Source organism: Prionailurus bengalensis, chromosome C2 (genome assembly GCF_016509475.1).
Source record: "Prionailurus bengalensis isolate Pbe53 chromosome C2, Fcat_Pben_1.1_paternal_pri, whole genome shotgun sequence".
Taxonomy (NCBI): domain Eukaryota; kingdom Metazoa; phylum Chordata; class Mammalia; order Carnivora; family Felidae; genus Prionailurus; species Prionailurus bengalensis.
This window is the reverse complement of record NC_057350.1, coordinates 66,880,663-67,024,841: the sequence shown is the minus strand read 5'-3', so window position 1 is coordinate 67,024,841 and position 144,179 is coordinate 66,880,663. Positions and strand designations below refer to the sequence as shown.

Genomic DNA, 144,179 nt, shown 5'->3' with positions numbered 1-144,179 from the left:
AGCCCTGGTCTAGGGCATCCCTGGAGAATCCAAAAGAGCATTACAGACTATATAAAAAGAAGACAGGAGAAGGAGGCTAATATGAGCAACTGGAGGCAGATAAGGAGTTGAAGTTTGAAACAAAGCTAAAGGTGCCTGAGTGGCTCAGTCGGTTAAGTGTCTGACTCTTGATTTTGGCTCAGGTCCTGATCTCACAGTTTGTGGGATCAAACACTGCGTCTGACTTTGCACTGACAGCATGGAGCCTGCTTGGGATTCTCTCTCTCTCTCTCTCTCTCTCTCTCCCTCCCCTACTCATGCTTTCTCTCGCTCTCTCTCTCAAAATAAATAAACATTTTTAAGAGCTTTAATAAAAATTAAAGATAAAAAAAGAAATAAAAAAAGAAACCATGTTAGCTAGACTCGGGAAAACCTGAAAGTAGAGAGCCAATGCTACTGCAGGGGGCAGGATGACACCTCTTAGTGAGAACAGATTCCTTTCCTTGGCCAGCAAAGCAGGCAAGAGTTAAAAAAAAAAAAAAAACAGGCAGCTCTAAAGACCCTGTCAGGAAAAGTTCCAAAGGCAGTGTTTGGGCCTACAGATAGAGAACTAAGAGAAGTTTACCTGGCTATGAAGAACCAGAGAAAAATTGGTGACGGGCTCTGTTACCAGCCAAAAAAAAAGATGAGAAACAGAAATATGGAGAGTCCAAAAATGGCAAATGGCAGCATTTCATCAAAAGAAGCCAGCTCAACTTACACCAAAAGATTTCCAGTTATGCACAATAAAGAGATCTGTTTGCTTTTCTTTGTTCCTTTTAACAAACAGCAGTTCTGTGGAATATTCCTATGAAGACTAGGTCCCATTTAATAAAAGCAAATTATGAAGAAGTCTTACAGAGGTCAGAAAGGTCCACTATGAATATTTGACTTCTCCTTGCTTATTCAGCTTTATATCCTACTTGGCTTCACTCTATACTTTTTCACTCCATACTCCAAACCTAGCAATACTGAAGTAGGTTTAGATCCAGAATTTTCTATGCACTCTAATATGTAAAAGAGATGCTATGTGGTAGTGGAAAGAAAACATATTACACTTCTAAAGGATATTAAATTATTCTGGAAGCTTTGAAAAGGCTGGATTTTTTTTCCTCCTTATTTACTTACTTATGCTAACAGCTTTATTGATACAATGCACACATCATAAAATTCACCCTTTTAAGGTATACAATCCATTGGGGTTTTTTTGTTTTTAGTACATTCACAGAGTAGTGCCACTGTCACTGCTATCTAATTTTAGAATATTTTCATCAGCCCAAAAAGAAACCCCATCTCCATTAGCAGTCATTGTCCTTGCTTTTCACCCAAGCGCTTGGAAACCGCCAATCTATTTGCTGTCTCTATGACTGACTTTTTTTGGACATTTCATATAATGGAATCATGTTGCATATGGCCTTTTGTGTCTGCTTTTTTCATTTAATATAGTGTTTTCAAGACTTATCTGTGTTGTAGCATGTATCAGTGCTTCACTCCTTTTATGGCCAAATCATATTTCATTGCATGGATACACCATGTATTCTTTATTCATTCATTACCCATTGGATATTTGGATTGCTTCCTCATTTGAGTTATTATGAATAATACTGCTCTGAGCATTCGTATACAAGCTTTTATGTATACTATGTTTTCATTTCTTCTGGGTATATAGTTTGGAGTCGGATTCGTGGGTCATATGAGAACTTTATGTTTGACCTTTTGACTTACCGCCAAACTGTTTTCCAAAATGACTGCACCAGTTTCACAATCCCATCCACAACATATGAGAGTTTCAATTTCTCCATATTTTTTGCCAATACGTATTATTTTCATTATCTGTCTTATTTATGATAGCTATGTTATTGAGTGAGTATGAAGTGGTATCTCATTTTGGTTGTTACTTGCATTTTCCACATGATTGATGATGTTAAGCATCTTTTAATGTGCTTATTGGCCATTATTGTGTATGTATTCTTTGGAGAAATGTCTATTCAAATCCTTTACCCATTTTTAAATTGGATTATTTATCTTCCTACTATTGAATTGTACAAGTTCTTTACATATTCTGGATACAATCCCTTTAACAGAAAAATGATTTCAAATATTTTCTCTCATCCTCTGAGTTGTCTATTCATTTTCTTGATGATGTCCTTTGAAGTACAAAAGTTTTTAATTTCAATGAAGTCCTACTTATTTTTATTGTCATTGAACATGCTTTTGGAGTCATCTCTAAGAAATCATTGCCTAATCCAAGATCACAAAGATTTACTCCCATGTATTCCTCCAAGAGTTTCTTTTTATTTATTTAAACCAAGTTAGTTAATATCTAGTGCAATAATGGTTTCAGGAGTAGAATTTAGTGATTCATCATTTACATATAACACCCAGCGCTCATCCCAACAAGTGCCCTCCTTAATGCCCATCACCCATTTAGCCCATCCCCCCACCCAGCACCCTTCCTATAACCCTCAATTTGTTCTTGGTATTTAAGAGTCTCTTATGGTTTGCCTCCCTCTCTGATTTTATCTTATCTTATTTATCTTATTCCTTTCCCCTATTTTCATCTGTTTTATTTCTTAAATTTCACATATGAGTAAGATCATTTGATATTTATCTTTGTCTGACTGACTTATCTCACTTAGCATAATATATTCCAGTTCCATCCATGTTGTTGCAAACAGCAAGATTTCATTCTTTTTGATTCCTGAGTAATACTCCATTGTGTGAATATCCATTCATCAGCTGATGGACATTTGAGCTCTTTCCATAATTTGGCTATTGTTGATAGTGCTGCTATAAACGTTGATAGTGCCCCCTGCATTTTTGTGTAAAAGTCTGGATTTTCTGCTAAGCACGTAAGAACAGAGTTAGAGGCATCGTTTCAAGATGAATTTTGTACCCTGAGGATAAAAGTAAGGTTTCACCAGATTTCACTAGTAATTATATCTTTTATAATTATTTGTTTGGATAATTACTAAGAGGCCATCTTTTCATCTTTGTGTTTACAGCACTCAGCATTATTCCTACACAAAGAAGGTATACATTTCATATCACTTGGATACATGAATAAATGAAAGAATTGCCTTGGCTCAGAGGCTCGTACAGGATTCCTATAAAGGCAGGAGTCAGTCTCCAATTTGGTCCAAAGCCAGAACGTAAAACAAACAAACAAAGAAATAAACAGAAAATTATTCCTAGAGTAGAGAAGCAATCAGGCTGAGAAGAAGGAAGATTCAGCAATCAGCCCTGACTTTTCCCCGTTAGTCTGAAATTTCCAGCTATTTCGAGAAGTAGCTATTTTAATGACACTAAAACTTAACAGGTCCCCTTCAAAATATTACACCTTCCTAAATTCTCTTTTATCTAATTATATATGTGTCCTTAATCTCCCCTTACTCATAACCTCAAATTTACTTTTTTACTTTTCTTTGTTCCATATACACATCCTGGTACAAAGTTCTATAGCTTGTTTTACTAAATGTCTTTCATTTCTCTTTTCCTATCTGAGCCCATAGTCATCCTTGTACAGGCCCTAATCACTTCACCTTTATATCATCACAATATCCTTCTGGCTGGACTTTTTCCTCTGGCCTTCAATTCTTCCTGGCACAGCATTAAAAAACAACAGCAGCAACAACAACAACAACAACAATGACAGCAACAACAAAACCTTTTCATCTTGTAATTCTCTTGCTTAAAAACCACCAATTTCTTCTAATTGCCTATTGACTCAAATACAGATGGAGAGGTAGATAGTGTGTGTATTAATATTTCCTCAGTTCTTAGTATTCTCTCTTGGTGTAAGTCAGATTGATAGCCTTACCATTTTCCTTCCCACTCTTGATAATTCTTATTTTTGTTCACCCTTTAAGGATTTTTTCCTTTGCCTGAGTGGCTGTCAACATCTCCCCATCAATTCATGGCCATAATCCAATTAAAATCAGATTCAAGATTTACTCGCTACAGTTAAGCCTAAGACACACTAATGATAACCTTGATTTTCATTTTCATGTACTATCATATATACACATATACACACATCCATATATAAATGTATATTCATTGGATTATACGTAATTCTTTTTATATGTTAATATTATTTATTTTATCTTTCAAACTAATTTATATAAAATTAAGGGACTTTGCCACTTTAATGTTTCATCAGTATAGACTGAAATTATACATAAACTATATTATTATTCATATTTTTAGAAGAAATAAATGAATAATTTTGCTTTGAGATATTGATATTGCCACTTATTTTTCTTTGTGGATAACTTGATTCATTTACCTGTGAATTCATTCATTCACTCATCAATCACTTATTGAATACCTTTTGTTCTGAGCCCTGAAGTGAGACCGGGAGGCCTGGAATAAGACACAGTCACTACCATCAAGGAGTTTATACACCTGTGATGAAGACAGACAAAACAAAACAAAAACAAAAACAAAAACAAAAACAAAAACAAAACGTAGATAATTGCAATTATATCAGACACCTGGAATTGTCACCTACTTTTTTTTAGTAATTCTCCCCTTCCCCACCCACACAGTCAAAGAAGACAGTATTACCCACTCTAACTTCTCAAGATAATTGATCCATCAGTAAGCAATTGACTCATGAGTATTTTGCATTTTTACTAAGGCAATGATTCTTCAGATTAATGGAAAAAAGTTATGTTTCTCTCAATTTTATTTGGTGTCCAGCAAAACAACAGCAATTAGAATGAGTAACTCACCAGTGGTGATATTGGTCTAAAAAGAGTGACTAGAAGAGATTTATTCTGATTTATTTTTAAGATTTCTTCTCCATTGATCTCAAAGAACAATACTCTGAATAAAATCACTTAAACTGAATTGTTTTAAACTGGATGAGCAGGAGACTTCTAAATAGCCTAGTAATTGAGATAAGCAAGACTATATAATTTAACTCTAGATACTTAGGAATTATTTTATTTATAATTCAGTAAATTCTGTCTTTTTGTCTTCCCTGGTGGTCTATGGTGAGTGACCCCTATATGGTTTTCAATTACTGAATTTCTCATAATATCATCTTTGTTCCTTCTCATTTATGTTCTTCACCAGAATCTGGTTTTTCTTGGTTCCCTACTGAAACATACATTTTAGTATTGCCACAGTTTATGACATTCTGACACCACAGGTTCAGATACACATCTATTTGGTAAAATGAGGTAAAGAAGAAACATTCATAGTGACTTTGATAAATGAGAAAATAGAACAACAAGATGAAATTCAATAAAGAAAATTTAAGTTGATTTGTAAAGGAGAGGAACAAAAATATAAATGCAAGGTAGGGACCAAATACTGTGCAACTGTATAGAGTTTGCAGCTAATACAATGATTTCTGAATGGAAGAAGAGGGGAATTAATTGCATTCAAACTTTTATATACTTGAAAAAATTTAAAAGACTAGTGGTCACCAGTTGTTTTCCACTGGTGAAAGGAAGAAGAAAGAAAGAAAGAAAGAAAGAAAGAAAGAAAGAAAGAAAGAAAGAAAGAAAGAAGTAGGCAGAGAGGGAGGGAGGGAGGAAGGAAGGAAGGAAGGAAGGAAGAGAAAAAAATGCCTTAGATTAAAGAATATTATTTTGGGGGGCACCTAGGTGGCTCAGTTGGCTAAGCATCTGACTCTTGATTTTGGCTCAGATCACGATCTCTTGGTTCATGAGTTGGAGCCCAGTGGGGCTCCACACTGACACTGCAGAGTCTGCTTGGGATTCTCTCTCTCCCTCTCTCCTTGCCCCTTCCCCACTTGCACTCTCTCTCTCTCTCTCAAAATAAATAAATAAACATTTAAAAATATATATATTATTTTTGGTTGTATACCAGCAAGGCTCTTTACTATCAGTGAGATTATATACTAAGATGGGCTCCTGAGAGAGACTGCAGACTCTCTAGTCATTCAATTACTATTTCTTGCTAACCCTAGGAAATCATCATAAAGAAAACATAAAATTTCCTGAGCTGGAGGATTGAGTTCTTTGCTTCCTTAAATAAAGACTGCTGAACAATTTTTCAGCATTCTCCCTGATCTAGAATACTTCCAAAAACATGATTAAGGGAAACTCAGCATTCTAGAAAATGATTAGAGCTGTATATTGAATTGATTCCAGGCTATTCACTGACTTTATAAATAAGCAAGCAAACAAACAAAACCAAATAAGAGGGACTTATACCTTTCTCCTAATTTTAAGTTTGACTCAAAGGTTTGTTGACCTCTACGACTAGCTGTGATTTGGAGAAATGGTTTCTATTTTATACCAGCATCCCCCTCATTCACTATTCATGACAGCTAACATTTTCTATCATTAAGTTCAGAATGAAGATTAAAGATAGAAATAATTCACTCTAATTAGCATAACAACCGAATCAAAATGTCCTGTCTTATAGTTTCTAAAACATGCCCTTGTGAACCTATGTTCTATCCCAGAATCTAAATTCCTTTTCTTCTCCTGCTCCTACCACGTTGTATCTTAATTATCACCCTAAATTATCCTGAATTCTAGAAATGTGAACCCTGTGATTGCATTCCTTGACCCAGAGGCCATAAGAGGAAAACTTTTGAGGAATGCCAAAGGAAAGACATTCAGAAAAATGAGAGATGACTTAGCTAGCAAAGCAATACTGACATTAACTCTAATAGCAAAACCCCATGTTCTAAATATGAGCTGCCCAGTAGAAATATAATGTGGACTACATGTATTATTTTAAAACTGCTGATGGCTACACTAAAAAAATGAATAAAATGTATTTTAAAAATATATTTTACTGAACCCAAATACCCATAATATTATCATTTCAGCATGCAATCAATACAAAAACATTAATGAGATATTTTACATTCTTTGAAATCTGGCTTGTATCTAATGCTGATAAAATATTTCAGTTTGGACTAACTACATATCAACAGCTCAAAATATACCTAGTGGCTACTCCAATATATTGGACAGAGAAGTTCTAGATCACATATCCAACTTTGATTGCAAGGAAAGGAAAGAGCAAACAAGGAAAGGTTGAAACATCTGTGTGGTATTTGCTAGCACTTCTCTAATTCTTTCATTTCTTACCATATAGGAGAAAATACTTTGAGAGGACATTGGACAGGGCATTGTCAAGTTTTGTCTTAAATGCCTTTTTCTCGGTCCCACCTGATAATTCTATATAAAACTGCATTTTCTCCCCATCCTACATTCCTGATCCCCCTTACACTGTGCTCTTTATTCCATAGCATTACAACCTTCTAATATACTGTGTTATTTATTTATTTTATTTATTGTCTTTCTCCTATATAGAATGTCAGAGAAGAGGAAAGCAGAAATATGTGCCTGCTTAGGTCACTAAGGTAATCTAAGTAACTGGACAAGTACCTCATATAGTAGATCCTTTAAGAATAGCTGATGAAAAAAAAAAAAGAATAGCTGATGAATATTGGAGGAATTGGTAGAACTCTAAAGCTTGCAATGTTACAAATGAGAACATTGGAACCTAGAGATGTAAACTGACTTGTCAAGATCCAACAGGCTGGTCAATGGCAGATCCAGTCCTAAGACCCAAGTTTTTGAACCACTTGTCTAAAGCTTTTTATACTATTCCATGTGTAAAAAGACAGAAAGGCAAAAAAATAATTCAGTTATTAGATATGAAATACAAATTATGGTATTAATAGTGCAACAAATCTTTGTTGGATCATGAGTTCCCAGAGGTCAGAGACTGTCTTATACAGTTTTGAACCTTCCTTCCCACCCCCATATTTGCAAAGAATATTTTACATTCTGTAGGTGCTAAATTAATAAAAGAATGAATGGTCAGTGGTATCCGGCTTGTGACATAATGTGTGATTTTCTTTTACTGGGAAGACAGTGGAAAGAAGTTACTGTGTTCACCACAGATTATTAGCTTTTTGTCATGGCCTAAAGAGTTGAGAATGAGGTTAACATCTTCTGCTGCTATTAGCAACTAGCCTCTGGAACTCAAACAATAAAATCCAAGAAAGGAGAAGAATATTCCAGAGGCAGGTTTTAACAACTAGTTTCTAATTCTCCTCAAAGTTCTGTCAGGGACACAAGTATTGCTAGTTGAAATCAACTTTGATATTTAGGTGTCTGAGAACTTGAATTAACTGTGACATTTAGATTTCTGAGAATCTCGCTTTTCATACTAACGTCAATGTGGTGATGACAAAATGCAGCTGACCAAATGAACAACAAAAACTGCCCTTGAGGGCACCTGGGTGGTTCAGTCAGTTAAGCATCCAACTTTGGCTCAGGTCATGATCTCGTAGCTGATGAGTTTGAGCACAACATTGGGCTCTCTGCTGCCAGCACGAGCCTGCTTCAGATCCTCTGTCTCCCTCTCTCTCTGCCCCTTCCCCACTTGTGCTTTCTCTTTCTCAGAAATAAATAAACATTAAAAAAAAAGCTCCCCATTGTATGTACCTGTAATAAAACACAGCTCCTGCCATAATGTGATTATATTCATGAGATTTTTATGTAATAAAATATAACCCTCTTTAAATAATGTTCACAACATCCTTAATCTTTAGATACCTCTGGTAGAATGCAAAGAGACAAGTGTCACTTTCCTTCATTAGAAAAGGAAATGAAGATGGAGAAAGACATCCGTTGGTTATTCAGCAAGTTTGCAGCCAGATCACAAATCAGGATTTCTGCACTTTAAAGACACCTAAAAAAGACTTTGGATAAGAGTCTATGAAACTTTCATATCTGTTTGAACTAAAAGGTCATGTCTTTATTTAAAAGTAACACTAGCCAGAACTCTGAGAAGTCCTATTTGCATAGGAAATCTACAATCAAAAGTTTACAGAAACATACTATTGGCATCCTAGTAGCTTGCTCAGCTTGAACATATGCTATCTGATCCTTTTTTAGATTCATAAAAAAAAAACAGTGCTGGAACTTTGGGTGCAGCTTAAAGTACAAACCTAGGACAACTGGGAGCAATGCCCCTATGATTGAATTGAAATTTGGAGAATTTCAGTAACTTTGAAAAAGATGGTGAGCATCCCACATTTTTTTTTAATTTTAAGGTTTTCTTTAAGAGACTACAGATGAAAAGCTATCAAAATTAATTTTTCAGAATAATTTGATTAGACATGTCAAAATGTTTTAATTTGCCATAGTTAGGGTCCAATTTAAGGGAGACAGTCTTCAGAGGCTAATGTTTCCTGAACTGGTAGTATTTTATTATCAGGCAGATGCATCACAAATACATTTTGAGTTTCCATCTATGGATTCCAGCCTATATTAATCTAATTCTGAAACCGGCAGTTGGAGTTAAGAAAAGAAAAAATGGTCATGAGGATCAGAAGAATAGGTTTAAATCCACTCAATCACTCGCAGTACAACCTCAAGAAAATCATTCAACTTCTCTGAACCTTGGATTTTTCATCCAAAAAAAAATGGAAGGAAGAAAATTCTAGATGAAGAGAATCTTATGAACAGAGCCCTGGAGGTAAAGATGACAGAAGATCCTGGGCTTGACTAGGGCAGAGGTTACATATTAAATTTTTAAAAAGAGGTGACATGGATAAAATAAGATAAGTAGAGCCAGAATAAAGATGTGGACTTAATTCAATGGGCCATTAGCAGTCAGAGTAACATGAAGAAAGGGTGTGTAAAAGATTGGTTAAGGGTGGTGGCAGAATGTATCAGAGAGCAAAATGCCTGGAATTAGGAAACCTCCCCAGAAATGAGTTGCAATAATTTATATGTGAGGTGAGGAGATCTGAAGTAGCACTGTGGTGGAGAGAATGGGAAAAAAATCAGTAGGACTTGGTGAGTCTTCCTCATATTTATATATGAAAGGAAGAGAAGGATGAGTCAAAGATGACTGCAAGATTTAAACCAGGGTGGTGGCAAAGACAATGATGTAATGCACAGAGAAAGAAGATGAGAGAGGAAAAAAGTTTCCAAGATGTTAAATTAGAAACTGGTGATGGCAAGCCGTCCATGGGGAAATATTAATTGAGCTTTTGGTGTGTGAACCTGGTGGTGTGGACATATCCAGATTAAGTATGATAGTTGAAGCCATTGGAACAGATGAGCTCCCCTGGTGAATGGAGAAAAGAGAAAGCACAACTCAGGATTTAGGCTGGAAACTTGGAGAATTAAATGCAAAAATATATGTAAAGTACTCAGCAAAGTAGAAAGCATATTGTAAGAGATCAATGATGGCAGATTTTACTACACTTAAGAACCCACAGATTTAAAAGATAAGGCAAACAAAGAGCTTTCAAAGGAGAGAGGCATGCATGGTGAACTAAAGTAACCTGGCTCTCTGATTGAAAGTGTGGCCTTCATGGTAAGGGACTCAGACCTCAGTGCAAGTGTACCTCAAGGCTCCCAAGGATCATCTTTCACAAAACTCCTTACCAACTATAAAAAATAATTTAACATTAACAATTTTGTTAGTGGGTTGAATTCCTGAGAAGTATATTAATTGATTATTCAGGCATTAGCTGGAAGTGATATAAAATGTGACCCTCAGATCTATCCTTTTTTTTTTTTAAAGCAAGAGTTTGTAAGAGTCTACCATTATTCTTCTCTTAGTTAAGTGTGGGTCAAACTATTCTTGCCTGGGTTGAATTCATGGGCAGTTAGTATCAACTGGAACAGGACTTCAACTTTGTCGTATCCCTCCAACTTCATGGCCACTTGACTTCAGCTCTATACATCTGGACAGCTCTCTCATTAAGCATCTCTAACTTGAGGCCTCTTAAATAACAGAGTATCCATGGCATATACTCTTTGAAAATCATCCATCTATTCGTTAACTCTGATCCATGCACAATGTCACTCATAGTCAAAAAAAGGAAGTTCTGAAAAAGAGTAAGTCAATGAACAGATAGGGGAGTGGAGGCAAAATGAATAGTGAGGTCTAAAGAGATACAGGCTGTTAATAAAATGCCACAAAGCATTTAACTCTTCATCAGTCTTCATAAACTCTCTCCACTTTATAGCAGAGAAGGCAATTAGATATGTAGGCTACTCAATCCTAATTTCTGAATTCAAGAAGAAATTAATGGTTCTAAAAAAAGAAGAATTTTTCCACTTTTCTTGTATCAATCCAGCATGAGCACAAATGTATCTCTTAAGGCTGGGGGGAGATAAAGGGAGGGAGAATATGATTACTGCCAGAACAAGCTCAACAGACAGGAACAGAAAAGAATTTTACTGGCAGAAATTAGAAATTGTTCTTTCTCACTCCACCAACACATAAGTAATAAACGCAGAACTACCTTCTGCTGCCTTTATAAGCTGTGTTACAAAAATGATGCCTCAAGGGATACAAGTAGAATCTGCCATGCAATAGAACTGTACCACCCCACCTAGCACACCTGAAACTATTCTAAAAATATTTAATTTTTCTCATAATATTTTTATATATATCCAAAAGCCTAAGTTAGTTTGTAAATGAGGCCGAAACTTTTTGGCCATGGGCCTTTGCCAACTCTCCAGAACAGATTGAAAAGTGAATGATGCAATCTTTAGAATAAAAACCATCACACACACACACACACACACACACACACAAATTAAGTGAGTATTCCCTGTATGAAACATGTAATGTTTCAGAGGGTACCAGATATGTGTAATGTGATGTTAAATGAGACTCTGTCTGACTTTGGCTGAAGCCCCTCAGGTAATAAATGCCAACCATTTCTACATTCCAAAGTGAAGTGCTAGATTCCCTAAGCAGGACTTGCTGTCTTATAACCATTGGTTGATCACCCATTTTCTAGCTAGAAAAATAAGTTTGAAGATGCTTATACAGTTTTTGGGAGATTGAGGAAAGGATTTCTTCTAGTGAGTATAGAAGGGTGGTAGTATTTTCTTTCCCCATCATGCCTATCTTGCATCAACATGGAGCCCTATATTGCACCTCAAGCCCAGTAAGGGAGTGTCAAGGAGAACATCAGAGGTCATTTTGTGTCTCCAGATCAACTGTGAGAAATTTAAAGGATTTGAGATTGTTTGAGGTAACCTGAGGCAGTAGAATAGACCACTATAGCTGACAGGTAACTGTATCCCCACTGACAACAGAGCTAAGGTGCTTGTTTGCTATGAGTTGGTTGTGGACAACACAGGAGAGAGGCTGCTGACCTGGAAGTGGTTAGAGTAGTGCCCAGGAGAGTTTTCTGTGAGGGACAAGACAACTTTCAGCCGAAGGAAGCTCAGAAATATCAATGGTATAAAAGTTGTGGGGATGCAGATAGGGATTGTTAGCATGTAGGGAAAAGGGCTACAATTGAGTATCCACCAGAGGGATCTCTGAGGAAGCCACAAAGCACCAGTAGAGAGTGTGCTTGCATCTCTGCCCCGATGAGAGGAAATTAAGACCACTACAGTGGTACTAGTCAGATTTTTGCTGTTCCACACCTCTCCTGCCTCCCCACACTTCAATAGTAAAGGAACAAGCACAAGCCCAGTGAGTGGGGCAGAAGAAAAGGAAACAATCCACACCCACCTGCATAGCAAGTTTCCAGTTGAAGCAGATCCAAGTTAGGGGAAAGAAGATTTAACTGAATGAAATTCAGAATTTTTACTATTACACTGGCCAAGACATATTAATTACTAAACTAAGACTGTTTTAGGAATTCAAATGACCAGAGGAAACAAGATTTTATTATCTAATTGTAAGCATCTAAACTACGAGGTTTGCCCAAGATTCCACTTGGGAACAGAAGAAGATGTAACCAACAGAGTGCAGGCTGTGAAGGAAAAGTACAAAGTTGTCTTCATATTTCACCCTACTTTTTTCTGTATGCCCACACTCCTACTGAAAGGACAGGCCCTAGAGAGACATGTTTTGCCCCATTGTGACTCCATTTAATTCCCAATTCCTGGCCATGGTTAATTAGACGAGGGAAGGGTATCTGATCAAACTCAGTGAAACAATAGCTCAGCCAGAGACCTGTGACATTCCTTTGAGCAAAAAGATAAGTCAAATAGTTTCATTGCATGAGAACACAAGAAAAAGAAGAGAATGAATATACTTAATCATTGGAGTTGAAATTAAAATATCATTCATTCATTCAACACATATTTAGTGAGGGCACTAAATGCTATGTTTTAATAAAGTATAAGAAACATAAAGTCCTTGTTCCGAAGGACCTAACATTCTAGGGGGGAAGCAGACAAAAAGCACTTTAAAAAATTAGATAATGACAGATTATTATTGTTGTGAACAAAGTAAATAGGATATTTGAATAAGGAATAGCAAGGAGGAAGGACCTATTCTAGATAAGATGGTCTGAGAAGGGCTTGCTGGGTGTGATATCTAAACTGAAACCTGAAAAATGATATAGATCCAGATTTGTGAACAGTCAGGGAAAGAGTGTTCCAAACATAGAGAAAAGCAAATGCAAAGACCCTGAGGAAGAAAATTGCTCAGCACATTACCAGAACTGACAAACGGCCAAGGCAACTAGACAAGAGTGAGCAAAAGGGAAAGATGATCTCAGGGAGAAAGGCAGGAAGCAGACTATGCTGAAACTGGGAGGCCATAGTGAGTCAGTGTCACCTAATGAGACAGAGTTGAGACCAGTGTGGACCATGTGAAATATACTTTTAAAAAATGGCAAAGACTGAAGAGTAACTATGAGTTATCTAGTAAAAATGATAGCTAATGATAAGTTCTTTCATGCATGTCAATGTATTAAATTAGAGATCAACAAACTTCCTAAAAATAGCTGGGTAGTAAGTATTAGAAACTTTCTAGTCAATGCAGCTTTGATCACACTATTCAATTCTGCTGTTTTAGTGCAAAGACAGCCATAGAAACTATGTAAGTGAATTAGCATGGCTGTGTATCAATAAAACTTTATTTATGGACACTGAAATTTGAATTTCCTATGGTTTTCATGTGTCAGGAAATATTTCTTTGATTTTAAAATAATTTAACAATGCAAAAATAATTCTTTACTTATGTAATTTAAAAAAGAAAAGTAAGATTGGCCTACAAGCCATAGTTTGCCAACTACTGTTCTACATGCTTTACTTATGATTAACTCATATAATACTCTCAACAACCCTATGAGATAGGTACTATTAATATACTCAGTTCATAGAAAAGGAAACTGAGGCAAAAATTCTCTCAGGACTTAGAAATTAGCAGAAACAAGAGAATCTCGTTTCAGATTACATGGTATTGATTTTGCAATTCTGCCTAATAAACAACAAATTTAACATATTCAAAAGAAGCACTTCTGGAATGGTGGAGCAAAAATCCATCCCGCCATAAAATCAAAGAGAGAAAACTAGCAAAAAAATAAATAAACTTTTTCAGAACTTTGGAAATTAAGTTTAAAAAAATGGTCAAATCTTGGTAAGAACAGTGGGTTTTGTGATGTCTTAACTTGCCTTATTCCTATCCCCCTCTTCCCAGTTCCTCAGTAGCCTTGAAAATTAACAGCCTTGAAAATGCATTAGCTGTTAAAATCAGTAGCCTAATAGCCACTGGAGGGAGACAAAATGGTGTGAAGCAGCTCCATATCAAAATAATCATTATTTGAGTTGTTTGACAGCTGCCTGGGAACCTCAAATCATAGGCTTTTATTTGATCTGTCTCAAAGTTCATTCAGTGTATACAGCCTTTCCCCAGGAATATTTGTCAAAAACAATTGGTAATTGTTTAATGTCACAACTGCCTGAAGAGGAGATAACTGTTGGCAAAAATAAGCTGACCAAAATACTATAAAAAAAAAAACCACTAGAGAATGAAATACCCATGGGGGCTGTGAGAAAGCTCCAACATATTGCTAGAAGTCTAGATGGCTATACACACGTGCACTGTGTGCATACCCAGGAAACACTTAAGAAGTCCCTAATCTCTTGATTCTGGCTGACAGTGAGACTCTACATGAGCAGGAAGTGAAGGATAAGGCAGAACTGCAAACTACAAGAGAGTTGAAGTGTGCCCAAATATGCATAGAATCCGTCAACAAAAGTGAGGAGACATTGCTTTAAAGCATTTAAGAAAATCACTGTGCAATCATTAGCTGACTTCCAAGATACCCAAGCAGAGGCTTCAGTGATGGAACATGACAAAGAATGCATAATTTACAGAATTAGTTCAGAAAAATTACTAACAAAAAAAATAGCAGCAATGGTAATAAGGGCAAAAACATCAAACCCTAGGAAAGGGGGCAATTTGATATCCAGAGTTGTCACATTAGATTATTTAAATGTCTAGTTATCAAGAAACAAGTAAGATACATGCAAAGAAATAATAAAAACAGTCAGTAGAAACTGTCCCTGAAAAAGCCTAGACATTGGACTTTCTAAACAAAGACTCTATATCAGCTATTATATATATGTTCAAAGATCTAAATGAAACTGTCTAAAGAACTAAAGAAAAATATGAGAACAATGTCTTACCAAATAGAGAATATCAAGAGATATAAGTTATGTTTTTTAAAGCAAATATAGATTATAGAATTGAAAAGTACAATAACTAAAATGAAAATTTTACTATGTCTCAACAGCCATAGGTCAACTGATATCATCCAGTTTATAGCATAGGAAAAAAATAGAATGAAATAAATTAACTGTGGGACATCATCAAACATATCAACATAGGCATAATAGGAGTCCCACAAGGAGGAAGATAAAGGGGTAGAAAGAATATTTGAAGAAATAATGGCTGAAAACTTCCCAAATTTGATGAAAAACATTGATCAACACATCCAAAAAACTCAAAAAAAACCCAAGAAGGAGAAGCTCAAGGAGTTCCACACTAAAACACATCACAATCAAACTGGTGGAAGACAAAGACAAAGAATCTTGAAATCAGTAAGACAAGCAACATATCATGTACATGAGTGCCACAATAAGATTAACAGCTGATTTCTTATCAGAAACCATGGAGGGCAGAAACAGTAAGATGATGTATTCATCTAAAAGAAAACCAGTCAGGAGAATTCTACACCCAGCAAAATTTTCTTTTAAAAACACAAATTAGGGCATTCCCAGATAAACAAAACCCAAGAGAATGTATCACTAACATATCTGCCTTATAAGAGATACTAAGGAGAGAACTTTGGGCTAAAATAAAACAATACTGGACAATAATTCAAATTCACAAGAAAAAACAGAAAGAACCAGTAAAGTTAATTACTTAGGTAAGTATGAAAGACAACATAAATATATTTTTAAATTATAACTCTTTTCTTCTCTTATCTGACTTGAAAAACTGCATAAGGCAATAATTATAAAACTGCATTGATAAGCTTATAATGAATAAAGATAGAAGTTGTATGACAATAATAGAAAAAAAAGCAACAGAGTTATATAGGAGCAAGATTTTTATATATTATTTAAATTAAATTAGTATCAATCTGAGCTAGATTGTTATAAATTAAGATTTTAACAGTAATGTCTAGGCAACCATTAAAAAAATTAAAAATACAGTAAAAGAAATGACAAAAGGATTTTATATATATATATATATATATATATATATATATATACACCTCAAAAATATCTAATACAGAAAAGGCAGTAACAGAGGAATATAGAATAAAAAATACATAAGACATAGAAAACAAATAATAAAATGGCAGACATAAATTCTACATTACCAGTAATACATTTCAATCAAAAGACCGAGATTGGCAGATGGGCTTAAAAATAAATACAGTCCAAATATATGCTGTCTGAAAAAGACACACTTTAGATTCAAAAACAAAAATTTATTTAAAATATGAAGTGTAAAACAATACACCATGCAAGCTATAACCAAAGAGAGCTGAAGTGGTTATAACTTTATCAGATGATTTTGACTTTAAGACAAAAATTTGTACTAGAGCCAGAGAAAAATTTTTTTTATTTTTTTATTTTAATTCCAGTGTGGTTAACATTCAGTGTTATATTAGTTTCAGGTGTACAATGTAGCAGTTCAGCAGTTCCGCATATTAGTGCTCATGGAGATCAGTGTAGTCTTAATCCCCTTCACCTATTTCACCCATCCCCTCCACACACCTCCCTATGGTAACTACCTGTTCTCTATAGTTAAGAGTCTGTTTTATGGTTTGTCTCTTCTTTTTTCCTTTGTTCATTTGTTTTTTTTTAATTTTTGTTTGTTTGCTTGTTTATTTTGAGAGAAAGAAAGAGAGAGTGTGTGAACACAGGGGATGAGAGAAAGACAGAGAATCCCAAGCAGGCCCCACACTGTCAGCACAGAGCTGACAGGGCTTAAACTCATGAACCATGAGATCATGACCTGAGCCAAAACCAAGAGTTGGACACTTAACTGACTGAGTCACCCAGATGCCCCTCATTTGTTTTGTTTCAAAGAAAAATATTTTATAATGATAAAATGGTAATCCATTGGGAAGACATAGTAACTATAAAAATAAATGCACCTAACAACAGAGCCCCAAAATACATGAAACAAAAACAGAATTGAAAGGAAAAATAGACAATTCAACAATAATGGTTGGAGACTTCAATATCCTACTTTCAATACTGCATAGAACACCTAGGCCAAAGTTAAATAAGGAAATAAAGACTTCATCACTTCTTGGCCTTTTGGCTAAGATCAAGTGTAGGAAATAAAGACTTGAATAACATTACAAGCCAACTAGACCTAACAGACATTACTATAATACCCCACCCAACAACAGCAGAATACACATTTATTGCAAGTGCACATAAAAAATTCTCTAAGATAGACCATATGTTATACCATAAAAAGCCTCAATACATTTTTTAAAAATTATTAACATATAAACTATGCTCTCTAGTTATAATGAAATGAAATTAGAAATCAATAACAGGAAAATTTGAGACATTCATAAATATTCAGAAATTAAATAACACATTCATAAATAACCAGTGAATCAAAGAAGAAATCACAAAGTATATTAGAAGTACTTTGAGATAAATGAAAATGAAAACAAAATATACCAAAGATTATAGGATGCAGCTATAGTAGTAATTAGGGCAAAATTTATAACTGTAAATGTGTGCGTTAAAAAAAATGAGTGACATCACTCAGATGGCAACATAGGAAGCTCTTGAATCTCCCTCCTGCTATGGATGCACCAAATAAACAGCTACATAAGGACTGATTCCCTGTAAGAACAATTGAGAAACTAAATAAATGGATCCTACACATTAGGTGACTGAGAAAACACACACATCAAAATGGGTAGGAAATGCTGTGACATTCTTGTCATAAATTGGCACAGTGCCTTATAATCATAAGAGAACTTCCAACTCCCAGTGTCTCCCTGAGGAGTGAAGGGTTTGGACCACACATATTGTGCCCTAACTTTTAAGTCTTCCAGCCAAGGGATGGGCCCCAAATCACCTATCTCTGAGAGCAAATGGGGTTCACATTCACAAGTCCATCAGGACAACAGCAAAGAAGCAGTTATTAAACAGGTGCATGAGCTATTCTCCCAGGCTCAGCACAGAGGGAAAAGAAAAAAATGCCCATTTCCTAGTTATCCCCTGGAAATTTGACTACATAATTTACCAGCCGCTACCTGAGAGTCTAGCCTCTAATAAGTCCATATCTAAATGCTGACTGTGATCCTCCCCAGAACCTGAAAGAGCCAGTGGATACTGCCCTCACCTTCTGTTTCTGGTTCATTCCAACAATGAAAACCAGCATCAGCTGGGAAGGAGACAGTCCACACATCTAGCACTCTAACTTTTATGGCTGCCAACTAACGGACAGACCCTCAAATCACATAGCTCTGATAACTGATGGAGTTTGCATTCAAAGTTGCACAAGATGGATAATAACAAATAAAGAAGCAGTTTTTAAACAGACATATGAGCTCTTCTTGTGGCTTATATACTCAGGCTCAGTTCAGAAAGTAGGCAAAAACACCATCTCTGTTTCTCCTTAGAAAAAGTTTATAGCATATTTTATCAGCTGCTGCCAGGGGTCTGGCTTCCAATCATCCTGCATAGGTGATGGCTTGAAAAGAGCTGGTGGGCTAGTAGGTGATTACCCTACATTGTACCTCTGGCTCACTCCAACAATGGAATAAGTCTCCAGCTTCTCCCTAGAAGGACCTTGTCCACATACCTGGCATCCCAACTTTTACATTCACCCCCCCCAAGTGATGGGCCTTGAAATCACCTAGCTCTCTCTGATAGCCAATGGGGTGTGGTATTCACAAGTCCCATAGGATCAAATTGAACCCAAAAAAAGTAGTTTTCAAATGAATATACAAGCACTATCCCCTCACCCACTCCCAGGCTCAGCACAGAGGGAAGAGGCAAAAATGCCTATCTCACAGTTTATCCCTGGAAGGGATAAGAGTAAGTATCAAACAAAACAAAACAAACAAATAAACAAAAACAAAACAAAACAAAAAACCTGTTCCTGGTTTCTCCCTGAAAGGAGATAGATTACATATTGAATGTCCTGATTTTCCCAGCCACTACCTGAAGGTCAGGCTTCCAATTAGCCTGCATCATGCAGATGGTGGGGTTTGGGGGGGAGTAAGCTATAAGTAGTCCTCTGGTGGCCTGAACAGGCATGAGTATGGGCATTTCCCATGCCATAAGGACACTTACAGGTCTTGGTGCAACCTCAACTACTGGGAGCCAAAGAACAAATGGCAGTGAACAAAGGTTTGATAGGCAATCAGGAGTTTGAGCTGGGCTGATTGATGAGGCTCATCTCTTACACAAGGGCAATCTGTGAAGGCTGGGAGAAGTGGCTGTTTTATTTAACGGGCAGAGAATAACACAGAGTGTCATGGAAATGAGGAAATGGAGGAATATGTCCAAACAAAAGAACAAGATAAATCTCCAAAAAACAAATTTAATGAAATGGAGGTAAGTGATTTACATGATCAAGTGTTCAAAATATTGATGATGAAAAAGTTTACTGAGGTCAGAAGAGGAATGCATTAATGAAATGAGAATTTCAATATACAGAAAATATTTTAAAGTACCAAATAGAAATCATAGAACTGAATATACTAATTGAACTAAAAAAATTCAATAGAGGGGTTCAACAACAGACCAGATCAAGTGGAAGAAAGAATTAGTGAACTCTAAGACAGGACAGTGGACATTATTCAATCAGAAGACCATAACAAAAAAGAATGAAAAAGAATGAAGATAGCTTAAGGTACTTATGGGACATCAGGAAGACCAATATATGCATTTTAGGCATGCCAGAGGGCATAATACTATATAGAGAAAATCCTAAAGACTCTACCAAAAAACTACTAGAACTGATCAATGTACTCAGTAAGGTAGCAGAATACAAAATTAATATACAGAAATCAGTTGTGTTTCTATACACTAATAATAAAGTAGCAGAAAGAGAAATTAAAAACAATCCCATTTATAATTGCACGAAAAATAATAAAATGCTTAGGAATAAACTTAACAAAGGAAGTGAAATACCTCTACTCCAAAAGCTATAAATCATTGATAAAACTGAAGATCACACAAACAAATGGAAAGATATTCTCTGTTCAGGAATTGGAAGAATAAATACTGTCATATCCATTCTACACAAAGTAATCTCAATTCAACACAATCCTTATCAAAATACCAACGACATTTTTCACAGAACTACTACAAATAATTCTAAAATTTGTACAGAACCACAAAAGACCCCCAAGTAGCTAAAGCCATCTTGAAAAAGAATAACAAAGCTAGAGATATCACAATACATAATTTCAAGATACACTACAAAGATGTAGTAATCAAAACAATATAATACTGGTACAAAAATAGACACATTGATGAATGGAACAGAATAGAGAGTCCAGAAATAAACCCATGATTATATGGTCAATTAATCTATGATAAAGGAGGCAAGAATCCACAATAGGAAAAATATTCATCTCTTCAACAAATGGTGCTGGGAAAACTGGAATGCTACATGCAAAAGAATGAAACTGAACCACTTTCTTACACCATACACAAAAATAAACTCAAAATGGGTTAAAGACTTAAATGTGAGACCTGAAACTAGAAAATCTCTGGAATAAAACATATATGGTAATTTCTTTGACATCAGCCATAGAAACATTTTTCTAGATATGTCTCATCTGGCAAGGAAAATCAAATTAAACTGTTGGGACTACCCCAAAATAAAAAGCTTTTGCACAGTGAAGAAAGCCATCAAAAAAAAAAAAAAAAAGGCAACGTACTGAATGGGAGAAGACTATTGCAAATGATATATCCAATAAAGGGTTAATATCACAAATATATAAAGAACTCATACAATTCAACACCAAGAAGATGCCCAAATAATCCAATTTTAAAAATGGGCAGAGGACCTGTATGACATTTTTCCAAAAATGACATACAGACGGCCAACAGACCTATGAAAAGATGTTCAACGTCACTAGTTATCAGGTAAATGCAAATCAAGACCACAATGAGATATCACCTTACATTTGTCAGAATGGCTATAGTCAGAAACACAAAAAACAACTGTTGACAAAGACGTGGAGAAAAATGAACCCTTGTTCGCTGGATTGATGGGAATGCAAATTGAAGCAGCCACTGTAGAAAACAGTATGGAGGTTTCTCAAAAATTAAAAAAGAAAGAAGAAAGAAAGAAAGAAAGAAAGAAAGAAAGAAAGAAAGAAAGAAAGAGAAAAAGAAAAAAATGAAACATTAATTCAAAAAAATATGTGTATCCCTATGTTTACTTCAGCATTATTTATAAAAGCCAAGTTATGGAAGTAAATCAAATGTCCATCAATAGATGAATAGATAAAGAAGATGTGGCATATATACACAATGGACTATATTACACAGCAATAAAAAAATTAAATCTTGCCATTTGTAGTAACATGGATCAACCTAGAGGGTATAATGCTAAGTGAAATAAGTCAGTCATAGAAAGAAAAATACCATATGATTTCACTAATATGTGGAATTTAAGAAAAAAGAGAGAAACAAAATACCATGCTCTTAAATACAGATAACAAACTGGTGGTTGCTGGAAAGAAGGTGGGCTGGGAGGGTGGGAAGAGTGAAATAGGTGAAGGGAATTAAGAGTATACTTCTTGTGCAAGGGGCAGAAGATATGAAAAGATACTTTTCCAAAGAAGACATCCAGATGGCTAATAGATACGTGAAAAGATGCTCAACATCACTTATCATCAGAGAAATACAAATCAAAACCACAATGAGATACCACCTCACACCTGTCAGAATGGTTAAAATTAACAACTCAGGAAACAACAGATGTTGGCAAGGATGCAGAGCAATCTTTTGGGAACCCTTTTGCACTGTTGGTGGGAATGCAAACAGATGCAACCACTTCAGAAAAGAGTATAGGTTTCCTCAAAAAATTAAAAGTAGAATTACTCTATGAGCCAGCAATTGCACTACTAGGCATTTATCCAAAGGATAAAAAATGCTGATTCGAAGGGGCACATGCACCCCAATGTTTATAGCAGCACTATCAACAATAGCCAAATTATGGAAAGAGCCCAGATGCCCATCGACTGATGAATGGATAATGAAGATGTGCTATATATATATACAATGGAATACTACTAATTGACCAAAAAGAATGAAATCAGGCCATTTGTAGCAATGTGGATGGAACTAGAACGTATTATGCTATGAGAAATAAATCAGAGAAAGACAAATATCATATGATTTCACTCATATGTGGAATTTAAGAAATAAAACAGACGAACACAGGGGAAGGGAAGTAAAAATAAGATAAAAACAGAGAGAGAGGCAAACCATAAGAGACTCTTAAGTATAGAGAACAAACTGAGGGTTTCTAGGGAGAAAGTAGTTGGAGAATGGGCTAAATGGGTGATGGGCATTACGGAGGGCATTTGTTGGAATGAGCACTGGGTGTTACATGTAAGTGATGTAAGTGACCGGATTCTACTCCTGAAACCAACACTACACTGTATGTTAACTTGAATTTAAATAAATAAATGTTTAAAAAATGAGTGTGCTTATTGTGATGAGCACTGAGCAATGTATACAATTGTTAAATCATGATATTGTACACATGAAACTAATATAACATGGTATGTTTATTATACTTGAATCAAAAAAAAAAAAAGACCATTACAACTTCTGCAGAAAATAAACAAAGTGATGGATGTGTTAATTAACTCGATTGTAGGAATTCTTTCACAATGTATACATATATCAAATCATCATGTTGTTCACTTTAAATATAATACAATTCTATTTCCCCACTATATATCAATAAAGCTGGGGGGAGGATAAAAAAAATCATAAATCAGTAATCTAATCTTCTACCCTAGGAAACTAGAAAAACTCTGACTTAAGCAAGCAGAAGGAAGAAAATAATAAATGTTATAGAAGAAATAAATGAAACAAAATAGAAAAACAATATAGAAAATCAAGAAAATCAAAAGTTAATTCTTTGAAAAATTCATCAATTGATAAATTTGTTTGGCCAAGAAAAGAAAAAGAGAGAATATCTATATTACTAAAATCAAGAATAAAAGAGGGGGCATTATTACTGACCTCACACAAAGATAAAGGGTTACACAGCAATACTATGAACAACTGTTTTCCAAGTAAAATATATAATGTAGATGGAAATGGGCAAATTCCTAGAAGGACACAAACTATCAAAAATGACTCAAGAAGAAATACAAAATCAGAATGCACCTATAACAAGAGTTGAATTATTAATTGACAACCTTCCCCCCCCAAAAAGCTTAACTTTTCAATCTCTCACAATTTCTTCCAAAAAGGAGAAGGGAGGAAACATTTCCTCACTGATTCGATGAGGCCAATAGTATCCTAATACCGAAAGAAAAGAAATAAATCACACACACATACACACACACACACACACACACACACGCCCAAAACCCACAGACTAATACCCCTTGTGAATACAAACACAAAACTCCTCAAAAAAAAAAAAACACCAGAAAATAGAATTATACATCCCAACCAATTGGTATTCATCCCAGGAATGCATGGGGAGTTTAATATATGAAAATCAATCAAATGGGGGCACCTGTGTGGTTCAGTCAGTTGAGCGTCCGACTTCGGCTCAGGTCATGATCTTGCAGTTCATGAGTTCGAGCCCCACGTCAGGCTCTGTGCTGGCAGCTAAGAGCCTGGAACCTGCTTTGGACTCTGTGTCTCCCTCTTTCTCTGTTCCTCGCCTGCTCACACTCTGTTTCTCTCTCTCTCTCTCTCTCTCTCTCTCTCTCAAAAATAAATAAAGCTTAAAAATTTTTCAAAAAAAAGAAAATCAACCAAATGGATACACCATAGTAATAAACTAAAGGACAAGACCACATAAGGTAGTAGAGCACAATGGTAACAGCATGAGTCCTGGAACCAACTCCATAGGTTTCTACACTAGATCCACCACTAGCTGGTGACCCAAGGCAAATGAAAAATCTTTTCATGTCTTTTTCCTTGATTATTTTGAGGATTAAGTTAATAGAATGTAAAGGACTTAGCATAATGTCTGATACAGAGTGTTAGTCAAATATTTTTGTTATAATTATATGGTTATTTAAAAATTATTTTTTTACTATACTTGCTAAGGTTCATAAAAATTTTGACTTATATAACTCCAAATTGTATTTGATGCTATGCCACAAGTATCTCAATTGACATGCTCAATTTGTTATCTTTAAATGCTATAGAAATAGTTCTCAAGGAACTAGAAAAAGAAAAACAAAGCTCAATACTAGTAGAAGGAAGTAACAAAGATTAGAGCATAATCAAATAAAATAGAGACTAAAAAGACAAAGAAAAGTTCAATGAAATGAAGAGCTGGTTCCTTGAAAAACTAAACAAAATTGACAAACCTTTAGATAGACTCACCAGAGAGAGAGAGAGGAGAAAGAATTCAAATAAATAAAATCGGAAATGAAAGAGATGTTGCAACTGATAACAAAGGATCATAAGAAACTATACGAACAATTGTATGCCAATAATTTTGACAACATAAAAGTGGATAAATTCCTAGAAACATATAGCCTACCAAGACTGAATTGTGATTAAATAGAAAATATGAACAGACAAATTACTAGTAAGGAGATTGAATCAGTAATTAAAAAACAAAAAACAAAAAAAAAAAAACAAAAAAAACCCTCCTAACAAACAAGTCTAGGACCAGATGACTTCACTGGTGAATTATAATAAACATTCAAAGAAGAATTAATACCAATCCTTCTCAAACTCTTCCAAAAAATAGAAGAGGAGGGAAAGTTTCCAAACTCATTTTACAACACTAGCATTACTCTGATACCAAAAACAAATCAGGAATTCACAAGATTAAAAACAAAAACAAAAACAAAAAAACTACAGGCCAATATTCCTGAAGAACCTCGATCCAAAATCCTCAACAAAATAGTAGCAAACCAAATTCAACAATATATTAAAAAGATCATGCACCAGGGTGCCTGGGTGGTTCAGTTGGTTAAGTGTCCTACTTCAGCTCAGGTCATTATCTCATGGTTCATGAGTTCAAGCCCAGCATCAGGCTCTCTCTGCTGTCACTGTGGAGCCCATTTGGGGTCCTCTGCCTCCCTCTCTCTGCCCCTCCCCACTTGCCCCCCCCCTCAAAAATAAAGAGTGAAAAAAAAAAGGTCATACATCATGATAAAGTGAGATTTATTCCAGTGATGCAAGGATGTTTCAAGATCCATAAATCAGTCAATGTGATACACCATATTAACAAAATGAAGAATTAAAATCATACAATCATCTTAATAGATGTAGAAAAGCATTTAACAAAACTCAACATCCATTTATGATTTAAAAAAAAAACTCTTAACAGAGTGGGTGTAAAGGGAGTGTACCTCAACACAATAAAGGTCATTATGTGACAAACCCACAGCTAACATCATACTTAATGGTGCAAAGCTTAAAGCTTTTACTCCAAGATCAGGAATAAGACAAGGATATTCATATTTGCCACTTTTATTCAACATAATATTTGAAATCCTAGCCAGGGCAATTAGACGGGAAAAATAAGTAAATAAGGAAAGAAAGAAAGAAAGAAAGAAAGAAAGAAAGAAAGAAAGAAAGACTATCCAAACTGGAAACGGAGAAATAAAACTATTACTATTTGCACACAACATGATATTATATATAGAAACCATAAAGACTATCAGAAAACTGTTAGAACTAATAAAGGAATTGAGTAAATTTTCAGGATACAAAATCTATGCATAAAAATCTGTTGTGTTTGTATATACTAATAATGAACTACCAGAAAGAGAAATTAAGAAAATAATCTCATTTACAATTGCATCAAAAAGAGTAAAATATCTAGAAATAAATTTAGCCAAAGAGGTGAAAGATCTGTATATTGGAAACTACAAGACATAAATGAAAGAAGTTGAAGAAGACACAAGTAAATGGAAAGATATTCTGTGCTCATTGATTAGAAGAATTGATATTGTTAAAATGTCCATACTACCCAAATCAATATACAGAGTCAGTGCAATTCCCATCAAAATTCTGGTGGTATTTCCCACAGAAGTAGAAAAAATGGTCCTATAATTTGTATGGAACTATACAAGACCTCAATTAGCCTAAGTAATCCTGAGAAAGAACAAAGTTGGAGGCATCATGATCTCTGATTTGAGACTATATTTCAAAGCTACAGAAATTAAGCAGTGTGGTATTGTTATAAAAACAGACATATAGATCAGTGGAACAGAATAGAGAGGACAGAAATAAATCCATACATACGTAGCGAATTAATCTTCAACAAAAAAGCCAAGAATATACGATGGGGAAAGGAATCTCTTCACTAAATGGTGCTGAGAAAATTATATAGCTTCATGCAAAAGAATGAAGGTGGACAACTATCTTACACCATATACAAAAATTAACTTAAGATGAATTAAAGACTCGGGGCATCTGAGTGTCTCAGTCTGTTGAGTGTTCAACTTCGGCTCAGGTCATGATTTTGCAGTTCATAAGTTTGAGCCCCATATCAGGCTCTGTGCTAACAGCTCAGAGCCTCTAGCCTGCTTCGGATTCTGTGTCTCACTCTCTCTCTCTCTGCCCCTCCCCCTCTTGTGCTCTGTCTCTCTCACTCTCAAAAATGAACATTAAAACAAATTTTTTAATGGATTTAAGACTTGAACATAAGACCTGAAACCATAAAACACCTAGAATAAAATATAGGCAGTAACCTCCTCGACATGGGTCTTAGCAATGATTTTTTTAATCTGACACCAAAGCAAAAGCAAAAAAAGCAAAAACAAACAAGTGGGACTATTTCAAACTGAAAAGCTTCTACAGAGCAAAGGAAACCATCAACAGGCAATCTACTGAGTGGGAAAATATATTTGCAAATCATATACCTGATGAGAAGCTAATATCCAAAATATATAAAGAACTCATACAACTCAAGAGCAAAAAAACAACAAAATCCAATTAAAAATGGAAAGAATATCTGAATAGACATTTTTCCAAAGAAAACATACAGATGGCCAAGAGGTATATAAAAAGATGCTCTATATCTTTTAATAATCAGAGAAATATAAATCAAAACCACAATGAGATATCATCTCACACATGTTAGAAGTGGCTTAGTTGGTTAAGCATTTGACTGTTGATTTTGGCTATGTCATGATCCCAGGGTGGTGGAATTGAGCCCCACGTTGGGCTCCATGCTGAATGTGGAGCCTGCTTGGGATTCTCTCCCTCTCTCTTTCTCAAATAAAATAAAATTTTTTTTTTAAAGACTAGAAATAATAAGTACTAGTGAGGATGTGGAGAAGAGGGAACGCTTGTGCACTGTTGGTAAGAATGGAGATTGAGGGGGACTGGGTGGCTCAGTTGGTTAAGCGTCTAACTTCAGCTCAGGTCATGATCTCATGGTTCGTGAGTGTGAGCCCCGTGTCAGGCTCTGTGCTGACAGCTCAGAGCCTAGAGCCTGCTTCGGATTCTGTGTCTCTCTGCCCTGGCCTGCCAACGCTCTCTCTCTCTCTCAAAAATAAATAAACATTAAAAATATTTTTTTAAAATTATAATTTAAAAAAGAATGTAGATTGGTACAGACATTATGGAAAACAGAATGGAAGTCTCTCAAAAAGTTAATAAACAGAATTATCATATATTCCAGAAATTCCACTTCTGGGTACTTATTCCAAGAAAACAAAACCACTAATTCAAAAAGATACGTGTATTCCCATGTTTGTTGCAGCATTATTTACAAGAGCAAAAATTTGGAAACAACCTAAGTGTCCATCGAAAAGCCATCAAAAAGAATGAAATCTTGTTATTTATGACAAAATTGAAGGTTCTCAAGGGCATTATGCTAAGTGAATCGGTCAGACAGAGAAAGACAAATACCATATGATCTCTCTTATATGTGGAATCTAAATTTAGGTAGGGGTGTGTGTGTGTGTGGGTGTGTATCTCCAAGCTCATAGACACAGAGCACAGATTGGTGGTTGCCGGATGCAGCGGTTAGCGGTAGGAGAAATGGGTGAATTGTTTTTGTTTTTCTTAATTTAAATCAATTTTTTTAAAGAAATGCTATTGAGTATTAACAAATGCTTTCAGAGATTAAAATAAACTCATCAATATGAGAAAAAAATACTAAAATCAAAATCTTAATATCCCCTACTTAAACCTACTCCTCCTCAAATGTTTTCCTTCTCAGAAAATGACACCATACAGTTTCTCAGGCCAAAAAGAATTTTAAGTTCTCTTTGATTTCTTTTTATTCTCCCTCATACTCAATACTCAATGCACAAGGAAATTCTTCAAAAATCATCCCAATTCATCCACTTCCTACCTCCGCAGGAGTAGCATGCTAGCCCAAGCTGTCCTCATCTTTCTCTGAACTACTGTGCTAGCCTCCTGACTGAATTCTTTGCTTCCACTCCTGCTTCCGTATATGCTAGGCTCCACACGACAACCAGAATCACACTTTTAAATTGTAAATCAGATCATGGCTGTTTTTACCATGCCTTACCTGCATAATCTGGTCCCCGGATACTTCTCTGACTTCTGTTATCTATGAACTTTTCCCTTGCTTCCAGCACTTCAGCCACAGTTGATTTCTGTGTTGATCCTCTAACATGACAGCATATTCTTAAGGTCTTTGCAAGTGCTGTTTCCTCTGCAGGAACAGCGTTCCCTCATGGATCTCTCTCTCAATTCACTCAGGTCTGCATTTAAATTCAACCTCCTCAGAGAGGCTTTCTCTGAACATTCTATCTAAAATAGGACCCTTCTACTCTCTCTTTTTACCTTGGTTTATTTTTCGTCATAGAATTTATTGCTACTTGACACTACACATTTATCATTTGTTTATTCTCTGTTTCTTCCCATTCAAGTTTAAACTCCATGACTTTATCTGTTTTGTTCATTGCTGCATTCTTGGTGCTTAGAGCAGTACAAGCACACAGTAAGTAGTCAACAAATATTTGGCAAATGAAGGAAGAAAAAGTCAATCAGAAGAGCAAAAAGAAAGTAGCAAAGACAATATTATTTAGAGAAGCCATATGTCTCTAAGAGAATTGGAGAAGGCAGCCAGTCTCCAGGACAGCTTTGGCTCCCACCAGATTTCCAGGCTCAGTTATAGTCCAAGTATATCCTTAGAATAGCCACCCCTCCTCCTCATTTTTCTCTGTTCCTTGCAATTGAAAGAAGTTAACCTGCAATTGTTACCAGGATTAGGGTGTCAAATAATAGACATGAAGAAAGTGTGGCTCTGGCCTATTATCAGAGTGAGGAACAGTAGCATCTCCTTAGCTTAGAATGAGAAGATATACGAGTGGAGTTTGAGGAGTTAAGGCTGGAAAGATAAGCCACAGGCTGGGATATCTTGGACCCCTGAAAGACAAATTTTTTCAGGAAATTTTTGGTCACTGCTTTAGAGCATTTCTGAGGAATTAAAATAAAGAATAGTGGTTCATTACTTTTCACTTTCTTGAGTGCAACAGGAAAGGAGCAAACTTATTTCCAGGTTGCCCAGTTAGCTGCAGATAGAGAAAAACAGGAGCAGTGTGTAATCTTTTTGCCTCTGTCCTATGTCTTACAAATCAACATGGCAGGGGTCACCCATACCAAATGCAAAGAAGAGACAAATTATACTGCTCAGTATTGGAGTATCAGGCAGAACAGGAGGGCTTTCAGGGCCTTCCCTTACAGGGAACTCCTACAACAGTCTGAGAATTCAGGCAGTGTGGTGACCAAGGCCAACCTCCTCTCCAGAGAATCAAGAGTGTAAGTCAATACCTACAGGGATCCCCTGGTCCTTATTGTATATCCTACAATCCACACAAATCTGGCCTTAGAATGCAAGTTTGTGAGGAGGGAACAAACAATGCTATAGATTGCAAGCCCAGAGTGCAAGTAGGGCAATGTAGAATATGTATACCCGCAGAGTTCTTCCTAGAGGTACTGCTTTGTTCACATACCCAGATGGTGTCAATTTAACCTGGTTATAATAGCACAACCTTTGCCCTGTTGCTTTAATAATTGTTGCTGAGAGAACCAGGCAGGCTACAGATGCCAGGATCACTTAATGTGTTAGTAAATGTTTCCCAGTTGCCTCTATTTGTCATTTGAATTTATAAGAAGCAATGAAAATTTACAAGGTATAGTACAAACTTCAATAAATTCAAATAGACACCTGTGCTCTCTTCTGCCACATTTAACAATCATGAATATTCAATGAATTAAATCTTAAAATGATCATTGTTTTTTAAAAAAAATAGTCATTTTAAAAACAACAATGAAGCTCATCTCCATCTTTGTTTCAAAATTATTTTCATATTTAAAATTTGAACGTCTGAATGTATTCATTAGGATTAGTTATGGTAACAGTGACTTAAACAAAGTAGGAGTTTATTCCTCTATCTGGTAAAAAATAAAGTGGCCCAGGCTACTATGAGAATCCACAATCCTCAGGTATTAATTTTCCTTCTCGCTCATTGTTTTGACATCCTCCTAATAAAGTCTTCAAAGTCCAAGAGAGTAGAGAGTTCAGTCATCACATGATTTTTTCAGATTGCATGATGGAGAAAGGGATGAAGAAGGGGAGAAGACACTCACCAGATGCCTTTTCAAATGGTTTCCTGGAAGGTGCTGCACAATATTTCTATTTTTTCACATTAGCTCAAACCTAATCACCTAATCATGCCAGCTAGAAGGAGACTGGAAAATGTCTAATACTCTGAGTGGCTATATATCTTGATAAATATTGGGAGTTATATTATTAAAAAGAGAAAAGAATAAATACTGAGGTTAACAATTAGCAATCTAGGCCACACTTCAGGATAGAGCTCTGGAAATTCTGTTTCAAGAGCAGGTTAAGCCATAGTTGTTGCTAAGGATGAGAAGATTAATCCATGTAATTATTAAGATATGCCTGGATAGAGGTAAAAAAAAAAAAAATGGAGGCGAATATTTACCTGAGAAAGCACGGATAGAATGTTTTGAGTTTAAAATATAAAAAGGAAATTATTGATTAAAAAAATACAAATGGGGGTTGGAGAGGAGGGCTATGCTCTTAATGAATGCCTTGACTGCCCTTCATGTTACAGAAATGGGAGAGTAGAAGGGTCAAGGGAGAGTTATGTTAAAATGATGATTGAAAGCAGGGTTTGACAAACTATGGCCCTGGGACCAAATCCACTTTACTGTTTTTGTAAATAAAGTTATCAAAACATAGTCATACTCATCATTTGCATATTGCCTATGGCTACCTTTCTTTTTTTCTTTTCTTTCTTTATTGAAGTATAATTAACATGCAGTGTTATAGTAGTTTCAGGTATACAATATAATAATTCAACAATTCCAAGGGCACCCTTGTGGCTTAGTCAGTTAAGTGTCCAACTTCTGCCCAGGTCATGATCTCACAGTTCCTGAGTTCAAGCCCCACATCAAGCTTTGTGCTGACAGCTCACATTAACAATTCTAAACATTATTCATTATGTCACTTAAATAAGTGATCCTAATCCTCTTTACCTGTTTTACCCATCCCTCCACCAAACTCCCCTCTGGCAACCACCAGTTTGTTCCTTGTATTTAAAAGTCTGGTTTTTTGTTTGTCTCTTTTTTTCTTTGTTCATTTGTTTTGTTCCTTAAATTCCACATGAATGAAATCATACGGTATTTGTCTTTCTCTGACCTATTTCACTTAGCATTATATCCTCCAGATTCATCCATGTTGTTGCAAATAGCAAGATTTTACTTTTCTACATCTGAATGATATTCCACTGTGTGTGTATATATGTATGTTATGTGTGCGTGTGTGTGTATATTAAAATCTTGGTTTGTGAGCATAATTTGTTCCAGAAACATGCTTGTAATCCAAGGCACTTGTATATCAAAGCAAATTTTTCCATAAAAAATGATGGAAACTCAGATGATTTGTTCCACAACCCCAAAATAATAATATAAAAATGATTACAATACTGTAATATAATACAAAATTATAAAGAAAATACAAAGTATAAAGAAAAATAAACAAATTAACTTGCACTTACTTTTGAAAACCATTATGGCTGGTGTGAGGGAAACAAGAGAGAGGAGGGTTATTGTATAGGATGACTTTCACTATCACTAATGGAATCTTTTTCTCTTCATGCAATTTTAACAAGGAACCTATCCAATGACACTTGCTTTTGCTTCCTTTTAAGGATATCACATAAATGTGACATTGCAATGAAGATCACCCACAATCCTGCGGTGAGAGAGAGATAGAACCATTGGCTCAGTTGTGACTGACTATGTCACATTTGGTGTCACATACTACTCATATTGCAAGACATCACTTGTTTATCAAGTTAAAATTTATTAGAAATGTTTGCTCACCTCACAGAACACTCACAGAATAAGTCACTCTCACTCCAAGGTTTTACTGTATATATATTATATCTTCTTTATCCATTCATCTATGCATGGACACTTGGGTTGCTTCTATATGTTGGCTATTGTAAATAATGCTTCAATAAGCATAGGGGTGCATATATCTTTTTGAATTAATGTTTTCATTTTCTTTGGATAAATAACCAGTAGAGAAATTACTGGATAATATGGTAATTCTATTTTTAATTTTCTGAGGAACTTTCATACTGTTTTCCACAGTGACTGTACCAATTTACATTCTTACCATTGGTGCTTGAGGGTTCCTTTTTCTCCACATCCCCGCTAACATGTTATTTCTTGTCTTTTTCATTCTAGCCATTCTCAGAAGTGTAAGGTCCTATCTCGCTGTGGTTTTGACTTGCATTTCTCTGATGATGAGTAATGCTGAGAATCTTTTCATGTGTCTGTTGGGCATCTCTATGTCTTTTTTGAAAAAAATATCCATTCAGGACCTCTGCCTATTTTTTAATTAGATTATTTGTTTTTTGAGTTATAGGAGTTCTTTATATTTTTTGGATATTAACCTCTTAGCAGATATATCATCTGCAAATATCTTCTCCCACTCAGTAGGTTATCATTTTGGGGTTGTTTTTTGGTTTTTTTTTTTTTGCTTTGCTTTTTTTTTTGATGGTTTAGTTGACTGGGCAAAAACTTTTTATTTTGGTGTAGTCCCAATAGTTTATTTTTTTCCCCTTCCTGAGGAGATATATTTAGAAAAATGTTTCTATGGTTGATATCAAGGAAATTATCACCTATGTTTTCTTCTAGGACTATTATGGCTTCAGGTCTACTTTGAAGTCTTTAAACCATTTTGAGTTTCTTTATATATATATATATATATATATATATATCAGTAACAAAATTTAGTGATTCATCATTTACATGTAACACCCAGTGCTCATCCCAACAAGTGCCCTCTTTAATGCCCATCACCTATTTAGCCCATCCCCCCCCACAACACCCCTCCAACAACCTGTGTATGGTATAAGAAAGTTGTTCAGTCTTCCCAGCAACATTTGTTGATGAGACTATCTTTTCCCCATTGTATATTCTTACCTCCTTTGTCATAGATTAATTGACCATATAAGTGTGAGTTTGTTTCTGGGCTCTTGATTCTGTTCCATTGATCAATGTGTCTATTTTTGTGCCTGTACCAAACTCTTTTGATTACTACAGCGTTGTAATATATCCTGAAATCTGGAATTGTGATACTTCTGGCTTTGCTCTTTCTTAAGATTGCTTTGGCTAGTCATGGTCTTTTATGGTTCCATACAAATTTTAGTATTTGTTCTAGTTCTGTGAAAAATGCTATTAGTATTTTGATAGGGATTGCATTAAATCTGTATATCTCTTGAAACCTAGAAACATAATCAATATTAGTTCTTGCAATCTATGAGCATGAAATATCCTTCCATTGGTTTGTGTCATCTTCAATTTCTTTCTTCAATATTTTATAGTTTTCAGAGTACAAGTCTTTCACTTCTTGGTTTATTCCTAGATATTTTATTCTTTTTAGTACAGTTGTAAATGGAATTGTTTTCTTAATTTCTTTCTGCTACTTCATTATTAGTGCATAGAAAGGCAACTGATTTCTGTATATTAACTTTGTATCCTGCAACTTTACTGAATTCATTTATCAATTCTAGTAGTTTTTTAGTAGAGTCTTTGAGGTTTTCTATATAATATCATCTGCAAATAGGAAAGTTTTATTTTTTCCTTATCAATTTAGATGCTTTCTATTTTTCTCTTGTCTTGATTCCTACAGCTAGACTTCTAGCACCATGTTGATTAAAAGTGGTGCGACTGGACATTCTTGTCTTGTTCCTGATCTTGGGAAAACTCTCGGTTTTTCACTAGTTAGGATGATGTTGGCTGTGGGTTTTTCATATATGGCCTTTATTATTATAGTTTTATATATAATTATATATATGTAATTTATATAATTATACTTGAGGTATGTTTCCTCTAAGAGCACTTTGTTGAGAGTTTTTATCATGAATGGATGTTGTACCTTGTCAAATGTTTTTTCTGTGTGTATTAAGATGATCATACGGTTTTTATCTTTTCTCTTGTTAATGTGATATATCACATTGATTTGCAAAAATGGAACCACGCTTTTCTCCCTAGAATAAATCCTACTTGATTGTGGTGAATAATTTTTTAGTGTATTGTTGGATTTGGTTTTGTTAAGGATTTTTGCATCTGTGTTCATCAGAGATATTGGCCTCTAATTTTTTGTTGTTTGGGGTTTTTTGGTATTGTCTTTATTTGGTCTTGGTATCAGGGTAAGGCTGGCATCAAAGAATGAATCTGGAAGCTTTTCTTCTATTTTTTGGAATAATTTGAGAAGAATAGATATTAGCCCCTTTAAATATTTGGTAGAATTCACCTGTGAAGCCATCTCATCCTGAACTTTTGTTTGTTGGGAGTTGTGTGTATGTGTGTGTGTGTGTGTGTGTGTGTGTGTAATTTTTTTTTTTACTGATTGAATTTCATTGCAAGTAATCAGGGTTTTCAAATTTTCTTTCTTCCTCAGTTTTGAAAGATTATATGTTTCTAGGTATTTATCCATTTCTAGGTTGTTCAGTTTGTTGGTATATAATTTTTCATAATATTCTGTTATATTGCTTTGTAATCCTGTCATGTTGGTTGTTATTTGCCTATGCTGTAATGGGGGAATTGGGTAGTTGCAGCAGAGATCATGACATCTGCAGAGTTGAAATGAAAATATTTGCTGTCTAGGCCCTTACAGAAGAAGTTTGCTGACCTCTGGTTAAACTACCTGAGTGAGGCAGCTTAATCGCTTTTTTTTTTAATGAAATTTATTGTCAAATTGGTATCCATAGAGGCAGCTTAATCTCTGATGTTAATACTTGCTGGGTTATTTTGTCTGTTTTCTTTTTTTTTCTGGTTTTTTGAAGTAGGATCCACACCCAGGGTGGAGCCCAACACAGGGCTTGAACTTGAACTTACGACCCTGAGATCAAGACCTGAGCTGAGATCAAGAGTCAGATGCTTAACCAATTAAGCCACCTAGGTGCCCCATTATACTTGCTATGTTTTTAAAGCAATTCCACATTAAAAAATGGCAATGAGTTATAAATAAGCTGTGATCACAAGGAGGCAATAGTTTCCTTTAGACGTTTTGCACGGCTATTGGAGCAATTGAATGTGGACCTTAGCTCTTATAATGATAATATCCCCAAAGAGTCATCACATATATTGTTGCTGCTGTTGTTTTAATACAAAAATGGAGATATTTAATTTTCTTAAGATAATACATTTACCTATTCAAATAAGCAAAAATCAATGCACAGAGAAAAGTTGAAGAAAATCATCTTTCTTCTTTTTTTTTAATTTTGGAGAGAGAGGGTACAAGCAGGGAAGAAGGGCAGGGGAAGAGAGAAAGAAAGCACACCAGAGAGAATCTCAAACAGGCTCCACGCTTAGCATGGAGCCCGATGCGGGGCTCAATCCCATGACACTGGAACTCATGATCGGAGTCAAAATCAAGAGTCAGATGCTCAACTGACTGAGCCATCCAGGTACCCCAAAAATCATCTTTCAAATTCCAGAACAAATATCACCTCCTCCATGAGGATTTCATGATCTGCTGGATGGAATTAATCTCAGCCTCCTCTGTCTTCTCTGGCATGTAGCCTGTACTTCTATTGAATCTGTCACATTATGCTTTGTTTTGAGATTGTCTGTCAATAAATCTATTTCTCCTCTAGATGTGAACTCCTTAGTGGTTTAACTTTCTCATTAGCTTGAATGCCCAGGTGCCTGGTCAATGCCTCACACCCAACAGGTCCTCAATAAATGTTGGTTGAGTTGAAATGTGAAAAAAGCCATTAGCCTCCACTACATCTCTTTTCTTTCTTCTCCATTGTAAAGGCTGTCAGATCTGCCCCCAGTTCACATTGTTTGGGCCATTATATTCTCTCTTTTACCCTTCTCAGTTTATTGGCTCATTTATCATTCTACATAAACTATGTATCTGTGAAAATGTGGTTTTCACACTGAAATTTTCAAAATATGGCTTTTCTTCTCTCTAGAAATTCTCACTCTGTGATACTTTTCTTCTCTGGGCAGTATTTTGCCTCACCCCTTTCTCCATCTCTAAATTACGTTCATCTTTATGCTGAAACAGAAGAGAAGTTTAAGCGCTCTACCTATTACCTTTCACCAAGCAGTGAAACAGAAGAGAGAGAAGGGGCTTCCTATATTCCCCACCTCCCTTCCCCTTGCTTTATTGATCCAACACATTTGGACCTCTCTTGGCAAAAACTGACTCTGGTAAGAAGTGCAGCAGCTTCCTGGCCCTGAATTTTAAGCTTCATAATAGAGGAAGCATTTCTTTTTACTCCCACTTCATCAAAACATGGCTTTTGCTACAAGGACATATAATTCCTATGCTTTAAAAACAAATTTATGAAAAACTAATCATGATGAAAATGGGAATCCACAAGAAGAGCTACTGCCATGATGCCCTCCATAGACCATGATGGAGTGACTCTGTCTTTATTAGAAAGATGCCCATGACAAGGGTAAAAGAATAGGTTCATTTATGGCTTTAGTCTAGTGTCTGTGGGCCCTTTGCCTTTTACTGGTGCTGCTGCCTGGGCTGTCTCTTAGTGTCCCATCTTACTAGGCACCCACCAGATGCAGCTGCCAGGCTGAAAGGAAAGAAGAATTGATTTAAATTTCCAACTTGAGAATGTCCTCACTGCTCTGACCTTGAACATGGATATTTCACTTTCTTGCCAATCCTCAGTAAATAGCCAGAGTTTTGCTCTCAGCACTGTTCTGATGCATTTCCCCAGGATTTTTTTCTTCCCTTCTTCTTTGTGGCCTCTCATCTTGGCTGGCCCTGTTCCCTGACCCTCTCCAAACCCAGCAGGGCCTCCTCGCCAACCAGGATAATAATATGCACCAAGAGAGCTGCAGAACTGGCTCTTGGCAGGCTGCAGGCACCTGGGAGGACCAGTGGCTGGGAGAGAACGAGGGCTATGTGGTCCACCTCTCCTAGTCCGAGAATCTCTTTGACCCTTGTAAACAAAGAGAGACTGGCCCTACTATCAAGGTGGTGTGACCTTTGGCAGGACCTATTTTTGTCTCCTCTTTTCATTTATGTATAAGATGAAAATAACACCAGAAAAGTACAAATATTCACACAGAGACAATCAATGTCAGAGCAGTAGCAAGAGCTCCTTGGGGAAAAAAAGCAGTGATTGCTTTGAGCTACAACTATTAAAGATTTGAGAAAGTAGTGCAAGAGCACTCAAACTTGGTGAGACTTTCCAACAATAAGATCCAAACTAGATTAGGTAACTTTTTAGTCAAGCAATTACGCTTCTCTTTCCAGTGAGTATATTTTCAGAAGTCAGGCTTATCTAGGAAATGCTGATTCTTGCAAAGTACTGTTATTCTAGAAACTTCTATGCATCCCCATAGCCCATTCCTCTCCCCCTCAGGCCACACCCCATCAAAAGGTGGCAGTGTGACTCTCTCTGAAACAAAGTTTAGCCTTACTGCTAGTGAAAAAAATGGAGATTCTTAGTTTCCTCTGCAGGCTGGAAGTCAAGAATAGAAAGACGTGATCTGGCACCAGTTTTACCTCAACTACTTGGGCAAGTTGCTTTACCTCTCTAGGTCTCGATTTCTTCTTCTTACAAAACAAATAGGCTAATTCTTTCTCTAAGTTTCCTCTTAGGTTCTGCTGCAATAATTTATTCTTAGCTGCATCAAGTGCATCACAACTCTGAAGGCAAGAGGAAAATGGCTCTCAGATGCACTGATTTCTCTTTGAAATACAAATGAAAGCTGTACAGAGGACATTGCCAGGTAGCCATAGATATGGGGGAAGAGAGTTGTGATTAAAGAAAGTTATGCTCTGGAGTCACTGGACATCGATTTCTCTTGAGAATCTGTAGCATTGACTCACCCTCCTCTACTGGCATCTACAGAGGCAGCAAGAATCCTCCTTTTTAAGCATCATCCCTGCCCTCCACTGCCCATCCAGTTTACTACACATGGAGTGAGCATTTTTATGTGCCAGGCACTATTAGAAATGTAAAATTTTATTAGGTAAGATCGTTTTTTAAATCACGCTCAAGATATTCGCTAAAAGCAAGAACCCAGCAAGGTAAAAACTCAAGAGTCCTGGTTGAAGAATCATTCTGATCTTCTTTTTCATCTGCTCAGGAAGGGAATTAAGTTAGAAGTACAGAAGGTCTTTGACATCAGACACACCTGGATTCAAATTTGGGCAAATTAATTTCTGTCAATTTCCTCATTCTTCAAAATAAGACAATAATAAAACCTCTCTTAAAGGATTAGTGAGATAATGCATGTAAAAGTTCACTATCTTGCCACAAATAATTTTTGAAAGCTTTTATGTACTTTGGAAGATAACTAAGAATATAATTTCAAGTGAAGAAGTGGCCCCTCCCCTCAAATTTTTCAGTGTGGTGCAAACTAATTGGATACTACACAAATAAATATATATGTTTAAATAGTGATAAGTGCTATGCATCATTTGGGTCCTCCAGGGAGTTAAGATAGAATTAGAAGCATAAGAGATTTATTGGGGTTAGTGCCTGAGAATCATTAAGAGCAGAGGAAGCAGAATTGGGCAGGAAGAGCTTCAGACTACAATGCAGATCTGTCAAAGGCTTGGAGGTTCAAGAGAGACTCAAGAATGCAGATTTCCCCTTAGAGGAATCCTACATGGGGTAGAAATGGCCAGGCACTAGGACCACCAACTATGTCCAGTCATTAGATAGCGGATGCTCCAGAAGAATGTAGCCTTGGCTAGAAAGCTGAGGCAGGGCCTGAAGGCATTAAAAGAAGGTGGTGTGTCACCTGCACTCTTTGCAGCTGAATAGCACATTTTTGAAGGGACATCCACTTCCATACCATAGAGGTGTACCATACCATAGAGGTGTACCTCTATGGGTGTCCATGCTATGAAGGAAAGCTGTAAGAGAGGTTAATGCAGAACCTAATCTAGGCTTCCTTGACACTGTTATTCACAGGGAGATGTTTAGGACTATCAGTATTAGCCAGACCAAGATGGGCAGGCAGGAGCTGTCCAGGGTAAGAAAAGCATCTGTGAACCACTCAAGCCCCGAGAGGGCAGGGCTAGTGTTGAGACCAAAAGAGAACAAGACTTGAAACTCAAGAGGTTAGAGCCAGATGTGGCAGGATCTAAACGGCCATTTAAAAAATCTGGTCTCTAATATAAGAGCAAAGAAAAGCTGGTGAAGGATTTTTAAGAAGGGTAAGGGAGGAGTCAACATGATCAGATTAGCATTTAGAAAAATTACTGTGGCTGCTATATTGAGGAAAGAATTCGTAGAAGAACAAGAAGAAATACAGGGAGACCATTTAGGAGGTTCTTGTACAATACCTTGTACATACATAGTAAGCCCTCAGAAAATAAGGCTGATCATCATTAATAAGTATAAGCCTGAATGGCATCTTACTCTTCCCTGAATTAAATCTAGACACTTTGCATTTGTTTTAAGTGCTCTACCTATTACCTTCAGCCTAGTCTTTGTTAATCCCAAATTATACTGTTCAATAACCTCACATTTTACTGCTTTGTTTTAGACATTTTGCTTCATTATAATAAAGCAACTATTCTCTGAACACAACTTTTACATTTTTGCTCCAAGCCACAGTTCATGCCCAGCTGAATGCCCTTCCCCATTCTCTGCCAAAAATTATTTTCTTCTCTTCCCAAACTCTGATGAAGTATTCCCAATGTGTTCCGCCTAGCTTGATATTCTTTCCTTCTGCCACTAATGGAACTCTCTAGGTAGCTATGGTATGTATTGCAATGTGTTCCTTTCATATTGTTTTCACTTCTTTTGAACTCCTAGAAACCAAAGACTTTAGGAGATTTTAGGCACCTAGAATAAGAAAATGTAGAATATCTTATCTTTCCAAGAAGCTTATCATTTAATTTTTAAGGGAAGACTAGTTGCAAATCGTCAGTATAGATTGTGATAGAGAATAGGAGCAAGTGGGAAATAAAAACTTCCAGAAAAGGAAAATAAATGTGACATGCTAGAAAAAATAGCTAATAATAGAAACTAAAATGTATTTAGTGCCTTCCTTGTACCAGTCACTATTCTAAGAACTTTACATATATTATCTCATTTAATTCTCACAACAAGTATAATTCTTGTCCCTATTTATAATGTCAAATGATGAGGATCACCCAGTACCCTGAACTTTAAAGAAAAGAAATTTTTCTTCAGCTGATAGTTATTGAGCCTTAGCTATGCCACGTGGTGTGGAGGGGAGAGAGTCATTGGAAACGCTGATGGAAGCAAAATGGTTTCAGAGACTAAAGTTGACTCCCAGAGGGAATGATGGGGTAATGGGAAGTGCAAGAAGGAAATGCAGATAGGAAGGAAGTAGGATTTGGGAAGGAGAACAGTTTACAAGATATTTTAAGGAAGTTTTGCCTGTCCCTTCTCCATCTCCTTAAGAAACTTTAGTGAAGATCTACATTGCTCTTTAGAATTTTTTGCCTCAGGTTTTCTTTAGTCTCCACTAATGTGCTGAGCCTGGCATTGTTGAGAGCTAGAGAGCCTGTTCCTTCAAAATTTATCAGGAGGTAAGTTCTCTAAGAACTGTGGAGGGATGTGAAATACAGAAAATAACTAGGTGGAGAGGCACCTCTTTCCCTGTATCTGTAGGATTAGATGAGGAAACAAGGATGGAAAGGGTTTTCTCTATGTCACAGTGAAGGAAGATTTTGAAAGAGCAGTTTCATGGGATAATGTCAGTGCCATATGCTAAAAATGAAAGAGACTTAGAGCAGAAGCCTTAGAACCTCCGGGTTTATCAAAGCAGTCCTGAAGGGTCAGGGAGACCAAGGAATAGAAGCTGCACTGAGGCCACAGTGAAGGTGAAGAGGCTAAATTTCCACAGAATTGGGGCCAGATCTGCACTGTTCTGCTTCCTCTTTTTTTTAACATTCTGCTGATTGACTTTCCTCCCAACCCAGGAAACCGACTTTACCTCTTTATCTTCAAGTAGCTGGTGGCAGGAAGAATGAGCAAAGCTTTGCTCCAAGAAGAGCTATTATAACTAAATAATTATAATTCGTGTGATAGTGCAGGGAGAGAAACCATTTCTTCTGCAGAATTCAGGGTGTTATTTGCATTTGAAAAAAATTCATTACAGCAGTATGTTAGATTGTAAGATATTTTCCAGGAAAATATTTCAAAGCAACCACAGTAATCTCTTGCATGTGCACTCACACATACACACACACACACACACACACACACACACACAGATGCACATTCTCAATTTTCCAATTAAAAGTACACACTGTACATAGTTTTTCAATTAAAAAGCATTCAGAAAGTAAGACACACTGATTACTAGATGCTCCTAAATTTAAAGAGGGAAAGACTTGTGGGGGTTTAAAGGGAAAAGGACTGGGAGTTTGGGGGAAAAGACATTAGGGAAAGCTATATGGCAAGGTTAAGAAAATTATGGAATTAATGCTATTTAAAAATAATTGTGTTAAAAATCTTTCTAAAGGAATTAGTCCATTTCATTGGCTAGGTAATAATAAAAGTAATTCCTTATTTTAGGAATTTTAATTGGGTGGCCACAATTAGATGCAAGTGGGGATCCTCTCCTGGCGCTAGAATTGCAATCAGCTTGTTCAATTTATCAACAGGGTATGGTAAATCCCCTAATCCAAAAGGGTTCCATACAGCTACCATGCACCTCAAATAACTCCCAAAGGGTTTTCTTGTTTTCGTATGCCTCTTCCAAGTGTTTTTACTCATGGCTAAACCTCTTCATATGTTAGGCTACTTAACTTCTTTCATTCTCCTTTATCCTTACCTTGAAACATATTTCATAGTTCTTTGTTCAACAGAGAAAATAAAACTAGGATTGCAAAGAATAGTAATGGTCATCTTGGCCTATTCTCTCATTTTATGGGTAAGAAAACCAGGACAAAACAGGTTAATTTCCCCAGGATTGTGCAGCTGGTTAAAGGCAGGAGTGGTGAAAGCCCTAGCAGCCAGGGCCCCTTCCCACAGGCCTCCTGCTGTGCTACCTGCTCTTCAGTAGCTTTCCTGGGGCAGCTCTCTCATCTTCTAATTTTCCCTCTTGGGGGCCTTTGCCAACTCATTATGTCTCCTGTATGACATGGAACTCACTATCACACACACACACACACACACACACACACACACACACAATATGTTTACAAGGGCAATCTCAAATGCCCTGATTTGTTTCCTAAACACATTTTGTGGCCTTTTGGCCTACTTTGCACATTGGGCATATGTCTCACTTTAAGTAGGCTGGCCCAAATGCTTTCCTTCTACAAGGAGTCTTAAAATAGGAAAAAGGAACTCAATAGAAAATCCTCTATCTTTTAAAAGAAAATTTAAAATAAAACAAATGCACAACACTAGAAAAGTCATGAAACCATTACTTCACCCTTCACTGTAAAGAATCATTATGATGTACTTCCTCCAGGTTGTTCTCCTAGGCATCCCTTTTTAATATCCTTGTTATCTAATCTTTCGACTTAGCTCATTCAAGTGTTGGAATAAACTGTCTATAAACTGTCTTGCTCTTCCTCAGAATCAATGAAAGAATATCCAGAGAACACCAATACATTTAGAACCTCACCCAAAAGATAATCAGGAGTTGAAAATAATTTTTTCTGTCATTTTACGGTGGGGGGGGGGATTGTGACAGAGACAGCAACTTCTTACTTGATATCTGTAATTCCCTTTTACCTTACACCAATTTCATTTAAGGCAAAAAATGCCAAGCTTAAAAATTCTATTTCTGCAGACACTCTTTGAGTCATATTGGTCACATGAAACAGATTTAGTGAAAAGATGTCAGCAGAAATCACAGGGTAGAATAGGGAATGCTCTTTAAAGAGGACTGGCTGACTCACCACTGTGTATGTGTGTGTGTGTGTGTGCGTGCGCGCTCTCCCTTCCTCCTATCTACATTGTAGATGTGATGGCTGGAGCTGCAGAAATCGGCTGTGACCATGAGGCAATCTTGAGGATCGAAACTAAAGGCTAAGGATGTTGGCATCTGAAAGAATAAGGCTGGGACTTCAGTGATACTGTGGTGCTACTACACCTGCTCTGAACTACCAACTTCCCAACTTCATGTTGAGAGAAAGTATATGTCCATCTGGTTTAAGTCACACTTTCAGCAGATTTCTTTCTTTTTCTTTTACCTAAAGCTAAAAATTACTAACTGATACAGGAGCCAAACAACCCTGAAATGTTTTCAGAGAGAGCTTCCCCTTAAATGTCTTTTTTTGGATGCCCTAATGATTCCTCTAAGTCTGGATCTTTTGGTTACTTGGGATTTCCCAGTCCTCTCTTTGCATCCCTACCTCCTGCACTGGTGCCTTGCCAAAGCCTCACACCTTGGACTCTTTGGACCTAACTCTCTGGACTCACATGGCTGAACTTGTTCCTCTTACCTTCACTGTTTCAAGTTGCATTCCCTGAAAAGGCCTGACCTTACCTGAGAAGCTGCTGTTCCTTTTAAACCACTCCCCACCCCCCACCCCCGATTCCTACCCTCTTCTCAGTTTAGTTTGTGCACCTGCTACAGGTCATTCTGACCAACTTTCCACTAAATGCTTAACAGAAGATTTACACCATAGTCTTTCTTTGTAGAACATCCTCTAAGGTCTCCTTAAATTTTATCTAGAATTCCCAGACTTATTTTTTCCCTTCCTAACAGGCTCTATCAAACTGACTAGTTCCCAAATAGTTCAAGCAAGGGGCGATCATGGCTGATTAGACCCAGCTGAAAATCTATCCATACAGGGTTAATGAAGAAGCTTCTGGTTTTATGCAATTTGTTCCCAAAGATTAGCCATAGAAATAGGGAGGCCCTTATTTCGTTTTACTATTTTACCCCTTAATCTTTTTTCATTGAATTATGATTCTGATACCACAGGATTTGCAGTCCTTGGGGTCCAGGTTTACTTAATGGATAATGATAACTTTAAAACTTGTGGCTAGAAATAAGCAATGTAAAGCAAAAAAGTAAACAGTAATATAGGCACCTGGATTTTAGTGGTAAGTAAAATTCTTCCCTGGGCTATCACTCAGCTACATCAGCTTGTGATTATAGATTAGTCTGGTCAAGTATTGTTTCCTTGGATTCTGGTGGCCACCCATACCTCAAGCCCTCAGGGAAATGATCTTTCTGGTCCAGGTGTTCCTACTAATAAAGCATCTGCAGGACAATTAACTAATGTGATTTAAGTTGGCTCATGTGTGCTCCCACTTCTTTAAGAGCTCGACTTGCGATAACGAAACAAGCAAGAGACCTTGTTGACTGCTGCTTGGAGGACTGGGTCAGAGAAGACTGACTTGGAGGAGATGGAAGGCTAGAGAAGTGGCTCTTAGCACAAGTGTCCCAGGCTGGGCTCTTAGAGACTTATCATAACTCTCAATGAATTGAGAACTGGAATAAAAGACATCACAAATGTAGTCCATTCCAACAAGAGCAATTCTAAAACTTAGGGTCCTCCTTCTCTGTCTTTAACAGGGACTGCTCAGAAGATCTAATCCAAAATTTAATTATTTTTCCCCTAGGGAATGTTATTTACTTCCCTCTATCATGCAGAGCAATTCTGCACACACACACACACACACACACACACACACACCCCTCCCCAACTTTTATCCTCACCACCAATCATGACTCAGCAAGCAGAGAGCATTCCAACTACCAGGGCCCTCACTCAATTATAAACAGCAGAACGTTACTTTCTCTTACACATGGATAAAAGACAAGATGAAAATAGTTTCCAAATCAGTTCAGGTGGTAATTATTGGTGGTTTCTTTTTTTCCTTCATCTTTCTACTTCCAGTTTTCCCATATTTTCTTTAATTAAAATATGTATTAATGAGCACTAATATTTCCTGAGCACTGACTCCAGGCCGGGACCTCTGCCAAGCACATTATGTATTTTATTTCATTTACTCCTCTTTATAAATCTATGGGTTTACATGTAAAGAAACTAAAGAAATGAAGTACCTTATCAGTGGGGAGCCTACATCTGAATCTAGGTTTATCTGACGTTGAAGTCAGGTCTCTTAGCTCCTGCACTATTACTTTAATAATGGAAAAAGCACACCTTTTAAAAAAATTTTAAGATGTTGAAACTGGAAACTTTAGTCATGGATTTATATTAAGGTTTTGTAGTATATATAGTATGGTGGTTAAGAGTGTGGGTTCTGGAGTGAGAACTCATGAACTCCCAACTTCCCATCTCGCTAGCTCTATGACCCTGAGCAAGTTACAGAACTTATCCATGCCATATTTTCCCCATCTACTGAATGAAGATAATAATAGCACCTACCACAGAATTATTGTGAAATTTAAATGAATTCTATTTGTAAAATGCTTACATAGTGCCTGGCACATAATAAGTGCTATGGAAAGTATTTGTTACTGTTGTTATTCTTGTTGTTGGTTGTTATTACTGGTATTTTATTCCAAGAGATTTTCAAGCCAGGCTTGTAGTCTCCCAAAAAGAAATCTGGGCTATAATTCTCTTAAGCTCCTGGATCAAGGCTTTTAGGAATGAGACTGCCTGTCTTTCCTTGTGGGATAACTATAAAATAAACAATGATGGGGGCGTGGTAAACAATCTCTTTTGAGGGCTGAATGAAAGCATCTTGCAAGGCTCTTGGCATCATTTTAACTGCACAGTCAAGCCTCAGATCAGATACCTCATGTTAATCTTTTAATGTAATTATTATTAAAAGTATCATGTCATCAAAGGTCTGTTCACCATTTTTTTTTTTTTTTTTTGAGAGAGAGAGCATGTACACATGCGGGGGAGGGGCAAAGGACGAGTCAGAAAGGATCTTAAGCAGGCTCCACACTCAGCGCAGAGCCCAAGGTGGGGCTTGATCTCATGATTGTGAGATCATGACCTGAGCTAAAACCAAGAGTCAGACACTTAACCAGCTGAGCCACCCCAGCACCCATGTTCATCATTTTTAAAAGCGGAGAAGAAAGTTTCTAGGAATTATCAAACTAAACTCAAAGAACTAAAAGCACTATATATGGAATAATAAAAATATTTCTGCAGCAAAAACAGTAATTGCCTAATATATGTTCAAAATGGAAAGTGAGTCTTTCTGTTTTAAGCAAATGTATGGGTACAAGAGCTTGAGTTTCACTATGAGGAGAATGCCTAAGGACTTATGCTTTCCCAGCTGAGGTCCCCGTCCAGAAAGTCACAAGCCTTGAATCCTCAGCTAATGTTAGTGGCTTCCACATTGAAACCTAAGAAAAATATGAAATATCAGGTGAAATCAAAGAAATGAATCCAACTGGGGAAAAACAGAGAAAAATGGTGGCTCCCTTGGTCTAGGGAATATAAATTAAACAAATAATGCTTCCTCACTTCTCACCTCACCTCCAACCAGTGTAAGTAAAGTCATCTCCCTTGTAGCCTTAGCCACAGTACTTCTAGAATCTGAGAGGGGCGCCTGGGTGGCCCAGTGTGTTGGATGTCTGACTTCGGCTCAGGTCATGATCTCACAGTCTGTGAGTTGGGACCCTGCATCAGGCTCTGTGCGAACAGCTTGGAGCCTGGAGCCTGCTTTGGATTCTGTGTTTCCCTCTCTCTCTGCCCTCCCCTGCTCACACTCTGAATCTCTCTGTCTCTGAAAAATGAATAAACCTTAAAAAAAAATTTTTTTTAGAATCTGGGAGCTCCCTCTCTTTGGGATAATGGCTCAACTGTTGAACAGCTCCTATGCTAAACTGATATCTGCCTTCTTAACTTTTACTCCTTGGTCTAGCTGTACATCTTGACAGAGAAGAACAAATTTATTCTGCCTGTCACAGAAAAGCCCTTGATATATTTGCAGACAATGATGTGGTATTTTTTCAGTTAGCTTTTTGTTTTCTCCATGCTAAAAGTGACCATTTCTATCAACTATCTCTGATTTCCTGACTCTCATCATCCTATTTGCCTTGCTCCAGTTAGTCAATATCCCCCAAGAATTGTGGTACCTACCACGGAACCCAGTACTTCAGTGTGGTCTGACCACAGCCCACTGCAATAGGACCAGTGTGCCTGTTATCTCCACTTCACTTCCCTTCATGCAGTCAAAGATTGGGTTGTTGTTGTTGTGTTTTTGGTTTTTTTTTTCCAGCAGACACATCACAGTGCTGGCAAATATTCAATTTGTGGTTAAAGTTCCCAGTTCTTTCATATGAACACTGTCCAGGTAATCTCCATCCCGAATAGCTGGTTTTCTTTTTTTACCCTAAATATAAAATTATGCAATATTTCTGGTACACTTTGTCTTATTGATATCGACAAGACACTCCTATCTAGCCAATTTTGAATTCTGATTTACTTCTGTGACTATACAGTTTTGTTACTTGTAGGTTTAGTAAAAAAACAAACAAACAAACAAACAAAAAAAAACACACCATAAACCTATTGATGTATTAAAGGTAAAGCAAACTTTTCTGACATTATTGAAAGTGTAGGCTTGGGTACACGGTGCAGAATGACTTCTAAATTAGCTTGAGCAATTTATAGACAGCCTTTTTCAATTCTCTCCAACCCACCTGTATGACATATAGTACAAGGCATACAAAGATGAAAAAGAGGCCTCTTTAGTGTGGGTAGTGAGCAAGGAAGAAAACAGAAAGAAGTGGTGACACTACCTCTACCTTCCTCACTATTCTCCTACTTTTGGTCTCAAGATTGGATACTCTTATGGTCTGATCTAGGTATATGAGGCTAATGATGTGTTTACAGCTCCTGCTATACCAGGGCTCAACCTAGCTACCCCATTTCCCTGTACAGGAAGAGCAGAAACAACAGATTGGCATCAAGACATCATTTGAACAGTATGGATGTAAATGCAGCAGCTCCAGTCTGTACAAGATTCAGCCCTCTGATAGTTCTCATCTTCTGGAGAGCAATCATCACTTCCTTCCTCTTCCCTTCACCTCCACAAGATCAGTACTAGACAGAAAAGGATTTTTCCTGTGTTGATTTATTTCCTCTTAATTACGCTTAGAGGAACCAGAGCCTAACTTTTATCAGCTTACTCTTAGGAAAACAAAGTGTACTAATAAAACTAACAAATAGAAGCCATTTTATGGCCAAGATCTGATGACCAGTATAATATTTCCTCTGACACAGCTGAAATGGAAACATACTCTGAACCTGAACATATTCAGTCTGACTTCTACTCCCCTCCCAAAGAGAGATAACCATAACAATCACCTCTAAAAAGCTTCCTTTCCTGAGTTGATATGGGCTCCTTTTTCCTCATATTCCAAAATCAGATCATCTCAAATATCCTACACAGTCATCATGATGGGAGCCATAAAACAAGGGTGTACAGGGGAGAGGACCATATTTGGGAGCTAGCCCCAGAATCAGGCCTGGATTTTAGTACCAGCTTTTCTATTGACCAGTCATGGGATCCTGGGCATATTACCTATTCTCTGTTCCTCAGAGATGCATAAATAAAAATAGAGTTGACAAGACTTATTCAAAAGTTTATAAACCAGTACAGTCCTTGGCATCTATGAAGTGTTTAGTAAATATTAATTATTTTCAAATAGTTTTCATATATATATTCAGTTTCTTTTTTCTAGTATGCAGTTGCTATGCTTTGATCTAAAACAACTAAGAAACATGGTAACGGTTGTCACCAGTCCTAGAATCCTAGCATATTAGAGATCTAGCATGACCCGTCCTTTTGCAGATGAAGAAATTGAGGCCCAGGTAGGAAAAAGGAGTTTTCCAAGGCACAAAGTCAGTGAATGGCAGAGCCAGGACTCTAAACCAGGTATCCTGGCTCCCTGACTCCCAATCCTGTCCCCAATTACAGCCTTTTTTGTTCCAGAAAGGAATCAGAATTAGCTGTGTAACTAAATGCAGATTTAGATACTAGTATATATGGTATATATAATATATATATGATTCTGTATAGAGAAATTTAAAGTGTTATCTATAACAGTTTAGCATATGCATCCAATGAATCTAATGCTCAAAACTCTGACTTCAAAACCCCTTATTTACTAAGCAGTATGGAATCATGGAAAGAACATAGAACTTGGAACTGAGTAGGCTTAGATTCAAATCCCAATTCTACTGCTTACTGCTTGCATGAACTTTAGCAGTTTATTCATCCCTTTGAATTTTAATTTCTTCATCTGGAAAATGGGAATATTAACCCCTATCAGTGGTTTTTGTGATGCATATGGCATATCATGTATGGGGGCACAATGCCTGGTATATTGAGATGCCCATCATACATTGGCACCTCTCCTTAGGTGATACTCTCATTTCCCTGCTTTTGGTGCTCTACTGGAAGCAAGACACTGTCAGGAGCTTGTGAGATGGGAACCATGTTTGAAAGGAAAGACAGTGATCTGTTTTCTTTGCCATGAGTGGAATGGGCTACAGTACTTGGAGTTTCCCTTCAAGTCCACTTGTGGGCATAAGGTTGTTTCCTAGAGGACATCAACTCAGGCAGTATGACAAGACTCGGGGTTACTTACCATGGGGATATTGTCTCTAGATTGTTGAGTGCTGGGCCTTGGCTTTATCAGCTGGCCTTAGAGCCATCTATGAACCAGGATTATATGTATTCTAATCCTCAAGTCTACTATCACCTAAAAGCGACTTTTGCTTTTGGCACTTGAAGTGCTGATTGCCAAAACCTTCTCTTGGTAAACCCCCTTATATTTTTAAATATTTATAAATATTTATGGAAGGATGAAAGAAGGAAGGAAAGAAAGGAAGGAAGGTTGTTTCAAGGATGCAATGATGACTGGCCCTTGAGAACTAGGAAATCATGTTTTGTTCTGAGAGTTAATCTATACAATCAATCCCTAATGGATCAGATCAGAATATGCAAAGTCATCTTAAAGCAACAGTCTAGATTCTTAGACAAATAAAACTTTTATATCTGTTGTTTCCCAACGCGGTTAATGATCAGAGTCACTTGGGATCCCTGTAAGCATTCAGATCCCTAAACCTTTCCACAGACCCAATAAATCAGAATTTCTAGTAGAGCCAAAACAGTCTTTATTTCTTTATGAGTCCTCCAGGTGCTTTGGGGGCAGCAGCCCCACCCTAGCCAGTAGACTGGTTTGGGGAACCATAGTTCCACTTCAAGAGGTTTGAAAAAGGATTAACACATATAAAGAGCAATGTATAGGTAAGAAGAGGATTATTCAGCAAAGGAACTGAGGGGAAAGGGCACACTTGGCATACTCTGGCAAAGGCAAGCAAGCCTCTGGAATTGGGTCCCCTGCCAAAAACATCTAGACCACTCGGAGGGGGGATTCCTGTTGAGGAAATACAGAGCCTGATGAGCAGAGCCTGACATTATTCAAACTATTTGAATTATCTAACTCCCTGTGTCAAAGTTCCTTGCTCATTGAGCAACCTTCTGATGATCTCTCTTCCCTTGCAACTGGCCTATAGGGAGAAGAGGAGCTGTTCAGGTCAAATGTTTCTAACTGTAAATTAATAAACTGGCATTCTGGTTATATATCAGTCTCTTGTGAGTTAGTATGAGTCAGCATCCCTGAGTCTGATCAACTCAGAGGCTCTGCCAAGATCAAGTTTCTGATGCTGCAAAGCTGAGCAGGCCTGACCTGGGACCCCAGAGAATTCATAAAAGTAAAAGTATCCTATTCAGGCCCCAGGAAGCCAGCCAGTTAGCCTCTGCTGGGGAAAGGAGGTGAAAAGGTGCCCATTTCCCAGGGAAACACACTATGGAAAACTTTGTTGATACTGCATGTGCTTTACTGTTACATGAATTTGAAAGAAGGGGTTAGGTTCTTATAACAAGAAAAGTCATTTAGAATGCTTTTTCTGTTGTCAAAGGGCTTTCGTGTATATTGCTCATTTGACACTTACACTAGCCTAGGCAGTAAGTCAGGCATATATTATTATTACTCTTATTTCAGAGGTGAGGTATCTGAACATAGTCACTTATCTCAGACCCAAAGTAAATGGTACTGCTAGGACCAGAATCTGGATCCTTTGACTCATATTTTTCTCACTTCCCCTCTCATTTAATAAAGAGAATAAACAGAACCCTAAAGGGGTACTAGCTTCTAGTACTAGATACTAGTACTAGATACTAGATCTATCTAGTCCCTAGATAGAGTAGGATTGTGTTTACCTGTATGTATGGGGGCTGGGTTAAGGACACAGATATTGGGGAAAGTTGAGCAGAAGAGAAATCAGGTCAGTGATGATAAGAAAGTGTATCAAAATTTTTTCTAGCTGAGAGAACTGAGACATCATTCAATTTCATTGAACACGTTATTCATTGAACCCCTATTGTGTGCAAGGTCTCTTGTGCTAAGTGTTACCAACGGGAGAAGTTAGGAAAGAACATTTTTTAACATGTATTTTGGTTTAGTGAAGGACTCCCAAATCTTGTTCCTTCTTTATGGTAGCATCAAAGAATACAAGCCACAGCCACAGTGTTTAAAAGGAGGTGGGAGGGGCGCCTGGGTGGCGCAGTCGGTTAAGCGTCCGACTTCAGCCAGGTCACGATCTCGCGGTCCGTGAGTTCGAGCCCCGCGTCAGGCTCTGGGCTGATGGCTCAGAGCCTGGAGCCTGTTTCCGATTCTGTGTCTCCCTCTCTGCCCCCTCCCCCGTTCATGCTCTGTCTCTCTCTGTCCCAAAAATAAATAAATGTTGAAAAAAAAATTTAAAAAAATAATAAATAAATAAAAGGAGGTGGGAAAGGGGAGATCGTGGTAGTTGAGAGGCTGACTGTGATTAGGACTCTGGCAGCCAAGACCATTTGGAAACACAGGCTTGATAACATCTCATCGGGATGGATGCTTGTGCAAAATCCTTGGCAGGGTGGGGGAGGCGGGGAGATGCAGCTTCCTCAACACTTTTCCATCATTGCATTTTATCTTAGGTCTTTAAGTCCTTGGTAACTTCACCAGTGACAGTTCCCAAAATAAATCCTGTTTTTCTAAATGCTTCTTATAATGGCATGAAAACAAAATCTAGAATTCAGAGGCACAGGAATTATGAAAGGGGCAAGTCCCTGGGCTCTTCTTTCTCCTTCACTGACATGTGTTTCAGCATGATCCACAACTGGAACAAGGGGCTGCAGCCAGACCTCTTTTAATTAGCCCAGAAACACTGCCCTGTGGCTTGCTTCAGTCTTCATGGGTTACTAACTGGTTGATCCAGCTTTCTCTTTATAAATCTGTATGTTCTGGTGTGAGCACTCTGGGGTGGCAAAGGGAGAGAGAGCTGCCTGTTCCCCACCCGATCGGTTCATGTCTGGCTGGATCAGCCTCCCACCTCTCTGGCTGATTCATCAGGCTCAGTCTATTCAAACAGATGGGACTTCTATTTAGGTATTTTAATAGCACGTATTTAAGATACCCTATTGAGAATCTGATCTGACAGAGGTTTGATGAAGTGTTGATGTGCTAAGAAACCAGGCTCACTGGGCAAATAACTTCTTCTCAAACCAGATAATTTAAATCAATTCAATCAAGTACTTAACTAAGGGCCTACTGTGTCCCAGTGTGTGCCCAACATTGAGTTAATAGAGCCAGAAAAGAAGTAGAATGTTTGACAGACAGGCCCTGGGAAGCTTCTTTTTCTGGGAAGAAATAACGGATGCATGGATGTCTTTGTAATTTTAGATATTTGCCTGCTATGTGCACGAGATTTATGCAAGTAAGCAGCTAAGTGGGGTAGCGGCCACACCTCTTTAATATCAAGCCTGTATCAAATATTTCAAGGGGAAATGGCTCTCTTTTGTGTCATGATGAGAAAAATGAAAAAAAAAAAAAAACCATTTATCGAGCACCTGAATTGAATGTATTGAATGTTCTTCAGTGCATCATGTTCCTTCTTGAGACCATGTTGTTGCTTTTACTGCCCTTTTATTTTTTTACCTTTAAAAGATTTTATTTTTTAAGTAATCTCTACACTCAATGTGGGGCTTGAACTCATAACCCTGAGACCAAGGTTGTACACCCACCAACTGAGCCAGCCAGGCGCCCCTTACTGCCCTAACTTTAAGTGATATCCATTCTCCCACACTGGTATGCTTATCCAAATGTGATTTCTTCTATCTTTCTTTCTTTTTCTTTCTTTTTCTTTCTTTCTTTCCTTCTTTTTTTTTTTTTCAGATGAAATCTTACCTTCTCCAAAAACCTTTTACTCCTCTAGCTTTTAGGCAACAATGGTATCTCTTCTTCATTGCCTTTATTATTAGTAACATGCTTCGAATTCAGTACCTAACAGCTTATCCTGTCTTATATTGGTTTCTAATCTTTCAGGCTGTGAGACTTGTATAAACAACATTGTAAGCTCTTTGAGGGTAAACCTCAATTTATATTTGTTTAATCATAATATTTGTTGAGCAACTACTTTGTACCAAATTGCCATTGTAGGAGAAACAAATATAAATAAAAGATTTCTGCTCTAAAGAAACTCATATATATTTGGCACTCAAAATGGAATCACAATCTCCTGGAAAGCACTTAACATTGTGTCAGATACATAGCAAGTCTTCTAAAAATGGACACCATTATTAGTTATTATTTCGCTGACACTGGATGGAAGAGTAGAAAGTACAGATAAGAACTTAGAAAGGAAGCTACCACTGTTAGGTTTGGAGGTGTGTAACAAAAAACCCAAATCAAATGGTTTAAGCAGTAAAGGGAATTTATTGGCTTTTCTAACTGAAAAAGACAAGAGGGATAATAATGATTGGTTATGATTCGGTCAGGGCTTTGGCTTCATCTCTTTATGACTCTTCTTGGTATTATTTCTTCATGTGTTGGCTTTGTCCTCAGGCTGGTTGCAATATGACTGTAGTAACTCCAGGCTTCACATTTATACATAGCATCCAGAAGAAGGGAGAATTCATCTCTTTTGGTGGTTTTCTTAAAAGTAAGGAAACTTCTTTCCTCAAGATTCCAGCAAATCTCCCTTCTTAACTCATTGTACCAAATGAGTTGCAAGACTTTTTCTTAACCAACTCCTTGACCAAGGAATGTCATGGACTGCTTGGCTTAGGCTAGGTTCCTGGCATAGATACTGGTAAGAGGATGAGATTACTGTCAGCTAGGATGGCCTGCTTATACTGCAGTAATAGCCAACTCCCAAATCTCAGTGCCTTAATACGGCAAACATTTATTTCTTGCTCTTTACATGCCAGTATAGGTCGGCAGGGGGAGCTCTACCATTATGGTCACTCTGGGACCATGGCTGATGGAGTCTTCATCTTGACAAATGATTTAGCAATCACTGCTGCAGTGGGAAAGGTACCTGGTGAATCCTACATCGGCTCTTAAAGTCTTCTGCTTGGAAATGATATAGATCACTTTTATTCACATTTTATTGGCCAAAGCAAGTCACATGGCCACAACTAACTTAAGCTAGGAAATGCAATCCTACCATGTATCTAGGAGAACTAGAATATTTATAAATAGACCCGATTATTACTACAATTACTCTTGGTTCAATCAGAGCCAACTGTATGGATGACTAGAGAGTGAGCTTCTCCTGAAGCACATGTACTTCTTCGGAAAGGGGAGCCTTTAGCAAAAGTCAGGTACTACTAGGAAGGGAGCAATGGATGTTATTCAACCAATAATGTTTATTATAGAAGTTATATGAAGGTAAACTAATCTCAGACCTCAAAGGCATAGAGAAAGCAAGATCATGAACGGTTTGGCAAAGGTCAAGGAGAGAAGTAACAACTGTAGTAATGTAGCCATCTAGAGATCTGCACATCAGGAAGGGCCCAGATGAAAATAAACAGCATAGCTAGTAGCATACCAGTTAGTATCTTTGCTGCTGCACTCCCCAGCCAGGGCATACAAGCATAAAAGCAAAAGCATATCAGGAAGATATGCAGGGATGATGGACGGTTTGAGGGACTTTGTGGGAGATCTTCAGTTGTTAAAGAAATTGGAGAGTTGAAGAAGTCAAGGGGATCTCAAATAGGCAGTGGGACGAAAGTCATAATATAATCTAGAACCAGTCACATTCTTAAACTAGGTTAAGTCTTTGAGAAGTAACCTGTAACAGTAACAAAGACTTTTGGCAGATGGTACAGACAGATGAAATGGAACCCAAATGATGGAAAATGGAGGACAGCCAATCTGAAAGAGATACTGAAATAAAGATGAAACCTCCTGTCCTGTTTGGCCTACAGGTATTAGAGAAAGTCTCCATGGAAGAGGAGTGTTCAGTTAATATTAGAGCCATGTTTCTACCCATGGGTGTCAATACAACATAAGAGAGAACTCTTCTAGATCAGCAGTCAGGAAACTTGGGCTTGAGGCCCAACAATGACTATAAACACAACATTGGCAAATCATTATAAATTCTTTCCACTTGTTTCCTCAGCTGAGGAAAGAAGGTTAATAATCCCTTCTCCACCTTCCTTAGAGCTTCATGTGAAGATCAAATGAGATGGGAAAATGCTATAGCAGACTAAAAAGCCCTGGAAAAATATATGTAAGAGACTGTAACAGTGATAAGGATCACTATGCTTAGAGTTGAGGAGGTTTAGGATTTAGGTGAAATGCCATCTCCAAGTGAATAGGGCCCAAAGGGAAGTACAGAGTGAAGATGAAGTGGAGATAACAGTGAGCTGATAAGCATTGTCTAAGCTAAAACTTTTAATTGCAAGGGACAGAAACCCAACTCAAACTGGCCTAAGAATAAGATGTTTCAGCTCACATACTAGAAATGATTGCAAAGGTAAAATAGTTTCCAGTGAGGCAGGACTCCGTGCTCAAGTGTTATGGTTGCAAATCTGTCTCTTTCCATTTCAATGGCCTGCTTTCCTCTATGCTGGCTTCATTTTCAGACAACATGTCCTCAATTAGTGACAAAGATTGTCCCCAGCAGCTACTGGTTATGCTCTACCAGTTAAGTAACTCTAGTAGAAAAGGAGAGTGACTTTTTCTCATCTTAACAAAATTCCTGAGGTTAACTCTCATTGTCTGGCCCAATCATATGCTCTTCTCTGAATCAATCACTATGACTGGCATCAATCTCAGCTGAATCACATGGATGGAACATGGGAGAATAAATGAAAACCACCCACACCCACCATAGGAAATAGGCTAAAAGGCTTGTTCTAGAAGTGATGATTGTAGAGACATAAGGCAGAGGAAGGAAGAAAATCAAGGGAGAATTTGAGGCAAAGGGAGAGTAGCACTTATTAGAGAAAGACAAATTTAATAAGGGACTCTCCAGGTGCACTTGGGAAATGGGAAGGTGGTATAGAGAGAGCTGCTGAAACAGAGACCATCAGTCAAAAGGACATATTTAAGAATTCCCACAGTGGCCCAATGCACTCTTTGTGAAAAAGTAGTTTAGGAAGCAAAAGTAGCCACTGTTACAGATTCTCAGTTTGTTCTTTGCTTAGTAGGTGTTTTTGTCCCATCAGGGGTAGGAGAGGGAAAAGACTGTGTCCGTCTTGAAGGAGGTAGACTAATGCAGAAGGCATGGACATAGATACCCATAACACTGCCATAATTGTATAGCTCAGAAGGAAAAGCAGCAAAAAAATTATCACTAAATTTACTAGAAGTTACAGCCTATCAGAGAGATGTGAAATGTGACTGACATACACAGCATGGTAGGTCCTCTCCACCCACCCACAAAACATAAAGGCCCACCCTGTTTTGCCTTTTTTTCCACCCTCCTACATACACATTACACCTGCACACAGGCACATAACAGGAGGGAAGGATTCTCTTGGAACACTGTCAGAATCATTCTTTAGACCTCCCTGGTAGGTCACTACCCTGAAATGAAAAGCTGCCTGCCTCCCGTTTTTAAAGCCAGTGGAATGGGGCTGATTAAAGCTGACTTCATACTGAGCAAATACTTGTGAAAGGCAATTTAGTTCTGGATCCATCCTCTGGATCTTAACAATTGCCCTCACCACCACCCCTGACTGGCATACTTCCAAGCATGTTCAACAGAAGGGCCTCACCTCATGCTTAACCGAATGAAGACATTGGCCCACATCTGACCTTGGACTTAAAGGCTTGATTATGTTAAAGAGAATAGGAGCATAGAGATCACAGTTCCAAGTGAGGGCTCTGGGGGGCCAGGATAAGTCCCTGTTTTGACTTAGTCTGAATTCCAGTGATGGATGTAAAGAGGAACTCAGAAGCAATTCCTCCAGGAAAGAAAATCCAGGACTCTTGAATTCTTACCTCATAGCCAGGCCAACTATCACTCTGTCCTCTGTAGCTGTTGCCAGGAAAGGGTTTCTGATATTCTGATATTAGAGTTCTGGTATTCTCTGCTGACTCTCACATCCAAAACAGACATCTGGGTTGTAAGCCCCTCTCTATTCCCCCAATGAATGTCAGTAATTATCACACACAGTTCTGGCAGATGTATTATTTTAAAAACAAATAGCATATAAACATAGAATTATCATATGACCCAGCAGTTTCACCCTAGGTATATACCCTCCAAATTGAAAATAGGTACTCAAATCCTTGTATGCAAATGTTGATGGCAGCATTATTCACAACAGCCAAAATATGGAAACAATCTAAATGCCCATCAACATGGGGTGCCTGGGTGGCGCAGTCGGTTGAGCCTCCGACTTCAGCCAGGTCACAATCTCGCGGTCCGTGAGTTCGAGCCCCGCGTCAGGCTCTGGGCTGATGGCTCAGAGCCTGGAGCCTGTTTCCGATTCTGTGTCTCCCTCTCTCTCTGCCCCTCCCCCGTTCATGCTCTGTCTCTCTCTGTCCCAAAAATAAATAAAAATGTTGAAAAAAAATTTTTTTTTAAATAAATGCCCATCAACAGCTGAAAGGATAAACAAATTGTGGTATATACACATAATGGAATACCATTCAGCCACAGAGGAATGAAGTACTGATACATGCTGCAGGGATAAACCTTGAAAACATTATGCTAGAGAAGTGAAATAAGCCAGACACAAAAGATCACATACTGTACGTACAATTCCATTTATACAAAATATCCACAGTAAGTAAATCCATAGACAGGAGATTGGTTGTTGCCAAGGGCTGGGAGGAGGGGGAGAATGGGTCGCAACTGCTTAACGGGTACCGGGTTTTCTTTTGGTATGATGAAAATGTTTTGGAGCTAGGTAGAGATTGTGGTTGCACAATATGGTGAATGTACTAAATGTCAATGAACTGTACATTTTAAAATGGCTAATTTTATGTTATGTGAATTTTACCACCATAAAGATATCCCATAAAAAAGGGAGGAGGGGATGCTGACTCGGGTGGCATATACATCATCCCCTTACTCTCTCCTTCATTCTTCCTGAAGGTGTAGGTGGATCAGCCATTATGTGGCCATGAAGCAACAAACATTTGCCAAGAATGGCAAAGCAGAAAGATAAAAGAAAGCTGGGTCTTTGATATCATGAAGGAAACTACGGTAACATCAATTTTATTATGAGACAAATAAAATCCCTAGTTGAAGGAATAGCACAAGCTTTGTTCTTACATATTTCTTCTTTAAAAAAAATGACTGTAACACAGACTAAGTGAACAAATCCACACGTAAGCCTCAGGTTAGATTTATCTGGTCATGTACTCTTGGTTAGATGGTTTCACCAGTTGCTGGGAAAATGCCCTTTGCTATGCAGATCAGCACTCACCATCTGTAAGCATTCCAAATGGGAAGATAATACAAAATAGCATCACAAACATTAGGTATACAAGTAACAACAGAAACTGAAAGTTAACTGTCTCTTACATAAAGGCCATAGTTTACTCCTGGCCTGAATAAACATAATTGTGTAGTCATTCAATACGTATTGATGATTACTTACTATGTGCCAGGCACTGAGTCAGAGATATGAACCAGAACACTACAGTGAGCAAGAAAGTCTGCCCTCATGGAGCTTACATTCTGGCAAGGAGATACAGACAACACATAAGCAATTTTGCATACATTATATATATATATATGTGTGTGTATATATATGTATATATATATATATATATATATATATATATATATATATAAAATAGAATGCATAGGGAGAAACATATTGGGCTTCCAACCCTCCTGGTTTAGGACTGGCTCTTAGCTCCTCCATCTCTGGCACGGTTTTGCAGGGTCCTCAGGCCATTCAATCTCCCAGGAGTCAGCAGCACGTTCAACACCACAGCCTTGGTCTCAGTAGTCAAAAACGTCTCAGTTCCTCACCACCACTGCTAACATTATCCCCACATTTCCTCCTACTTCAGAGAAAATCAAACTGAAAAAACCCTACCTCACCCCAACCAATCCTACCCTTAAAAGGGGATAAATTAAACTAGAAGCAAAATCCATTATTGTTCCCAAGAACAAAGAGCTTACAAACAAAACAAAGCCTACCTTTCTGGTAGAGGGCCAGGGAAGAAAGCAGCATGAGCACAGTATTCAGGTCAAAAACTTGTATTTGAGGAAAAATGCAAATAATCACTAAGGACAACACATGTAACTCTAGCACCCAAAGAAAATGCCCTTGACCAGTGCTGTCCAATAGAAATACAATGCAAACTACAAATGTGAGTCTTTTTTGTCATTTTAAATCTTCTGACAGCCCATAAAAAGTAAAACAGGTGTGGGGCGACTGGATGGCTCAGTCACTTAAGCATCCGGCTTCAACTCAGGCATGATCTAGCAATTCATGAGTTCAAGCCCTGCATTGGGCTCTGTGCTGACAGCTCAGAGCCTGGAGTCTGCTTCAGATTCTGTCTCCCCCTCTTTCTGCCTCTCCCCACCCCCTACCCATCTCTGTCTCTCAAAAATAAATAAACATTTTTAAAAAAGTAAAACAGGTGCAATTAGTTTAATAGTACATTTTCTCTAACCCAACATATCTACAGTATTATCTTTCAACACATTACCAACATAAACATTATTAATAAGGTATTTTACATTCTTTATTTCCATACTGAGTCTTCAAAATTTGTATATATTTTATATTTATAGCACATCTCAATTTGGACTACATACATTTCAAGTACTCAGTAGCCACATGTGGCTAGGGACCACCTTATCAGACAGTGCAGCTCTAGAAAAAATACTCATTAAATTACCTTTTCCATGTACATTAAAGCTAATGTTCCCCAGAATTGAAGCTTCTAGACGTCTCAATGGCTGTGACCAAGAAGCTATATTCCAGCACCCTTCACTGTTAGTCCTGGAGACACAGCCCTAGGTACAATGAACCACAAGTGAACATAGTTAACTGATTAATACACACACACACACACACACACACACACACACATATATACACACACAATGCAATGCAAGCAGGAACAAAATGATCAGCCTTGGTGGGGAAAATGCTATGTTCACTTTGTGCCAAGTCATCTGTCCATCCATCCATTCAACACTTACTGGGCCTACAATGTGCCAGAATTCTACATGCTAGTATCCTGCCTTCAGGGAGTTTATAGTCTTTTAGGGGAGAAGTTGAGAGGCATAATTAAATAAAAAATAAACAAGTTCATTTAAAATAGCAGTTTTGCTATGAAGAAAATAAAACAGGAAAATACCATAAGTGGAAGAGAGGACTACTTTAGCTAATAGGGCAGAGGCTTCTCTGAGAAGGTAGCATTGAAGCTGAAAGTAAAGTAACAGGGACAAGAGTGGAGAAGAATGTTTCATATAGAGAAAACAGGGCAAAGAAGGTAGAAAGAAGTTTGGCATGTTTGCAAAACAGAGAGAATGTCAATGTGGTTAGAGAATAGTTAACAAGAAGAGTAGGAGATGTGGTCATAAACATAGCCAGGGGCCAGACGACCTAAGGCCTAAAGAAAAGGGTAAGGAGTTTGGATGTTATTCTAGGAAAAAATCTATAAGGCAATCTAAGGTGGGGAAGGATCATCTGACTTACATTTTAAAAAGTCTGTGCGTGGGGAATGGTCAAATCCCTGCATGTTTTGGGGGGTGGTTTAAGAGTGGAAGTGGGGAGACTAGTTGGCAGGCTGCTGCCCCAGACAAGGCAAGAGTTGACGTGGCATGGAGTAGGCTGGTAGGGGTAGAAGTAGTGAGAAATCAGATTTAGAAGATACTTCCAATTTATCACCAATTCCAGTCAGCTCTACCTTCAAAATTAGATTATATAAATTAGGTTATATTTTGAATCTATAGGACGTGCTGATGAGTTACATGTGAGATGAAAAAAAGAAAGGATGGCTAACAAAGAGGATATAGTTAAGCATACAGTTGAAGTGGTAGTGCCAGTTATGGAGATGGGGAGCCGAAACAGGAGCAAAGCCTGCCCCTCCTGGATTTCCAATCTTGGTAAACAGAACCACCACCCAATCAGAAACCTGAGTTTCATCCAAGTTTCTACTGCCTTATCCAATCACCAAATCTGTCCCCTCCTTTCCATCCCCACTGACTTGGACAGTTTGCTAGACCAAATTACTCACCAAAACTATTAAAATTGCCTTAATAATCTCCAGTTTTAAACTCCAACCTAATGTCAAACCTACAAATTGTTCCCCTGCTTACAATTCTCCCACAATCTTTCTGAAGAGTAATTTGGCATTACCTATCAAAGTTTAAAATGAACATGCCCTTTGGTTGGCTCTCCTTTAGGATTCCATCCTACAGAAATACTTGAAAAATGAAAAGAATGAGGTTACTTTAATAGTGAAAAACTAGATACTACCTAAACACCATTCAGTAAGGAAACTGTTACATAAACCATCATACAACTATATTATAAAATTCTATCTAGTCTTTATTTTTAAAAATGAAGCAGATCTAAATATATTGACATGAAAAGATATCCAAGATACTTCAAAAGCAACTGGCAACATGTGTGTGGTTGCATTTACTTAAAAAGCATTACAGTGAATCAGGGGGTATCGTGTGCATGTTGTTTCTAAAGGCCTAGAAAAGGTCTGGGATACACACATTAAACTATAGATAATGGTTATCTCAGGGTAGTGAGATGGGCATGGGCTTGGGGGGGGGGTTCTTTTTAAAAGACTATATATTTATTATTGGATGAGTTTTTAAATAATTAATATATTTATATAACAACAACAAAACCGTACAACCATCCTGTGTGCCTTAACATGATTCAAGGCACTTTAGGACCTGGCACCAGCCTTCTTTTCAGACTAGTTTCTCAGACTTATTTACATTAGGTGGGCGATAATGTACTTTTGTGTGGTGGGAAATGTGGGTTGATTGTTGAAACTGGGTCGTGTACTAGGCCTATCTGCTTTGCAAATGGAAGAAGAAAGGCATCCTCTAGTACTCAGAAGGATGTGAAGCTCTTTCTTAACAGAAGTTAAGAGACTCGTTTCTTTCCTTCAGGGCACACCATAATTACTTCATTCCTTTAGCTCTTCAAAGGAAGAAATAAAATTTCGTGACTCTTCTCAATCCATTTGGTTTTACATGTCTTAGGAGTACCTGTACTTATCTTGTTCAGTTTGCTGCTTTTATAATATTAAAAGCCAACAGAATAGACAGTAAATTTACCATAATACCAATTCCTTTCTGAAAAATCTTCATTTCCCCAAGAAATTTTTAGGTATTTAAAGAAAAACAAAGTGATAGTAGCCCAGCTAGAGATCTACTAGAGATAACACACGTGAAATAGCTTTGGTGGAAACAAAATGCTAAATAAATAGAAGGTGGAATAGGGCCAATTTCTAAATTCTAAAGATTTTCATATTTTGTTTTTTGATTTCCACTTCTTAATTACTTATTTTAAGCTCAAGAATAAAGAGAACAAAAAGGTACATATTTAAGTCTTTCTCTTGTCCTGGCTGGGAATCTAGCCATAGAACCAACTGGTACAAGACAGAATGAACTGCTCTTCCCAATCTTGTTCCATTCAGTGTCCAATTCTCTCAAAACAATACCAAAAATTGTTATGAAATATTCAATTATTTCCTCCTCAGTCATTCAGATGATTAGAAGTGAAGTACCAAAGAAAAACCTAGTTACTAATGTTTAGGATGAAGTTGGCTACATTTTAAATACTAAACCTGCCAACTACACCAGTCCCTCATTTGATATATCCTTCACCTGGTTTGAATTGCTGTTGTTCATCAGAAGGCTTTTTGGTTTTTGTTATTAGGCCTCATTTAAAAATCTACTACCTACCACTTACCTCCATAAGATATCAGAGCAGAAAGGAATCACTGTGATCCTAGCATAATCCTCTCATTATTGACAGCTGAGAAACTGGCCCAGAAAGACTGCCTCAGGTAACAATGTGACTGTGTGTCTGTTTAATTGGAGCTGGGACTAGAACCCACTCTTCTGAGTTCCAGGCAAGCCAAATTGGATTGATTTATTATTTAAAAAATTTTTTTTAGTTTATTTTTCTATTTTGAGAGAGACAGAGACAGCACAAGTGGGGGAGGGGCAGAGAGAGGGGAGATAGAGAATCCCAAGCAGGCTCCACACTCTCAGCGCAGAGCCCAATAAGGGGCTCAAACTCACCAAATCATGAGATCATGACCTGAGCCAAAATCGAGAGTTGGCTGCTTACCTGACTGAGCCTCCCAGGCACCCCTGGAAAAAATTTTTAGGTAATTTAAACTTAATACTCCTTAAGTATTAGCAATATTCCATAAGTACTATTTGGGGAAAGCAGGCAGGTAAATAAGAAAAAGGCTTCAGTGGCGCCTGGGTGGCTCAGTCAGTTGAGTGTCCAACTTCAGCTCAGGTCATGACCTCGTGGTCCCTGAGTTCAAACCCCACATCGGGCTCTGTGCTGATGCTCAGAGTCTGGAGCCTGCTTCAGATTCTGTGTCTCCCTCTCTCTCTGCCCTTCCCCTGCTCATGCTCTGTCTGAAAGAAAGAAAGAAAGAAAGAAAGAAAGAAAGAAAGAAAGAAAGAAAGAAAGAAAGAAAGAGGAAGGAAGAAAGAAAGAAAGAAAGAGGCTTCAACTTCAAGGGCAGACAGAATTAAAGCAGTTTTCTACCAGATATAAGGTAATGGATCATCTGAAGGACAAGATTGTTATTCATCATTGTTATTCATTTGACTTTTGGCAAAGTATAATTAATAATATTTTTTTAGTGTAGTGGAAAAAGAAAACTGTTCCTTTTAGAGCCAATTAACCTCTTATGCTGACACTTAGCAATGGGAAGATGGCCCATTGGTTAGGGAACCATCTTGGATAGGCCACTTTGGATATAAGCACTTTCAAGGCACTACTTGAAATAGGAATAAAAAAGTAAGTTATTTTCTCTAATACATTTATAACTTTCCAAGACCTTTCGAAAAAAAGGTGTGATGAAGAGAGGGAAACAGGAAGCTGAAATTTCAGCAAGATTTGAAGGCAGGACTTGGGATGAGACAGGTAAGGATGGCAGAAACTCTTTAAGAACAAGGATATATATGATCTACTCTTATATTTGACACTGCAGTGCTGAGATAAAACACCCTCTCATTGCCCATCTCCTTCCCACTACTGTAAAAACTTGAGTGAGTATCTGCTACATGGACTTGTGTTGCTGGCACTGTGGGAGTTGGTATAGGTGGTGTGGAGGAGATGTGGAGAAGCCAGGAAAGCAGGGAGGCAGAGCAGGAGAATATAAACCACACTAGCCCCCTCCACAACTCTCCCCACCAGAAAAAGAGAAACGATATTGTAAGAAGTATCCCATAATATTACAATAAAAGTGTTCTTTATTTAAATCTTAATGGACAGTGAAAGGTTGGGACACCTGGGCAGCTGATACTAGAGTTATAATAACTCACTCAGAGACGATGAGTTCCTGGCCAATCCTTATTACAGGCTGTTGAGTGTAACAATTCCAGCCATCCTTAGGTCAACAGACACTGACTACATCTATCAACCAACTTTGCTGGTGAGCCTGCCCTTACTACAGCTTCAGAGGCTGATAATTGGCAGGACTCCCATGTTTGGTCATGCTGTCACTGACTGGCTTTTCTCACCACATTATTGTGCAATTCAACACACATAAATCTGTCCAATGAAATAATATCAAACTCTATCGAATCCCTGTGTATATTATAGAAATAGGGGGTAATGTCCAAAATGTTACACATTAAATTATATTTTCCTATTAATTTTGGGCATAAAATCAGAGATATTTCTCTAAGGAAATGATAAACCCAGGATTTTAAAAAGTAAGTCACACCTAAAAATCCTAGTCTAACATAAAGTTTGCTTTTGTCACTCTATTTCTTTAATTCTACTGCATATTTTCTACAAGAGCTTCTTTAAATGTCCACTTGATTCTTTTTACAAAATGGGAATATCTTTTCCACTATAACCCATTAAGACCACAGTAACTGTCATCACTTATTATATGTATCTTTGAATACAAATATCTACCTCATAGGTTTGTTATAAAGGATTAAATGAGTTAACAGATGTAAAGCACATAGTATTATATGTTAGATACTTTCTTCTTTACACATACACATGTAGAAAACCAGAATCCTTCTATACTTAACACATAATGAATATCTTTGCCTATCAATACATTCTCTTTAATGGCTACAGAACTTCATGAAAAAATGATTTAATTCCTGATCGATGCATATTTAATATATTTATGTATCTATATTTTATTTCAAACACTGCTGCACTAGATACTTATTCATACTTGTGTCTTCACTTGTGACATTGTGTAACACAAATTACACACATGCATGCACACACACACACACACACACACACACAGAAAGAACTAGGCCTTGAGTTATGCTTAAAGATACAGCATAGATACAGCAGAGGAGGAAATAAAGTCTGAAGACTGAGAAAGAATAGCCAATGAACTAAGGAGATCCAAGACAGCATAATGGCTAGGATGTGAAAATGTTTCAAGGAGAAAAGATGGATTACTGAGAAATAAAGGGCTGTTACACTGGACAAAGCCATTTCAGTGTAGTATAGGACAAAACACAGACTGTAAGAAGGAGAGGAAAGAAATATGCAACTAGTCTATGATTCTTCAAGAGGCTGGTAGATAACAGGAAAGAAAAACTAGAACAGTAGCTCTCAAAAGTAGAACATGCAAGTTAGATTCAAGAAAAAATAGCAAGAAACAATCATTCATTGAAATAAAGAGCTGACAGTTCACTTACAACTATGTTTTAAAACATCTGATTAGGGGCACCTGGCTGGCTCAGTCGGAAGAGTGTGTGACTCTTGATCTTGGGGTCTGCGAGTTCAAGGCCTATGTTGGGTATAGAAATTACTTAAATAAAAACAAGTAAGTAAGTAAATAAATAAATAAATAACCTGATTAATATTTTACTTAAATGAACTTATTCCTAGAACTATGAAAGTTTAAAAACAATGTTTAAAAGGATAAGAATAGGGGCGCCTGGGTGGCGCAGTCGGTTAAGCGTCCGACTTCAGCCAGGTCACGATCTCGCGGTCCGTGAGTTCCAGCCCCGCGTCGGGCTCTGGGCTGATGGCTCAGAGCCTGGAGCCTGTTTCCGATTCTGTGACTCCCTCTCTCTCTGCCCCTCCCCCGTTCATGCTCTGTCTCTCTCTGTCCCAAAAATAAATAAACGTTGAAAAAAAAAAAAAAAAAGGATAAGAATAGGACCATATATACAAGATACATACATAAAAGCCATTCTTAAGGCAGCTTATTGCCAGAAAAAACTTAGACCACATACAACTGTATCTGTTATTTGAAAGAGAACTATTAAGAGAAAAAAGTCTGAAACACTGTTTTAATGGGAAGAGTATTCATTTTAATTATGCTCCAAGATGTTACAGAGCTAGAAATTAACAAATTTTGGTCGGTATAAAATAGATTTATTGTCAATATTCAATCATTAATACAACCCAAGTAAATGAAACATCACTTCATACAAGGCTCAGATACTCTAAAATCTATCTTCACACGTGTACTATAATATGATAAATACTTAAAAATTATAATGCAAGGAAAAATATTACAAAAAAAATACAATTGCTATAGACCCTTGCATGAATATTCTTTATTTTTAAAGTTCCGCCTTAGGGAATAATACCATGCTATACATCAGAACCAAAAGTAAGCTACATTCCTTGAGGTTACAATGTTCAACGATGCACTAGATGTATTCTAAAACACCATGTCGGACAAGAATCAAAAGAGAGACAAAGAAGGCCTTCAATGATGTTAAGAAAGGAAAAAAAAGAGAGGAGTAATAATTTTTATATGCTGATTTCTGCTGGAATGGCCTCATTCAACAATTTATACCACTGTAGAAGATAGGAAAAAGAAGGGAACCAGTCTCAGCTTTCCATAAAGGATGTCCAAATCAGCACAAATTCAGGCAATTCTAAAAGGCACTGTTCCCAATGCTCTCCACTCTTCAACCCTGGGAACTCGTCCTATATCCATGTTTTTTTTCCTAATTTCACAAGGGCTTACCAAGTATACATTCTGTTTTCTATCATCCAACAGCCAAACCAAAAGGCATGAAGCAAAACAACACACTATCAGTCAAGTCAGCTCGAAAGACACAAATTTTCATCGGAGTCTTATATATTGACTCCAATCCTCAACTGTGTGGCAATAAGAAGTTTTAAGATTTTTTTTTTCTGTCACTCATCATTGATTCGCCTCTTGCCAAACTTCTTGGCAGCAATACCAGGAACTGTTGGGAATCCTTGGTGAGAACAAAACGGAGGTGATCAGTGAATTCGTATAACCTATCATAGTGGGCTTCTACAGGCAGACAGGAAGACTGCCTGCATTCATTTCAGAAGGGGAGAAAAAATGGGGCAAAGATTAGGTAAATTTGAAATACAGCAAGGTATTAATATTGTAGTAATAACAGGGAAGGAAATGCTTATAGCCAACCTACCTTTGGGGAAGCTTCTGGCATAAAAATCAAACTTTCTCTCCCATTATTCTTGAGCTCTTTACTTCAAGAAAGGCAGAACACCACTTAAACACTTTTCTTCAAAGGTAGGGAATTTCTTTTTGAAATTAGCATTGGAGAAAGGAAGAAAAGATAGGGAAAGCTCACTCAAAGAGGTCCTCAAACATGCGCTGTCCCATTGCTATGTATGCTTCCTTCTCCTCTGGTGTCATCTGGGCCACTAGCTCTGGCCGCTGGCTCACTTCACTGTAGGAGAATGGTCGGCCAGCCACCATAACAACGGGGTCATCTGCTACTTCCTCAAACTCATCGTCCTCCTCGTCATCCTCGTCCCGATGATGTACTGCCACAGCTGCTGGTCGAGGTGGGGAGTCATCGTCTGACTCACTGGTCTCACTCTCCGAGTCACTGCCATTGGCAGCAGTGACAGGAGCAGCCGCCCCCACTGAGCCTGCTGCGGCAGAGGGGGTCTTCTTCTCATGAATGAGCAGTGCTCGCATGACTTCCTCATTATCATCTGGCCCTGCACGGCCCTCCTCACGCTCCTGAAACGCATCTATATCTATGCCACCTGGAAGGAAAAACCCAGAAAATCAATATCCTTAAATATACAAGGCATTCCTTTATAACTAATAAAATATGTAATATTTTAATATTTAAATACATTATTATAAAGTAACACAGACTTCACTGGTTCCAGTTTTTGAACAACTGTCCATAAGAGATTCAAAGTGTTTCTCACAAACTGGAATTTAAGTAGCATGGTTTAAGTGCATGGGTTCTAAGAGTAACACAGTCTGGATTCGAATCCTCATTCTTTTACATGCAAGCTACACTGCTTTGGGCAAGTTTTTAGTCTCTGAACTTTGGTACCTTTTCCTGTAAAATGGAGTGATAAAAACATCTATCTTACAGGGCTTTGGATAAGAACAAATGTAATTATGTCTGTGAAGGAACAAGCACAGTAGCTGGCAAAATAGGAAATCACAAATGTGGCTTCTCATCTTGCTTAGAAAGTAAAAGCCAAAAGCTTTACAATGGTCTTTAAAGTCCTATGTTATCTGGTACCCCTCCTGCTCACTTACTTACCTTTTCTCTTTCCCTTTGCTCATTCTACTCCTGCCATAGTAGCCCCCAAGCTATTTCCTGCACATACCACACTCACTCCTACCTTAGGCCCTTTGTACTGCCTGTTTCCTCTACCTGGGAAATTTTTCCTCTATGTATCTACATAGCTGAATCTTTCATATCTTTTATGTTTTCATTCAAATGTTGCCTTCTTTTAATTCACCCCATCCTATACTCCCAATGCTTTCTTCTTTTCCCCATAGCACTTATTTTCCAACATAATAATTTATGTCTATTGTCTTTGTCACCTCCTTTCCCAGGATGTAGGTTCTCCACAAGCAGATATTTACTTTTTTTACTCAATGATATATTCCATGCACCCAGAATAGGGCCTATCACTTCTTAGGCACTGAATTAATATTTGATGAATTGGTGAATAAATGCAGCTTTATTTTTCTGAAACAAACTAAGGGTACTTTGAACTCTTTATAAAAAGGAATCTAGTCTTAGGAACAAAGCTTCTCTCACCACATACCTATCACTTTGTGTACACACTATGAAAAATTACACATAAAAAAATTAAAGAAAAACATTTGTATTCTGTATTCTGAATACCAAATATACTACCATTTAAAAAATATAAAAGAATTAGGGACACCTAGGTGGCTCAGTTGGTTGGGTGTCCAACTCTTGATTTTGGCTAAGGTTGTGATCTCATGGTTCATGGGATTGAGCCCCACATTGCAGAGCCCACTTGGGAATTTATCTCTCTCTCTGCCCCTTCCCCTGTTTGTGGGTGCACTCTCTCTCTCAAAACAAATAAATAAACATTAAAAAAATTGGCGCGCCTGGGTGGCTCAATTGGTTAAGCGTCCGATTTCAGCTCTGGTCGTGATCTCACGGTTCACGGGTTCAAGCCCCACATCGGGCTCTGTGCTAACAGCTCAGAGACTAGAGCCTGCTTCAGATTCTGTGTCTCCCTCTCTCTGCCCTTCCCCTGCTCACACTCTGTCTCTCTCTCTCTCAAAAATAAAATAAACATTAAAAAAGTTTTTTTAAATAATAAAACATAAAAGGATTAAAAATATTCTTTGGAACCTAACTCTCTGATTCAAATCTTGACTCTAACAGTTATTAGCTGTATGATTTTGGCCAAGTTACTTCATCTCTCTCTGCTTCAATTTTCTCAAGTATAGAGAGGGAAAAAATAATAGTATATCGTCACTGGATAATTTTTGGGATTAAGTGAATATCTTAATATCTGTGAAGCCATTAGAATAAACTTGGCACTTGGATTAGTGTTATCTATCATCATCATCAACAACAAAAAGCCCAGAAATGGGGCACCTGGGTGGCTCAGTCAGTTAAGTGTCTGACTCGGCCTCAGGTCATGATCTCATATTCACGAGTTTGAGCCCCTCATTGGGCTCCACACTGACAATGTGGAGCCTGCTTGGGATTCTCTGTCTCCCTTTCTGCCCCTCCCCCAACTGTGTATACACGTATGCTCTCTCTCTGTCAAAACAAATAAATAAACTTAAAAAAAAAAAAAGCCCAGAAATGACCAACTCCGGCCATGAATGAAGTGAAAGCATCTTCTCATTAACACACTAGGATGGATTAGTGTAACCCTGGACAATTTAGAAAGTGTAGAACTCCTGAGAGAAGAGAATAGGCAACTATGAGACAGAAAGGGAAACAGGAACTGAGAAGTTAAAAGTTCAAGTTAGAGAAAGTTCAAGAAAAGTTCAAGACGTTCCAAGTTAGAGAAAATAGGCTTCTGGTATCATGGATGTAAAAATGAGAATTAAAGTCAAACTTCACTACTTTAAAACACTGCCGAAGGCTGAGGCTCCCCCCCGCCCGCAGAGTCCTTACTGCCAATGCAGTATTTCGATAGGAAAAAAAAGACAAGGAATTGTCTCTAAAGCAATCATTGCTTTGATAAGAATTTTCTAATAAGCTTAATATTATTACCAACATAGGATTTTGATTAATGTTTAAAGTAAATATAAAATTAGGGGCAAAGCAATTTAGTTTCATAAACTAAATAGTCACATCTAAAAGATTTATGACAAGGGTCTTGAGAGGTTTGGGGGAAAAAAGGAACCATTCTGTTACAGATGAAGACAGAAAGAAAATAAGGATAAATGAGCAAATTTCTGGATGGTAAAGTAGAAACACTAGTTCCAAGCACAGTCTTATTTAATAGAGTTATAAATTACAAAGAAGATGTATATAACAGGAAATTGTCAAGTTCACTGATGATGCTAAGCAATTCTGGATGCTTAAAGGCCAAACTAGTGGCAAAAAAAACACACATAAGAGGAGCTGAAAGTTGTATAAATGGCAGAAAACTGGCAGATTTCTTTCTATACTGGCAAGTGTAAAAAATCTGCCCACAAAAAAATAATCTAAAAGATACTGAAAGACCTGGTCCAAGCTATCTGATACAGGGCAAGGGAGGGTCTTTAAAAATCCCTGCACATGTTTCTGAAGTTGTTGGTCTTAATATGCTTCTAGACACAGAGCAACAAGCATCAGGTAAAAATCAGGATACTGGAAGTAAAACTCAAATCATTAATGATGAATCTATGCATGGACAACATATTTTGTTCTGGCCGCTGGATATTAAGTATATTATGGTTGGAAAAGGCCCAGAAAAAGACAATTAAAATAAAACAAAAAATGTAGATGAAGGTGGAATGGGGGAAGAGGACTATTTATAAGGAAAGCAGCTTTCAGTATACTAATGGGCACCTGACAGAATCTATAAAATTCTGAAAGATATTAAAATGACTTGAAGTCCGAGGAAAATTAAGTGTTGGACAAGGGGCACCTGGGTGGCTCAGTCAGTTAAGTATCCGACTTCAGCTCTGGTCATGAGCTCACAGTTCATGAGTTTAAGTCCCCCATAGGGCTCTGTGTTGACAGCTAAGAGTCTGAAGCCTGCTTCAGATTCTGTGTCTCCCTCTCTCTCTGCCCATCCCCTGCTCACACTTGGTCTGTCTCTCTCTCTAAGATAAAATAAACACTTTAAAAAAGTGTTGGACAAAGAAGACTCACTTCACACTCACTAGACAGAGCCTATTCTGTCATAAAACTTAAAGAAGACAAATTTAGACATCTTAGTATCCTATTTTATATAGGAAAAAATATTGACAAGTCTGAATTGGGTAAACTATGACTTTTTAAAGGCCTTTATGATTCAAATTCTATCATTCTAGGAACTGAACACATCGAATGTTAAGCTTGTGAGACTTATTTTATTCAATTTTGTTTCTAAGTTCAAAGAAAAGGTTTGGTAGCTTTAAGAACAGGCAGGAGGCCAAGTTGGAGAAAACGAGACTCCTCAGTAGTTCACAGCCTCACTCCTATATAATCTAAAACAATTTGAATCAAAATAACTAAACACCAGAGCCAAGCTAATCAGCAGGAAGGAGCTAGAGAGTGCCCTATGGTTCCCAAGGAAAACTTTTTTTCCAACTAGAATTCAAACACCAAAGAGATCACAGTAGAGGTATTACCTGATTTTACCATCACCACCCAACTCCACATTACTTTTTTAATTATTTGCATACACAGTATGCTATAATTAGTAAAGAAATGCAAATCATAAAGGGAAAAGAGGTTAGAGAAATACCAAAACACAAGAGGTTTTCAGTTACTGATAATTCTTTACCATTACAGAACAATACTCAGATGATATGTTAGAAATGATGCATAACCTGGGAATAGAATCACATAGATTCTAATGCTGATGAAACATAACCAGAGGTACAGACTCCTTTTCATCTCTGCTTCCCAGTTTCTGAGTAATCTTTGTCCAGTCTGAGTCTTGTATTTTCTATATACTCCCAAACATCACCACCCAAAGTCTTTGAATCCTTAAAGTTTTAAAAAGTAAAATGCCGTAATTTTCAAACTGCTGGTTATTATGTAATTTTCAACCCTTTACGGATCACTGAGATTTCTAAAATCTAATATGGAGTTCTTTCAATCTTCTTGGATGGTAAGAATCCATAATCCTTTACTCAGGTAGTTTCTTTTTATATATTTCAGGTAGCACAAACTTTTATATATTTCAGGTAGCACAAACTCCTTAGTGTTCATGAGGAGACAACATATAAGAGTCTGGACTAGTGTATAGTTTTGGCTCCCAATTCAGAGAAATAAAAATGCAGAAGTTAGGGCAACAAGAGAATAAAGAAGAGGTGAATTTGTCCACTTTGAACATAATAGCACTTTTCCACAAAATTAAGACAATGAAATGGTAATTTCTTAAATCTGAAAATGGAGATTTAAAAAGGGTCTACTTATCATTTCAACTAAGTTGAAGGGTAATACAAATATATATTTGTTGGTTTTAATGCTTATTGCTGAATTTCTTACTTCCTGCTATAATGTACGTTTTATAAAACAAACATAACGAATTACCAATAAAACTAAGAACTGCCCACTAAGTCAAGTTCATTTTCTACTGAACCCAAGATATTCATTTTACTGACTTCTACTCTTACCTTCCTTCATCTCTTCAGAATTATATGCTCCTTGGACAGTGCTCTCTCTCAACCAAATGGGTCTCTCTTTGGCAGATTTCCCCTCTAGTGAGGCTCGATGATCTTCTTGGTCATCCATGTTAATGACAACATTCTGAGTGTATAGGTCCTCATAGGAGGGACCTTTGGTGGCCCATGCTTCCCGGTGGTGCCCACCTGCCAGGCCAGCAGCTCCAGCAGTGGTTGCTGCACGGTCCTTGCTATAAAAAAGATTAGAAGAGGGCAGAAAGAAGAAAAAGTAAAGTTTTGGTGTTGGAAAACAAGTGCAGTTGAGGGGGGAGGTGGGGTGGTTACTGAAGAATTACAAATAAATGCTATCTAGCAATCATGCACCCATGCTTAAACAATTCTGAGAAAACTCTTATAACTCAGTGTATCATATTTGTATTTAACTTCCTCAAACACTAGATCATCTGATATATATACAAATTAATAAGGTTTCATAATTTAAGATATCTCAGTAAATCTACTTAAGGAGAAGAGACAATAATAAAGGTGACATAATCCACTTAAAGACACTAGTCTGGCAAAAATCCCTGTTATACCTTTCATGAGTACTTTGTTTAAAAAAAAAAAAAAAAAAACCCAAACAAACAAAACATGTTACATTTTTAAAACACTCTCTCACCTGAACCAAGAATGATTCAAAGTGGTTCTGTGTGTTTTTCCTCTTTGTGTGCCAAGAAGCTAGCAAAGTATTCTACAAAACCAGCCTCAACTTAGAATTAATGTTCCCCTCTTGCTATTCACCAAATAAGGCATATCATTATGCACAATTAACTTCTTTTCTACTGAGTTGTATCTTTCCATTTCTGTACCTATGCTGACTCTTGTATCCATCCCCAACCATTATTTCTACCCTGCAGTAACCATGATCTATTTCTCAGTCTATTTTGTTTTGCTTTTTACCTCTGCCACCCATGATCTTCTTAGCCTGTTCCAGGCCTGATCATTCCTTATCTTTCTCTAGTCACTTATGTTATCTCCTATTAGTTTTCAGTCTTTCTGCTATTCCCTGTTTTATCTGCTTGTTTCACTTTCAGTCCATTCCACATTCTTTTGAATGTACTTGATTGTGTGTCTAGGCTTATGCCCGGTCTTTCTCTGCCTGCTACTGATACTTTTTTTGCATCAGCTTCTATGCATAGATCTCCCTCCATCTCTGTTTAGAAAGCTATGTTTTATCCCTATGAACTATCTTCATGTTTCATGAACTACCTGCTTATTCAGTGCCTGCTCTGTATCTTTTCTGACACCTTTTGCTGTATTCCCTCAAGTATCTATTGACTGATTCTTGTAGCCCATTTTTCCTTTACTTCTCTTCCATTTTCCTCTGAATCTCTTCCATGGATCCTAGACTGTGTGGAGCCCTGTCTCATCTCAGCCTAATGAACACTTCTTCATTGGCTTTATGTCCTGTATTTCTCTCTCTCAGAAATCATTCACTATTTTCCCTTCTCTTTGGTCCTACATCATTTCTGCTTACTACATTGCTCTTCTTCCTGGGCCCGCTAACATCTACTTGAGTTTTTTGTTTGTTTTGTTTGGTTTGGTTTTGTTTTTACTACATGCTTATGCGAGATTTCTGTGATGTAGATCTCCATCCATGTATCTGCTTGGCCCATTACATCTCAACCTAGGAACACTGTGTCTAATCACCCTCTGGAGGTAATCATGGGCTTATTCTATCCCTCCTGTTCTCCCTCTGGATATTTACAAGCTCACTGCCACTTTTGCTATCAAAAAAATGTGCTCTTTCCAGTTGTCCAAACCATTCTGATCCGTGCCTCTGGCTGTGCCATTCTGTCTCACAGAATTTGTCCCAGTTATCTGCTCTCCCACTCTGACTCTGGGCCTACTAGGCATCTCTCTGTACCCAATCCGTCTATTTGCACCTTGTAGTTTAAAAGTCTTGTTACGGTTGCAATTAACTGGTTTCTTCCTACCTTTTCTTTCTTACTGCATTCATCTAATGTTACTTTTTGCACTCTTTACTATGTATGTCTCAATTTAATCCATATCTGTTCCTAGTCACTCTCATAGCTATCTCCTTCCTAGTTCCATGTTGTCTTCTAAAAGGCTATGTCACTGCCTTCGCTATAATCTGACTCTGCTTGCTCTGGTATATGAGTTGCTTTTTGAATTTTGGTCTCCCTTGTGCATATACTTTCCTTTCTCATCTCTTCTCTCTTCTCTGAATACAATGATCTTCATTTATATGTTTCTGTGCTCCCTCTATATGCTGACCCTCTCCTTTCTCACTTAGTTTCCTGGACTCCTTTTAATGTCTCTTCTGTCCTTAGCCAAAATCCTTATCTTGCTGTACTGAGCCGGTCTGTCCCAAACGTGGCTCCCTGAGCTAGCCTAATGCCTTTTCTGTCTCCACGCACTCAATTTTTCTCTAGCTCTGGTCTGGCCAACTATATCCCTGCCCTTATCTGTCTCCTTCATCCAGACTCTTAGATGACTTACTCTTTCTGAAGCTATTGTTTCTTGCTATAAAATCTAGAATACATAGTATTCATCTATGCTCTATCTTTAGCATTAAGTCTGAAACCTATCTTCTGAAGGTCAACAAGTATTCAGTACTTGAGTAGAGAAGAACAAGAAGAGTGAAGGAAAAGAAGAGGACATTTAAAACAAATATTAGCAGGAGATTACTTTTAAAAAGTCTTTGTTTTCAGTACTTCATTGTAGAAACTAAATATCGGTTTTACTCCAGTTTGAAGCAGGAAGTATTTGACCACAAGTTAAACCAATTTTTAAATTTGGAAAAAAATTTTTAAAAGGTATTTTTAACCAGAGAGAATTGACTGTACAGATTTTTATCTCTACCTTCACCACAGTTACAGACAAATCTAAATTATCAGCAAATGTGACACTAAAGAAAACCCAGATGAGACAGGTAGGTTCACCTCTTCTGCATATTTAAATTTCGTCTATGGAAAAAATGTACATATTCTACTTAAAGATGACAAAAGTGACAAGTCAGTTTTGAATCTTTTTACATTATCTAAGAAATTTTAGAACTTTCAAGACATATAACTCACTCGGGTGAGGGAGGACTATTATTTCAAACTAAAATTTTAAAGAACTTCAAGGTGACTGTTAGGTAACAGATGACAAAAAAAGAGATTACTGAAAAGAATTCCACTTAAGAAAGACAGAAAGACTTTAAATATCACCAATGGGTTGACTTGCTAAAGGGCTATAACTGTCCATCAGCTCTTAGGTTAAGTCTACCCACAGCCCTTCACAGGGGCCTTCGGTTTTCTAACCTGGGGATAAGCTAGAATTTAGTTGGTTACAGATCAGTAACCAAACTAAATTGTCTTTTTTTTTTTTTTTTTAATCAATGAATTACTATCATCTTTGAGCGCTCATGCCACTCTACTGATGTTTCTTTTCTTATGCCTAAGGCAAAACATCTATTACAGAACCGTTATCCTCCAAAACAGATCCTACAGTACAGAAATGCTAAATCCATACCCCTTTCAAGATGTCATATCCAGGCAGTGGAGTTTGCCAAATGCATGGTGAGGCCATCTCCACCAGGGTAACACCTTTTAACCTAGTTCCAATGGTCCCTCTCCTGACCACATGGAAACAACTGGACTTAGTTCTGGCTGGCAGTTCCAGATATCCCATTCTATCTCTCTTGCCTGCCCCCATTTCTGCCTTTCTTCTCTACTGACCAACCTGTTGGAGAGCCTTTCCTGATCATTTATTTCCTTTATTTCCTGATCCTTCTTCATCCCTGAAGTAACCATCATTCCTAAAGAGAAACCAGGTGACTAGATACAGAGCTGCTGTTGGGCCTCTAGCATCACTGTACCACTAAGATTTGTCTCTGGTATGGAGTGAAGGATATCTAAATAAATGTCCTGGAATGGAGGTGAATTGCAGTAGGAGGGCAATATTAGAGGCATGATGTCAGTGGTGGTGGTGAAAGAATGCTATCGTAGTGGGAAAGCATCTTCATAAACAGGAAAATAACTGTACTCAGAGGAGGAAGCACAAGAATAATCTGCAGATAGAATTACATTGTGTAGAAAACAATTAGAGAATGTTGAGGTATATTTCAACATGAAATAACCCACAGGCTTAGAAAATTATGCTTTTGCAAAATCAATTTGCCTCATAGGCTTCTACATCAGAGTTACAGTATTACAGAAGTCAACAGAAAAAGATATACAAAATAAATACTTGATAAGAGACCAAAGGCCAGTAACAAAAATTTAAGGCTATCTGTGATGTGGATGATACTAGTTGCCTACCAATTGTGGTTTCTCTCTTTGCTTATTGGTCTTATTCAAATACAGATGGCTGTTTGCTCCAAAGGACTCAGGGGCCTTCCCCAGCCCTAGGAGGTAAACCTTAACGAGTCTAAATACCAATCATGTGATCTCACTACCTTTGCCAGATTCTGGTTTAGAAATATACATATAAATAATTCTGGCTAGTGAGATGTTAGGATAGAGTAGGATGAAGGTTGTCCTCTGGGAAAGCCTTCTTCAATCTTAAATTAGGACACCAGGAAGAAACAGTCTCTCTTTCTACATTTGGACATTTTCTTCTACATGTGATACCTATAAAGACACAGCCATCTTAGGCTAGCTCCCCTCATGGTTCCATGAGGACAACCAATAGGCCGAGTACAGCAGAGTATAAACATAGATCCTTGAGGATATAACCGAGCTGTGAAATTAATTGAACTGTACTACCTCAGCACTTCTGGTCACACTAGACAGATTTTTCTTACTGAATGTTCAAGCTACTTTTTGTTTGGTTTTCCATAATCACAGGTAAAGGCATCCTAACTAATCCATGATGCCAGACTAGAAAATTAGTAACAACATATAAATACAAAAGTTTCTATACAATTGGATTGTTTTTTAACTATCCAAAAGAAACTCAATTTGCTCAGGACTCCAGAACTGGCTTTTCTATAACATTAGCACCAGAGCATATAAAACACTGAGAGCACTCCTGAACAGCATACAGTTATAATTGCTACGCAAGGGTATAAACTCTAAGCCCTTAGGTGGACACTAGAAAGAAGAAAGAAATGCGGTAGAGTAGGAAAACACCCCCTAACTCCAATTCACATTTATGATTTTCTTGTAAGAATATAAACCACTTTCTGCAGTATGCCAAAACTAAGGTTGCTTCTGTAATTCAAACATTAAGGTATACTAATAAAAACAGGGAGCCACAGTAAAAAGTATTAACACATTAAAAAGAAGATATTATCTCATATGTCACACCTACTATACTTTACTTTCAAAGAAGTTGCATTGAAAACTAAGGAAGGCAAGAAATGTATGGTTAAAATGCTTCAAAGAAAAAAAAAAGCTGGGGCACCTGGGTGGCTCAGTCGGTTAAGCATCCGACTTCAGCTTAGATCATGATCTCATGGTTCGTGGGTTCGAGCCCCACATTGGGCTCTGTGCTGATAGCTCAGAGCCTGGAGCCTGCTTCAGATTCTGTGTCTCCCTCTCTCTCTGCCCCTCCCCTTCTCGTGCTCTGTGTGTCTCTCTCTCTCTCAAAAATAAATAAATATTTTAAAAAGCTTAAAAAAAAAAAAGAAAAAACAAATGCTGTATTCTTTAAAGAACTTCATCCTTCAGAACTTGGCTAGGAAAATTCAAATATCCCCAAGAGGCACCACCAATTTAGGATTAGCTAACAACTGGCTGAGTTGCAGCAGGTCAAAGCCGAGTGAATAGTTGAAGTCAAACTTGACTATTTAAAGATTTTGCCTAAGGCCCACACTGCTCTGCATTCAGTACAAACAACTTTCATCACGGGCACAATAAGACAAATGTGGTAGAGCTGAGAATCTATGTAACATGCGTCTTTAGTCTCCTGGGTAGATTACTTACTCACTTCTGCTCCCCAAAGTACAGGTGGTTAAAACAAGGGCAAACTTAAAAGTGTTCTTCATAAGAGCACAGGGCCTACATTCACTCACCTTTGTTTTAAGGCTGGTATTTCTGTGGGTTCTGGCTCAAGTATTTCATAGGCTAAGTTCACATCCTCTGTTTCCCGAAGCAAAGCATAAATGGGCTCAATTTGTTCATTAAATCTTGCCAAAAGTGTGCGTGCATCTTTTTTGGGCATTGCTGATTCATCTTCTTCTACCTCTGTATGGCAAAAAGTACAGCGGAAAGTTCCTACAGAGAAAACAAAAGTCTCAGGTCAGGCAAGATAAATTCTCAAGACTAGCCTTTAGCAAACAGTTTATATCTCCATCCCCCTCTAGCATGTTATTATTAAAACCTTCAAATACAGAGAAGTTGAAAGAATTTTATAGTGAACATCCCCGTGCCCACCAACGAGATTCTACAATCAACATTTATCATGTATCTTTCCATCTATCATTTTTAAAATCCATTTTAAAGTAATTTCACCTTTAAATGCAGCACAGCAAAGTTTTTAATCATATTTCTAACATGTTTACACTTATTTTAACTTAAAACCAAAATCTTTACAACTGACCACTGAAACCTGCACCCTTCTCCAACAGCCTTCCTTTTGCACATTACAAACTGGGGCCTGCATTATGAGGAAAGCCAGGTAAATATCTAAAACCAAGTCTCTAGGCATCCTGTACATTGTCAGAGACTATTTCTTCAAACTTATTAACCATTTGTATCTAACAAATTTAACCTATCCCTTTCCAAATTAAAGTTCAAGAAGTCTTTATTTTTCTTATTTCTATATCCCTCACATTGAACTTGTAACTAAATTAGTAGTAATTCCTTAGAATTCCTTAGAACATCTCAGATTTTTCATTTCTGCTGTCATTTCACTAATCTAGGCCCCCACTACTCAGCCTGAAATAGCTGCCTTGATCTGGTCTTTGGCCCCCCCACCTCCACCCCCACGTTCTTGGCTCTCCAACTCCAAGAACTTTTGTCCTATGCCACCACTTTTGTCCTCTCATCCCCCTGCTCTTCTTAAAGTCTATCCAGTGTCTGAATTTCTAAAGTCCACAGCATCCAATCTAAATTTCTCATCCTAATACTCAAACCCTGTATAATTTGACCCCAAAACATCAAACCCCAACCACAGTCCTTGACCTGCCAAGTAAATTCAAACACTTGAGAGATGATATCCTAGACATTAATATTTATTTTATTTGTATAGTGCTTTCTGTATATAAAATGCTTCCGTGTACACTTTTTGATCTTATACTAATTCTCTAAAGTGGTATCAGAACTGAGGCTCTGAGGAGTTTTGTGACTGGTCTAAAGTCACACAGCCAATAAAAGTAGTTACAGCAGCTGTTGTATATACCTTATACTTACTAAATTATTGCCAACACTGTAAGGCTAGTGTAATTATTGCCCATTTAAATCTAAAATTCAGAGATTCTAGGGGCGCCTGGGTGGTGCAGTCGGTTAAGCGTCCGACTTCAGCCAGGTCACGATCTCGCGGTCCGTGAGTTCGAGCCCCGCGTCAGGCTCTGGGCTGATGGCTCAGAGCCTGGAGCCTGTTTCCGATTCTGTGTCTCCCTCTCTCTCTGCCCCTCCCCCGTTCATGCTCTGTCTCTCTCTGTCCCAAAAATAAATAAACGTTGAAAAAAAAAATTTTTTTAATAAAAAATAAAAAATAAAATAAAATTCAGAGATTCTAAGGCGTTAAGTAACTCGCTCAAGATCAGACAACTACTAATTGTGTGTAGGGGGCAGGATTCAAACCCAAACTATTATGCTGAAACTTATACTCTTACACTACATAACAGTCCACACCACTAATCCCACTTGGATCTCCAGTTTGGTTCTTATTCCCAAAGCCAGAGATATGCATCCTTCATTTCTAACCCAATTTACTTGAGGGATTAAGAGAGATCACCTATGTCCTTAGTGCCTGGTGCACAGTAAGTACACAAACATTTAGTTTTAAAAAGCTCTGTATGTGATTGATACATAACCCCCTCCAACCCCTCTTTTCCTAGTAAGGAATAAGTAAACTAGGCATCTCTGCCTCAACATAACACTAGATCCTACTGACATATTTCAAGTAGAATAAGTTTCTACTCCTCACACACAAACAGCCAATATCATGTAAATTCTTTGTTCACATACCCTGTCTAAAATACTCTTCATCCATCTTCGTACTGCCAAAATAGTACCTGATCTTTTACATCTATTCCAAATAAATGAGAAAGAGAAACAAAAGCAGCTCCTCACAGCTGGGACGTGGCCTAGCACTCATAGCTAGGTTGTGATATTTTTCTGTCAAACAGAATCTCACAGATCACCAACATCAGACAAGGTCTTCTGTGTCCATGATGGGAGTGAGGCAAAACCAAGCCTGTCTGAGTCTGAGTCTGTCTGAGTACAGACAAAAGCAAGGTCTCTGTACAACCATAAAAAAATCCCAGCTAACATGAATGAATGCTTCTTTACCAATTACACTTCTAGCTTCACCCTGTCCTCTTCTCCTAGAAAAGATTTAAGACACCCAATCACAGAATTATCCCTACTCTTTAACAGCACCCAAAGCAAAGCAAACCCCCACCATTTCCCTAATCCTCCCCAAATTACCTAACAAAAACCCAAATTCTCTAAGTCTGTCCAGCTTGGTCTTACTGAGACACTCCAAGGTTCCTCATGATGTATGAGTTCCCTTGCTACAGAAAGCATCAATAAACCCAACTTTGTTTACCTATGGGTGTGCACCTGATAGTCTTTGACTAATGGACACCAGAATAAAGACTCTAGCTTAAGTAACTAGACAAGGATACTATTTACCAATTAAAGAAAGAGAGAAAGAACAGGTTTTTTTTTGTTTTGTAGGGAAAAGATTAAAGATTGCTTTTTATATCTGAATATATACCAATGGCCACCAAAATGGATATGTTAGAAGCCAACTTATAATAACTGCTTAGAGCTCAAGAATGGGGGTTGGAAATTCTGACAGGAGAATCAACAACATGGAGGTAACTAAAGCCATTAAGCAGATCTGAGTAGCCAAAAAGGGTAATAGGAGGGAGCAGCATAGAAAGTCAAGGTATAAGCCCAAGGAAAGAAGAAGCCTTGAGACAAATGGTACAACCAGAGGGACAGGACAGTGTTTCAAGGAGGAAATGGTGTGGTGTTAATTTTTCAAGATCAACAAGAATAGAAAACCAGCTTTTACATTTAGTAACAAAGGATAATGAGTAACCTTAGCTAGAGAGGTTTTAGTTGGTATGCTCTCTTATTCTCTGACTATTCCTGGCTGCCTCAGCCTCTTCTCTTCAACGGAAATATAAATATAAACTATGTGAAAGTGAAAAATCATTTAAGTGAGGTCTAAAATCAGCTCTCAAATTCTTGAATTAAAAAAAAAAGAAAGAAAACCACACTCAGGGCACCTGGGTGGCTCAGTTAGTTGGGTGCCCCACTTCAGCTCAGGTCATGATCTTGCAGTCTGTGAGTTCAAGCCCCACATTGGGGTCTGTGCTGACAGCTCAGGGCCTGGAGCCTGCTTTGGATTCTGTTGTCTCCCTCTCTCTCTGCCTCTCCTCCACTCACACTCTGTCTCTCTCAAAAATAAATAAATATTTAAAACAAAAGTTAAAGGGAAAAAACACACTGAAGGAGGACTTCCATCACTGTTGAAAGACTGGCACTTACAGAGACCACCACTGAGAACTAGAGAATACTGCAGAAAAATTATCTAATTCAGTAGCTTTCAAAAATACTTTTAAAGGAAAAAATCCCCTTCCGTAAGTCAAGAAGTACCTAACAGATAAACCTAAAAGCAAGTGCTCTGGTGAGGCACAGAAAGACATTTAAGACAAATGGGAACACTATAAATCCTCTCAATGTATGTCTTCAAAGCATCACTACCCAGCCTCCTCAATGTCTTGCACCAGACACTTTGTTTACTCTGCTGGGAATGTTTTCCCTCCACATAGTCAAATGGCTAGTCTCCTAACTTAACTTCAGGTCTTTACTTAAACGTCACCTCAGTGAGGCCTTCCTTAGCCAACTGTATCTAACATTTCACCATTGCCCTATCCTTTTTTTTTTTTTAATTGTTTTTCTCTTTTTAATGTTTATTTTTGAGAAAGAGTGTGTGGGGGAGGGGCAGAGAGAGAGGGAGACACAGAATCCGAAGCAGGCTCCAGGCTCTGAGAGTTCAGCACAGAGCCCGATGCAGGGCTCAAACTCACAAACCACAAGATCATGACCTGAGCTGAAGTCGGATGCTTAACCGACTGAGCCACCCAGGCGCCCCATGCCCTATCCTTTTTTTCCCCTTAACATTTGTCACCATCCAACACATATTATTTATCTAGTTTATTAGATTTTTTATCATTAAAATTATCATGTTACAACCAAAGTTTTTTAAAAAATCCTCACAAATATCCCATTTCTTTTGAAGACAGCATATATATTCCAAACTTCAGCTTTAAGTAAACAAATCAACACGCTTGTCAGTGTAGCTCCTCCATATAAAATAGCAATGCTTTTATTTGGGGAAAAGAGAAAGAAAAAAAGATTATGGTTATAGAATATAATTTCAGAATAACAGTCTTTTAACCCCCCTAAATGGGGGGAAAGAGAAGATAGTATGTAGCCATAAGGAATTCTAGCCTCATCCAGGTAAGTTTCCAGAGCCAGGCTTAATTGAAACCAAGATTTAACAAGAGTTATTTACAGCAGGGCTATTTTGCAGTTCTGAAAAGAGTGGCTTTTATATTACTGTCGAGAACTGTGGAAGACCTGAGATTTTTACCCTACTTGTAAGCTACCAAGTTACCCTGTGGTTTCATGGATGCTGGAGAAAGACATAAGACTTCTAGGTCAGAAACAAAGAACTTTATTACTCATGGCAATAGCAATAGCCAGTGTCAGCTTTTGTGCCAATTCCCTGAGCCCCAATTCCCACTGGGTGACGCAAAGAGGGCCAGGTGACAACTGTACAGGCAGTGGGTTATGTTACAGGAGACTCCGAAGTTCCTGAACTATTTTATATTGGGCAAAAACATGCCTGTCCTCTGCTCTAGAGGGTGATGCTATATTTATCATCTTGGACACTAACAAAGCATGGTGTGGAGAAAGATTCTATTTTTATTATTCTGAACAATAAGCAAACTTACCCTTGCTAAGGAGAGAAGCAATATATATTCCAAGGCTGCTCACTATATAAACATCCATGGAAAAGATAGTCCCAAAAAAAGGCGGTTGGTACCTCTGCTTGGAAGACATGCATATCGTGACAAAATCATGAAGTACTGTTTCCCAACAATTATCATGTCTGGCAAACATTACAAGAGGAAGAGTTGGCCTGACATCTTGAGTCCTATGTTTACCACAAAAACACAGTTGTAAACAAGAACCAGCCTGTCAAAAGCCAGATCTGGCATCCAAGAAGAAAAATAACAAATTCTGTATTTTATGGGAAAAGACTTAAGACTACCTTAACATACCAGCAGCATTTTTATAAATTTCAGGACACATTAAAAAATGCAAATCAACTTTCCAAAAATCAGAGGTGGCAGTGGAGGAGGTTCGTGGGGGGTTACTTAGTACACTTAGTAGAAGGGTATTTCTGAGTGGGTGGTGGTAAACACACATTGACACAAAATCTCCCTCAAGAAGCTTAAAGTTTAGTAGAGACGAAAGATATCTGGAGATAAACATCTGGGATCAGTGTGAAAATAAAGCACATTAAGTGTCCGGGAGTTCAAAGAACTATGACTTCTAGCTGAGAGCACAATGGAAGGTGGACCGTTTAAGGTAGAATTTACAAGAAAAGCAATTGTTACAGAGATCAAGGGAAGGGGAGGAGAACAGGACATTCTAGATCATAAGAGAATCAGGTAGTTGAAAATAATACTCAACTGTAGTTTCAGTATAGTTAGGAATAGAGGTAATAAGAAGAATGGTAAAAAACAGAATTAACAAGATAAACTAGGGTGGTCATAGTGAATCTTAAACGTCAAGCTTCATTATGACTTTATTCTTGAGTAATAGGAAAGTGATCAAAAGATTTTGAGAAAGAACATGAGATCGTCAAAACTAACATTTATAAATATTGATCTGTCTTAGTGGCTTGAGATGGTCTTCCAACAAGCAGCCAGTTCTTAACTGAGTGTTAACATACAAAGACAACTATTCACAAATATTCCCATGTGTTCATCACAGCCAAGTCTGTGACAATAGTATTATCCAAATAGAACATATGAGGGAATAAAGACTCAGAGTCTCAAGTTTACCAGGTCATAACTTAAAAATAAAAATCACTCAGCTTGGATTCAAATATAAATTTCTGACTCAAAAAACTAAACATACTTCACCATCCTGAATTACGTGTCCCTTTCCCTACCTTCTATTATCCCCGCTGGCTACAATTTAGCAAACTTCCTCCAGGTGCATACATAGGCTCTAATTTCTTAAAATACAAAACAGAAGGAGAGAAGATTTGTAACAAATAATTTATTTAACAAACATTAAGTGCCTATCACATGCTAAGCACTTACTCAGCTAGTCTTTTTTCTTCTTTTTTTTCTTTTTTTTAATGTTTATTTTTGAGAGAGAGACAGAGCGCGAGCAGGGGTGGGCAGAGACAGCCCTAGACACAGAATTAGAGCCCAGAGCCCCATTCGGGGCTTGAACTCACGAGCAGTGAGATCATGACCAGAGCTAAAGTCAGACACCTAACCAGACTGAACCACCCAGGTGCCCCTACTCAGCTGAGTCTTAATGCATCAGCTTCACCAGAGAATCAAAACACATCCAGTTGTAGATAACTAAAAGGAATCGAAAGTAGGGAGGAAAAGGTCTTTTACAAATAGATATTTCAAAACTATATTTTAGGGTTGTCTATTTTGTAGTACATGAATGACTCAATTCTATGACTCAGGGCTCTTCTAATGAAGTTATCACCCCAAAATGAGAAAAGAAATGGAGACCTAACTGTGGGCATGTGAGGGAGGAGGAGGAAGAAGGGAAAGAAGTGGTTTATATCATTTAACTTTCTCCCAAAATAACAAAATGTAAAAACAAATATGAATTGAGGGCAGGGGAAAGGGTTAGGGAGGGGAGAGAAGGGCTGGAAACAAAAGGAAAAAAAAACCAAACAAACAATAAAGTTCAACAAAATTCAAACAACGTTTTTCTTTTGCTCAACACAGGAGAAAATTTATTATGCTGGCCAACGTCTTCCACTTAACTGCTTCCAACACATTACTCATTTTAGCAAACATCATACTTATTTTAATTATGTGAGTATTCAACTAAGGGTACAATAAATACAAATAAAACCAAAGTGAAAAAAATGTTTATCTTCCTTAGTCTGAAAAAAAAGAAAATGTTTTGGAAATGTATCATAATTGAGGAAAAGGGCAGAAGATATGAGTCAACTCCCTAAACAATTAGACATTATTTAGGATCATGTTTTTACCTTCTTTATTCTGGTATACATCAACAGTTTAATGCCCAGAATTCACTGTCAAAGATTTGCCATAGTATTAATTCCAAATGGAATATTATTCAGTCATTTTTCTATTAAAAATTTTTTTTAAAGTCCAATTGCTTTGATATAGCACAGGTGCTGCAGCACTGAAGAAGGAGTCATGCTGCAGCCCTCAAGGGGCTAGTCATGTTGCAAGTCATGTTGCAAATCCTCAAGGCTAGCCAAGGAAACAGAGATCAGGTATATGCTGTGCACAGCCCTCACCCCAGCACAATGGGACCGATGTCCAAAAGATTTCCTACCTTTTGGCCTTCCTAAGTCTAGGAAGCTGCTTTTGTAGAGCTCACATTCTAGTGAGGAATTAGTCAAGACAAAAAAAAATAATAAATAACATGAGGTGTTGATAAGTATAATAAAGAAAAAGCAAGAAAAGAGGATAAAGATAAAGGAGGGCAATGGAAAGGGGTATGCTCTATTACATATGAAACTTGAGGAAGGCCCCTCTGATACAGCAAGTGAGATGAGGTTTGAAACATGTAATGGAGCCAGCCAGTCATGCAGATATTTAGCAAGAGAAAATAGCATGAAAAAGGCAAGTAAGTTGTGTTAAGGACTGTGACTTTTCTGAATGAGGGGAGAAGCCTTTGGAGGGTTGTGAACAGAAGAGTGATAGAGTCTAACATGCTTTTCAAGAAGGGTCGCTGGCTACTATGACAATCAGTCCAAATGGGCAGCAAGAATGAAAGAAGACTAAGAATGGTGTGAAATCTAAGCAAGAGATAATGGCTAAGATAACTTTTCTGGACAATCCTGTGAAAAAACTAAATAAACTCCTTCCTCACTCAAAAAACTTCCAGGAAAAAACAAAATAAAATAAGGAGCAATTAACAGTTCCATGTTAAAACCAAGTAACTAGTGAGATAAAGAGGAAACTACAAAACTTCAAGACATATCACTAACATATGGGATTAATTTTACCACAATGTAAGAATCCAACCACCATATACCCTAGGAAGCATATTTGGGCAGTTTCCCTTCCCACTGAATATTTTATGGATTATGTATACATGGGGAAAGGGAGTGAACTGGAAGCTTGGGAAAATAAAACTGACAAAAAATGTAAATATTATTCTCCATTATGCCATAAAGTGTTTCTGAAGATAGCATAAACAAAGCATATTTTCTACATGAACACTACTATAACCAATAGTTTCAATTCTTACCCAAGGGCTTTCAAATTAACCCAAAGTGACCAACATTATCCTCTAAAAGAAATGATAAAACCCTAGCCTCTATATACTTTAAAATATCAACTATTCGGGGCATCTGGGTGGCTCAGTCGGTGGAACGTCCAACTTAGGTTCAGGTCATGAACTCACGGTTCGTGAGTTCCAGTCCCCTTGTCAGGCTCTGTGCTGACAGCTCGGAGCCTGGAGCCTGCTTCGGATCCTGTGTCTCCCTCTCTCTCTGCCCCTCCCCAACTTGCGTTCTGTCTGTCTCTCTCTCTCTCAAAAATAAATTAACATTAAAAAAAAATTCGTTTTAAATATCAACTATTCTCCAAACCAAAGGGTGCTCTGAAATTAGAGTTGAGAGGTTTCTCAACCATATATGGTATAGAAAAGACTGAACTTACCATTTTCCATATGCTAAAAAACAAAGGCCTAGAATGATTATAGGATTCACCCAAGCGAATAATTACTAACATAACCCAAGACTAGAACTCAAGACTCTGGAATCCAAAAACATTGTCATTTTACTGTTTTATAGCCATTGCTTAAAAAAACTAAACACAACTTATGAAAATGACATGGCAACTGAACACACTAATTTTGCAAAAGGACCCAATGTAATAAGTATCTTAAAAAACCCTGACAATACTATCAGAAGTTGACCAATATTTATTAACCATAAGCTGTTAAAACGACAACATACTTAATCACTTAAAAAAAAAAGAATCACTTTGCTTTCTTACATTTCAAAAGGGGTTGAGGCAGTCAGGTGGGGTTGGGGTGTGAGGGAGAACTGGAAGGGTAACCACAAAACAATAGTTGTTAACACAACAAAAGGTGGTGTGAGTGGGGACTGGGTCGAGTGGAAGCGCACAGAGTGGAAAACCTAGATGTGCCATTTTATTTGACATATTTTTCTACTATTTGGATCCTTAATATGTTTACATTAACATATTAGTTATGTATTTTTAGAAGGAAGGAAACAAATGTTATTTTTAATCCTCCAAAACACTCAACTACTTCTTAACTAATATGCAAAAGTCACACACTCTTGGGTTATTCTTTGAAAGCATCAAGTCCTTTGTTATAACTTTTATAACTCAAAATATTCAGAGGCAAATGCATTAAAATGTTAGTCTCAAAAATCACCTTTTATTCTAATTTCTAAACTTTATTTCATAAAGCAAATTTCTTCAGTTTAATTGGGCAAGGGGAAATGTATGGAAAAAGGAACTGCTATTATAAAATAGCAACAGACATAACAAGAACATAGTTATATATTTCCTATAATTATTTGACCTTTAATAAAAAGGTACTTAAAAAACTATCCTTTAACAATTCACTGCAGAACATGTATTAACGCTGTAAAATACTCACTGCTTTGCATGCAGAAGGAAAAAAAAGCAATTCTAACAAATTTTTTAATTCAGAAGATCTCAAACATATTTGTGATGTATCTAGTAAAACCCCACACTCTATAACTCAACTTATCAATGAAACTGGCTTCTGTCCTTCCATAAATGGGCACTTGTAGATTTGGTATAATCATACAATATTCTCAGATTCTGGAACTCACTATGAAGGGGAAAAAATATACTATGCCTGGGAGGGGAAACAGCAAATTGAAGTATAGTACTTACATAAATACTAAAGTCTGCAATAAATTATCTAAATTAGGCTTAAATCGAATCCATCTCAACATGCAGTGAGCAGGCAAAAAAATCTGTCGTTTTGATACAATTCTTTGAAAGACCATAATCAATAGGATATTATATGCCAGCATCAAACTAAAGTGCAACTTTTCACAAATTAGCTTCCATATAATCAGCATCAAAATACAAAAAGGATACAACTCACCAAAAGTTTCATTTAAGAAAAAAGCCCTCAAATCCTCATGATCAAAGCAACATAATTTTTTTTTTAATCAGATCTAAAGGTTTTGAAGAGGTGAGAAGGGTAAAAGAGAGAAGACACTTGTTTCTTTACTATCTTTTTGTAACTTTCTGTAAATTGCTTTTATTTTTTAACTTAATAATCGCCTCCCCTTACCCAAAACAAATCCACACTTCTGAGTTTTCCAGTATGCTTTTCTAATGAAACTGTCCTGGGCAAGATTCCAAATCAGCAAATGAGTCAAATAATCCTAGAAATATGTGTGTGTGTGTGTGTGTGTGTGTGTGTGGTTGTGTTATTAGCATTTCAGGAATTGAAAATACTGCTTATAAGACATCTCCTGTCCTAAGTAGAAAGAGGTAAGGACAGGAAAAAGTAGCCTGCTGTATGAATATAAACATCATTAACAAGTCTTAAGGAGTCTCACAAATACAGGACCCTAACAGTTGCAAAATATTTGTTAAGGAAATTGAGGAATTTTAATGATATGGGGATCAAGAAACTGATCTGCTTATAAACTAAAAAGCTTTACCTGCAGTCACAAGGCAAGAAAGGACTCATGATTTAACCCCAAATTTATATATGAAGATCCCAAGTAGATATGGAGTTTACTTGATATTCCAAGTGACCAGAGACAGTGGAACATTATAGCTGTTTTTAAGAGTTATTTACCAGACACTTATTTTCTTTTACAGTTAGTTACTAAAGACTCCTTTAACACTAATCCGTCTCTTCTAATACTATTAATACTAATGTATCTCTATTTTCATGTAGCCACACGAAACAAGCTGAATATTCTTTCCTGATACTCAACCTACAACATCCTAGAAATCTATACAGCCCCAGATTTATTACTTGGTAAGATCCTCCAAACCCTAGAGTACAGCACAGGCATGTTTAAGTGTACCCACACACACATCATTAGATGAGTTGAGCCAGAAAAATTAATCTCTAAATTCCTATTTCTAAAAACGTATTATATACATAGTTATAAGATTCTTTTTTTAATTTATTCAAAAGTTTATTTAAAATGTGATTCTCGGGGTGCCTGGGTGGCGCAGTCGGTTAAGCGTCCGACTTCAGCCAGGTCACAATCTCGCGGTCCGTGAGTTCAAGCCCCGTGTCAGGCTCTGGGCTGATGGCTCAGAGCCTGGAGCCTGTTTCCGATTCTGTGTCTCCCTCTCTCTCTGCCCCTCCCCCGTTCATGCTCTGTCTCTCTCTGTCCCAAAAATAAATAAACGCTGAAAAAAAAAATTTTTTTTAATAAATAAATAAAATGTGATTCTCGGGGTGCCTGGGTGGCTCAGTTGCTTGAGCATCCAACTTCGGCTCAGGTCATGATCTCACAGTCCGTGAGTTCGAGCCCCACATCGGGCTCTTGTGCTGACAGCTCAGAGCCTGGAGCATGCTTCGGATTCTGTGTCTCCTTCTCTCTCTGCCCTTCCCCACTTGTGACCTCTCAAAAATAAATAAATATAAAAAAAAAATTTTTTTAATAATAAAAAATAAATAAATAAAATGTGATTCTCAGTCTCTAGGTAAATTCAGTAATAGGGGCTTCCAAACTATTTCTAATTCAAACACTTAATTTATCTCCTTGGGGCGCCTAGGTGGCTCAGTCAATTAAGTATCCAACTTCAGCTCAGGCCATGATCTCTCGGTTCATTAGTTCAAGTCCTGTATCAGGGTGTCTGCCATTGCACAGAGCCCGCTTTGGACCCTCTGCCTCTCTCTCTCTCTCTCTGTCTGCCCTTCCCCTGCTTGTGCGTGCCCTCTCTCTCTCTCTCTCTCTCTCTCTCTCTCTCAAAAATAAATAAACATTAAAAATTTTTGTTTTTAATTTACCTCCTACTGATCCCCGACAAAACTACAGTGCCACATATGCCTTTAAAGAAATACAAAAACTAGGGGCGCCTGGGTGGCTTAGTCAGTTAAGCATTTGCCTCTTGATTTCTGCTCAGGTCATGCATGATCTCACGGTTAGTGGGTTCGAGTCCCACATTGGGCTCTGTGCTGAGAGTCAGAGTCTGGAGCCTGCTTCAGATTTTGTGTCTCCCTCTCTCTCTGCCCCTCCCTGCTCTCTCTCTCAAAAATAAACATTAAAAAAATGTTTTAGAAAGAAGTATAAAAACTATATTCTTTCACTCACTATTCCCACTATTGAGAATTCTTCCAAAGGAAAACTTAAACATTAAAATGCTATATACATAAAAGTGTTCAAAGCATCATATCTATATTAACAAAATATAGATAAAAACAAAGTGCCCAAAAGGGGTGGAAAGGAAAATGAGGGGGGAAAAATCACACCTAGTAAAGCATATTTTGAACACTAGATAGAAACAGGAGAGTTTGGTACATTAAGGAACCAAAAGATTACAAACTATTCTTGGTTACCATTATAATTATAGGTCATATGCAAAAGGATAGTGGTTTGCAGGTAATTTTTTTTCTCTTCAAAATTTTCTCTGGCATTATGGCTGCATTAATTTTTAAATGAAAAATATAAAACTACTTCCATATCATCGAATCTTAAAGGAGAATACAATCTTCCCCTTCCTTTTGGGGAAGCTTGTTGCTGACTTTAACTTAGAAGGGCCATTAACTGAGGTGCCTGGGTGGCACAGTTGGTTACGCGTATGACTCTTGATTTTGGCTCAGGTAGTGATCTCATGGTTTGTGAGATGTAGCCCTACAACAGGCTCTGCACTGACAGGTGCAGAGCCTGCTTGGGATTCTCTCTCTCCCTCACTCTCTGCCCCTCCACTGTGCGTGAGCACGTACCCTCTCTCTCTTAAAATAAATAAACTTTAAAAAAAAAGTGCCATTAGCTAAATCACCCATGGTTGAGACTACTAAAGTAGCAATAGAAATACTAAATCTACCTACATGGCCAGAAAGCTTGCTAAATCTAAAAGATGCTATTTTGCTGATTTGAGGGATTTCATGTCATATGGTCTTTGTTTTGATTACATAAAATTCCCATATTTCACTAAAACAGCTGGTTTTGCCTGATTAAGCTTCTGAAACCAGAGACTAATGGGCAAAGGCTAAGCCATTCCATTTCAATGAAATAAAGTATCTATACATACTTTAACGGAAAAACCTTAGCCTTTTTTCTTTCCATGTAGCAAGAAGCCCAGTTCTTCCCTACTGTGTATTTCTTCCCTGTGTGTCTCCTTTACTAGTCACACACAACACTTCACTTCTGACACTTTTGGTCCCCAAATGTGTGGAGGTTTTACCCCAAGTAATTCCCTGTGACACCAGCTGGATGTCCTAACATTCAACTCAGTTATGGCTACCTGGAGAGAGCATCAGAACCCACAGGCTGAGGGCTTAGTCCTACAAGACTGTCCCCTCACCCCAACTTCAGATGCCAGTCACAAGCCCAAGTTACCATGGGTGCTTCTGACCAACCAGCTATAGATAGAAAGTTCCAACGAACAAGCTCCTCCTTGGATTCAGTTAATTTGCTAGAGCGGCACACAGAATTCAGGGATATACTTACTTATGTTTACCAGTTTATTAAAGGATATGATAAAGGATACAGATGAATATCCAGATGGAAAAGATGTGTAGGGCCAACTATTTAGCAAAGCATACCAGGCTTCCCTGTCCTCTCGGAGTGCATCACTCTCCCTGCACCTCCACATGTTCACTAACCTGAAAGATCCCTGAATCCCATACTACTGAGATTTTTATGGAAGCTTCCTCATGCATGGATGATCACTCATCAACTCCATTTTCAGCCCTTCTCCCTTCTCAAGAGAATAGGGGGTGGGGCTGAAAATTCCAAGCTTGGTCTTAGCTTGGTCTGTGACCAGCCCTCATCCAGGAGCCATCCAGGACCCACCCAGAGTGACCTCATTAGGACAAAAGACACTCTTATTACCCAGGAAATCACATGGGTTTCAGGAGCCCTGTGTCAGAAACAGGGGTCAAAAGCCAAATATTAGAATAAAAGATGCTATTTGTGCTCTTATCACTTAGGAAATTATAAGAGTTTTAGGAGCTCTGCACAAGGAACTGGGAGCAGAGATCTCACACAGACCAAGCATCAAACATTTGGGGAGAGTTCAACCCAAGAATACTAATGGCAAAATCTAAATGGGAAGTATGGAAAGAACCTAGAATCTTTAGGGAAAAGAGAAATGGGGTAAGGAAAGGCTATGAACTGAAGCAAAAAGATCACTGGCTTATGTGAATAAACAATGGTAAAACAATTCTTGCTGAATTCAGAATTTCCTGAGCCTAGAACTTCTGGATGCTCATCTAGGAGTCATTATCCTTTGTCCAGTGGCAGGGAGCTGCCCATACACTTGAGTTAAAAACTTTTTTCATGGAAATAATTAAGTCTAGAAAGCTTCAAATTTAATTCCTGAATGCCCCCTAATTACTGATATAAACCACAGTTCAACCTAATAATTGTTGAGATGGAAATGGAGACAAATGCCTATCAGATTCCCCCATCATTTACTCAGAAATATCATCAATCTCCAATAACAACCTGGAAGAAATAGAATAGCTTTGTACAAGACTGGGCTTGAATGAAAACTATAATTCTATCAATTTAAAGAGAGCATAGGGGCGCCTGGGTGGCGCAGTCAGTTGAGCGTCCGACTTCAGCCAGGTCACGATCTAGCGGTCCGTGAGTTCGAGCCCCGCGTCAGGCTCTGGGCTGATGGCTCAGAGCCTGGAGCCTGTTTCCGATTCTGTGTCTCCCTCTCTCTCTGCCCCTCCCCCGTTCATGCTCTGTCTCTCTCTGTCCCAAAAATAAATAAACGTTGAAAAAAAAAATTTTTTTAATAAAAAATAAAAAATAAAGAGAGCATAAATATTACAATAGAAAAAGTTCCCTCCTTCTCCTCTGATACACATACAAAATGTTTATTTCCCATCTTCTTTAAAATGGGGGTGGGGCATGAATAAAACAGAGGAAGGGAGCAAAGAGAAAAAGAGACCAAGATTTCTCAAGGGAATGTATAACCAAGGGATGATGTCAAGGCATTAATAGTGAAAAAACAAAACACCAGAACTGACACAAAAACTGGGCCTAATATCACCCAATCAGCACATTCTCTCCTTAAAGGCAAAGTCCACATGAAAAAACCAAATTATAATCAAAAAGCAGGTATATTTTCAGAATGAAGTTCCCCAATGACTAAAAATTTTCAATCATGATACCTTAAGACACCTTCACTAGGGAGACATAAATGGCAATTAAGTTGACTGTACTGTCTGATCAGTGACTCAATATCCTTGATTCAGATAATCTTGACTGTATTTTGATATTAGGCCATCTCCCACACAGTCCAACTATTGCTGACAACTAGTTTCATTCAGACACTAACCCTAAGTGAAATACAAAGAGCATTACAGATCAATCTCCTACATACTGATTTATAAGTAGTGGAAATACTTCCCTTTAGAAAGTCTCATGAAATTAAATAAGTATCATATGAATAAATGTAGAAGCACATTACTTTAGATTACCTTCTCTGAGGGACTGGATTACACCTACTACTGTAGTCAAGAGTGACAAAGACAACCACTGTAACACCAATATCTGCCGAGAATCACAAAACCAAAACCCAGAGCTCCTTTAAGAAATCTGCTAGAGCGAATGGAAAAAATGATGAGAATTTTCTAGTCTATTCTGAAAGAGCTCCAGATACATTTTATAACATTCCTCTATAGCACACTCAAGCAATTCTTATATTCAGGGTGGTTGAAATTTTCTTACAACCAAGATCTCTTCCTAGTTAAGCCCTTTCAAGGTAAGCAGGCTCTGTCTGACAAATTAAACATTTAATACAAATGTGACTTCTTTAAATTACTTTTCATCTAAAATGACTGCTTCACAATAAATAAGAGAAGTCACCGGCTATTTCTAGTTCTTTAGGTTAATAATCTTAATTGATATTTGGATTATTTCTCATTAAAAAATAATTGCAAAATTCTCTTAAATAGACAATACATAACATATACAAAAATTAGACAATTAAACATACATAAATCTTTTTTTTTGCAATAGAACATTTCATGTGTGAAAGTTCACATTTTTCAGATAGTTTTTTAAAAGGCAGATCTACGAACTAAAAAGTACCCTATACTCCTGAATTCTACCATAACAAGGGGACAATCTAACTTACCAGCATTGGCTCTCTCTATAGATTTTTGCCTCTAGAAAATAATACAAAGTTAATCCACCGAATAATTACCAAAACTGTACACTCTTTTCCAGTTTACAAATGACAACAAGACAAAATTACTATACAACCCAGCACTTTAAAGTTTCTGATGTTGGGGCACTTGGGTGGCTCAGTCGGTTAAGTGTCTGACTTCGGCTCAGGTCATGATCTCACTGTTCAGAGTTTGAGCTCCACATCAGGCTCTGTGCTGATGGCCCAGAGCCTGGAGCCTGTTTCAGATTCTGTGTCTCCCTCTCTCCCTCTGCCTCTCCCCCAGTCGTGGTGCCTCTCTCTCTCTCAAAAATAAATAAACATTAAAAAAAAATTTAAGTTCCTGATGTTAACACTAGGCATATTGTGTTTTTAGAAAATGCATGTTTTACAATCCTGTGTTGATAAGAAAAATCCTTAAAACCTAAAGCATTTAATTAGATGAAGCAAATTACAGATCATGTTGACAATTCTCTTCCACTAATAAACCTGCAAAAGGTGCCCCTCTTATTTCATCTGGCTGACGCTGATCTTTTAGGTCTCAGACAGTACTTCTTCCAGAGGCCTTCCCCAAATGCAGATTAGAGGCCCTAGTTAAATACTCCTAATAGAACTTTGTACTTCCACTAACAAAGCATTTAGATACATTGTATTATAACTTTCTGGCAGTGACTGCTACAAGTAGACATTCAAATAAATGTTGAAGGAAGAGGTCAAAGAGGTCAGAATGGCTTCAAAGTGGTAGAGAAGCCAACCCTTCAGATTAGGCTACAACTGCAAATAAGGGGTTGAGGGTGGGAGCAGAGGTAGGAGGGCCATGGGTGATACAGGACACGTCCTTGTGAATGAAAAAGGCAAGCTTCTAAAAGTAGTATGACAGTCAAACAAGAAAGTAAGACTAAGAATGACCATACACGGACTTACGAATCCGTTCAATTTTATAATGATATGCATAATTGGTTCCAAAATTAAACCAGGGATGCCTGGTGGCTCAGTCGGTTAAGCATCTGACTCTTGGTTTCAGCTCAGGTCATCTCACAGTTCATGGGATTGAGCTCCACCTAGGGCCCCAGCTCCACATCGGGCTCCACACTCTCAGCACAGACCCTGCTTGGATTTCTCTCTGTTCCTCTCTCTCTGCCCTTCCCCAGTTTGCATGCATTCTCTCTCTCTCTCTCAAAATAAATAAATAAGCTTTTTTAAAAAATTAGATAAACCAATTTAAGAAATAATTTATTTTTTAAAATTACTTAAAAGAAAGATTCATAAATTGGAAAAAAATCTCACCTGTCATAGGATCAAAGAGCTGATTAGCTTCTAAGTCCGTAAAAGTACTACTACAGACAGGACATTTGAAGGAAGCCCGGTTGGTGGAATCTCTCTCATCAGTTTCAATCCTCCTTCTCATGTGGTCCAATTTATATTTCACCACGTTAACAAGAGTACGATAATTAATAAAGTAGTAGTTATGGCGAGTGGTTTTCCCATCTGCAGCAGTCTCTACCCTCATTCTGCATTTGATGAACTTATCTCCCTTTAAATTATTCAAAACTGATCGAAGTTGCTTCCGATCAAACTTGAGCAGCTCCAACATATCCTCCTCTTTCACACAGGGGTTCCGGATCAAGATGTCCAAGGCCAAAGCATGCTCAATGCCATAAAACCCCCGGATCACGTACTTGGCTAGCCTCTTCAATGCTGCAGGAACCTCGGTGAGGACATCTGGGTCTGCCATCTTTAGCAGCAAACTTCAACTTTAAATAAACCAAATTCAGAAAAAAAAAAAAAAAGGGATCAGAAGGACATAGTAATCATTTTAAATCTAGAATTATCAACCCAATAGGGAGCTGGTAGTTACCACCCTTTGAAGTGCCACAAAGGTATCTGAGACATTGTTTTAAGACTTATAGGGGCGCCTGGGTGGCTCAGTCTGTTAAGCATCTGACTTTGGCTCATGTCATGATCTCGAGGTCTGAGTTCGAGCCCTGTGTCGGGCTCTGTGCTGACAGCTCACAGCCTGGAGCCTGTTTCAGATTCTGTGTCACCCTCTCTCTCTGACCCTCCCCCATTCATGCTCTGTCTCTCTTTGTCTCAAAAATAAATAAATGTTAAAAAAAAAAATTAAGAAAGACTTATAAAGCCTAAGCATTTAACAGAAAACAAGATTTTCCTTTACAGTACACAGATTATACTTTAAAAGCTTCACATATTCCTTAAATGGTCATTTTCATGATCTACTGTGCTTGATTCTAAAAAGAAACTTATTACCAATAGCAATGTTGTATTATATCAAGCCCACTTTATTTCAGAAAAAGAAACAAAAAAGATAAATGAAGCCTCACTATTCTTAATGCTATAATCTTTGGGAATGCTGGGAAACCCCTGAAAAATCTATCAGCATATCCTTAAAGTGTCTTTATTTCTTTTCTTGAGAAAAATTTTCCTACCAAAATCTATTCTAGGAGGTTTTACATAGTCATGCTTTCACAATAAAATCACAATAAACCAATAAACACATAAGTAATCACCAGATGGGTGTTTGGCAAAATTACTGTTATAAATCTGAAAGAAATTAACACTTGGATCCAGATAGCTTTACCAACCTTGCAAAGTTAAATCTGATGATCAGTTGAGTAAACAGTCAAAAACAAAAAACAAAAACAAAAACAAAAACAACTCAAGATATCTTTAAATACTGGATCCCTTCTTGCAGGACGAAGTACCCAGTTCTCACGTCATGACCCATAAGGCTATCTTCTACAAGCCCACACTGGCATGGGCTAGATTTTCACATGGCTGTTAAAAAGCCTGTGCATTGGAATTCAGTTAGCCTGAGATTTAGTAGCTGTGTGATCCTGAGCAAATTCCTTAAAACAACTTCAAGCCACATTTTACTCTCTGAGAAATAAGGATATTAATTATCTCAGTGAGGTTATTGTGGTGAATAAATAAGAATGTGAAGCAATATGTGTATTAGGAAACACTTGTTGATAAGGGTAGCTCCCATGTTGGTTTAATCATTAAATCAATACGTGACAGCCAGGCTATCCACACAGACTATGTCAACATTTCCCTACACTATAGGGAAATTTTTAAGAGGCTATTGAACTCTTTCAATAGAGAATCACATTCTTTTATTAATATTAGTTTCGATTGAACCTTTTGTTTATAATCAGTGGTTATCAACAGAATCAGATTTAATACCTTTTTTAGAAGAAATGTCTTTATATCCACAGTACTATACTATCAAGGTATTCCTAAACAACCAATCTATACACATATTTTGGGGGGGAAATATAATGCCCTATGTGTAATAAAGGAAAGATAAAAGGAAAGTCAGTTACAGTATTTCAGATTGTAAATAATCAGGCAGGAATGACTATATATAAGAGACAAAGCAGGACCTAGATCCAAACCTATTGTAGTCCTAAAACATTCCTGTCATCCCAAGGCTGAAGGATGCTGAACAAGTACCTGAGTTGAACACAAAAGTACTATCATAGCATACTACCAGATGCATTTTGTTCTCCTTTCCAATTTGACCCCAGTTTTTTTGTTTGCTTTGTTTTACACGCTCAACAGTTGGCAAAACATAACATACAGCCTCTAAAATATCTAACAAACGAAAAATGGCAAATGTCAAAATAAATTACTTTTCCAGTATTATTTCCTACTGTTATATTGCCCTCCCTGACCTCCCACTCCATAAGCTCCATATTCTAGACCAATGGTTCTCAACCCTGGCTGTAAAGCAGAATCATCTGGGGAGCATTTAAAAACACCCATCCTGGGCCCCATTCCCAGATATTTTGTTTCAGCTGGTCTGAGAGAGCCAGGTTAGGCATAGTGTTATTTTATTTATTCTGTTATAACCTGTTATTTATTCTGTGTTCCAACACACAAAGTCTCTGACCACTGTTCCTGACAAATTTGGTGAGTGGCTACTACATGTTCCCCCAATACACATTATCATTTTGCCTGTCTCCTTTGCCTGAAACACCTTAGTGGGCCCTACAGATTTAAGCAGGGAGTGACATGAGGGACTCTGCAGTACAATAGTTTTGGTTTAGAATCCCAGCTCCACCATTTCCTACCGGTGACGTTAGAAAATTCTGTTTCCTCATCTATAAGTGATTGATAGCACCCTCCTAGTAGATTTGAAGTACAGATTACCTGAGATAATTCATGTAGGGACTCTGCAGTACAATAGTTTTGGTTTAGAATCCCAGCTCCACCATTTCCTACCGGTGACGTTAGAAAATTCTGTTTCCTCATCTATAAGTGATTGATAGCACCCTCCTCGTAGATTTGAAGTACAGATTACCTGAGATAATTCATGTAAAGTGTTCTGCTTTCAGGGCTAAAAACAGAAAAGTGCTATTAAATACAGGCATTGATAATAATACCCTCTATTTAGAAAAGTGACTCTTGTAACAATATGAGAAATGGCCATAAGTATTGAAGATGGAGCCACTGCAAAGCTATTAAGAGCCATGGTAACCAAGCCTAAACTAAGGAAGAAAGGACAGGATGAATGAAACTTACTACAAAAACAAAATTAAAAGAATCTGATAATTTATTGGAAATGAGTTACAGAGTGGGAAAATTTTAAATAGCTATTTGGGTTTGTTTGTTTGACAACACTTTTTATTGTGGTAAAATACACAAAACACAAAATTTAGCAATTAACCATTTTGAAGTATACAGTTCAGTGGTATTAAATATATTCATGCTGTGGCACAACTATCCCCACCCCCCATCTCCATAACCCTTTGCATCTTGTAAAACTGAAACACTGCACCCATTAAACAACATGCTTAATATTATTAAATAATGACATATAGTTATGTGCTTTGAGCCAGTGTAGCTAGGAAGAGAATACTACTAAGAAAAATGAGTTAACACCTGAAAGAGGAACAGGTTTGGAAGAAATGAGGCATTCGCTTTTAGATGCTTGTCTTTGAGGATATACCACAGAATATTCTGTGAAGATGTCCAGCAGGTAGCTGAACAAATGAAACTGGGGCTCAGGAAAGAAGTCATGCTGTTCCAGCTTATGCAAAACCTCTACATTCTAAAATCATCCTTCCTGACGTTTTGTTCTCTCCTCTATCATTTCTACTTCCCCACTTAAGCTGAATCTCCTACTCGGTCTTTGGATTTATCATGTTACTTAAGTCAGAGGTCTCAAACTGGCAGCCTCTGTCACATTGTTTGACCCAAAGAACGTTTTGAAGATTTTCTGAATTAGTCATCAACACTGAAAAATCGTGAAATTTCACATAAATTTCAACTTTAAGCTTGAAAGTTGGAAGTATCTGAGGAAAAAAGTGAGATCATGTTCCCACAGGGTAACAATAACCTGAAGCTGAAGAACAGTTGATGGTTTTAAACAGGGAAGGAGCTTGGCTGGCCTCTGGAGACTTTTGAATGTGTGACCTTTCAGCACCAACCTGTTTCTTCTTTTTTAGCCTCACAGTCCATCAGTCACCTCCCAGCCTCACCTACCTCCCTAACACAGTCCAGACCCCCAAGGGCAAGTTGGTTTGGTCTTTGAACAATGTATTCTCATCATACATTTAGCCAGGCACAGAGTTGGAGAAACAAAGTTGAAATGCATCCCTTCTCTGCACTGTTGACCCTTGTCAGCCTCATCCCCAGCCACACTGGCATTCTCTCAATTCCAATTCCATAAGCCACACATGCTTTCTCCACTTCCAGGCCTTTGCACATACTGTTCATTCTGCCCACAAAGCTAAGCTCAACTCCCTTCTCCTAATCATCTTTCACATATAAAATGACGTTTCTCAGGGAGACCTTCCCAGACTCCCCCTAGTAGCTTAAATGTTCCCCTTTCACACACAGCGCTTCCCCTTTACTTCTCGCAGTAAATAGATTTGTACTGTCTTCATGTCCGTCTCTGAGACCAGGGCCTTTATCTTGTTCACCACTTTCTAGCACCCAGCACAGCTAGTCTAGCACTTTCATAAAACTTCCAGGAAGTCTCCTAAGCACGTGTTCAAAATGCCCACCCTGCCAGCTTCCCCCAATTCACTTCCTCCACTGCTGCTTCCAGAATAGAAAACGACTACTGAAAACCCTCTCCTTTAACCTCAAATGGTTTTAAGCAGGCGGTGTCAGGATTGAAATTCGCTGTTTTAAAAGGTTATGCTACAGGATGTAAAACAAAGGAGAAAGGAGCGGATGTGGGAATCCAATTAGATTATCTCAGCGTACCACTATTCCGGTTCTAGAAAACCATGGATCCTATACGTCTGTGTTTTTTCAGTTACCATGTTCCATGGCACTTTCCATACCTTCGTACATAAAGCGGCATAATCACCGCAAAAACTGCAACCGGCTGCCCTCCACGAGCTCGGTTCTGAGCTCGGTTCTGTAATGTTCACTCCTCCCCGCTGAGAGCCCCCGAGCCCCTAAATTCCCTCGGACTGTGCCAGGTGAGTCCTGGGGCCACACTCGGCGCAGCCAAGCCCGTCCTACCGGAGGTCGCACACGGGCCGCTCCGGGGTCAATGGTTCTTTGGAGGACCACGTCAAGAGAATAGCTAAGGGGATGCGGGTAGCTAAGGAGAAAGGAGAGAAAGGGGGGAGAAACCATGAAATGCGACGCCGGACGAGGGAATCGAGAACAAGGAACAGGGAGCAAGGTTTACCAAAACGAATCTTCGAACACTCCCACTACAGCTTCCCTCAGCGCCTCAACTACCGGCTTAAACGAGCCACGCCACTAGTGCGACAAAGACAATTCCTTATTCCTGCGACCAGCTTTGGAACCCACCCACCACTTTTAACCGTACCGGCCAATCAGCACAGTGAGGCCTCCGTTCAAGACAGTCACACCCCCGATTAGCCAATGAAATTGAAGACTCTCTCTTCCATACCCAGCTCTGGTTGGCCTACCATCCCGGAACAGGCGTTAACTCCGGGCTGTGGCAAGATGGCGTCCCTGGATCGGGTGAAGGTACTGGTATTGGGAGACTCAGGTGAGCGGCTTAATCCACCTCTAGAGTTCCTGACACTGTTGAGTTATCTGATAACCCTCTTCCTTCGCTACTCCCCCGCTTCTCCAACGAACTGGCTCTGACCGTGGCTGAAAGCCCTCTCAAGGTCTAAAAACTACACTTCCCAGAGGACTTTGCTCTGACGAAGGTGGCGTTGCAGGTGGGGGGCGCGGAGCCCCGACCTTTCTCCGCCTTCGCAGCTTTCCCAGCCGGTCTCCCGGGCGACCGCATCCTAGCTTGTATTGCCGATTCCTTTGTTTTAAGAGATATGCAGACATTGAGTATTGTATTGGCGCTGTAAGAAAGATACAGAAGCTGGGATCGTGCCTTCAACAGATTTTGTTCATTACGGAATTCAAACATGCACTAAGAAAAATGACTGTTCCAACTGCTTTACAGATACTAACTCTAATTTAATCTGAGACCAGCCCTATTAACCCCATTTTACAGATGAGAAAAGTGAAGAGGAGAGATATAAATGACAGAAGCTGTTTGAACCCAGAGTCTACGCACTTAAACACTAAGTCATGTTATGAAATGAAATATTGGGTTGTAGTCCTGTTTTAGTCCTGTTTTACTCTCAGCTGGGCTTCTTGATTTCTTTGTTCTCTTTAATCCTAATTGAAAACCTATTATGTACTAGGTTGTAAGAAAAAGAGCAATTAAGATAAGGCTATATTATGAAACAGCTAGGATTTAATGCTGAGCTCAATTTAATCCTAGTGTTAAAATTCTTCTTTTGACACCTTGGACTTTTGAGAACTAGAAGTGAGGTCTGCATTTCCCCTTCTCACCTCACTACCATTCTCTTTCTTACCATAACTTCCAGCCCTGTGCTCATTAAGAACTTGGAATAAATGCTAACCTTGCATTTCGTGGATGTCCTTTTCTGGAGTTGACCTCTGAATGTGTGCTGTAAGCAAAGACATTATGCAAAATGCATGGAAGATATATTATGGAGAGGATACACCCTAAACAACTTGAAAACTAGCCTTACAGTAGACTGTAAACAGTTGTGGTGGAGAGGAGGAAGTTAAGAATGTTTCCACATTGCCTGAAGATTATTTGCATTCCAAAATGTTTTATAGATAGCATTATTTAATATCCCCTTAAGAAAGTTGCATTATGAAATTCTTTTCATATAATCCAAGTTATCAACTCCAGTTCTTTAGCTTGAAGTGATGCTGAAGTTAATGAAGTCACTCAGCCAGTAATAATGGTCTAATGGGACTTGGCAAGAGTATAACCAAGTAGAATTTGAGACAAATTCAGAGCTAACGTGATTCATGATGTATAAAGTGGGCTTTCTCCCTCATTTTTAATTCACTTTTCTATCACATCTAACCAACGCTTGATGTTCCATATTGTTGGAATTAGTCAGTTTTTTTCTTTTTCACAAAAATACTTAAGTACCTGCTACATAGCAGGCACTATAGTAAGTGCTGAGGCTGTAACTGTGAAATCAATGCATTACATAACAGGGTTGAATTGGCTGCTGCATTAAATGTGGAAAAATGATCAGGCAATTAGTAAGCTTTTCTTTTTCCTGATAGCCTGGTTGTAAAACAGAAGACACAGTCACGCCCACTTGATTGATCTTGTCACACATTCACGGACATTAGGCTATGTATGGAAAGTCGGTTATTGCCTTTTTGTCATTTCCCTTTTAACACTGATTTAATAACAGGTAAGGATATGCTTTTTACACTTCATCTGCCTTTGTATTCAGACTTCAAAGTTTATTTTTGAATAAAGTCTTATTTCCCCTGTGAAATGTTGAGGATTTCACAAACATATAAAAGAATGACTTGAAATGTAGAGATTTGTTTTATATCCCCTAGAGATAGTTGATAATTTAGTTAGGAATCCTGAAAGTCTCACTAATACACACATACGTTTTTCCTCTTTGTTCTTTCAGAGATAAGAGATAAGCTTAACACATTACCAGGAACTATATTTGGAACTGGCATTTATTTAATTATATTGGACTTTTTCCCCTAAGCAAATCAAGGGCATTCTTTTGATCTAATTTGATTCTAATGGTAAAAGCATAGAATTAGTACCTCCCAAAATTCTTAAAGAAATGAATAGTCAGCCAATTTTCTTGGCACTTCAGTAATTCTTACTGCTGACAATCTATCCAGGGTTAGTCAACTCTTCCCACCCAAAGCAGTTAATTCATGGAGAGCTATACAATATTAACTGCATAGAGATGTTTGCTGACACAGTTAAGCTTAACTAGAAGCTCAAACCTTGCATCAGGCTGGAAACCAAGCATGTAGATATATGTCTCCAACATAGACAACCTACATGGAAACACCAATCAACAATATGCCCTAAAGGTCACAGATGTCAAATGCAGTGCAGTAAATACAAAGACAGAGCCAAATTTGGGTACTCAAAAATCTAAAAGTCTGTGTTGAAAAAAATAAAAAGAATTAAAAGGAAACCTGAGAAAATGTTTGATTCAACTGCATGAGACAGCTAATATATAAAGAGGTTATGTAAATTGATAACCCTAAACCCATTAGATAAACGGGCAGAGAACATCAACAGATAATTTCGTGAGAGGAAAGACAACTGATTAACAAAGATTGTAATGGATATCTTTACCAGAAGGTAAAGAAATACAGACTAAAGCAAGATGTCACTTTTTTTTTTTAATCAAATTAACATAGATGAAAAAGCAACAACATACATACTCTTGAGGTGCAACAGGATCTGCAGGCTTATATATATGGCTGGTGGCAGAGTAACCAGATGAAAGTTGTCAACATATATCAAGAACTTTAAATGTTCATTTCACTTCTGGAAGGGTATACTATGGAAATCATTCTAATTTGAAACAATTTAAACAAGTCTTAGCATAGTGAAAAGTTCAAAACATATCTAATAATGAGGGAATGGTTAAGTAAATTGTTATGTCTACTCTCTGAACTACTATGGAGACATTAAAAATGTTTCTGAAGGGATACCTGGTTGGCTCAATCAGTTGACCATCCGACTTCAGCTCAAGTCATGATCTCAAGGTTCTTGAGTTTAAGCCCCACATCTGGCTGGCTAGCAGTCTGTCAACGCAGAGCCCGCTTCGGATCCTCTGTTCCCCTCTCCCTGCCCTTGCGCTCTCTCAAAAATAAATAATATTTTTTAATGTTTATGAAGATTCTGTAATAACATGGAAAAATTTAACCCCTAAATAAATATTAATTAAGGCACTGTTCTGGAGACTGGAGATGAAAACAATGTGTAAAACCTAGTCCCAACCCTCAAAGAACTTAAACTGAGTGAATAAAAACTATAAACAAAGAAGTGTAATAATGTGTTTTTTAAGTGCTTTGTAGAAAAATGTACAGGGCACAGAGGAGACCCAGAGGATGGTGGATAGTGTGCTTAGTTCTACCTCTGTGTAGTTCAAGAAAACTTTAGAACTAGAAAGATGCTGAGTCTTGAAAGATTAATTCACCAGGCCAATTTGGGAGAGAAAATGAATGGGCAGGATGGGGAGAATATTTCAGACCAAACCAGCTATGTAAACAAAGGCAGGTATTGTCTTTAAGTTCACCATGTATATATTCACAATAACAACCTACTTTTAGAAACCCCCTGCTAATAGTATTAAATAAAGCTACATGTTGCTTATAGGGCTCTTCAGGCCATTTTTCCTTTTTTAAAATTCATTCCAGATTGTCTGTAAATACAACTCTTTATAATAAAAAATAAACATAATTAATAGGTTCATACACAGTAATGCGCACAAACAGATGGTCTAAATTTTTGATACAACTAGTGTTACATAAAGATTCACCAGCTATGCTTGTTACAGTGGCATCCCAAAATGCTGTGAATTGAATGAGTGACTCTACATACAGGTATACAGAAGAACTCATTCTCTTTCTTCTTCATCTAGATCTCCATATGCTAGTTCTAGCATTAATAACTACATTATCTTGAACCCAGTGGGTCTACAAGAAAATAAAGTTCGGGTCTACAAGAAAATAAAGTTCTGCCTTAAGGTAAAGGACCATGATGTAGAAGAGGGAATAGAGTAGTTCTATTTTCCCAAAGGGTCAAGTCTGAGCCAGGTTGTTGACTGCCTTTTAAAAATCACTATATAGGAGAACTAGAGGGTCTAAATATGAAATTGTGAAATGGTGAATCCCTGTCACAATATTCAAGCACAATTTGAGAGAACCACTGTCTTTAACCATCTTCTCTGTATCAATAAAGCTTATTAAGTGGTGGTATGGTATGACCACCCTTCAGCCAACCATACTTTACCTATCATTATTACTGCATATGCTCAGTCTTACTTTTGTCATAATGGATATTTCAGCATGTCTCTTACATGACTAGAGTTCTTAAATCTTTTACAGGTGTTGGGAAATCTTCACTGGTTCATCTTCTGTGCCAAAATCAAGTACTGGGAAATCCATCATGGACTGTGGGCTGCTCAGTAGATGTCAGAGTATGTGTTTCCGATATTTTAGTTTTTCTTTAGTCATATTAAAGATCAGTCCTTCAAACTACATGATCAAATTATAGTACTGTAGTCAAAACTGATACTAATAGCTAGGCTTTATTAACTACCTACTCTGCGTTAGATACTATGCCAAATGCCTTGTATGTCTTTTCTTACTTAATCTTTTTTAAACTGAGACATAACTGGAGAAACTAAGACATGGAGAAGTAAACTACCTTGATCAAATTCACTCAGTGCAAAAAAAGCAGAGTTAAGATTGGATCCTAGACTTAACCCAGTCTATGGCCATACCACCCTGAATGCACCTGATCTCTATCTATCTAAATAGTCTTAATCCAGAGACTTCTGTGTTAATTACTGTGTTATATACCCAGAGTTCACTTAACATGCTCCATAAATAATTCTATCTAATCCTTTGGCACTAAGACTGACAACTTGGGGCTAGAAATATAAAGTCAAAAGCTTCTGGAGCCTTATGTCTGGGTCTTCTTCTCTTTTGCAAACTTGGGTACAGTTTCCTAACTCTCTATCTTCCCAGATACTGTTGGTCTTTGCTAATCCCAACTAGTCCTGTCCAAGTGTCTCTTCTGCTAGCATACATCTCTCCATTGACTTAAGAAATGAAAAGGGAAGGAATTGTTCAATTGAATTAGTTCAGTTGACAGTTATTTTCCTTCAGTTCTTTTAAGCTGTTGTCCCACAGACTGTGACTTATATTTCTAGTGATTGGAAATCTTTTGTCAGCCTAATTATTATTCCTTTTTAAGGTAATTTCTTCTCTCTAGTTGCTTTTAAAAGATTTTTTTTTTTATGTTCTGTAGTTTTGCTAACTTATGTCTAGGTATGTGTTCATTTTTAGTCATCCTGTCATAAGGTTGTGCCTCTCCTGTCTGTCTTTATTTTTCAAATTTTTTAGCCACTATCTGTTGTCTTCCCTCATTCACTCTGTCTTCTCCTTTTGAACTTGTATTAGATTTTTTTTTAATGTTTTATTTATTTTTGAGACAGAAAGAGACAGAGCATGAGCAGGGGAGGGGCAGAGAGAGAGAGGGAGACACAGACTCCGAAGCAGCTCCAGGCTCTGAGCCGTCAGCACAGAGCCCGACGCGGGGCTGGAACTCACGAACCGCAAGATCGTGACCTGAGCTGAAGTCGGCCGCCCAACCAACTGAGCCACCCAGGTGCCCCAGAACTTGTATTAGATTTTTATTCTCTGTGTATTTTAATTGTACTTACATGTTTTCTATTTTTTGTTTCTCCTTTGTGTGTTCTGGATCATGTATTCATATCATTAAGAATTTTTGGGGGCGCCTCGGTTAAGCGTCTGACTTCGGCTCAGGTCATGATCTCAGATTCGTGAATTTGAGCCCCGCATAGGGCTCTGTGCTGACAGCTCAGAGCCTGGAGCCTGCTTCAGATTCTGTGTCTCCCTCTGTCTCCACCCCTCCCCCACTCACACTCTGTCTCCATCTCTCTCTCAAAAAATAAATAAACGTGAAAAAAAATGTTTAAAAAAGAATCCCTTCAATTATGTCTAATCTGCTTTTTAATATATCCACCAAGTTTTTCATCTCAGTAACTATAATTTTTTATTTCTAGATATTCCTTTTGGTTCCTTTTCAAATGTCAAAATCTTTCAAAATATCCTGACCTTTTATTATGGTTTTACTTTTTATTTTATTAACATAGTATTTTATGGTTTCTTTTGGATTGTTTTATTTTTTCTGCGTGGGTGATATTCAACTTGCTGTGTATGCTGACTATACCTCATGAAAATGTATGTCTTTGTATGGTTTATAATTCTTTGAAGATGATCACATCTTCAGCAGGATATTTTTTTCTTCTTCCCTGTGGAAATTTTGTGTGCTTGTTGTGTGAAAGTACAGTACCTTTTCATTTCTGTTGCTGCCAGAGCCCTAGGGATTTCAAGGGTACTTACAATTTTACATCTAGGAGTCTCCATGCCACCTAGATAATGTATATTCTTTAAGTTTCCGATTCTAGTACAGGCCTGTGGTTTTCATTTTTTGTGGACCCTCTATCTGTTCTGTACCACCCCTACCTGAAGTCCCTGACAGAAAGTTTTTCCTACTTTCCTGAACCAGTGGACAGTTCTTCCTACTCTCTTTGACTGGGCAGCTCACCAAGGGTCCAGATTTCATGAAGGGAACTGTAGTCTGGTCTTTGTCACCCACTCATATATATTCTGCCTTAGAAGCCAGAAAACAGGGGCACCTGGGTAGCTCAGTCAGTTAAGCATCCAACTTCATCTCGGGTCATGATCATGAGATTGAGACCCATGTCGGGCTCTGCATTGACAGCACAGAGCCTGCTTCAGATTGTCTGTCTCCCTCTCTCTCTACCTCTCTCTCTCAGCCTCTCTCTCTCTTTCTTTCTCTCTCAAAAATAAATAAACATTAAAAAAAAAAAAAGCCAGAAAACAGATCTCTATTCCTGGATGGACACTAAAACTCCAGGGACCAGCCCCTGAAGCTGTCTCCTCTGAATCTGGGTCAGTTCCCACTTCTCACTCTAATTTTAAGTTCTTCATTTCTGGCATCTCAGGATTTCCCTTTATTTTCTTGAACTTGTCCTCTTTATTTTATAAAAATATTTCTATGGCATTTCTGTGAATTTGAAGTCAGAGGGGACCTGTATGTGTCATTTCAGCCTGCTATGTTCCCAAATTCTTGGATATAGGAGAAAAACAAATACTAGATAATGAGTTCATTTGGCAAATTGCCAATAGCAAGTTCTGGACCGAATTTCCTTTTGGACTTTTCACAATCCCTTTCTGTGGGAAAGCATAATATTGAAAAGAAACTTAGATTTAAACTCCCACTTCCTGGGTCAGTTCCCATATTGCCTTTTGCTTCCTCAAGAGTGACTTTAGAGTAATCAGTTTACTTCTCTGAGCCTTAGTTTATCCTCTACAGAATATAGGTAAATAATGCCTGCTTTAGCTAGCCTTCAGGTTTGTAGGTTATGTTATACTGTGACTGATTTTACTGGAATGAGTCTGGTACTAACTGACTCCTATAAAGCCAGGCTGGCCTGAACTGCATTATTGTTGAAGAATGGGGCATATGGAGGTGAAAGTTATAACTCTTCACTATGTCTTGAGCTAGTTGGTCTCTGTCTTTCATCTTTGAGAAGAATGCATTTCTTGAATGACAACATAAGTGAAAGTCATTTGTAAACGATAATCTTAAGGAAAGTTGTCATAGACATGTAAATTGTTTTGACTACTGTTGTAATAAAGTAAACAGTTCTTCCCTCTAGCAAGAATGATTAAATCTGATAAAAACCATTACCTAAATAGCTTGGAATACTTTCTTCTGTAGCAGCTTTTGTATTGCAGTTATAGCTTCTATGTTATTGAAACCAGAGAGAGGGTATCTCCAGAATCCAGGTAGATGTGTTAATACACTCTTTTCAAAACTCTTAGAAATAATTTAGCTCATTTTACATCTAAGAGCTTACTAAAAATAGAGATAATAAAGGTGATAATGTAATTGTTTAATTCAAATATTGGGTGAAACTAATGAGCTTAATGTATGTACTCAGTAATTACTAACATTTTGGATTTAGTATGCATTGGAGAGGTATTCATAACTGAATTGAAGGGAAAAGGGAAAAGTTTTATTTTACAGTGTTCTTCATTCATGACTGTCTTCTAATTTTGTTGCCGCAAGTCTAATGGGACTAATATAAATGCATGGCTACTCTTAATCATGAAAACAAAACTTACAGAATTTTAATCTTTTCGCAAATTATAAATAAGGAAATTGACTTGTAATTTATTGTTCATTTTAATGGGATTTTAACTCTCTAATTTACACATTGCATACAATCAATATTTATTGACTTCCTCTTTGGGCAGCATAATAATGTGCAAGCACTGAGGAGAAATTTAAAAAGAAAAGACAATCTCTATCCTCACTAAGAATGTGAAATAGGATCTAGTAGGTGGCACAAAGTTCATATTTATGAATAATTTTAAAAATAACATACTGGGGTGCCTGGGTGGCTCCGTCGGTTAAGTGTCTGACTTCAGCTCAGGTCATGATCTCATGGTTCGTGCGTTCGAGCCCCGCATCGGGCTCTGTGCTGACAGCTTGCTCAGAGCCTGGAGCCTGCTTCGGATTCTGTGCCTTCTTCTGTCTCTGTCCTTCTGCCTCTTTTGCACTCTGTCTCTTTCTGCCTCTCAAAAATAAATAAATGTTAAAAAAAATTTTTTTAAAGAAATAAATAACAATAGTACTGAATGATGGCTTACTTTGCCTAAGCACCGATTTTACAAACTAATTCAAGTGATTCCCACAACAACCCTTCCAGATAGGTGCTCTTAGTTCCCCCAATTTGATACATGAAGCAGTAGAGGCAGAGAGGTGTTAAATGTCTTGTCCAAGGTCACATTGCTAGTTAGTGATGGGTTGGAATTCAACCCCAGGTGGTCTGGTTCAAGAGCCTGTGCTCTTGAGCACTATTCTATACTGCCTCATGTTCCAGAATGGTATTAAGAAAAAAGTATTCTGCTGTTAAATACAGTAACCACTAGACTAATTGTGGCAATTTAAATTTAAATTAAATTAAATTAAAATTTTAGTTCCTCAGTTAAACAAACTAGCAACATTTGAAGTGCCCAATAGTAACATGTTGCCAGTGGTTACTGTATTGGACATTTCCATCATTGCAGAACATTCTGAGACAGCTCTGATAGACAACATTTATAGAGAAGGTTAAGTGTTAATAGCAGTTCAAGAGAAAAAGTTGAGGTGCTTGTAAAGAATGGAAAATTATATTGAGTGTCAATGATTGAACAGGTGGCCTGGACAATGGACAAATGGACTGACTATTCCTCAAGAAGGGGGATATATATTATAGGTGAAAGAGAAGTAAATGATAATAAATTCACTACTGGACATGATGAAGGGAAGTATCTATGAGCTCTCCAACTGAAACTGTCCAGAAGGCATTCAGAGATGAGGTAGGGAAGCTTAAGAGAGAATTCTAAATTGGACTCATCTATATAGATATAATCCCAGACCGTGAGAGATGGTGAGTTTTTCCAAAAAGCAAATTTAGAAAGAGAAGACCTGAGAGAAAACCTTGGGGTATATTTGGAGAGTTGAAGATGAGAAGAGAGGTCAGAGAAAGATTGATCAAAGAGGTAAGAAGATAGCCAAGATGATGAAATACCACAAGAGTAAATGGAGAGAGAATTTCATGAAGGAGAGAATGAGTTTTGATATGAAATGCTATAGAGGTGTAAGAACTGAGAGAGAGGGAAAAAATGGTGATGATGAAGTCAATCCTGACCTTTGACCTTTGACCTTGCAATGGAAAGTTAGTAGTAGAAACCAAATGATGTGAGTAGGCAAAGAGGAAATAGAGACAAGTTTAAATCCATCTTTCACAAAGTTTAGAGGTTAAATAAAGGAGTGAATGGGTACAGAATAGAAGGGAAAGCAACAGTCTTTTTTTTAAATAGGGGAAATGAGCTTGGCTAAAGGCAAAATAAGATTACTAGAAAGGAAGAGGCAATTAGCAGTAACCTTTATATTTTTCATTCATCCATTTGTTCCTTTAGTACATATATTACATGCCTCCCGAGTTTCAGACACTGCAAGGAATTGGAAGTATAGCAGCAAATTAGACAAGTTTGGCAGTATACTTTTTTGATGGTACATGACAAGGTAGGGGTCCCCAAACTCCTCCCCTTCTTTGGGGGGTCTGGAATGGAAACTGTATAGAGGTCAGAAGATTCTCAGTGTGTTGGGGAATGGGTTGGGCCAAGGACTTCCCAGCAGCTGAGGGCCTCTCTCTTCTTGCTTTCATTGGTGCTGGTGGTCCAGGGAGCTCTTACTCCTTAGGGCCCATGTGGACCATAAGATCTACCACCCATTGCCATAGCCAAATTCATTGTCATACCAGGAAATGAGCTTGACAAAGTGGTGATTGAAGGCAATGCCAGCCCAGCATTGGAAGAGTGGGTGTCACTGTTAAAGTTGCAGGAGACAACCTGGTCCTCAGTGTAGCCCCAGATGCCCTTGAGGGGTCCTCTGATCCCTGCTTTACCACCTTCTTGATGTCATTGTGTTTGGCAGGTTTCTCTAGGTGGCAGGTCAAATCCATGACTAGCACGCTGAGGGTAGGGACATGGAAGGCCATGCCAGTGAGTTTCCCATTCAGCTCAGGGATGACCTTACCCATAGCCTTGGTGGTGCCAATAGAAGCAGTTATGGTATTCTGTGCAGCCCCGTGTCCATCATGCCACAGCTTCTCAGAGGGACCACCCATGGTCTTCTGGGTGGCAGTGATGGCATGCACTGTGGTCATGTGTCCCTCCATGATCCCACAGTTGTCACAGATGACCTTGGCCAGAGGTGCAAAGTAGTTGGTGCAGGAGGCATTGCTAACAATCTTGAGGGAGTTGTCGTATTTCTCATGGTTCATGCCCATCACAAACTTGGGCACATCAGCAGAAGGGGCAGAGATGATGACCCTCTTGGCCCTATCCTTCAAGTGAGCCCCAGCTTTCTCCATGGTGATGAAGACCCAGTGGACTCCACAACATACTCAGCATCAGCATCACTCCATTTGATGTTAGCGAGATCTTGCTCCTAGAAGACAGAATTAGGCTTTTCATTGATGGCAAGTTTCCCATTCTCAGCCTTGACTGTGGTGTTGAGTTTGCCATGGGTAGAATCATACTGGAACATGTCCATGTTGTTAAGGTCAACGAAGGGGTCATTGATGACAACAGTATCCACTTTGCCAGAGTTAATAGGAACCGTGGTGACCAGGCGCCCAATATGGCCAAATCCATTTACTCCAGGCTTCACCATTGTGTCTCAGGGATGTGGCTGGCACTGTATCAGAAGATGTGGCTGTCTGTCAAAGGGGGAAGAGCAGGGGCACCTGGATGGCTCAGTTGGTTAAGTGCCTGATTCCTGGTTTCGGCTCAGGTCATGATCTTACAGTTTGTGCAGAGCCTGCTTGGGGTTCTCTCTCTCTCCCTCTCTCTGCCCCTCCCCTGCTCATGCTCTCTCTCTCTCTTTGTCTCTCTCTCTCTCTCTCTCTCTCTCTCTTTCTCTCAAAATAAATAAATAAATAATAAATAAATAAATAAACTTAAAAAAAATTTTTTTAAATAAAAGGGTGGAGGAAGAGCAGAGAGCCTCTTCATGCTTTATAAAAGTTACAAATAATAGGGGCACCTGGGTGGCTCAGTTGGTTGGGCATCTGACTTCAGCTCAGGTCATGATCTCACAGCTAATGGGTTTGAGCCCCGCATCTGGCTCTGTGCTGACAGCTCAGAGCCTGGAGCCTGTTTTGGATTCTGTGTCTCCCTCTCTCTCTCTCTGCCCCTCCCCAACTCATGCTCTGTCTCTCTCTCCATCAAAAAATAAATAAACTTTAAAAAAATTTAAATAAAAGTTACAAGTAATAGGTAAACTCCTCAAATGAGGTAAAGCCTTTCGTACTTAGTCTTGATATAGTTTTTAATAAAAAATCAAAAGGTGAGTAAATGAGAAGTACCAAAGTGACAGCAGCATTGAGGAGTCTGGTTCCTTTCCCCACTTAATTAGCAGCATATACTGTTGCTACATTTTGAGAAAACCCATGCTTGCATAGCTGTCAAGTCTTTAATGACTTAAAGTATCAGATACTTGATGACCTGATTTAAATATAAAACATATTTCTTATAATTTGCCATTACTCTCAGTCATGCTGGGCTCTTAGCATTGCACCAACTGACCACTTACTGTATCCAGAGCAATACTTGTTGTAATGTCAAGTTTTCCCTTGGAGACCACTCACCCATATGAAAGATATGTCATAGCTACAAACTATAAGCCACTGGTTTAAAATTCTTAGGACTCATTCCATTTGAAGTAAGTTAAGCTAAATATTAGTTGAGCAAGTTGGAAAGGAAGAAGGGTACCTTCTCTTGTAATTCTGGAAGGAGACAATGAAAGAATTGATTAGGGAAGGTATTCTTTGGTAGGAAAGAGTATAGATGAGGACATCCATGTGGCTTGGGAGTGAGTATATGTAGCCAGAGCAAGCTGGCTAACAGACCTAGTACATTGCAAGACTAAGAGGGCACGCTACATATGTATTACATGATTGCTATTCTTGGAAGTCACTGTACAGTCTTTTAGGGGAGGCAACATTAGACATTTGAAATAATTTTAGAGAAAAAAAGTGATGTCCTGCATTGATTGCCAAACTTAATTATATGTCAGAATCACCTAGGGATCTGTCTGTAAAAGTACAGATTTTTGAGCCCCATCCCAGAAGCTTCAGGGACAGTCTAAGAATCTAATTTTTGTTTAAGAAATCAAAAATGCAACTTGAATCTAATTTTTAACAAGGTTTCTATTCGTTCTGATTTAGTTCATTTTCAGAATTGTACTTGAGAAGCACTGGAATTCAGTCAAATAAGAAATCCAATGTAATAAACCCTTGGAAGATGAAATATTCTGAATTTATTCATTGATTTAAACAAACATATCCAAGCATCTAATATGTGCCAGGTATTATGCTATTTTCTTGGTCTACCAATATGAATAATGCATGACTTCTTCCCTTAGGCTTACAGTCTAATAGAATATACATCAACAGATAAATTATACAATATGGTTAGTGAAATGATAGATGGATAATAACTTCTTACCAGGGTGTTATGGGAGCGAATATAGTATCTAACTGGCTCTGGTTGGTTTTAGATGGGGAAAGGAGGCAGAATCAAGAAAGGTTCACTAAAGTGGCTGAGCTTTTCAATAACAGATAATTGACCCTTTCCAGTGTCTTAGCTTGGAAATATTTATAAAATATACATTTCCCCGTGTTTTCAAACAAATCTCACATAGTTAAACTTTCTTTTAATGTTTATTTCTTTGTTTTGAGAGGGGAAGAGTGGAGAGAGAGGAGCAGAGAGAGAGAGAGAGAGAGAGAGAGAGAGAGAGGGAGAAAATCCCAAGAGAATCCCACTGTTAGTGCAGAGCCCAATGCGGGGCTCAGTCTCATGAACCATGAGATCATGACCTGAGCCAAAATAAAGAGTTGGATGCTTCACTGGTAATCCACCGATGCCCCTAGTTTAACTTTTTTATTGATGACTTAGCATGATCACATATTATCAGTTCTTTCACCATACAGCAAAATAGTGATACCTTTTATCACAATATACAGGAGTAATTTTCATCATCCACAGGGCTGTACAACTGCTATGATTTTGTTATTCTCATTTTTCTGTCCTATCCTCTTTGTTGTCAATCTGATAATGGTCTTCTCTTGTCAATGTGACGGTATGTAGAGTATCTTACTTAAATTTTTCATTAAAAGTATTTGGACAAAAATATGTGAATAAGTAAAAAGTATGATGCATTCTGTTAAATATATGAGTTTTAGTACATTTTATGACATCTATTTTTAACCACTTAGCTATCTTGCTTTTTATTATTTCACAGCCACTAAGTGTATATAATACAACTTCATTTTATAGGCAAAGAAACTGAGGATCAAAAATATCAGGGATAATCAGTGGCAATCAATAGTATAATCTAGGCCTCCTGATAACCAAAATAGTTCCATTTTATAAAATCAGCAGTTCTTAACTAGGGGTTATGGCAAAATCATTTGGAGAATGGTTCAAATTATGCATGAGCTAAATCCCAAAGGTCCTGATTCAGTAAGTCTGGCTTATTCTTTTTTTTTTTTTTTCTTTAAGGACTTTTTTCTCTCTCTTTTTTTTTTCATTGTTACCGAGGTATAATTAACACATAAAATTGTAAGATATTTAAAGTGTATATCGTTGGTGATTTGATAGACATCATGAAAAGATTCTTCTCATCTACGTAGTTAACACATCTGTTACGTAGTTGCTCGCTTATTTATTTATGTATTTATTTGGAACATTTAAGTTCTACTCTCTTAGCTTATTTCAGTTATATAATACAAAGTTATCAATTATAGTTACCATGTTTTAAATTAGATCCTAAGATCTATTCATCTTATAAACTCTGTACCTTTTTCCCAATCTTTACCCAGTCCCAAATCCTGGCAACTACATTTCTACTGTCTGTTTCTAGAAGTTTGACTTTTTATTTAGATTCCACATGTAAGTAGTGCCATGCACGATTTGTCTTTATCTAACTCTTTTCACTTAGCGTAATTCCCTTGAGGCCCATCCATGTATTTGCAAACAGCAGGATTTCCTTTCCACCTGGCTGAATAATATTCCAGTGTCTGTGTATGTACACACCATAGCTTCTTTATCAATCATCCATTGATTGACATGCACTTAGATTGTCTTCATACCTTGGCTATTGTGCAGTGAACATGAGAGTCCAGATATCTCTTCAATATCCTGTTTTCATTTCTTTTGAATAAATCCCCAGAAGTGGGATTACTGGATTATGTGGTAGTTTAGTTTTATTTTTAATTTTTTAAGGAACTTCCATACTGTTTTTCATAGTCATCGTACTAATATACATTCCTACCAGCAGTGCACAAGAGCTTTTTCTCATCCACATCCTTGCCCACACTTGTTATCTCTTATCTTTTTTTGTTTTTAATTTTTTTTTAATTTATTTTGAGAGAAAGATCAAGAGAGGAGCAGAGAGAGAGAGAGAGAGAGAGAGAGAGAGAGAGAGAGAATCCCAGGCAGGCTCCACACTGTCAGTGCAGAGCCGGACATGGGGCTCAAACCCACGAACCTTGAGATCATGACCTGAGCCAAAGTCAATAGTCAGATGCTTAACTAATTGAGCCACCCAGGCACCTGATCTCTTGTCTTTTTTATGACAGCCATTCTAACGGGTGTGAGGTGATACCTCATTGTAATTTTTGATTTGTATTTCCCTGATTAGTGATGTCGAGCACTTATTCATGTACTTGTTGGCCATTGTATGTCTTTTTTTGGAAAAATGTCTCTTCAGTTCCTTTGATCTATTTAAATCAGATTGCTTGTTTTTTTGCTATTTAGTTGTGTGCGTTCTTATATATTTTGGACATTAACCCCTATCAGATATATGATTGGCATGTATTTTCTCCCATTCCATAGATTGCCTTTTCACTTTTTTGATGGTTTCCTTTGCTGTGTAGAAGCTCTTTCATTTGATGTAGTTCCACTTGCTTATATTTCCTTTTGTTGGAACATATATTTTTTTTTAAATTCTTGGAAGATTCTGATGCACACCTCCCAATCACCACACTATAATCTGGCTCTTAGCTATATTCTAATACATATAGTTCCCATATATCAGAATCTATTTCTGAATAGTTATATAGTATAGTCAATAAATGGCTATAGAGTCTAGATCATGAGAAAGGGAGAGACTTTATTTTTTTTATTAATGTTTATTTTTGAGAGAAAAGGAGAGAGAGAGAGACACAGAGTGTGAGTGGAGGAGGCACAGAGAGAGGAAGACACAGAATCTGAAGCAGGCTCCAGGTTCTGAGCATCAGCACAGAGCCCGACATGGGGCTCAAACTCACAAACTGTGAGGTCATGACCTATGCTGAAGTCTGATGCTTAACCAACTAAGCCACCTAGGTGCTCCTGAGGAAGGAGAGACTTTAGAGTTTACTCTAAGAATGTCTCCTAGAGGGTTTTTAGCAGAAGGGGATGTGATCTAACTTGCATTTAAAAGGATCATGCTAATTACTATATGAAAAACAAATGGGAAGAGGGGTGCAAAGGGGGGAGAAATGAGTAGGCAAGGTTGTAGTGGGGAGATCATTTAGGAGATGATTGCATTAATTCAGGCAAAGAGATGGATCAAGGCTTTGACCTGGATGCTAATAGTGGAGATGGTGAGAAATTAACTGATTTTTGATATATTTTTAAGACAAAAGCAATAGGATTTTCTGACAAATCAGATATGCAGTATGAAATGAGTTAAAGATCACTCTTAAGTTTTTGGTCCTTTGAGTAACGGGAAGGATGGAATTGCCTTTTACTGGGAGAAGAATAGTCTTAAGAGGAAGATCAGGAAATTATTTTCAGATATGTTAAATTCGAGGTGCCTGTTAGATATCCAAATTGTAGTCTAGTGGATATGGTAGCCTGAAGTTCAAGGGACTAGTCCAGGATGGATATAAATTTGGAATTCATCAACATAATAATGACATTTAAAATCATAAGATTAAATGAAGTTGTCAAGAGAGCCAGTATTGATAAAGAAAAGAGATCCAAGAACTAAACCTTGGGATGCTCCAACAATTAGGGAGGTAAAGATCACCCCAATGGAGACTGAAAAGGATTAGCCAGTGAAATGGGAAGAAAACCAGGAGAGCGCAATAACCTGGAAGCTATGTACTGCAAAGCCGAAGAGTAATTATTTGTATCGGTTGGGAAGGTAAGATGAAAACTGCTCATTCGTTGATCATTGGATTTAGCAATGTGGAAGCCATTGGTGACCTTGATAAGGAATGTTTTAGTGGAGTGATTGGGGCACAAGTGTGACAGGAATGAGTTCAAAAGAGAATGAATGTAAGGAAAAGAATTAGAGACTTGAGAATAGACACCTCTCTGGAGAACTTTTGCCGTAAAAAGGAATAGAGAAGTGGTATGGTAGCTGGAAGAGGACTTGAGCTCAAGAGAAGCTTATTTTAAGATGGGAAAAATTATGGCATGTTTGTATGCTGATAGGACTTATTCAACAGAGAGGGAATATTTGATGATAAAAAGGAGAATTGATAGAGCTACACCTTTGACAAGAAAAGGGACATAGGATCTCAGGCATAAAGAAGAAGGGGATTTGGCCTTGGGGACACAGAGTTTCTCTGTAATGGCTGGAGGAAAAGCAGATTATATGGGCACAGATGCGGGGAGGTGGATAGGTATGTGAAGAACAGGCTGTCGAAATTCTCTTCTGATTGCTTCTGTCTCAAGAAGCAAGGTTCTTACCTGTTCTTAAGGATAGGGAAAAGATTTTGGAAATTTGAAAAAGAAGAGAAATTGTGAAATAGTTATCTAGGAAAGGAAAAGAGGAAATGGACTATGAAACTTATTAAAGGGCAGCCCCAAAGGTAGACTGGAATTTAAAATGAATCCAGTCAGCTTGAATGTGTATTTTTCTGAGTTTCACATTCAGCTAAGCTGGGTTACAGGCATGGAATTGGAGAAAAGGTGGATATAGTCAAGGTTGGAATTTGGTCAGATGAACACAGTGCAAGAGAGAGGCAAAGGAGTGACTGAAGTGATGAATTATGGCATTTATCCACAGGAAGTGAAGATTTGGAAATGGAGGGAGAGCTGTAAATGTTAGGATTGTTGTATGAGAGAGTATTAGAGGGAGGACTCTTGAAAGACAGGTGGTGATCAGAGAGAGGTGGTATGAGAATGATACGAAAGAGCCATGCTGAAACAGAATGTCCAGTGCTTTAAACTGGAATGAGGGTGCTCCTAGTGTCTTTAGTGGTTATAATAATTATTTTGATGGATTGATTTGTTAGGTTCATGACTACAAAGAAGGAACCCCAGAAGAGAAGACCTACTATATAGAATTATGGGATGTTGGAGGCTCTGTGGGCAGTGCCAGCAGTGTGAAAAGCACAAGAGCAGTGTTCTACAACTCTGTAAATGGTAAAGCATTTTTTATTTCTACTATATATTAATGGTCTAGGAGTACAGATAATCAGATAATAGACTATGCTGTGGGATGCTAGACACATCTTATTTTAAGGAAGATCTAATGTACTGACAACTCTTTAAGTCTGCATATCACATTTTATTTTTTTCTTAATGTTTATTTATTTTTGAGAGAGAGAGATACCTGGAGCAGACTTCCAGGTGGAGGTGTATAATCGAGGACATAACTGGAATGCACAAAGCACCTACTGTGTCAAGGGACTAAACCACTGAGAGCTATAATTTACCTATAGAGTTTTTTTTTCTTCTGCCCCTTTCTTAGTTCATTTCTTTAAAGCACTTTTTTTTTTCTTTTACTGTGAAATATAATCCCACCTTGTCTTTGATGTACAAGATTTGGTGTCTCACAGGGCACCTGGGTGGCTCAGTCAGTTAAGTGTCCGGCTTCGGCTCAGGTCATGGTCTCACAGTTTGTGAGTTTGAGCCCCATGTTGGGCTCTGTGCTGACAGCTCAGAGCCTGGAGCCTGCTTCTGATTCTCTGTCCCTATCTCTGTGCTCTTCCCCTGTTCATGTTCTGTCTCTCCCTCTCTCTCTCTCAAAAATAAATAAACATTAAAAAAAAATTAAAAAAAAAAGATTTGCCATCTCACCCTTTTCCTTCTGGTAGATGCTTAGCTCTTAATTGTACCTCATTTATACTATGCTTAGATCACATTCAATATTAGGTAAACATTGCAATTATTCAGTACCTTCTTCGTTCTTATAGCCCCCTTTCAATATCTTATCTTCCCATATCATAAGGTGTTGTGGATACTACAACAAGAAGTAGAAATAGCCATTGAATACATACTATAAAATACAGGATGAGTTGTGTTCGTTCAGACCTGAAGTGTCACAATCTATTTGAAGAAACAAGACATTCATAAATGGAACAAAACAGTTATAAGATGGTGACACTAATATATGATATTGTCATGCAAGAAAATACATGATAATGGCATATATTAATAGAATGTATATAAATGAGAAAAACAGTAAGGTAAGACTGGTGTAGTGTTCAGTGACTTCTTAGAGAACAGAAGAGAAGGAAATGAAGCCTGGTTTAGATCTAGAATCAAGTGATAAACTTGGATTATATCAATCAAATGACTTGACAAAGTTGCTACCACTCTGATCTGGCAAAGCAGGTTTGGATATACGACACTTTTGCCGTTTAGATCTTTTGAGAAAGGGTTAAGATCAAAATTATAAATACATAATAAAGACCATTTAAATCCTAGAAACTTGGGGCACCTGGGTGGCGCAGTCGGTTAAGCGTCCGACTTCAGCCAGGTCACGATCTCGCTGTCCGTGAGTTCGAGCCCCGCGTCAGGCTCTGGGCTGATGGCTCAGAGTCTGGAGCCTGTTTCCAATTCTGTGTCTCCCTCTCTCTCTGCCCCTCCCCCGTTCATGCTCTGTCTCTCTCTGTCCCAAAAAATAAATAAATGTTGAAAAAAAAAATTTTTTTAATAAATAAATAAATAAATAAATCCTAGAAACTTTATGGAGTTCTGAGTTGTAAACTTATTAAGTGCTGAAGAAGCCCATCTAAATCCATATTTATTTATCTTTTTTATACCTACTATTCATTAGTGATTTGTCTCTTCCTTGAATATTATTGAAATAGTTGCATATATATTATGTTAATAATATATATTATGTTAATTTGTATATATGACAAAACTGAGATATATTCCTCTTTCTTAAAGTTTAAAAAGAAATCCCTGTTAAGAAAGGCCAATTTTTATGTTCTTTCACCTTAGCTCTGGAACATTTCTCTTGGTAGAAGCACTGAAGGTTCTTTACTCCATCTACCATCCTTGGTTTCTCAAGAAACAGAGCAGAAGGATCACTCCATTCAAATGCACAGTCTTTACTCTTAACAGTTACTTTCTTCCCTCAAACCCTACCTTTCTCCTACTGTGATGAACTAGGCTGGCAGTCCCTGAAGGAAACCTGTAAAGTGTCTGTAAAGTGCCCCTTTTGAAGGTTAGAACATATTCTGATTAACTGTCACACTGACTTCTTTCCTTTGGGCCCCACTGTGGCCCTTATTGCCCATAATCTACCAAGAAAGAACTTTCAGCTCATTGAAAAATAAAGAAAAAGGGTGCTCAAATGTCCTTAAAAGCTCAAAAGCCTTAAAGAGAGAGCCTCCAAAAATAAACTCCTCCCTATTCAGCTAATAGCTCATCTAGGCCTTTGTAATCCTTGCATCTCCCAACCAAAAGCCTCACTCATAATTTTTTGAGATTTATATCTGGGAAGTTAGGGAGAGGAGAAAAAGCCACTCCTTTGACTTAATTCTGCTTTCCCCCAGATTAGATTACCTGAGTTCAAATTCTGCTGTTAGATTGCTGTTAGATTACCTGTTAGATTACCTGAGTTCAAATTCTGCCTAACTGTTAGATTACCTGAGTTCAAATTCTGCCTAACTCACTTACCATGTGATTTAGAGCAAGTTGCTCAGCCTCTCTGAGCTTTAGTTTCCACACCTGTACAATGAAGATGATAATTCTTACCTAACATGAGGGATGTTCTGAAATCAAATTAGAGAACACATATAAGGCACAATGTGTAGCATATAAGTGCTGAATAGATATTAGCTATATTCTTTAATGGTAGCTCTTTTTAAATCTATCCCGTATTGGGGCGCCTGGGTGGCGCAGTCGGTTAAGCGTCTGACTTCAGCCAGGTCACGATCTCGTGGTCTGTGAGTTCGAGCCCCGCGTCAGGCTCTGGGCTGATGGCTTGAGCCTGGAGCCTGTTTCCGATTCTGTGTCTCCCTCTCTCTCTGCCCCTCCCCCGCTCTGTCTCTCTCTGTCCCAAAAATAAATAAACGTTGAAAAAAAAATTAAAATAAATAAAATAAAAAAATAAATCTATCCTGTATCATGTGTCCTTAATGCCTAATAGAACCCATTATTGAGGAAAGTAGAGTGAGTACAATTGAATACAGGGCAAGTGTCAGATCTGTATTTCTCTATTTGTTCCAGATGCCAGGAGGATACAGATTTATCTGAGCAAGCTGTAACTTGCACAAGCACCTTATTTGCACAAATGTCTGTAAAAATCGGAGAAGCCAAATAGTTCTAACTTTTCTGCCCTTCTTTTTCAAATTGACATATCTCACATCTTGAAGACAGAGGAATCATCAATTTCACATCATCTCTTCATAGTAGAATCTAGGTAACATAGAAAATGATTGAGGGTTTGAAAATCTGTAGTCTTCTAACCACATGATGATACTGTAAACTCTACTATGCATTTTCCTCTTTTGTCTACCTGCTCTGCATTTTTGTCTGCTATACCTGATTCTATTTAATTGTATTTCTGAACCTCATTACATTTTGTTATTTTTCTCAATCTCTCAGAAGTCCACCTATTTTCTATTATTCATACTTTTTGACTGGCTTTTCCTACCTTCTTCTAGTGACATAGTTCTTTTGCTCTATTAACTAAGTATCTCATAGATATCAAGCTTTCATAGCTAGTCATTAATCCAAAGAACTAAAAGATTAGACTTTTGAGTTAATTAGGCTCAGGTGATTTACATTTTGTCAGCTGCAAAATAGCAATTATATCAAATTAAATAAATATATTTTTAATAAATTTTTATTATTTAATATTTTATTAAGTAGTGGTGTATGTGTGATATCTATGACGGTACTATGCACAGTGCCGAAACAATTAGCTTTTGTAGGAATATAATTTCTTAAATACTTGAAATAGTTTTGATTCCTTTCATTGATGAGGTAGTTCTATAGTTAGGACCAGGCAGAAGAAGCACTCATCAAGTGTTTAATAAAGAAAAGCAGAAAAGACATTCTAAAAGTTTACTGACATTTTGCCAGCCCCTATAGAATTAAAAAGGGTTATATAACTGACAAAGAAAATTTTGTAATTAATGATTTGTAGAAATTTGTAGAGCAAATTTTAAATTAATTGTGCCTGTGTTTGTTAATCATCCTAGAATGCTAGGTTTATTCAGCAACCTTGTATTTACTTAGCCTCACTTTGCCAGTTGTAAAGTGAAGAGAAATTGTTGGAGTATTGACATGAGTTTCTTTGATTATTTCAGGTATTATTTTAGTACATGACTTAACAAATAAGAAGTCATCCCAAAACTTGTATCGTTGGTCATTGGAAGCTCTCAACAGGGATTTGGTGCCAACTGGAGTGTTGGTAACAAATGGGTAAGCCCTGATTACTTCACTTTTAGTGTGAAATGTTACAGCAATCACAGGAATATACCTAACACAATAACACTTTGTAAGATGTCTGATTCGAAATTTTTTTTCTCTCCGTCTATAGATTGTCTTTTTATTCTCTTACCAGTTATCTTTCAAGCATTAGTTTTTCGTCTTGATGCAGTCTGATTTCTCAATTTTTTCTTTTACATATTGTGCTTTGGGTATCAAGTCTAACAACTCTTTGCCTAATCTCAGATTATACAGGTTTTCTCCTGTTTCTTTTAGAAACTTTGTTGTTGAAAGTTTATCTTTAGATCTGTGACCTGGTTTGAATAAGTTATGACGTGTGGGGTTTTGATTGAGGTTGACTTTTGTATATGAATGTCCGGTTTTTCCAACACCATTGGTTCAAAAGATTATCCTTTCTCCGTTGAATGGCTTTTACTCCTTTGCCAAAAATCAGTTGACCATATTTATATGGTTCTATTTCAAGACTCTCTGATTCTGTACAATTGGTCTGTGTGTCTGTCCCTTCACCAATATGACACTGTCTTCGTTATTATAACATTATAGTAAGTCTTAAAAGGATATAATGTGGTTCCTTTTTCAGAATTGGTTAGCTCTTCTAGTTCATTTGCTTTTCCATATAAATTTGAAACCAACTTTCTATATTGACAAAAATTCGGCTTGGATTTTGATTGAATTGCATTTAATCTATAAATCAAATTGGAAAGAAATTTTGTTGCATGTTCCAATCCATGAACACAGTAGGTCTCTCCATTTATTTTTCAAAGCAAATTCTAGACATTGTATCATATCGTCTATATATACTTCTGTGTATAACTTTAAATGATAAGGACTTTTTTAATATAACCAAAATATAATTGTTCCACATAAAATTTAATAATGATTCCTTACTATTAAATATTATTTTAATTCCCCATATGTCTCATAAATGTTGATTTGCTCAAAATAGTATCTAGATAAGATCTATTCATTGTATTTTGTTTGTTAAGTACCTTTTAATCTTACATTCCCCTTCACCACCACCCCTTTTTTTTTCTTTTGCACCCTGGCAGTTTGTCTGTGAAAGATAGTTTGCTTGTCCTGTAGAGTTTCTTGTATTCTGGATTTTGCTGACTATATCTGTGTAATGTCTGTTTACCTTGTTTCTCTGAATCCTAAATCTTCTCTAAAGTGATAGTTAAATATAAAAAGATGGTCTAAAAGATGCAGGGGTTTTTGGTTTTTGTTTTTGCCTAAGTGGTATTATACATATAATTACAGTACCTGGTTGTCTGTCTCTTTGTGATGTTGACTTGTTACCAGCCGTATCCATCCATGATAAAATTCCCCATCTGTTTTTTATCTAATGGTTTTTTTTTTTTTTTTTTAAAAAAAAGAGGTTTCAAGATCAAACTTCAAATTGGATATAAGATTCAATGAAAAAAGCGAATAAAAAGAAAAGCTAAAAAGAGAAACAAGAGAATAAGTTAAATGTATATGGCACCATACATATGTTATATATAGAATACATGTATATGTTGATGCACAACATATATATTATGTGCGATGTATGTATGTTATATGTACAAGTATTTGTTAATGTACAAAGATTATACAAGACTGCAAGTGACAGAGATAGATGTCTATCAAAAATGATGACTGATAAAATACATACAAAAGTTTGTATGTGAGCCAGAAATACTCCTAAAGTATCAGAAATACTCCTAAAGGAGGACACTCTGAAAATTTTATTCTGTAATAAACCAGATTTCAATTTTGGGCTATGTCTCCTAAATCAATGTCAGTGTTGGTAAGAAGAATCAAAGGCCTTTAACTCAAGCTATTATTGGCTTGATGCAGTAAATACAACGATAATATTTTTAAGGAATGGCAGGCTACAGAGTTGAAAACACTTGTGTTCCAAGGCTGGGTGGTAACTGAAGCACTATAAGATTATTGTGAAGGGCGAAAAGATGTGGTAATTTTGCGCACACACACACTATACACCCCCAGTTTAGATTATTTAAAGAGAAAGACAAATAATGTCAAAGGAAGAAGAAAAGCCAGGCTCAACTGGGTTGTATTGATTGTATTGTGCAATATTGATTTGCTGTCATAAAGTGTCTGCAACCAGATTTTGCTGACTATTGTAAATTGAGCTTATAACATGTCAGGAATCCAAGTCTGTTTTATTTCTCATATGTGAATAGAATTTAAATTAATTGAACAACATTGGCTCTATATTCCTTTCAGTAATAGAAGGAACACCACTCTGTCCTTTGGGTAAAAAATTGAAAAAAAAAAAAGAAAAAAAGGATTGTAATAGCCAGTCACCCAAGACCACTAACCATGAGTGATCCATATTGTCTGTCCTCTCTTTCCCATGACTCTTGTGTCAGCACAAACAACTATTTGGCTTTTAATTCTTTCCTTTTACTTTTCGTTTTGCATTTCAGCTGTTTCTTTTCCTTTTCCATTTGTTGAATCCATCTTGTCCCAGGCATAGCATCATCTGTGGTCAATTTTTCTGGCCTTCAGCACCCTTGTTTCTTATTTTCCTGAAATGATCTATTTTTCTTTACTATTCATAGACAAAAATATGTATGGTAGGTATAGAGCTTATGCATGCCCAGAAGCTTGTCATTTTCCCCTCTGGCAAAAGGTTTGAGTGCCATGCTAGGTTCTTGCATTTTCATTCCATTGAGGTTTGAATTCACTCTGTGCATCTACCTAGAAAAATTCCTGAGCTGTTAGCCTGAGAATACAGAACTTTGGGAGAGGTCAAGTTAACCTACTTTCATATACCTGGTGGACATTCAGTTATTCAAGTAGTCTATAAAGATTCATGGAAACAAAATTTGAGTAGTTAGATGAATAGTTGGAAGTCTGTAGATGGTGAGGATGGATTGATAAATGAATAAGTATTTGGAAGAAATTGGGAGAAAAGTAGGTTTATAGGTGATGGGTAAGCGAGAGTCAGTGAAATCTCAGTAAAATAGTGTAAGCTACTTACATTTAAACATTACACATCTACATCAGAAGGGTAAATTCTATTCACCTCTTCATTATTATTTGTTACAGGGATTATGACCGGGAACAGTTTGCTGACAACCAAATCCCACTGTTGGTAATAGGGACTAAACTGGATCAGATTCATGAAGCCAAGCGCCATGAAGTTTTAACTAGGACTGCTTTCCTAGCTGAGGATTTCAATGCAGAAGAAATTAATCTGGTATGTGTTTTCACTCATGCATTTTTGTGTTATCGTTAGGCAAAGCCAAAATTGAAGACTTAGGTCCTATATTCTCATGAAAGAAACTTTATACTTACTATCAGCCATTTGGGTTCTGATCCAATATGTAGTGAAAATTGGAATCAACATAGACTGTCAGATAGGGAACAGTCAACTCAACCTTCTTATATGCTGATCTGTGGGAATGTTCAAACTTTGTTCTATGAATAATGTAAACCCTGGGCTTTTTCTTGAAAAGATTTTTTAAGATCATACCAAAATCAAAATAATTAAATTAAGGTAACAAAGGTCACTGACATCTTGATTATTCTTGCTTTAGAAAAGCCTCTCAGCTTCTTAAACTACAGACTTTAACTTCAAGAGCAAAGAAATAGATAAATGAGAAAACTACAAACTGTGGAAACTGGGAGTGCTTCATGAGCAGTAATTAATACAAACTTGTATGTATACAGAGCACTGAGTTTCTTCCTGAGAAAATTTAGCTCAATTTGAACTGGATGCTAAAAAGGCTAAGAGAAGTTTTCACATAAGCCAGATAATGTTGCCCAGAGAAGGATCCTGGCCAGCAGTTTCAGTCATGGTTTATATGTCATTGTTCACAAGTAGGATTTCTGCAACATATTCAGTGCACTGGAAATTCCAGACATATGGTGCTAGTTGTGGTTTAATAATACTAATGACTAGGGGCTCCTGAGTAGCTCAGTTGGTTAAGTGTCTGACTTTGGCTCAGGTCATAATCTCATAGTTCAGGAGTTCAAGCCCTGCGTTGGGCTCTGTGCTGACAGCTCAGAGCCTGGAGCCTGCTTTGGATTCTGTCTCCCTCTTTCTCTGACCCACCCCTGCTCACGTTGTTTCTGTCTCTCTCTCAATAAATAAATAAATAAATAAACATTAAAAAAAATTTTTTTAAATAATAATGACTGTAATTTACTGAGCATTTATTACATGCCACGTACCATTCTAGTGTTTTATGTACATTATCTCATGTTTGTCTTCACATCAACACTGTAAGGTAGGTACTGTAATTAACTCCATTTTAAAGATGAATATTAGAACCAGAGAGAGGTAACTAGGCCGTGGTTATACAGACAGGTCAAACCAGGCACTCTGACTCCAGAGCGAGTGCTCTGAAATTGAGCCTGTCTTCCACTTAATTATTCTCCAACTAACGTTTAGAATCTTGGAACTGAAAAAGCTCTTAGAAATCATCTAAATCACTAATTACCCAAACCTGACTATATATTTATACTATCAATGTAGCTGTGAAAAAATTTGAATAAGTGTTCCACCACTGGAGCTTTTTATTCATAATATCTGACAGGAGGACCAGGGCTCTATAGTTTTAGCTAATGACTCAGGTCATTCTGATGCCCTTACTCCAAATCAACAGTTGTGAACACTGGTTGGTTCAAACCAACCTCTACCCCATAACTGAATCCACTTCTGCCTTCCATTCTGTTATTTTTAAATTCTGCTTTGTGATGGGGTGCCTTATTTTTCTCACCTGCCACCATGGAATATTCACTGTCAATGCCCCAGCTAGTTGAACTGGACCATGATATTTCAGAGGATTTCTGCTACAGAGGATATATAATGTCCTTGTTGAAGAAGTGTTGAAGTTACTTTGTTTCAACATTATTTCCAGTGGGAAATTTGCCATTGAATATACTTAATTTGTTCCAGTAATTACTTTCCATATATTTTGGAATCTATCTGTTTGTAGTGCCTGTGGGTTTTTGTGACCAATCACCCAGGTATGTATTTTTCCTACTTTACTTGCAAAGGCAGCACCATCTTTTAATTGTTAACAAGTTATAAAGGTACTCAAGTGGTGGTACTTTGGCACACATGATCTCCACAGAGTTCACATACAGCATACTTTTGCCCTGTTATCAATGTACAGCTTCAAGAATACAACAGAAACAAGAGGGTTTTGAGGATTCAGGGCAGAAAAATGAGGAGGAAAATTTGATAGGAGTTTCAAAAAGAGATAGCAGTCAGAAAGACTCAGCAAGTAGATATTAAGCCTCAAGTAAAAATGTAATGTAACAATATTAGTTACAATATTGAATTCACTTAAAACTGTTTTAAAAAGTAAGAATCAACATAAATGTATATATCAAAGGTGGAATCAAAGTTACTATCTTGTGCCTGAAAAAAAGTAAATTGGTTTAAATTATAAAAAGGGAAATGATTACTTATTTTTTAAAATCCTGTTAGGCTTATTGTGTCTAGGACAGATTTTCTCTGTTGTGTGTTTACTTCAAAGTGATTATATTGAAGCATCTTCCCTAGTTTCCTTCCCTTCCTTTCTCAAGTTTTGACAAGCTATTTTAAAGCTATTAATCTTTGGTATTTGCCCCCAGCCGTGGTCAATGGCAGATGGCTCTTTCAACTCTAAAATTGGCATCCTAAAATCATAGGGTGTCTCTAGCCTGGTCAATGTAAAACCGTGAGCCTTAGAATTAAGCTTTGTTTGCTGTTTGATTTAGTTTTTGTATTTAGCACTATAGCTGTATCTTGAATCATCTCTGAAGTCTTTTGACATTGTGATGACTATGTAATCAATATCCATTTTGGAAAACATGTCTAACATAAGTCTACCTAAGGTTTGTGTCTCATATGCCCCAACTGCTGTATAAATGTGTTTATACATGGGGCGCCTGGGTGGTGCAGTCGGTTAAGCGTCCGACTTCAGCCAGGTCACGATCTCGCGGTCCATGGGTTCGAGCCCCACGTCAGGCTCTGGGCTGATGGCTCAGAGCCTGGAGCCTGTTTCCAATTCTGTGCCTCCCTCTCTCTCTGCCCCTCCCCCGTTCATGCTCTGTCTCTCTCTGTCCCACAAATAATTAAATGTTGAAAAAAAAATTAAAAAAAATAAAATAAAATAAATAAATGTGTTTATACATTTTTTCAAGTACAACAGTTTCCACGATGGTGTTTCAGTCTCTTTACCCCATACATGGAATTAACGTTCATTATGTTAGGTGCTTTTGTGCCTGAAAATTCAATCTGATAGCATTTTCTTAGAATGAAGAGAGAACTAATATTTCAGTATCTGCTATGTATGTGCCAGACATGCATTATCTTATATAACTTTCACGAAAATCCTGTGGGGTAAGTATTGTTATGTTATCTTCATTTCACAAATTAGTAAGCTCAAGTTGAAAGGCTTAGTAACCTAACCAATGCTACACAGTCTAGAAATGTTGGGACAGATATTCAGATTCAGAACTTTCTGGCTAATTTACTGGTTTTTCTAGTACTCTATGATTTTTGAAAAGCTTGTTATAGTCTCTTTTTTGGTGTGGTTTTGGAAAATGCATTATAGTTTCCAGCCAAAATGAAAAATGTGAGTCTTGAAGTATTATATATGAGTGAAAGAGGTGATTATTACACAGTTTACTACAAAGGAATCATGTGGGTTTAGAGATTACATACAAAACAATAAATGCAACAGTAATTGCAGTAATTGCCCAAGGGACATAGACCATCTACAACTGAAAGACAAATGCCATCTTTGTAAAGGAGCCTGTCTGATACCCTTATAGTTTGGCCTTAGGTGGCATTTGAGGTAAAAATCAAAGTGCTCTATCTCTTGAGGTGGCAAGTTAATGATGACAAGCAAAGGCAGCTTGACAGTGGAATTCCAGGAAAAGAATAATAACCCTTTTGAGATCTTTACTGATTATTGTAATTTACTAGTTATTTCATTGTAATGTTCCAAATTGTTTTGTCTCTTCTGGGCCCCATTTTTTTTCCTATTTTTCAAAATCCTGTTAAATAGTAATAGATTGTTACTTAATAATAAACCTACTGTTTTTTTTATTATCAAAAAATATATTTATTGTTTATTATTATCTTTATGGCTTACCAAGAGATGTAGTACTTTGCATTCAATGAGTGAGAAATCCCTGGCAACTGTTTTGTTTGTTCTTTGCTCCTCTAACTCCTGTTTTCATGATTCTCGCTTTGTGTACGAACTATATACTACTTGATTAGATGATGCTGTTGAGTAACTCATACTAAAAAATGAAGTGTTAAGTTTTTATTGGCTCTATTTCTGCTTTTAAGGTAAATGTAGGTAGGTCACATGATTAGTGTCTTGGTTTTCTTATTAGTAAGATTAGCAGTCCTCTTTTCCTTTATGAATTATTTGATGGTGAATACATTGGTTCAGTGTGCTCTATCATAGCATAAATGACAAAAAGCGCCCTTATCTTCCTTTAGCGCTTTCCTCTTAGCTTTGTGCATTGTAATTTGAAAATTGCTTGAATATTTCATGAGAGTGTTATGCCTAACATTTTACTATAGAAAAGTGCAACAGGAACAGTAGTGACTAACAAGGAGCTGATGTTTCCTGACATATGTGGATCTTATGTTTTATCTTCTAGGATTGCACAAATCCACGGTACCTAGCTGCAGGTTCTTCCAATGCTGTCAAGCTCAGTAGGTTTTTTGATAAGGTAATAGCTTCAATTAAGTTATTTTTAAACTTAATTTATATATTATGAGAGTTTAAAGTTTTTGGAGAATGCTTTGCCCTTTTATTCCTTCATCCTGAACTTCATAGCCTGAACATTTGTGTTGATCTCTCTTATCTGTTGGTATAATTGCTCAAGGCCTGCTGACGTATTTATTTTATCACTAGTGTTCTCTAAGCAAAGGATGAAAGCTACTGGATTTAAATGAGTTATTTTAAAAGAAACCTAATTTCCCTCCTTAAAACAAATTACGTTTTCCTGTTTTCCAGCTCTTCTTGTATTTATTCACATCCCCTCAGCCCGCACAAAAGGCACTGAACCCAGGAGATTCTGCCTAAAGCCCTGCGTTCTTTTTGCTCTCCCAGCTGTTGTTATTCTCCACATAAATGTTATTATTACTTTTAAGGTTATGTCATCTTCTTGATTCCGTAATTTTCCCTATCAGAAACCTTTGCATTCAAGTATTGACTCTTGCTAGCATCATCTTATTGTCCTGAACTGGAATGAAAATGTAGAATGACTCAGCATACTGGTAATTTAGAGCACTGTTTGTCCTTCCTTCGCAAGGCCATGGGGCTCCATTGCACATAGTATTGACCAAGTTTAAGTTGTTTGCCTCATGTTGACATTGCGTAGTAAAGTAAAAGAATGTATTTCTGTATGTATTATTGAAAAAGATTGATTCGTGTATTACATTTCCTTTTAAGAGGACAAGAAAAACATTTCCCTCCTCATAGCTCTTCTTTGTGAATCATTTTTCTTTTATCTATTTAGGGATCTAATATTTGGCCCTTTTGTCCATTATGTCATAACAAGATAAGCCCCACACCCCTACCCGTTTAATACGAGAACTGTTTGCTTCATTGCAGAACTTCCCAGCTGGAGTGTGGCAAATATGGTACAAGTGTGCCGAGATAGTGATGCCCTCAGTTGAAGCAGCCAGAGCCCCCCAGGCTAACTGATCGGCAGCCTCTTTCATTTAACTCAGTGTGCTGTACAAATATTAGCATTTTCTAAATGTGCCATAACATGAAGAATGTTGGGAAGCAGTGCAAGGAACTGGATTTTCCCTCCACATGATTTTCAAGCTTCAAACATAAGAACTTCCATTTAGTTTAGATCCATGGCCTCCATCAGATACACTATTCTGCCCCGAGAGAAACAACTTACAGATCTTTGTCTGACACAGAAAGATCCCACGATATATTGCTTAATTTGTTAATAATTTATTAATTTGAAAATTGATGAAGGGGATAGAAAGGTACAAACTTTCAGCTGAAAATTGAGTAAGTCACAGGATGAAGAGTGCAAGATAGAAAATACAGTCAATAATTGTAATATGGTGTAATATGGTGACAAATGGTAACTACACTTATTGTAGTGAGCATTTTGTAATGTAATAATTGTTGAATCACTATGTTATATACCTGAAATGGCTATAGTATGTCAACCATACATCAATAAAAAATAAAAAATGTTTTAAACTCTAGAGAAACAATGGGTTATAGACTAGTGTGACCTGAGTTGTCAGGCAAGACTTTATTTTAAGAAAATCAGAGGGAACTTGGTTCATTTTAAGAAGAGAACAATATTTGGTAAGAGAAAGACACTGCAAGTTGAGAGTAGGGAATTAGGAGCAAAAGCAAAAAGTAGCATCATTCTTCATTACCACAGTGAAAGGTATATGGATCATGAAGTTGGCCAGACCTCCAGACTAACATGGTTGCCTCAAAACACGGGACCTGGCAACTAAATTTTGCCCAGTTTTCTACCATATCTTCCAGAATTTAGTATAAAGATTTATCTTCCAAGAGGGAATCTAGCCCTTCTCCTGACTCCCTTTAGTAGTAATTCTTCCCCACTCTAGAATGATAGGGTTTTCCTGACCTGCTGTGGAGGAGTCTGCCTCTTCTTGGTTTTTGTGGGATCCAGTATTTTGATATATGTGCTAATCATAAGCCAGGTTTTCTACCTCTGTGGCCAGTGAATGCAACCTTACACTGGGTCTCTTGTGGCTAAAAGTAACCCATACTCTCAAAGGTAGAAAGAATCCAGATGATTTGGTTGTCAAGCCAGTGAGATCAAGGTGGCACAGCCCTGGAAGGAGACGCCATGCTCTTATTCAGGGGAATTCTTAGCTTCATAATTCTGGATTCCAGTGTTTTAGAGAGTTAATCTGCATCTAATCTGTATTCTTATCCAATTGGCTTTTCTTAATCACAACAGCTCTGTGTAAAGAAAATCATACCGCCTTCACAAACAGTGCAGTTTCTCAAGTGTTAGAACAGAATTCATTATTTTTTAAAATTATTTTCTATCATCTGAAAACATGGTACTCTTAAATTATATTAGGGCATGTATTTTTGAGAGTTTTTTTTTTTCAATAGTAGTGATGGATTTATACAGATACATCCACTGCATTACCGCATTTCTCCTGCTGACCAAATACAGTTCTGAAACTACTGAATTAAGGATGCAGATTAAGTCCATAGAAAGAAGCTAATTGAATGCCTTTGATGTTGTGTCATCTGTCTCCATTGAAGACCTACCAAATTTATCACTGCGTTTACTCAAGGGATGTGGCAGTTCACTACATTACACAGACTTGGCTATAAGGAATACCTGTACTATTGTAGTAGTAAAAGTGTTCTGCTTTTATCTTATGGGTTCTGTTTTGTATCTTTGAGCTAACTGCTAGGAAACTTTGAGCCAGATTTGCTTCCCTACACTGGGAACTGCATGGGTTATTATCCCATTCTCTTAATGATTTAGCCATTTTTGTGTATTCATTTAATTTTTAATCTATTATTAATGCCTTTGGGAATAAGGCAAGCTTTTATGGAAATATGCCCACAATCCTGATCTTACTAGCATGAGATTTAACTTATTGTACTAGATGTCCATAACTATTGAAAAAACTCTTCATTTGGGTATATGCCTTTTCATCCCATTAGTGGTAACCACAGTGAACCACTTTTGCTAAGCCCTTAAAATCTTTATTTGTTTCTCACAGGTCATAGAGAAGAGATACTTTCTAAGGGAAGGTAATCAGGTCTGTATCTATTCTTGACAAAGTGGGCTCTTAAATTTGAAGAGAGGTGATTTCCAAATTTATTTTCAGAAGTGGCTTAAAAAAGGGTGAGGCGGGGGGCGGGGATCTTTTGTAGGCAAAAGCATTTTCTTCTGTCCTGCTAAATACAAAAGCAAAAATATCAGATTAAGGGAAAATAAGGTTCTAAGAAACAAAAAGAATGCAGGGATAAGGTTATATTATAAAATCATAGGAGAAAATCATTTGCTTAAGACTCCAGAGGGTACATATCCCAGACCTATCACAATGTAGACAATTCATGTAAAAGTCCAGTAGGCGGATGTTATGAGATTCACCTTCATCTTCCCTGATTTAGATGACACTATCACCAATTTGTTGGCAAATGTTTTCCATTTTGGGAACATTTATTTTATTATTTGAGTAAAACCTCAGAGAGATGATTCTGTAAGGGACAACAGGGTGACATAAAGAAACAGAAAATAAAGGGAAAAATTTATAAGGCTATTAGCACTTGAACTCTGCTTGCTTGAGACTTAACGTGATTATCTTTCTTGCCAACAGATTCCAGGCTTTCCTGATCGAAAAAGGTTTGGGGGAGGAACGTTAAAGAGCCTTCATTATGACTGAATTACACCCATCCTGGAAGAGTGAGCAAGCGGTGGCAGTTCTGCACAGCTTTCTTCTTGCTGTGTTGATTATTAATATTTCAGCCTTTTAACAGAATCATCCTAAAATGCCACCCTTCAGCCTCACCCTTTAATGGAAAGCTGAAAGGAAGTGACAGCGTGGGAGGTCCAAACTTTGTCCCCATTCTGTTCCTCACCTTTCTGTCCCTGTTTATAGATTATGTAAAAGCCTTGTGGAAATATGAGATGTTGTCAAAATGATGCAGTAAATGAGCAGTGACAGAGTGCTACAGAAAAAATTTACTCTTCCCAGAATTGGAAGGTTTTTTATAGGTCTGTAACTTTCCCACACTCCTTGCTGAAGGCTTAATTAAGTACTTCAAAAATGTATCTCTGTTGTTTTACCTTCTTGAGGGGAAAGGTTATGTTAACCAGCCCTGGGTTGTCCACCCCAAACAATCTCTGTCATTTTCAAAGAAGCAAAATGGTGTTATTTAATTGTCTCCACTCTCATCACACACAAGGATGCCTAATAATAGCAGCCTTTGTCTCCCTCTCCTCTCCTTTGCAAATGGTTCAGTGGCTAGAAGAGGCAGACTAATAGCTGGAATTAAATATAAATAGATTAATAATACATAGAGAACACCAGTACCAGCAAAGGAGAATTCTCCGAGAAATTGACAGCTCACTAAATCCTTCACTCTGGGTTACAGATGTCTGCACTGTCTTATTGTTTTCTATTTGGAAATAGGCAGGGTGAAATCTAAGACCTGTTCAAGGGCAGTAAGAGAGATTTACAGCCTCTACTGTTTTTATTTTTTTAAAGGAAAAGTCAACTCCTGAAATGTCTCTTAACTGTAGTCAGTAAACTAAGACTGTTATTTTCTGTGTCAACAATGTATTTATGGAGAGAAGTAAAAATAAGTTCTACAGCAACACATTTACATGAATTATGGACTAGGATTCTTAGATTTCATAATCCAACATTTTGTGAGGGTGGTAGTGTATGTGCGCGTATGCATAATTGTTCATCGTTCCTTTTTTTACCCATCTTTTTTGCTTGTTTAATTCTCTCTGGCCCGGTTCTTCTTTAATATATAGACCTGGTTTCCAAAAACTGCAATTTGCTGCCTTATTCAGCACCACCTTTTTACCCATAACCACTCTCTGGCTCCGAGGCAGGTCTTTGCAGTCCTGATTTTGCTCCATATTAGAAAAAAATAGTAAGTATACACTTTCAGCTCCTCATTTTAAAACTAGGCAAAAAACACTAAGTTCACTTTCTATTCCATTTTAATTAAATTTCAGAAGTACTTTGGAAATCAAGGTATGCTACCAGAAGATCTTAAAATAAGAAGGTTAGCCAGTGCTTTTAGAAAGGCAGTTGTAGAAATTTGGGGAAGGATTTTTAAAGCACTTTTGATCAGCTAGCATATTCTCCAGTCTGTCTTCATATCCTGAGCCATAAAGCCGAGGCCTGATTTCTTTTTTGACACAAAGTAGAGCTATGCAAATCAGGATCTGTACGTGGAGTATGGCACAAGCGAGTTGTGAAGAGGCTGCACAAATGCATGCACAAAGACCCAACTAAAGCTCTTTGTAAACAATAAATTAAAAAAAAATTATACATACATTCTGAAAAAATAAAAGAATAATACAACAACACAGAAGCGAAAATACATATAACCCTTCCCTTCTCTCCCCTTTCTTCCTCTTTCTTTCCCTTAATTAAAAAACCTCTCTCAATTTCTTTATTTTCTCCCTTGCTAAAAAATAAAAATAACCCATCACTGATGCCTTTCAGGGTCAGCCTTGAAAACTTAGCAGTACCCCTCAACTCCATTTCTTCTTGCTTGTGAGGCTTGACTGAATTATAGTTTTCTGAGAAAAAATAATTTTTAATAATCTAAGGTAAATTTGTTGCAAAGTATTAGTAGCAGCAAAACAAGGCTGTTTGCCAAGATGAATGTTATTAGCCAAAGTTCTTGAAAATGAATGTTTTGAAGAATAATTTTTGCTGGGATTTCCTGAGATCTGCTCATCAAAATTGCTTTTGGATAATCAACAGATGTAAATACCAAAATACTTCTAAAGAGTATTAATTAAATCTTTAATTTTCCTGATGGAACAGGTAATTAGCAATAGAGGTTCTTTTGGGGTTTTTTTTCCTGTTGTGATTTAGATGTCTGACCAATGTTGTTATTTATCATGGAGGCAACCAGACGTGAAGGCATACAGTCATTCATCTGTCGCTCAGGTGGCAGGGCCCTTCGTTGAAATCCAGCCCAAGATTTGGGTTGACCTCTCCACTTCTGTGTTCTGAAAAGAATTGCTGCTCCCAAAGGGGTTGATCCGTATCACTTTATCTTAGGTTCTCAGAAGTCCCTAAACTTGAGGCATCCATAACATAATCCGTGACAGTGCCTTGACACTGCTATTTTTCTGTCCATTCTGAAAATGGACTGTGTGGAACTGATGTGCTGGGCCATCAGACGGAGATGAAGAGCTCCTCACTGCTGCTATGACCAGAGCTTTTGAGTGTCCATTTCAATAGTATATGCCATAGCACCCAACCTAGGGAGGACCTTGTGTGGGTTTTTAATAAATGTTGTTCAATTGAAATTTTTAAAGCACAGGTAGCATCTATTTTAAGAAGTTTGAAGGTCTAACAGGATGTCTGCATTGATTTAATATCTGTTAAAATTCAGAGGAGGATACTGTTTGCGGGGAAGGAGGAGAAGGAAATAAAAAATCCATTCCTCTGTAGTCCCCAGACTGAGTGAAATCACTATGGTAGGAGAGGAAAGGTTCCAGGCAATCTAGCCCTAGGAGAACCGTGAGCCTCAAATATTCCACAGTATGTTTGCCTGATGCAAAATTGGAGCTGAAGCCTACCAGGGCTGCTCCATAGAGTAGGAAGGGGGTCCGACTTCCAGTTACTATTAGTACCTCCATTTAAGGACTTAAAGCAGTGGCTTTCGGACTCAAATGTGCATAAAAATCCTCTGAAGTACTTAAAAATGCAGATTCTGGGATTTTATCAGCCCCCCTCTCCTTGCCCAATTCTATGTATATAGGATAGAGCCAGGATTTTGTATTTTTAACAGACAAACCAGGTGATTCTGCAGTGAGTGGCCTGGGATCCACACTCTGAGAAAGATAATAAACTCCTATCATAGAGAATATGCGGAATGTACTTAATGGCACCATTATATAGTTCATCAAAGTTCATCTTGGGCTTCCTTAAATGATTTCGCCTTCATGAGCTGAGCCACTCTTCCCTCTCAAGGTGATACATACCATAGCAATCATGACATGATTGTCCCATTCTCTATTGGCAAAACAGGAGATGTTTGTTTTTAATGTACTACTGTCATTTTTACTACCACCGTGTTCTGCATTCCAGGTGTATTTATTTCTAATAAGATGCCTTGCCATCTCATACACGGTCCCTCACTTGTACCACATTTGTTTTCTCAGCTGGCTAATCACTAAGCCTTACCAAGGTCATCAGTAAGTATTGGTGAAGGATGAAACCCCTGCATTCCCACAAAGACATAAAATCTTGCTCAGTACCAGCAAGTACATTTATCAATTCCATCTTTTTTTTTTGGAGACCCTCTAACTGTAACTTCTCTAACTCCATCATGGGGTGATTGCTCTCCAGACCTGTCACACTCCTTCACATTACCCTGTAACACTACCCCAGCTCCCAGGATGAAATGTTTGCCACTTTCTCGGTGTGGATCTGTGGTCTTCCAACTGGGATGGGTACACATGTCCCCTCCAAGAGGTGCATGGACACAGATAGTTTTAGAGGAATCATTTTCCAGGTCATCCATCTCCATTATGTATGTTAAAATTGTTCTTCTTGTGAATGCAGCTCAGTGCTAGTTCTTACTTCCCACCTGTGCTTTCTTTCTCAATTGTCCTTTTCCCACAGTGGAAAAGGAATATCTTGCTTATGTAGGAATGTGGTATATTGGCCCAGGGTGTAAATGTCTTAGGATGCCAATAAAAGGACAATTCTAAATATTAGTTTTATTTAAGGACTTTGTTCCACTCACACAATTATTTAAAAAAAAAAAATGCAGACCTCTCAAGGAAGCGGTTCCTGAGTTCCTGAGAACACAGCAAAGAGAGTTTTGGTAAGAAATAACCAAGGCTATGGCACATTTCTTCATGGCAAGTCTTGCTTGGTCTATCAAAATATCAAAATAACATTTTTGTGAAAAATAATTATACAGGCAAAGGAATATAAAATTAACATTTATTTTCTCAACCCTTTCTAAGTAAAATGAGTTAGAAAAGGCACATCTAAGTGAAAAGGTAACATTTAATTAAAGTCATTGATTCCAATAGCTGGGTAACCAAGCCTTTTCCAATCAGATTCCCAATTATTTGCTTGCAAAAAAATTAAAGGAGAACCTGAGTTGTTGATAGGTGACTAAAAATGATGTTTATGATAGATTGCTATGTGATTTTTGATATTTGATTCAGAAGGAGAAGTGAGGTAATAAAATTCCTTCCATTCATATCTACTTATCTATGTGAATGAATTTTCTTAACATGTCTTAAAACCAAAAAGTAAGATTAAATGATGTTGAATCATGTCTTATTCTGGAAATAAGAACTATAAATGAGAATTACTAATTCGTGGATATACGAACTAATGGGGGAGGCATCCACTTATTAAAAGAAGCATTTCTGGAAAGACTTTACCTTTTATATTTAATATTTATCAAAATATCCAGTATGTATGGATTACTGTCCTAGAGAAGAATCTTTCCAGTTTCCTATCTGGAGGGTGAAACATTTCCTGATAGCATTCTCAGGAAGTGCAGTGGAAGAAGGAGGCTGGAGGTTTCATCACTTACCTACACGTGGTTTTGGTCCTACTCCACAATCTGGTGGTGTGAATCTGGAACTCCTCTGACTTTTCTTCTGAAGCTTCTGCAGAGGGTAAACCTAATTTCTACTAGAATCTGGGAGAAGCAGATACCTGCTGTCTCCACTTCCTCGTCCTTTTCAAATTCTCCCCCTCACGCATTCCCAATATTGTTTCACCGAATCTATCCTCCTCTGCTGGTTTTTAGCATCTTTGTTCTTGTTGCTCACAACTTTGACAGCGTGACTCTGTTCTGATCCAGTGTGTGTTTGCCTTGTCCCTACACAAACTTCTCCCTCCATTGGGTGTCTTTTTGACACCTGCCCAGATGGCATCCCTCAATCCCTGCTTCAGATGTCTGCCAAACTTCCCCTTCCCGGTCTTCCCTCACTAGACCCCTCCACTCTGCCCTAAACACAGCTCTTTGAATGCACCGCCCTTCCACTTTTCTGTGTTTGCACACACTCTTTCCTCTGCTCAATGCCCTATCCAGCTCATCCTGTGAAGCTTGGCTCAGTTATCGCCTTCTTTGAGAAGCCTTCCCTGCCCTCCTGCTCAGGACTAGGTGCCCTTCAATCCCTCCTGTAGCACCCTGGGCTCATCTCTGTCACAGCAGATACGGTTCTCTGTTGTAATAGCCTTCTGCAGTATGCTGCACTAGTAGAGAACAGGACTGAGTTAGTCATCTTTGTATCCCCTACATCTCACACAGTCTGGCACACAGCAGGTCCTCAATAATTGTAAGATAAAGAAATGAGTGTGTGATTACATTAATTAAAGTGGAAAACCATCAGACCTCAAATCAGAGCTGTTGCTGAGTTTTATTTATTCTCCTATCCCTTGTGTGTATAAAGCACAGTGCCTGGCACATAGTTATACAAAGCAAATACTTGTTTTATGGAATCATGTTTATAAAAACAAAAAAGAAATACAGTTAAGTCAGGAGAAATCCATAAAGTTTGGTGATAGGTTATTCAATTTCAAATATTTTCAAGCTCCTGAAAGTAATTTTCATCCAGTCAAGGATCTGTGACCACTTTCTTACTCTTTCAGAAATCTCCTACACCCTAGGAAAGAGTTTAAATGCTTCTTGAATTTGCCTTCAAAGCTGATTCAATGGAAAGAACATAGGAAGTCTATGGAAAAATAAAGCAGTAAAGCTTTTCCCTTGTCTTTTATTGACTCCCATTCATTTTTCCCTCTAACCACCAAAGACTCACTTCCAAGATAGATAGATTGAAGACTCAAAGTACTCATAAACACAGATGTAAGAAATATTTTTTCTGGAATTCATTTTTGATTTTGAGTCTGCATACTGCAGGAGTAACAAAAACTTAGCCTCAGTAAAACCAGGGCCTCCCCCAACACATACCACTTCCTCCAGGGTTTGTATATAAATTCCAGG

At 37.6% G+C, this 144,179-nt stretch overlaps 2 protein-coding genes and 1 pseudogene across 4 annotated transcripts; 1 reads left to right on the top strand and 2 right to left on the bottom strand.

The window, feature by feature from the left end:
- Positions 1–67,624: 67,624 nt before the first annotated feature.
- GTF2E1 (general transcription factor IIE subunit 1) lies at positions 67,625–103,931 on the bottom strand. Of its 3 annotated transcripts, none has more exons than XM_043594271.1 (5): positions 103,440–103,931; positions 98,410–98,876; positions 80,371–80,572; positions 74,358–74,596; positions 67,625–69,340 (listed from the first exon to the last, which is right to left on the bottom strand). In XM_043594271.1, the coding sequence occupies exons 2-5, from the start codon at positions 98,855–98,857 to the stop codon at positions 68,913–68,915; spliced, it is 1,317 nt and encodes a 438-aa protein (XP_043450206.1). In that variant the 5' UTR covers positions 98,858–98,876; positions 103,440–103,931; the 3' UTR covers positions 67,625–68,912. The 3 variants fall into 3 exon arrangements, with proteins under 3 accessions (XP_043450206.1, XP_043450207.1, XP_043450205.1); XM_043594272.1 differs by having other exon boundaries at positions 103,624–103,931; XM_043594270.1 differs by having other exon boundaries at positions 103,796–103,931.
- Positions 103,932–104,027: 96 nt separating this feature from the next.
- Positions 104,028–142,427, top strand: RABL3 (RAB, member of RAS oncogene family like 3). Its single transcript, XM_043594273.1, has 8 exons — positions 104,028–104,125; positions 108,517–108,608; positions 122,097–122,226; positions 126,354–126,468; positions 129,553–129,703; positions 134,119–134,190; positions 137,222–137,260; positions 137,822–142,427. Exons 1-8 carry the CDS (start codon positions 104,080–104,082, stop codon positions 137,885–137,887), a joined length of 711 nt encoding a protein of 236 aa, XP_043450208.1. The 5' UTR covers positions 104,028–104,079; the 3' UTR covers positions 137,888–142,427.
- Positions 114,489–115,598, bottom strand: LOC122491487 (annotated as a pseudogene).
- Positions 142,428–144,179: the final 1,752 nt, after the last annotated feature.

Excerpts from the sequence above, each read along its gene's own strand:
- RABL3 (XM_043594273.1), top strand. The coding sequence starts at position 104,080 with ATGGCGTCCCTGGATCGGGTGAAGGTACTGGTATTGGGAGACTCAG. Across the intron at positions 129,704-134,118 it reads ATGCAGAAGAAATTAATCTG|GATTGCACAAATCCACGGTA; the intron begins GTATGTGTTTTC and ends TTTATCTTCTAG. Across the intron at positions 134,191-137,221 it reads TCAGTAGGTTTTTTGATAAG|GTCATAGAGAAGAGATACTT; the intron begins GTAATAGCTTCA and ends TGTTTCTCACAG.
- GTF2E1 (XM_043594271.1), bottom strand. The coding sequence starts at position 98,857 with ATGGCAGACCCAGATGTCCTCACCGAGGTTCCTGCAGCATTGAAGAGG. Across the intron at positions 74,597-80,370 it reads ATACCAGCCTTAAAACAAAG|CAAGGACCGTGCAGCAACCA; the intron begins GTGAGTGAATGT and ends TCTTTTTTATAG. Across the intron at positions 69,341-74,357 it reads TTCTGAAGAGATGAAGGAAG|GTGGCATAGATATAGATGCG; the intron begins GTAAGAGTAGAA and ends TTTTCCTTCCAG.